This window comes from Sarcophilus harrisii, chromosome 4, assembly GCF_902635505.1.
Source record: "Sarcophilus harrisii chromosome 4, mSarHar1.11, whole genome shotgun sequence".
NCBI lineage: Eukaryota > Metazoa > Chordata > Mammalia > Dasyuromorphia > Dasyuridae > Sarcophilus > Sarcophilus harrisii.
Window position 1 is genome coordinate 243,375,530 of NC_045429.1, and position 144,179 is coordinate 243,519,708.

Here is a 144,179-nt window from a genome sequence, read left to right on the forward strand (position 1 = left end):
AATAACTGTTTGGACATGTATAAAAAAAAAGAAAATAAATGACCAGGAGGATGAATACAGAGAGGCTTGGACAGAATTACATGAACTGATGCTAAGTGAAATGAGCAGAACCAAGAGGTCATTATATACATCAGTAACGATACCGTATGAAGATGTAATCTGATGGAAGTGGATTTCTTTGACAAAGAGATCTAATTCAGTTTCATTTGATCAATGATGGACAGAAGCAGCTATACCCAAAGAAAAAAATATTGGGAAATGAAAGTAAACTGTTTGCATTTTTGTTTTTCTTTCAGGGTTATTTTTACCTTCTGAATACAATTCTCCCTGTGCAACAAGAAAACTGTTTGGATCTGCACATATACATTGTATCTAGGATTATACTATGACATATTCAACATATATAGGACTGCTTCCCATCTAGGGGAGGGGGTGGAGGGTGGGAGGGAAAAATCGGAACATAAGTGAGTGCAAGTGATAATGTTGTAAAAAAAAAAAATACCCTGGCATGGGTTCTGTCAATAAAAAGTTACTATAATAAAAAAAAAAAGAGTGATAGTTTGATTTCCTCATTGCCTACTTTAATTCCTTTAATCTCTTTCTCACCTTTTATTGCCGAGACCAGTGTTTCTAATACAATACTGAATAATAATGGTGATAGTGAGCAACCTTGCTTCACTCCAGATCTTACTGGGAAAGGTTCCAATTTTGCCCCATTGCATATGATGCTTACTGATGGTTTTAAATATATGCTCCTGACTCTTTTAAGAAAATGCCCATTTATTCCTATACTCTCAAGTGTTTTTATTAGGAATGGATGTTGGATTTTATCAAATGCTTTTTTCTGCATCTATTGAGATGATCATAGGGTTTTTGTTAGTTTGGTTATTGATAAAATCAATTATGCTAATAGTTTTCCTAATATTGAACCAGTCCTGCATTCCTGGTATAAATCCTACTTGGTCATAGTGTATTATCCTGGGGATGGCTTTCTGTAATTTTTTTGATAATATTTTGTTTAAGATTTTAGCATCAATATTCATTAGGGAGATTGGTCTATAATTTTCTTTCCCTGTTTTCAGCCTACCTGGTTTAGGTATCAGAGCCATGTTTGTGTCATAAAAGGAGTTTGGTAGGACTCCTTCAATCCCTATTTTTTCAAATAGTTTATATAGCATTGGAGTTAATTGTTCTTTAAATGTTTGGAAGAATTCACATGTAAATTCTTCTGGTCCTGGGGATTTTTTCTTAGGGAGTTGGTTAATAGCTTGTTCTATTTCTTTTTCTAAGATGGGACTGTTTAGGATATTTACTTCTTCCTCTGTTAATCTGGGCAGGCTATATTTTTCAAGGTATTCTTCCATTTCATTTAAGTTGTCTAATTTATTGGCATAAAGTTGGGCAAAGTAATTCCTAATTATTGCTCTAATTTCCTCTTCATTAGTGGCGAGTTCTCCCTTTTCATTTTTGACAAAAATTTGATTTTCCTCTCTCGTTTTGTTAAATCAGATTTACTAAGGATTTGTCTATTTTGTTGGTTTTTTCATAGTACCAACTTTTAGTTTTATTAATTAATTCCATAGTTTTTTTACTTTCAATTTTATTGATCTCTCCTTTTATTTTTAGAATTTCAAGTTTAGTGTTTGACTAGGGGTTTTTAATTTGTTCCATTTCTAGCATTTTTAGTTGCAAGCCCAATTCATTGACTTTCTCTTTCTCTATTTTATGCAAGTAGGCTTCTAGAGATATGAAATTTACCCTTATCATCACTTTGGGTGCATCCTACACATTTTGGTATGATGTCTCATTATTGTCGTTTTCTTGGGTGAAGTTATTAATTATGTCTATGATTTGCTGTTTCACCCAATCATTCTTTAGTATGAGATTATTTAGTTTCCAATTATTTTTTGGTCTACTTTCCCCTGGCTTTTTGTTGAGTGTATTTTTTATTGCATCGTGGTCTAAAAAGGATGCATTTACTATTTCTGCCTTACTGCATTTGAGTTTCAGATTTTTATGTCCTTATATATGGTCTATTTTTGTATCGGTTCCATGAACTGCTGACAAGAAAGTATACTCCTTTGTCTCCATTTCATTTTCTCCAGAGATCTATCATATCTAACTTTTCAAGTATTCTATTTACCTCTTTGACTTCTTTCTTATTTATTTTGTGGTTTGATTTATCTAATTCTGAGAGTGCAAGGTTGAGATCTCCCTCTATTATAGTTTTGCTATCTATTTCTTCTTGCAGCTCTCTTCATTTCTCTTTTAAGAATTTAGATGCTACACCACTTGGTGTATATATGTTTAATATTGAGATTGCTTCGTTATTTATGGTACCCTTTAGCAAGATATAGTGTCCTTCCTTATCTCTTTTAATTAGATCAATTTTTGCTTTTGCTTGTTCTGAGATCAGGATGGCTACTCCTGCTTTTTTGACTTAACCTGAAGTATAGTAGATTTTGCTTAAACCTTTTACTTTTACTCTGCATGTATCTCCCTGCTTCTGGTGTGTTTCCTGTAAACAACATATTGTAGGATTCTGGCTTTTAATCCATTATGCTAAGTGCTTCCTCTTTATGGGGGAGTTTCCCTGTTCACATTTATGGTTAAAATGACTAATTCTGTATTACCTGCTATCTTGTTAACCCCTGTTTATGCTTTTCTCCCTTTGTTCCCCCTTCCCCCTTTCCCAGTATTAAACTTGTGAGTACCACTTGCTTCTCACAATCCTCTCTTTTTAGTATACCTCCCCCCTGCCTTAGAGTTCCTCCCCCTATCTTACTCTTTTCCCTCACAGTTTCCATATTCCCTTCAGCTTAGCTTATTCCTTCCCCTTTCACTTTTCCCTTCTCACTTTTCAATTTGGTGGGAGAAGTTTCACCCATGAATTGAATATGTCTAAATTTTTTCTCTTAAAACCAATTCTTTTTTTTTTTTTTTTTCTATTTAATAGCCTTTTATTTACAGGATATATACATGGGTAACTTTACAGCATTAACAATTGCCAAACCTCTTGTTCCAATTTTTCACCTCTTACCCCCCCCACCCCCTCCCCTAGATGGCAGGATGACCAGTAGATGTTAAATATATTAAAATATAAATTAGATACACAATAAGTATACCTGACCAAAACGTTATTTTGCTGTAGAAAAAGAATCAGACTCTGAAATATTGTACAATTAGCTTGTGAAGGAAATCAAAAATGCAGGTGTGCATAAATATAGGGATTGGGAATTCAATGTAATGGTTTTTAGTCATCTCCCAGAGTTCTTTTTCTGGGCATAGCTAGTTCAGTTCATTACTGCTCCATTAGAAATGATTTGGTTGATCTCGTTGCTGAGGATGGCCTGATCCATCAGAACTGGTCATCATCTAGTATTGTTGTTGAAGTATATAATGATCTCCTGGTCCTGCTCATTTCACTCAGCATCAGTTCATGTAAGTCTCTCCATGCCTTTCTGAAATTATCCTGTTGGTCATTTCTTACAGAACAGTAATATTCCATAATTTTCATATACCACAATATATTCAACCATTCTCCAACTGATGGACATCCTTTCAGTTTCCAGTTTTTAGCCACTACAAAAGGGCTGCCACAAACATTAAGATATCCACTATATTCATCCCCCTCCATTCTTTCTCTCAGATATAATAGATTTCCTTTGCCTCTTCGTGAAATGTAGTACCCCACTTTACCCTTTTTCTGGTACAAAGTCCTTTCCACCTGTAGTTTCTAGAATAAGGTATACATGTATTCTTTATACATCTTTACAGCAGAAATATAGTTCCCAAGATTTATTTTTACCTTTTTAGGTTTCTCTTGAGTTCTATATTTGTAGATCAAACTTCTTATTAAGGTCTGTTTTTTTTTTTTTTTCATCAAAAATAGGTGAAATTCACTTATTTCATTGAATGACCATCTTCTTCCCTGGAAAAAGATGCTCATTCTGTCTGGGTAATTTATTTTTGATTGCATACCGAATTCCTTAGCCTTTCGGAATATCATATTCCAGGCCCTTCGATCTTTTAATGTGGATGCTGTGAGATCCTGGGTGATCCTTATTGTGGCTCCTCTATATTTGAATTGGGTTTTTCTAGTTGCTTGGAGTATTTTTCCTTCGTTTGAGGGTTCTGCCATTTGGCCACTATATTTCTTGGTGTTTTGATTTTAGGATCCCTTTCAGTAGGTGATCGATGAATTCTTTCAATGTCTATTTTACCCTCTGTTTCTATGATTTCTGTGCAGTTCTCTTTGATAATTTCCTAGAAAATAGTGTCCAGGCTCTTTTTTTCATCATATTTTTCTGGAAGTCCAGTAATTCTCAGATTGTCTTTCCTAGACCTATTTTCCATGTCTGTTGTTTTCCCAAGAAGGTATTTCACATTTTTCTCCATTGTTTGATTTTTTTTTTTTTTTTTGGTTTTGCTTGACTGATTCTTGTTGTCTCCTTTAGGCATTCAATTTCATTTGTTCGATTCTTATTTTCAATGAAGTATTTTCTTCACTCACTTTTTAAATATCTTTTTCTAATTGTGCAATTGAGTTGTTTTGTTCTATGCATTTTTTTCCATTTTGCCAATTTTATTTTTTAGAGAGCTATTTTCTGTTTCCATTTCACTAATCCTATTTTTCAAGGATTTGATTTCTTTCTCCACTCTGTCTTTAAATGAGTGGAATGACTTCTCCAGGCTCTCTTGCCAAACTTCCCTCTCCTTTTCCCATTTTTCTTCTAGCTCTCTTGTGAGAGCCTTTTTAATTTCTTCTATGAGATTCATCTGTGCTGAGAAGCAGATGATCTCCTCCTTTGGGGATTCATCTGGAGACAGTCTGTTTTTATTCTCCTCAGGGTTTAGAGCCTGCTCTCTATCCATACAGAAGCTGTCAATGGTTAAGCTCCTTTTCAATTTTTGCTCATTTTCCCAGAGAAGAATCAGAGACAAACTAGCAAAGGAAAAAAAGAAAAAAAAAAATAACCCCAAATGGAATCTCCTTTTTTGGGAGGAGGGGCTGGGTGGTGTTACCGAGCTTTTTCTACAGACTGCAGGGGGCAGCAGTGAGGCACTAGCAGGAATGTGCTGTGCTTGCACTCTGAGATTCTGAGAGTGTGCTGAGATGCTGTGGAGAGGGGTGGCCAAGTCCCGAGAAACTCCAGCTGTTTGGGGTTGTATTCTTCACTCCTAGTGTTTTTAGCTTCTCTGCTGGGCTTCTGACTTGCTGCCAGGGCAAAGTATCCAATCCTCTAGCAAAGCTCTCCCCACATATATGGCTGAGATGACACCCCACCCCTGTCTGGTCTGCTTGGCTCTGAGCTGCCTCCTGTGCTCTTGCTGCCACTGCCTTCAGCCTGAGCCTAATCTAAAACTGTCCCCGTCCTAGAGCAAAAACAGACCTTTCCTGTCCAATCTGAACGATGTCTTCTTTTGATAACTCTGTGGGTTTTTTTTTTTTTTAGTCAAGCATTAATTCAGTGGCTTGTCATGAAGTGAATTCTGAGAGAAAACGTGGAGCTTACACGCCTCCTCTCCACCATCTTGGTTGGAAGTCTGCCTGTTCATATTCTTTGACTATTTATCAATTGGAGAATGGCTTTAATTCTTATAAATTTGAGTAAAATTTCTATATATTTTAAAAACAAAATCATTATGAAAACCCTTAAATGGAAAAATGTTTCCCCAATTTGTTGCTTCCCTTCTAATCTTGTTTGTTTTAGTTATGTTTGTATAAAACCTTTTTAACTTAATATAATCAAAATTATCTATGTGGTGTTCAATCAAGTATTCAGGGTGTTCTTTAGCTAAAAATTCCTTCCTTCTCCACTGATGTGAGATGCAAATTATCCAATTGTCTTCTAGTTTGCTTATAATATCACTCTTTATGGCTACATGAATCCATTTCCATGTTATCTTAGTATAAGGTGTTAGGTGCTGGTCAATGCCTATTTTTGGCCATACTTGGCATCTTCCTCAAACACTCCTCCCCCTTTATCCACTTCCTCCTTTTCACACTTTTCCCTGCTACTTCTATTTTCCCTTCTTTTAGCCTTTCCTTTTTTTCCCCCTTTTTCCTTCCCACTTCCCTCTAAGGTGAGACAACTTTCTCTATAAAACCAATATGTATTATATTCTCTCTTTGAGCCAATTGTGATGAGAGAAAGATTCACACAATGTTCATCCCCCTCCCTTCTTTCCTTCTATTAAAATGGGTCTTCTTTGCCTCTTTTTGAGACAGATTTTCCCTTATTTTACCTCCATTTTCCACTTCTTCCAGTACCAATCCTCTTTCTGCATCGAGTTTCTTTTTCATACACTAATCAAACTTAAAAGAAATTATTTCATAGTGCTTAAAAATAGTAAGAAAATTCATTTGCAAGAACAAAAGTTCAAGAATTTAATGGGAATTAATGAAACAAAATGCAAATATAAATGGTTTACCTGTACCAAATCTAAAACTATAGTATAAAGCAGTTGTCATGAAAATCAACTGGTACTTTACTAAGAAATAAGAGTAATTGATAGTGTAATAGTTCTGATTCACAAGACATAATACTCAATGACTATAGCAATCTAGTGCTATAGTTTCATAAACCCAAAGACCACACTTTGGGGATAAGGAATCACTATTCAACAAAAACTGTTGGGGAAATTGGCAATTAGTATGACAGAAACTAGGGATTGGCCCATATCTAACACCCTATAGCACAATAAGATCAAATTGTATTTATGATTTAGACATAAAGTGATATTACAAGCAAATTAGAAGAACAAAATTTTACCTCTCATATTTGTGGAAAAATAAGGAATTTGTGGCCTAAGAAGAACTTGAGTACATTATTGAATGGAAAATGGATAATTTTATTGAAATTAAGTTGAAGTTTTTGTACAAACAAAACCAATTTAGACAAAATTAGAAGGGGAATAATACTGGGAAAACATTTGTACATTCAACTGTTCTGATAAGGGGCTCATTTCTAAAATATATACAGAATTGACTCAAATTTATAAAATTCAAGCCATTTTCCAGTTGGTAAATGAGCAAAAGATATGAACAGACAATTTTCAGATGAAGAAATTAAAACAATTTCTAGTAGGAAAAGGTGCTTTAAATCATTATTGTTCAGAGAAATGGAAATTAAGACAAATCTGAGGTACCACTACCTTTCAGATTGACAGGAAAAGATAATGACAAATGTTGGAGGGGATGTGGGAAAACTGGGAGAGTAATGGATTGTTAGTGGAGTTGTAAACTGATTCAATCATTCTTGAAAGCAATTCAAAACTATGAAGAAAGGGCTATCAAATTGTGCATACTCTTTGATCCAGCAGTGATTCTACTGCACTTATATTCTAAAAAGATCATAAATAATGGAAAGAGACCCACATGTGCAAAAAATGTTTTTGGCTGCTTTTTCAGTAATGTCACAAAACTGTAAACTGAGTGGATCCTGATCAATTGCGTAATGGCTGAACAAATTATTGTATATGAATATTATGGAATTTTTTATTATAGCTTTTTATTAACAAAGCATATGCATGGGCAATTTTTCAACATTGACCCTTGCAAAACCTTTTATTCCAACTATTCTCCTTCTTCCCTCCACCCCTTCCTTTAGATGGTAGGTAGCCCAATACATGCTAAATATGTTAAAGTATATGTTAAATACAATATATGGGGGGGGGGGGCGGAGCCAAGATGGCAGAGAAGGCACACGTGACTTTCTAAGCTCTTCTCTTACCCTCTTTATCAATATTATATCGAGCCTCAAAAATAGTCTTGACTGCTACAATTCATAAAGATAAGAAGTATAACAACTCACCAGCCAAAGAAAATCTGCAGTCTCACCACAAAAGGTTTGTTCCGGGGCTAGGGGGAGATCAGCATAGACTAGGAGAGAAATTAGGTTCCAAGGAGAGCCTCAAACTGAAAGTGAAAGCACAGATCTCAGCACAAGCTCCCATCCCCAACCTGCAGTACAGGGCTTTTCCTTGGGGCAGTTGCGAACCTGCACGGCAGGAGGGCACAGCCCAGGTTAGCCTCTAATCTGCACAGTGGGGAGCTCTGCTTGGGGCCATAGAGCTTTCGCAGGGTCGATTTGCAATCAGGCAGGACATTGGGGCAGAGATGTTGGAGCAGAGACTGCCAGGCAGAATCCTGGTAGAATCAGAGGTTTGTGTTCAGCTGCTAATACCCACAGCCCCACAAGAGGCTCTGGCCTGGGGCAGTGACACATTCACCCCTTAGTCTCCAGCCTAGGACAATCGCTAACCCACACAGCCCAACTGGGCACTTCTATAGCTCGGCCAGTGCTGAATCCACCTCCTGTTGGGGGAAGGGAAAACTCTCACTCAGAGTACTCCCATACCTCGGAGCCGGAAACCGGTTTACATCTCTCCCTGCTCTGCAGAGGAAGCTGGTAACCCCCTTACCTAGGAGGCATACACTAAAGGCTTTAAAACATGAATAAAAAGATGAAAAGAACTTCGACAGCTTCTATGCAGAAAAAGAGTAGGTCAGCAAACCTGAAGAGATAGCAAATAGCAAACATGCATCAGACTGTCCTCTTTTACATGATGCTCTCATAGAAGAGACCATTAAAAGTCTCAAAAGAGAGTTAGAAGATAAATGGGGAAAGGAAAGAGAAGCCTTAGAAGAAAGCAACAACTTCCTGAAATACGAATTGGAAAAAGTAAAAAAAAAAAAAAAAATCTCAGGAAAGTAAGAATTGTGAATTGGAAAAAATAAAGAATTCACTAGAAAGTAGGATTTGTGAATTGGAAAAGACAAAGAACTCGCAAGAAAGTAGGATTTACGAAATGGAAAAGACAAAGAACTCGCAAGAAAGTAGGATCTGTGAATTGGAAAAAGAAAATAATTCACTAAAAAAAAAAATTAGTGAAATGGAAAATAATTCCACAGACCAAAACAACACATTTAAAAACTCAATTGGACATATACATAAAGAAGTAAAAAAAGCTAATGAAGAAAATAATTCTTTAAAAATTGGAACTGAACAAATAGAAACTAATGATTCATTGAGACAGCAAGAATCAGTCAAGCAAAAACAGAAAAATGACAAACTGGAAAAAACCATGAATTATCTACTTGCAAAAATGACAGACTTAGAAAATACATCTAGGAGAGATAATCTGAGGATTATTGGACTTTCAGAAAACTATGATGAAAAAAAGAGCCTAGGTACTATTTTACAAGAAATCATCAAAGAGAACTGAGAACTGCCCAGATGTAATAGAATCAGAAGGTAAAATAGGCATTGAAAGAATTCATCGAACACCTTCTGAAAGAAACCCTAAAATAAAAACCCCAAGGAATATTGTGGCCCAAATTTCAGAACTATCAGATTAAGGAAAAAATTTTACAAGCAGCCAAAAAAAAAAAAACCATTTAAATATCGAGGTGCCACAATAAGGATCACCCAAGATCTGGCTGCCTCCACAATAAAGGATCGAAGGGCCTGGAATCTCATATTCTGAAAGGCACAAGAACTTGAGATGCAGCCAAGAATAAACTACCCAGCTAAGCTGAGCATTTTCTTCCAGGGAAGAAGATGGACATTTAATGAAACAAATGAATTCCATTTGTTTCTAAGGAAAAAACCAGAACTAAACAAAAAATTTGATTTCCAACCATAGAACTCAAAAGATGAAGAAAAGGTAATAATAACTCTTGAGAATTGTATTTCTGTTGTGGATATACAAAAAGAATACATGTATAATTTGATTTTACTTATATAACATAAAAAAGGGAAGTAGATATGGAAAAGGGATGATGGCAGAATAAGGTGGGAAGAAGGGATAAAAAGAGGGAAACCACATCCCACAAAGAGGCAAAGGAAACTTATCATATCTGAGGGAATTTAGAAAGGGGGAGGAACATTGTGTGAATCTTACTCTCATCAGAGTTGGCTCAAAGAAAAAATAATTGACATTTGTTTTAGAGAAAAGTCTCTCTTGCCTCATTAAAAAAGGGGGAGAGGAAAAGGGAAAAGAAAAAAGAGTAATAAGGGAAGGAAGGGGAAAAGATTCAAAGGGAGGGAGGGATTCTAAAGAGGGTAAGCATTGTGATACAAGTGGGGTACATAAGTACAATATATGTATAAATATTTATATAGTTATTTTGCTGCATAAGAAACATTGGAATTAGAAAGAAATTAAAAATACCCTGGAAGGAAAAAAAAATGCAAGCAGACAATAATAGAAAGAGTGAAAATGTTATGTTGGGGTCTATACTCATTTCCCATAGTTCTTTTGCTGGGTATAGCTGATTCTCTTCATTACTGAATAACTGGAAGTGATTTGGATCATCTCATTCTGCTGGTCATAACATATAATGATATGGAATGTTATTGTTCTATAAGGAATGATCAGCAATATGCTTTCAAAGAGGCCTGGAGAGACTTACATGAATTGATACTAAGTGAAATGATCAGAAAGTGATCATTATATATTATACATAGATCAGTTCTGATGGACATGTCTCTTGTAAACAATGAGGTGATTCAATCCAGTTCCAATTATCTTGTGATGAAGAAATCCATCTTCATTCAGAGATGACAATGTAAACCGAATGTGGACTACAACATATTATTTTCATTCTTTTTTCTTTTTTTTTTGCTTGAATTTTATTTTCTTTTTCATTTGCTCCCTTTTTGATCTGATTTTTCTTATACAGTATGATATTTGTGGAAATATGTGTAGAGAAATTGTACAAACAAAAACATTTTAGACAAAATTAGAAAGAAAAAATAAACTGGGGAAATTTGTACATTCGAGTGTTCTGATAAAGACCTCATTTCAAAAATAGAAAATTGACTCTAAGTTATTCAATATTTGATCGCTTGCAAATTGGTGGAGTAGGGTGAGGAAAAGCGAAGGAAAAATTCAATAAAGGATTTTATAGGGGTGATTTTCAAAAAGTACCCACATATATATTTTAAAAATAAAAAAGCTTAAATTAAAAAAAAATAACTGAACAAAAAGGAAAAAAAATCATGAGGAAAAAAAAAAAAAGAAACAAACAAAAAAAAGTAAATGATCTTCATTTAATCTCCATAGTATAGTTCTCTCTTCAGATGTGGATGGCATTTTCTATCCCACATATATTGGAAATATCTTGGATCAATGTATTGCTGAGAAGAGCTAAGTCTTTAATTGTTGATCATCACTATTCTCATGTAATCTGACCATTGCTGTATAAATTGTTTACCTGGTTCTGCACATTTCACTCAGATTCTGTGCCATTTGTTCCATATATTTAATATTTATAGTAATTCATTTTTGTTGATATAATTTTATTTTAATTTTTTTGAAATTTTTTTTTTTATTTTGTGGAAGCAGATGGTTTTAAGTAACTTGCCTAGGTTTATGCAGTTAGTGATTTCAGAGGCAGAAGTTAAAATTTAGTTACCTTTTAGCAAAATGCAGTTTCTTTGTCTGTCTTTTTAAATTAGGTCTCTTTTGACTTTCACTTTGCCTGAAATCATCATTGCTAAATCACGTTTTTGTTTTTTTTTGTTTGTTTGTTTTTTTGTGTTTGTTTGTTTGTTTGTTTGTTTTTTATCTCAGCTGAAGGATAATAAATTTTCTATTCTCTCCTATATGGATATGCATGTGTTTTCATACATACATACATATATACATTGCATTATATATAAAGATACACATATATACATACAAAAGCATTTTATACACATACATAAACATACATATGTGTATATGTGTGTTATATAAACACACACAAACCTTATGTTTATTTTTCTTATATCTAATTTTCTTGGATTCATTTTGGTAGCCACTTTTTTATTGACAAGTTTGTCTTATTCACATTGATGTTTATGATTATCAGCGGTGTATTTTTCTCCATACTATTTTTTTTTTATTTTTATCATTTTATCTTTCTCTTTCCCCCTTACACTAATTTTCTGGTAAGTTTTCTTTTCCTTCTCACCACTTTCTCTCTTAATCCATGCTCCTTTTTTTTTTTTTTTTTTTTTTTTTTTTTTTTTTTTTTTGGCTTATCCCCTTTTCCTCCTACTTCTTTGTTTGGTGAGATATATTTTGATTTCTTTAATCTCTTTCTGATCAGTTGTCTGACCTTATTTTCATATGTATGCTGAAAGCACCTGCAAATGCTGCTGTCACTGTCATAACTACAGTAATTGTTTACTGCTGATATTGAAGCAGTGGTATTGTCATGACCTGCATTGTGATCTACCAGTTGTTTAGGGGGAATGTTGGAAGAGTTCACCTGAGCTGCCTATCCTCTGCTGTCTTGGCTCTTTCCTTAACACTTTTATATTTCATTTGTTTTGTTTATAATTTTTGTTAGTTCTTTTTTTTTTTGAAATCTCATCATCTGGCTCTCTGTCTTACTAATACTACCAATGTAGCTATAGAACCACAGGATAATATATCCGTTCATTAAGCCTTCACTCAATATTGGAGATGTACAGGATATTAAAGATTCTTTAGTCCAAGCTATCTCAATTAACAGAGGAAGAAGTTCATATCCTTACCTAGGAATTGTCTTCCCCAATATCACATATATACTGATTATCAAATTTATATCAATACAGTAACAGATTCCTAAATACTGTAGATATTTTGTTTGGTAAAACAAATTTTTCTTTTAATTGCTTTTCTAAAATGTCCAATTTTATTTTCTTTCTTTCAATATCATATTCACTTATTTTGTCATTCATAAATCATTCAGTTATTTTTGCTCCTCATTTCTTACATTAAAAAACATTCATGATGATATAAATTAAAATACAATAGTCATTATGTTTACTCTTTTCCCATTGGAATGTACATTTTTGAGAAGAGAAATAAAACTACTTTTAATCTTTATGATTCTAGAATCTAATATAGTACTTTATATATAGTAAACATTGATATTTAATATATTATTTGAGTTTATCCTCTAAGTTTATCTTCTGTGTCTTCTTTATTTAACTTTTATATATGATTTATGAATATATTGGGTCCCTGATAGAATGTAAGTTCCTTAAAGAAAGAAGTTGTTTGTTTGTTTGTTTGCTTTTTTTCCCACTACCTGGCAAATGGTAGACAACTAATAAATAACTTTTTGATTAATTATATTTAAATTTATTTTTCCAGTGTTAGTTGATCACCTTTTGGTAAATTATTTGGAGTAAATATTTTACAAGGGAAACATAAACTTAATAAATTCTGGTCAAGAAGTTATGTGCGCCATCAATTAGAAGGTACTGAGAGCCAGACAAATGTTAAAAAGATACAATCTTCCACAAAAGAATATATAAAACAGAATTGTTATAGTTTTGATAGGAATAGTGGATTTAGTATAAAATATATTGCAGAATATGTTATTTCCCCCAAAAAATGAAAAAAAATTATAAAATGTGCGACAAAATGACAAAAATCACAAAAGACAACACTAATTGGTTAATTTTAACTTTTTGTATGTAATCCTTAAGATCTGTTGTTGTTAACTTGTTTCAGTTTTAGATTTCATGGTTCATAAGTATAATGTTTTTGAAAGACAAAAAACATTTTAAGCTAAAATGTTTTCTTTTCCATAATTTGTTATAAGAAAAAAAATATTTTAAACATCCCCTTTAATCCTATTTGTAATTGTTTTTCAAATAAACAATTTGCACATGAATTTAAAATTTTAACACCACAAATACATCAGCATTGTTCTGCAACACACTATACAATTAAATCTAATAAAATCAATATAACATTAAATTTTGTTATTGGATATTTTATTGGATTAATTGAGAACTGCAGATAGATAGATATCAATAAAATATAGATATAAGCCCTTCAAATTTTGGAAATTTTTAATTTCAATAAACATAAATGGCTTTCTTCAGTAAACCCACTCAACATATTGTCAACATTATATGTATATCTTTATTTATATGTATATAGATAATTAGCATATTATAAGTTGAACACTAAGACAGATATACAAATAGAAAAGCTCCTAAAGAATCAACATAGCAACTAAATTATAAATGTCAATATACTTTAAATATATCTATAAATTACTGAATAAACTTCCATACTTAAAGACATACAAAGATGTTTGTATACCATTACCAATTCAAATATTTACTGATATAATTTACTTAATATAGCATATTTAGTAGTCTTTCAGGAGGGAGTATTGATGTCAAGAAGACAGTTTCAATTACTGTCTCATATACTTAGTTTTTCTGTCACCTTGAATAATTCATTTAACCTCCTGCAAATTATTATGTATTTATAAAATTAGAGAGTTAGTGGCCTCTCAGTTTTATTCTACTTCTGTAACTGCACTTCTATAATTGAAGATAATTTCTATTGTTATCAATAGAGTTTGAAATGATTTTTCAAAAAAAAAAATATCTCAGGATATGTCTACATGATCAACCATTAAAATATTCATTTAAAAAAGTTTTGATTATTTACTTCAGCACCATCTTAATTTATTAGGATTTATTATATACTACAAGTTTTTATTAGTCATCTTAAATGTAGGTTGTCAACTATTATTCAGTGGAACCTTTAAATTTTAATTGAAATTGACCCTACTGATGCAAAGGTTTTAAGGAAAATATAGCATTATATAATGATACAACACAAAAATTTTATCTACTTATAGAGAAATTAGCTAATTTCTGTGAATAGAACATTTTAATGATCAGGAATAGTCAGATTATCTCTATACTTCTAGTCTATCAGGTTTTTTTTTTTTGGTTTTTTTTTTTGGCCAGTAATTGGAAAGTCTGTTTAGTCACTATACATATGGAAGAATAATTGGTTGCTACTGTATTCAGAGTTCTGAGAGCTTTTATAATAATTTGTTCTCATGTTGTTATACCAATCACACAAGTCACTTTTCTGCTTATATATTTATTCACATTAATTCATATAATCTTTGCTTTATTATTTTTGTCCAAAGTCAGCCATAATCTTTAATTCTGTTGGTATTACAAAATTTTATTGAATTTGTGTGACACAATTTTCTCAGTTATTTCCCAATTTATTGACACCAATTTTGTTTTAAGATTTTGTTATGACAAAAAGTTATGTTCTGTATATTTTTGAGCATGCATATTTTTACCTCCTCAAACTTCTTAGGACACATGCCTAAGAATAGCAATATCAAGTCAATTTTGTGAATTGTTGAGTTCTTTTCTAAAATGGGTGCTTATAGATTATAACTAAACCAAGAGAACAAAAATGCCTTTTGCACATGATGAAAAATAATATTTTAAAAAATTCATCTGATAAAGTGTATTTATATTAGAAACATTTTATTCCAGAATAAATAATATTTGTATTGGTAATCATGAATTTTGCATTTGCCTTCCACAATTCTTTAGAGAAATCATGGTAACTGAGATAACAGCTGTCCTTCTAAGATCTCTCTCTCTCTTTTTTTCTTTTAACTTTTTTTCTTCAAATTGTTTTTAGAAGTGGTGTCCTATAAGCCTTAAAAACTGTCTTTCTGAATAATGTATGCATGGCAAAAATTAACATAGATAATTAATCTTTTATTTAATCTAGACAGCCAATGAATACTATCAAGAAAAGTTGAACTTTGCCCAGAAATCAATCATAAGCCACTAAATTTCTATGAGGAAAGGAATGTCATGACTACATCACTTCAAACCTATTGATGAGTAATCAAATTAACAACAAAAAATAGTTTTCATATAAAATTCTGAAGGCATATCTGACAAAAGAATAGAGTTCTGTGAGAAGTGTATTGCATTAAATCAGAAAAATAGGAAAATAATCTCTTACAGGATAGATTTTTCACCATGTATATTTGTGTGAAAAATTTTGGCAATTTCCTGGAGCCTAATAGAATGGACCTCTTCTTAGAACAGTGATTTAAAGTGCATTAAACAGCATGCACAAATTCACAAAGCTAATAAAATAAATAGAATTGAACTAAAATTATCAGAATTCAGAATAAGAACAACTGTAACTATATGGAAATATAATAATTGAAGTAGACATGAGAGGGTAGACAACAGTGATATCATAGAAAAAGAATCAACAGGACTTAATTAGTAACAGGGTATATTAAATAAAGGAGGGGGATTGGGGTATTTAAAAAAAAATATCAAAGGTTTCAGTATGAAACATTGAGTGAATACTATGTCAGAAAAAATAGTAAGCTAAGGAAGAAGAGTAATTATAGACAAACATAATTTTAATTTTGCACATATTGACTGTGAAACAATGGTGGAACATTTATAGGGAAGTGTAGGCAATTATTGATGAAAATTTAAAATAACTTTTAGAGGAATGAAAAGGATAGACACTAAATTGAAAATCACTATAAAGAGTGGGTGTTATCAATTGGAGAATGGCTAAATAAATTGTGGTATATGAATATTATGGAATATTATTGTTCTGTAAGAAATGATCAGCAGGATGATTTCAGAAAGGCCTGGAGAGAGTTACATGAACTGATGCTAAGTGAAATAAGCAGGACCAGAAGATCATTATATACTTCAACAACAATATATATGATGATCAATTCTGATGGATGTGACCCTCTTTAACAATGAGATGAACCAAATCAATTCTAATAGAACAATAATGAAATGAACCAGCTACACCTAGTGAAAGAACTCTGGGAGATGACTATGAACCACTACATAGAATTCCCAATCCCTCTATTTTTGTCCACCTGCATTTTTGATTCCCTTCACAGGCTAATTGTATACTATTTCAAAGTCTGATTCTTATTGTACAACAAAATAACTGTTTGGACATGTATACATATATTGTATTTAACTTATACTTCAACATATTTAACATGTATTGGTCAATCTGCCATCTGGGGGAAGTGGTGGGGGGAAGGAGGGGAAAAGTTGGAACAAAAGGTTTTACAATTGTGAATGCTGAAAAATTATCTATGCATATATCTTGTAAATAAAAAGCTATAATAAAAAGAAGGGAAAAAAGAATGGGTGTTGAGGAGGGATAAATATTTTCCATGAACCAGTTTTTTAGGAAGTTTCTCAGTGAAGGAAAGTAGAGTTAGAATAGGAGTAGGATTGCATAAAAATAATTATGGGGAAAATAACTTTTAAGATTGAGGAGGTAGGAACTTTTTCTTTTTAAATAGATCTAGTAATGTGGAAAATTTTGAAGATGTTAAGGTAAATCAGTCTTGATCCTGGAATGGGGTGGGAGAGGAAAGGATCATGGTTGCATGCATGATTATTTTTCAAGACAAGAAATCATAAACATCATGCTTAAGGGCAGAAAACTCATATGGAAATTCTATTGTGAATTACTTTCTCTTAGAAAGGGGAACGTATTAATATTCTTAGTGGTCTTATTTTCTTTGGAAAAATGTACAATTATTGCCTTCACACAGAAGAATTTTCAGTGTCAAAAGAAGGAACAAGTAAAAACACCACAAAAAAGTAATTTACAAAGAAATCACATTTTAGATCTCTTCATTTGCTTTTGTGAATACAAAAGACAAAAATACATACACTACTAAAATAGATTTCAGTTGCTGAGATGTCACCAGGCCTTAAGTGATGATTCAATATTTCAAAGAGTTATGGGTTTCCTAAATAACTCTTTATATATAGCCAGACATCTGCTGTCTTGGATGAGTTGCTAAAGTTTTGAGATTAAGGACAGTTTCCTCCCAAATAATACTGCTGCAAATTCAGTTTACTTTGAACTACAGAGCATTGATTATGTAGTAAAATGCCTTGAATAGAGAATCAAAATATTAATAAATTGCTTGTGCTCAGGAATCAATTGGATAATAAATTCATATGCATTACTGTATCTTCTTAAAGTGTATGAATTCCTCTTTTAGTAAAGCAGAATTTAGGGAAGAAACCTGTTTGTTATAGGTTGAGTTCAGATACCATCAAGTTGAGAAATGTTGAATTAAAATTTTGAAGTGACTAATTTTTATGGTAAAAACACATACTAATCCAAAGGGTACAATGTTGAACATTTCAGCACATCCTTGTCTCTTGATATACTAAGACCCTTCAAGATTCACACAATAGTTACCTCTGCTAAGAAGTCTTTTTTTGATACTCTCAGTCAGTAGCCACTTCCTGCTTATAATCTATTACAAGTAAAAGTAATTTGTACATATATATACATATGTATTAAATTTCCTTTTTTTATTATAAAGCTCATATTTATCTGGAAACAAGTTGTATAGTCCCTATAAATATAAACTTCCTGAAGTTTCAAATGCTCTTATTTTTTTTTTTCTTTCTGTGCCTGAAAAATAGTAATAGTTTAATGAATGCCTATTGATTTACGAGAATATATATATATATATATATATATATGTACATGCACAAATTACTTTTATTTGTAACTTATTATAAGTAGGAATATTCATTTGCCACCAAGTATCACACAATGATATGTTTTTTTTTTTAAATATATTTAAATAAACAAACATTAGTTACCTAGAATGCAGTGTGTTCAAGATTCTGGGGATACAAAGAAAAACAATCAAAGAGTATCTAACCTTAGATAGCTTATTCTACTGGGCAGATACAAACGTAAATATATATACAGATTACTTGTTGAAAGTGAACAACAAGAAATGAGGGTTCAGGGAAGTATGTGATGAGGAAGTGATATGTGAAACAAGTCTTCAGAAAACTAAGGATTCCAAGAGGCAAAAATGAACAATAAATTGTAAAAACAACCAGGTGAAAATGAAGAGAAAACTGTACAAAGGCAGAGAAATGTGAGATAAAATGTACAATTCAGAAAATACTTTAGTGTAAAGTACATGAAGGAAAATAACATGAAATCAGTCTAAATAAAAAGGTCTTCCTCAATATTCTTCAAAAATGTACACCAGGAATCAGTTTGGAAATCTCAAGTTGTAAAGAATGAATTTTGTTTTAATGTAACATTGCATTTTGGATTGGATATATTTGCAAAACCTAATCCTTCCAAATTGTTAGGAATATCATTGTCATCTCCCATCTTATACTTTTAAGAAAAAAAAAAAATAAAATGCTTGTGATATTCAGTAATATATTGTGAAATGTCTTACTCCTTTCCAAAAGCAGTATTAAGTGATTAGTTCCTTGAGAAGTACAATTTTGTAACTGTAAATGAAAATAACTCTCTTGCGATATTGTTATTAGCTGCTCTTAATGTAAATAAACCTCCTAGCATACATATTTTTGTTTTTCTGTGTAAACATATATTTAAGTTGATGATGATCTTATGCCATGAAAGACATTTGATTCTATACAACACATAACCAAATATCTTGAGATAAAATGAATTCAATTACAATCAATGTCCACTAGCACATGCCTTTTGAAAGACTTTATTATGATATTTTCAAGTATATTTGTTTTCAAATATTTAAGTTTATTTTTCAATAAAAATTCAATTTCCCATAAATCCTTATTCTTCCTTTTTTGAAGAGGAAGTGCTAATTTTTTTCCATAACTCCTATATTGTGGTTGCCTCTGTCCTTTTTGTGAAGGTTTTTGTTTGAATTTTTTTCCAAATGCATTAGCTTTCATTATACTATTTCAAAATGCATACTAAAATTGATATTGGCTTATTGTATTGATGTATGCCTGTAATCCCTGATACTTGGGATATGGAAACTGGTACATTGCTTGAGCTCAGAAGCTCTGAGATATAGTGAGCTTCATATTTGTACACTAAGTACAGCACTCATATACTGAGACCTTTGAAATGGAGATCACCTGAACATATAAGGAAGAATGAGTTGACAGATTAGAAATGCAACAAGTGAATGATAACATGTTAATCAATAACGATATTGAGCCTATAGATTTCAGGTGAATTTGTAACTTGAGAGAGGAAGACCCTATCTCAAGAGAGAAAAGAAAAATAAAAGAAAAAGAAAAAAAAAAGAATAGCAAAAAAGTTTGAGTAGTCCTTTCTATAAATGATTATTCATATTATTATCATCTTTGTTGTTATTACTCTTTTGGATGAAAGTTTTCCAGTGTGGGCTACTGGCTAACATGCACAATCTTAGAAGCATAAAACAATAAAAAGGGATTTGCATGAATACTATTTTTTGTTTCCTTATAAGAATCAATGCCCTAAAAAGACATCAAGTAATTGGATATTATAGGTGCTTCCTTATGAACTGTTAATTGAAGGTGCTGTATGAATTTGTGGAATAGCCGTTTCTAATTAGGCAAAATGGGCCAGAAACTGATTCTACTGGTTTATTCACTTCATGTTTCACACCCTTATTTGATGGAAATATTTCCCATTCCTTCTTTGTGTATTATTATTTATATATTACATGAGACAAAGGGAAAATATTACTGCTCAATCAAATGCAACTGGTTTTACAAAAGAAAAAAAAGTGTGTCCATTAAGGTGAAAGAATATTTCTACCTATATGAGGAAAGGGAAGAAGTACACTTTAGTTAGTATAATTTCACAAAATCACAAAGAACTACACATCTGTCAGGATAAAAGAGAGGGACCTTCTTTGGGTTATTAAAGTTCTTTCTTTTGGTAGCAATTGTTTTATATCAATTAGTGGAATAAGGAAGATGCTATAGAAATCCAGCTGTTGCAGCTCATCTTGCTGTTTATGCAGACACTATACAGAACAAAATAGAGAATATGAACAAAATAGAGGTAGTTATTTCCTTCCCTAAATCCATTTTCTGTATAGAACAATAAAAAAATGGAAAGGAAATCAGTCTCACTCCAAAAAATTAGAACAAATTGGATGGATAAAAGTGTGACATAATTCAGGAAGCTGAACTTCTTAGGGAAGATGGAAGTGAATGAGAAATGAATTAAGCAATAGTAGTTGCTTAAATCCAAAGACTACTTCTTGGAAGGGCAAATGGTGCCTTAGATAGCCTTGGAATTTCTGTGATTTTTTTTTGTTAGTTTTTTTTGACTTTTATTTGCTTTTCAATAATTATCCCTCTCTTTAAAAAAAAAATCCCTTTAAAAGTAAGTGAAACTACATAACATGGTGATTATGACTGCTACAACATTCACCTTTATGGTTTTGTAGTTTCTTATGTTAAGAACAGAAATATTTTAATTTTAGGAAGTTGAAACTTACTTTATCCAATAAGTGGGGGTAATTTTTTAGTGTTTTCTTGACAAAATAATATTACTGAATCAGTAAATTACCCTGAATAGGTCACCACAGGATGGCATATGACAGAGATCAAACTCTCACTAATTCCCTTCAGAATGCATTGGAGACAGATCATGCACTGTTCTGAAGAACCATAAAAATAGCAAAAAATCCTTCTGCTCTCTCTCATTTAGTGATCTCATCAATGCCTTGTGTTTTTGCTGTGATATATGGAAAGCTGTTCCCCAGTTCTATATTTTCCAACTTTCCTGGACTACTTTATCCTATCACCCACTAGTTTTTAGACATCTCAAACTGGATTACTCCAAGTTATTTTATACTCAACTTATCCCAAATAGAATTTATATTTTTCCCCAAAACTGCATCTCCCCCATCAACATTTCATTGTAACTAAGAAGGGCCACACCATCATCAAAATCAGTCCGGTCTGTAACCCTGCTCTCATTCACCATTTTTCATTTAAATCATTCCCACATATTCAAGATGTTGCTTTAGAACTTCACGATATTTAGGACTTTAGGACAATGCAATTTAGTACTTTAGGACTTTATAATATCTCTTACATATCTTCAGTTTACTATATACTTATCATGTTGCATACTTTTTCACCTAATCTTTGGTCTACTGTTAGGATCTTCTGGCTATTTTCCTTACCTTTGGTTTTTGCCTGCTAAATTTTTTTACTTAGTTATCTTATTAATTCTTCTAAAGCAAAGATATGGCAATGTAACCTCAGCTGTCAGCAAACTACAATAAAACAGTATTATATTTAGGATAGAATAGAGAATTATTTATTTTTTCTTTACAGAAATTTGCAACTTGATCACTCGCTCTCGTTGTGTCCAGACTAGTTCTCTGGAGGACCTTGACACCAGTCTGAGTCCTTGGTCTTAGAAAAGAATTGAAGAAGAGAGACTCATGTGGATGGTCAAACATGAAGTCTACTTATTCCAAATTCTCTCAACTTTCGATATCCTAATATCCTTATGTAATTATAGCAACACTACACATGCACTAAATATCTACAGTGCATGTAGGACCACATAAACAACTTACTATTGTTTGTAGATGACTCTTTGCCACTTGGTATCACTGGGCTTTAAGTACAACACAGGTTTTCCCTGCCTCCTGACTTCTCAGGAAGGCCAAGAGCCCTTAGGAGAGATGGGGAGCTGAACCAAACATTGTCAGCAGATTTCCTCTGGGTCTTATACTTCATCCTCAGTTGCCCCACTGAATGTGGCTTTCTACATCCCTTCCTTTATTTTGTTTTATTTAAAGCAGGTATACATCAGTGGCTAAATCCATTAGCATGGGATAAATCACACAAGCAAGTAGTAATATAACAAACAATATGAATAAAGAAGATATCTATGAGTCCCAGAAGGAAGGTGTAGATAATAATTATCAATTTACAATGACATACACACCTCCTTCAGCATCCAAAAGATAGTCCAAAGTCAATCTATTGTCCTTCACTTCATGTGTCAGGGAATCCAATGATTCCTGCAGATTTTGAAGTTCTGCATCAGTCTCATTAACAGTTATTTTTAATATTCATGAGTCATTTGCCATACGCTTAGGGTTAACTGCCATGCTCTTTCAGTGATGGACATAGTCAGAGATGGACTCACCTGATATTTCCTGGGTCTTCTCCTTTATTTCAAGGATCTTCCCCTTTTCTGTCTCTCTCTGATGGACAAGGCACTCATTGGCACTCATCTGATTCCTTCTCCATCTGTAGAGATACAAGCAAACCCTCTTACCCAAAGTATTAAGCTACCTGGTTCCTTCCATTCACCACTCTGTGGATCTCTTCACATTACCTGGTGATTATCTAAAGATACTGGAGCTGCTTGCCCTGGACACTGTCCTTCCAGAAGGTTATGAAACCTATCTGCTGGAGCCAGTGCATCCTCATCAAAACCCAAAAAATTAATAGTATAAAAGGTAAAAGTTAGAAGCTCTTTAGAGTTATCTGTGACTCCCCTTCTCTCTCTCTCTCTCTCTCTCTCTTTTGTTTTTTTGAGGAGCATCTTGATGTCTCTATTCCTCCTCTCTACAATTGTCTGTCCTTGAGGATTGAAGGACATGCCAGTGGTGTGTAAAATACAATACTGGGCACAAAAGTATGCAAAATTGTTAGAACTATATGCAGTTCCATTATCTGTTTTTATTGTTTCTGGCATGACCATAACTGCAAAGGCTTGTGTAAGGAATTTAGTGAGGGACATCTCTTTTGATGCTGTTACTGCAAAATAAATCCTGAGAAGCTGTCCACAACAACATGGATAAAAGACAGAAAGCCAATGATTTATAATGGGTCACATTCATCTGCCCAATTTCAATGCATCTCAAACCATGAGGGTTCTTTTCTGGAGGGAGCATAGGAACATGGAAAGGAAGGCAAGTGGAATATGCTTTTACTATGCTTCTAACTTTCTCTTTTGTTATCCCAAACTGCAGACATAAAGCTTGTACATCCTGATAATATTTTGACTACGTTGGTAAGAAGGCCATCTGTCTTTGCGTTTCCATAAAAAAAAAAAAAAAAAAAAAAAAAAAAAAAAAAAAAAAAAAAACCAGGACCTGGAAGTCTCATATGAGAATAGACATGCAAGAGATAATACTTACCTAGACAGTTTCTTACTTGTTCCTGAAATTCCTTAAAAAGCTGGTATATGTTAGAGCCTACAAATTTTATTTGGACTATAACAATTCTTTGTACTACAACTACCAAAAAAACCAAAAATTACATTTACATCTCCTGTACAATGTTAGAAATAGCATAATTGCATACAACTCATTCTGCTGACTGGATAGTGAATGGAAGCTCTGACTACTGTTATTATAGTTAAGTCAGGAGAATATATAGCATAAATGTTATGTTTGGATGCATCTGTAAAGATGGTTGGTCTTTGAAAAGGTAGTAGAAATATTTTCTTCAAAAATCCATGACCAATTATGTAAGAGCCAGGTTATCTTTAAGGTAGAATTGTCTGTAAAATTTGGAGCTATGACCAAAAGTTGCCACTCTGGGATGGTTTCACAGCATACATTATTTTGTGCATTAGTATAGAAAGTATATATCTTGTAAGGTCTTATCCCAGATAATTTTATTACTCGTTTAATGGCCTTTTAATAAGAGCTAGCCACAAGCACTGGGTAAGGAAAAAGGTTTGGTATAGTTGTGCTGGGAGGTTCACCCACTCAGTCACACTGTCTCAAGAAAGGACTGATGTAGCTGCCTCTTTTGTAGCAAAAACTGATATTTCCAAGGTTTTTTTGAGGGACTCTTTCAGCCACATTGGATAAAAACAATTCAACTTCTCTCAGAGCCTCTTGGGCTTCTTTTATAAGCTGATATGGTGAGTTTAAAGCAGTGTTTCCCCTTAAAATGTCATATAATGGTTGTAATTGATACTGGACACATCCATTGGATATTTCCTATCAATTTCTGAAAGTCATTTAAGGTGTTCAACTTCTCTGTTCTAAAAGAAAGTTTCTGTATTGTAAGTACCTTGGGGTATACTTCATATCTTAAATATTGAAAAGGAGCCTTTGGATTTTTTCTGGGGCTGTATACAATTGGTAGTTCCCTAATATTTTTATGTTTTTTTTAAATAGGCATGCTTCTAACATTTGCTCCTCAGGTGCATATCCCAAGATATCACACATGTAAGGTAGTGACACAATTTTTGGAAATGCTTTTTTTACTGTAGTAAGAGCAGTAGTCCCATACATTTGACACATGGTAGGGCTATTTTTCATTTCCTGTGGCAAAACTGTCCATTCAAATCTTTTATAAGGCTCAGCTAAATTAGCGCTGGGCACTGAAAAGGCAAATCTTTTCATATCCTCCTTATCCAGAGAGATAGAGTAGAAACAATTCTCTAGGCAATTAAGTAGGAGATGGAAGTCCAGGCTGAAGAGTTCCTATTGATGTGGGAAAGATTCCAATCTTTGATTCCCAACCCCCCCTCCCCCAGTTAATGTAAATTACCCTTTGACTCACAAATCCTGGTCCCTTTGAATTCCAATAGAAGATCCCAACCTGTCCCAGACCCACCTGGATCTGAGCCAACTTTGGGGCTACACCCAAAAGCCCCTCCAGCTTAGTCTCCGACTTAAAAGGGCCAAGCTGGGAACCCCTCTTTGCAGAGATTCCAAACATGCCAGCCATGTGAGGACCCTCTGTCCACTGGACCCTCTATCCAGTGCCCTTCTTATCTCTACCTTCACCTATCTCCTACTTTTAAACTCAATAATAAACCTCTTTTATCAATCTAGCTCTCTGGGCCAATAAATGCTTTTATTGGGAATTGGCGACGCTACTAGACCTCATTTACCGCCATATCCTTGCACCGAATCCAAGGGGGTTGCAGGGGAACTCTGTTTGACTCCCTGTACCCCAAACCTGCCACTAGACCTTAACTAAATCCTAATTTCATTTAGGTAACCCAAATCTAGACCTCAACATGTGGTCTAAACCTCAACATTTGGTTCCCTGACGAAACAAACACCGGAAGCTAGATAATTTGGCGACCAAACTGAACTCCAACCTTTTGGGGGCACTCAGAACCAATCTGGGTTTTGAGCTGTTCAGGCAATGTTCTTCTGGGAAGAATCTGCGTTCTTTCTTTCGTTTCTCTCTCTAAAGGTAGTGGGGAGAATATCTGCGTTCCGTCTCACCCTACTTGCATTTCAGGAGATTCTTACCAGGCAATCTGGAACTCTGGCCAAGGTAAAAGACTTTTTTCTTTCCTAATCTTGCACTGGACACCCAAAGCCCTTGGGTTGGGCTTGGGTCATTGGTGGGAGCTCTAAGCTCTGGCACAATTCTTGAGGAATTGCTGCAGATTGACAAAAGGCCTCTTTTGTTGTCTCTCTGTCTCCAAGAGATACGAGAGGCTGTGAGGATTTGGAAAACCAAAAGTTTTTACCTGTCCACAATCTAGACCCTACTTCCATTTTAGGTGAAAAGGCCTCTATTCTTACCAGACAATCCGGAAGTCTGGATAAGGTAAAAGACTTTTTTCTTTCCTAATCTTGCAGTGGATACCTAGAGCCCTCGGGTCGGGCTTGGGTCGTAGGTGGGAGTTCTAAGCTCTGGCACAATTCTTGAGGAATTGCTGCGGTTTGACAAAAGGCCTCTTTTGTCGGCTCTCTGTCTCTAAGAGATATGAGAGAAGCTGCAAGGATTTGGAAAACTAAAAGTTTTTGCCTGTCCACAATCCAGACACTCCCCTGCCTCTAAAATCTTTCCTGGAGCAGATGCTTTGCCTTCCTTTGCATCTCAATGCATTTCTAATCTCTTTTCACCACTAGAAAGCCCTCCTCTCAGGCAGGGACTCTGAGACAAGAGAGGATGTGTCTCAACACTCCCTCCCCCCCTCCCCCGACCAAGGAGACACATGGCCATTCTGGGGACCCCACCCTTCTCAGGGGTCCCAGGCCAGTGCTCTCTTTGATCTGTGCTGGGGAGATAACCGGAGAAATGTAAGAGGAGCCGTGTTTGAGCCCTTCTCCCACTCCACTGTTAAATGCAATGGAGTCTCTAATGGTCAGGCTTTAGCCACGAGGAGTAAGGTCACTGACTTGGGGTGAGTTTAGAGAATGTCTCTGCCCATGGCTGCTACTCCCTGGACAGGGGTAAGCGGTCTCTCCTTCAGGTCTTGCTCTCCCAGCAAGATTTGGGGGCTTAGATGAGCTGCCCCGCCCTCAACTTCCTGCGTGGAATCGCCAGAGGAGCCCTCGCCATTCGGGACGCACCGCGCTGGGTAAAATGGCATCTCTTTCTCCCCCCACCCTCGCTCTGGCCTTTCCTCCCCCTCTTCCATGGAGTGGGAAGTGTAGAACTCGATGCCTGTTTCAGACCTCTCCCATGTGGCTTGGCAACCTGCCGTTTAAATACTCCTATCCTGTTCCCTTCTTGGGGTACTGTACACAGTGGGGAGATTGGAGACTCAATCTTAATCTCCTCAAATCTCCGGCAAGGTTTTAAACTTTTAAAACAGAACTTTGCTAGCAATCTGGACAAGTGAGCCACGCCGCTCCCAGACCTAAAGGCTCCTAAAGCCGCAGCTTCCAGCCCTCTGGAAGCATGTTCAGCCCATACATTTTAAATGGGACTCAGTTTCCCTGATTTGGTCATCTTGTGTTAGAGCAATGCCCCCTCCCGGCACCCTTTTAACTGTAGAAACCTCAGAATTACGCTTTTGCATGAAGGCTGTCTACAAAGACAGGGGATTTTAAACTGCTCTCGGTTTTTTTCTTAGCCTCAGGGCACCACTTAAAACCTTTTTTCAGCTGCTTGTGAAGAGATAATTTAGCTAAGCCAGGCTAGGTCTGTCTCTCTCACTTTCCTACCCAACCCCACAGGTGGGAACTCTTGCTCCTAATTTTCTGTCCTAAGACCTTTTGCTCTTAGCACACTGTTCTATTTTCTGGATTGGCAGTCTATGTCCCTGTCAACAATTAAAAGGTTTTTTCTGGGCTCCAACCCTAGCCAGGTTGTAGCTTCAAGAAAGACCTTTGAATGATGGCTGGGGAATAAAATTCCAGATCTAGGCAAATTAAATTCTTTAGAAGATGGCTTTTTTTTTTTTTTTTTTTTTCTTTTCTCCCCTCATTCCTTGACTGTAGCAAGAAATGAGTTAGTGGGAGAAACTGAAGCCATTTAAGAATTCGGTGAAAACCTTTAGGAAAGAAGTCTGTCTTAACTGTTGGTGCTTTTATCAAGCTCTCTAGACTTATTCTGTTTTCCCTCCCCCATTCCTTGAGACACTATGGCTCAGGGAATCAGGGGCTATAGAATATGCATATTGTCTAGAGTTAAGTGAGGAGCTATTGAAATGGAGATCACACCCACTCCTACTACACCACATCTCTCCTTTGCTACCTTGCCCTCAATGATGGTGGCCCTCTTAGGAGGTTTCCACTGAGGCAAGCCCACCACATCACCCTTCTATAACGGGGTGGGGGGGGTTGGGCGGGACGGTTCAAAGTCTCGAGCTAATTTGAGCTTGCTGACAGACTCTGGGAGTCTTTCAAGGAAATTAGTCACCTGCGGGAAGCCGTGGGGACAAAATCCTGGGTTTTTTTTGGCAAACGGCCTTCTAGGAGGCCCTTTGTGACACCTTCTAGAGACGTTTATGAAGGTTACGTTATAGAATGGGAAAGTCTTCTGGTTTTACAATGAATTGGCTTCCCTCCCCCATCCCTGGAGATTTTAAGCTGTCTCAATGCAGAGACAAACACTGGGTTTGAGAAAAATGCCTTAATCTCAACACCTGAATTCTGAATAGATTAGCTGAATTCCAATCTCTCTCTGGACAAGTCCATCCTTTTAAAGTGCTTTTTTTCTTTCTAATCCTGGGACTGATTAACACTTGTGCCCTCAGACAAAAGCAGCGAGCCAAAACAAACCCAGCACACTTGTCTCTTTTAAAGCTGAAAAAAACTCAATGAAACTTAGGACCCACCCACCACTTCAACTTTTTCCGGGGTCCAAAACTCATGTTTCTTCCACTCTGCTGCCAACAGCTGTTTGTTGGTTTCCCTTTACCTCCAGCCTGAGACTCTCAGCTCTTTTCTTCTCAGGGCAACTTCTGCCTCCTCAAAAACACTCAGAGCAGAAGCACCTTTTAATACAAATCTCTCCCAGACTTAGGCCTGTAGGTGTCTCGGAAACTGTCTGAGGAGACCCCAGTCCCTGTCCTGAGTTCCAGCAGGAGGAATACAGGAGAAACTGCGTCACACCACGGGGGCTGACTTGATCCCCGGCTTCCTGCTCCCTGGTAGGGAATTGGGGTCTGGCCCTGTTTCCCTTTTTATCCCAGGACAATCCCAACACCTCAGGGGCCGGTAAGTTGGGTTGGCAGTGCTGAGATACTTTACACTCCCTCTGACCCCTTCTACCTCCTCCCCCATAAGAGTGGGGAAAGTGGGGGGAAAGCTCAAGGTCTTTGCTTATTAAGGAACCAACTCTTTTTAAAGAAAGGCAGCACAGTTAAAAGATTTCTAAGAGCTTAAATTGCATTCTTATCTTGACTAGAGATATAGGCCTCTTGCCTACCCTGACTTCTTAGTCCACACCCTTTAATACCAACCCCAGGAGAAATTAGCTTTCCTGGAAATTAAGAATGAAAGGGCTACTACTTAACACTTTTTACTATAGACAAATAATCTTTTGCTCCCAGCATTTTCTCCTACTTCTCCTTGTTAGATGGGTTCTTACAGGCAGCCCATAGAAGGGACCTGAAGCATTTCCTGCTGCATCTCCACCCTGGATGACACCCCGGTTTTAGCCTGCTCCCGAGATCTGGGCTTCAATCTTTGGACTCTCAACTGCCCTTCATCCTGGAGAACATGGGACAACTGACTGGGAACAACTGACCGGGACAAACACCCCTTAAATGCCCTGCTGCCATACCCAAATCCCATACATACCTCACGCCTCACCTCCTGGCATGAGCCCCAAATCTCTACGACCCTTGCCATCTCGAAGCAGTTAAGAGGAGATAAGTGCCCCTTTTCCCACATGCCTTTGGAGGTAACTGCTTGAGGGGGGGTTGAAGAGGGGACCCCTGAACTTGGAAAATCCTGGAAGGACTTTGCCCCATGTTTTTTTTTTTTCCTTAAATGAATTTAAGTTCCAACTGCTTGAGGGGGGAATGATGCGCAAAAGATTCCAATCTTTGATTCCCAGCCCCCCCACACACACACTTAATGTAAATTACTCTTTGACTCACAAATCCTGGTCCCTTTGAATTCCAGTAGAAGATCCGGACCTGTCCCAGCCCCACCTGGATCTGAGCCAACTTTGGGGCTACACCCAAAAGCCCCTCAAGTTAAGTCTCCAATTTAAAAGGGCCATGCTGGGAACCCCTCTTTGCAGAGATTCCAAACATGCCAGCTATGTGAGGACCCTCTGTCCACTGGACCCTCTATCCAGTGCCCTTCTTATCTCTACCTTCACCTATCTCCTACTTCTAAACTCAATAATAAACCTCTTTTATCAATCTAGCTCTCTGGGCCAATAAATGCTTTTATTGGGAATTTGCAATGCTACTAGACCTCATTTACTGCCGTATCCTTGCTCCGAATCCAAGAGGGTTGCAGGGGAACTCTGTTTGACTCCCTGTACCCCAAACCTGCCACTAGCCCTTAACTAAACCCTAATTTCATTTAGGTACCCCAAATTTAGACCTCAACATGTGGTCTAAACCTAAACACTATTGCTTCCATCTATTCATTTACTTTTCTCAAATCAGTCAACATCCTCCATTTTCCAGATTTCTTTTTTTACAGCAAATACAGGGGAATTCCCAGGACTTTGAGAAGGTTGAAGATGTCCTTGGTCAAGTTGCTTCTGTACTATATCTAATAAGGCCTGGGTTCTTTCAATGCTTAAGGATCACTCTTTCACTCACACTGGTGTATTAACATTCCATTGGATGAGGATAGGTGTAAAGGCTGACAGATTTTCAACAATGCCCCAGCCTAAAAAGTCGGAAGTGCTCAATAGTAATCCTAACTGCTGTAAAATGCCTCCTCAATTTTGCCTTGCCTCTAGACATAGAAGGACAAAACTGTGCTAGAAGGGCTGATGGTGTCATTGCCCTCCAGCTGCTCCTCCTCCTCCTGCCCATAACTGCAGAAGTTGAGGGATGAGCATCAGGAGACTGAGAATTCCCTAAGGGCACTTGTTTTGGTTGAAAGTTAAGAGAAGTACCATACCCCTCAAATGGCCCAGTGTAGTCCTTATTTCCCTTCCTGCCCAACCATCCATGCCTCTCAAACCTCCTACTGCATTAATAAACAATATAAATAAACAAAATGCTAAAAAAAAAAAAAAAAAAAAAAAAAAAAAAAAAAAAAAAAAAAAAAAAGACTTCCTTAGCTCCTTGCCACAGGCTGTACCCTCTGGGGCTACAGGCAACAACCTTCTACTTGTTTTACTCATCATACTTCCTGGTTTGACACCCCAGGCTAAAAGCTTCCTTTTTCTTATATATGGTATTTCTTAAAGGCAATTTTATCCTATTGTATTCAGTTAGTTGTTCTTCCCCTCCCTTCCACATCTCTGGCTCCAACCTCTCTTCCTTAGAGAGCCATGGAGACATGCACTCCAGAGCATCTGAGAATTCAGTGATCTGCTTCTAAGCTACCAATAAACCTTCCTTCGCTACTAACCCAACTAAGCATGCTTCATACTTCCCTCAGGAAGAAGGATCCTTTGTTAGCACTAGCCCCTTTTCTGCTAAAAAACCAAAGTGACTAGTTTAGCACTTGCCTAATCTTCCTGCTTGCCTGTCTTTATACTTTCTCTATTCCTAGGATCAAGGGGACTCCTCCACTGAACTCACTGATCATTCCAGTTGAGCTGCTGGGTATCTCACTTTCTATGGCCCCTTGTTTAGGCACCAGATGTTGTGTCCAGACTTGCTCTCTGGAGAGTCTCAATATCAGCCTGAGTCCTTGGTCTTAGTGGAGGAGTGAAGAGGTGGGATTCATGTGGATGGTCAAACAGGGAGTCCATTTATCCAAATTCTCTCACCCTAATATAATCATAGCACACTGCACATGCTCTAATTATACTGCCTGTGCAGGACCACATAAATACCTTGCCAGTATATGTAGATGACTCTGGCACTTGGTATCCCTCTGCATGAACTACAACATAAGTTGTCACCACCCACTGACTTCTCAGGAAGGCCTAGGGCCATTAAGGAAAATGGGAGCCAAACCACACATTGTCATTAATTTCCCTCTGGGCTGAAGTGTCTTATACCTCACCCAGAGTTCCCCCACTATCTGTGGCCTTCTACACTCCCTGAAGAGCTTCGTTTTCTAGTTTACTTTCAAACCATAATAACATTGTTTTGGATAATTAGTTTTATTGTCAAATTTGTCCTTTGATATTAGTAAACCTTTTCCCAAGTCCTTATCTGTTTTTCTGATGATTTAAAAAAAATTGTATCCCTTGTATCCCTCTAATAATTTACCAATTTAAATATATATATATATATATATATATATATATATATATATAAAGTTTGTCCTTGATAATTTGATTAATATAACACTAAATATTTAGATTAATTTAGACAGTATCATCATTTTGATCATATTTTGTCATCACAGTCATGAGTTGTGTATGTTGATACTTCAATTTTCATGTTATACACAAATTCTAAGCATTTTAAAAGGGATTTAAAAAAATTTTTTTTTTTCTTGACTTTTGTTCTTAATATCCAGCAATGGTTATCATTCTTTTGCACAATTATTTTGTATCTTGCTATTTTGCTTGCTAAAATCTAATCATCTTAATTTGTAAATTTCTTTAATCTCTAGGATTGTTTATTAAAATTTGCAAATAAGATAATTTGGATCTAACTTTGCCATTACATATACACTTGATTTTATTCTCTATTATTTATGAGAATTTTATAAGAATGATTAGTATCTAAAACATTATATTATTTTTATTTGATTTGTTTCTACCATCTTCTTTCTCTTAAAGAAAATATTTTAATTCATTCTTTGATTAGTAAATATACTTAGTAAATATACATTTATTTCATATTTCATTTCATATTTCCTTTTTCACATGAATATATCTTATATGAACATCTACAAATGATGAATTTAATATTACAGCATAGATACTGAGAAATTTATTTTTCCATTTTCATACATTTGGAATATCACAGTGTTTTTCCAACTCTGAGGTCTGCTTTCCTTATACATATTATTATGTCACTTAAAAGACTGCATAATACATTTGTTTTTACCATATGTTAAATCTGCATGCTATTTTATAATTTAAATATATTTTTAAAAACACAAATTACTATGCACATTTTTGGTTAGTGTTTCACTAAGAGTAAAGTCATAAACTTTGTATTCTTTCTTAATCTGAATATGTTAAAATTACAACTTTTGCTTTCTCTGACTGCCTTTATTTATTTTTCTTTTTTTCTTATTCTGGTTTTCCTTTTTTTTTTTTTATTCTTAGTTTTCTGGTTGTTATTACTGTTGATGTTATTGCTGTTCTTTTTCTTGTTTGTCTCTTCCTCCTCCTCCTCCTCCTCCTCCTCCTCCTCCTTCTTCTTCTTCTTCTTCTTTCTTCTTCATACTTCTCAACCTTCATTCAGATAAGAAGAAGCAGACATTGGTTTGAAATACAGGTTCTTTGCTCCTGAATCTAGCTTTTTCCCCCTACTATAATAACTATACTTTGATTATATGTTGAGGGATTGGACTACACTGATCTTTATTTATTAGCTTTTGAAACTCATAACCTTGACAAATTCATTTATTTTGTGATTGCCTTGAGTTTTTTCTTGGCTACTACCCTATACATATTAGTAATCTATACTTTGCTTTCAATACTTCTAAAATTCAATTATAAGTTAAAATATGAAAATTCTTGATTTTATTTTTCAATAATATGAAATGTTCTCAAATTATTTTGCATATATCATTTTCAGAACTACTTGTTTAGCAATTTTTATTGATTTGAAAATATTCCAAATATCTTAACTATTTATACAGTTTTGTTATATTTATAATTGCTTTTTCTTCTATCTCTGTATTTTCGGACCCAGGTTCTTTTATCTTTTTTATCCCATTGCTTTATTAAAATTCCCCACAAATTAAAAAAAAAAAAAAGAAAAAAGAAAAAACCTCTATCATTTGTCTTCTGAAAATCTAATTTGAATATCCCCATTTCTAAATTATTCTTCAATCTTATTTTTTTCATCTTTTAAACTTTAAAAAAACTAGTATTTAAATTTCTGTACATTCATTACTTTTGTAGTAGTCAAGTAAATGTATTATCCCTAATTGCCCAAAGTTGTATACAATTATTGCCCTCTGACTACTGGTTTTATTTACTTAAAAATCTTTTCAACTCTTCTCTATCTATTCTACACCTAAAAGACTAGAACATAAATTGGCCAGAATACAACTACATTAGAAGCAAGCAAAATCTCTTAGAAAACCATAAACCATGAGCTAAATTCATAATCATTTTGAGATTAAACATTAAAAATAACAATAATTCAAATTAAATTACCATAAAGTCCTTGCTTGCAGTAAATGCATATATAACTTGTTATCATCCTATGAAATCAATGGAGTCAATGACCATATTTTATGTTACAAGCAATGCAATTCAAAGCAAATATAGAATAAAGATAAATATATAATTGATATTAGCTAGGAATAATAAGTTAGCAATACTTCATTATTATATAGTATTTTAGTTATGGAAAACACTGTGCAAATACTATCTTTATAAGGAAAACAACATGCTACATTGGAAAGAGTAAAGTATTTTCAGTCAGAGACACTAATTTTAAATACCATTTATTGCCTTATCACCTGCATGGTCATTCATGAGTAACTTAAACTGTTTCAGCTTCATTTTCTTCATCTTTAAAATTGAGGAAGTTAAATTGGATATCCTCTCATGTTCTTTGCATCTCTAAATCTATGACTATTTGATTTCATGTTATCCTCACAACAGTTCTTTTTGGTAGATGATACCAATTGCAGTATGAGAAAAGTGGTCATGAAAAAGACTACATTGTTTTTTGAATACCACACAGATAAGTGTTTGATGTGGAACTGGAGTTCAGGGTCTACTATTTTCATGTGCAGTTCTGTGTACATGAAACTAAAAGTGGTTTTAATAAGTGACTGCTATATGCAAATAGACAGGAATTCTCAATTCAAGAGACATGAATCTTATCTGAAACAGATTAAAATATAGAATAGATATAATACATAGATAAATAAATATATTACACATAATAAGTTTAGGAATAAAAAAAGAGACAATCTATTAGAAAAAAAAAAACAATTGGAAGTTAGATGTAAGGGACAACAAAGACTTCATAGAAGAAATATGAGTGCTTGTGGGTGCTTAGGTAGGATTTCAACAACCACATATGGGAATAAAGTTCAAATATATTGCAGTAATATATTTTTCATAAGTGTTCCTTCCACAGTTCCATCGGTATGAGGTTGAGACTAGGAAGAACAGCACAAGCCAAGTTAAATAAGTTGAAATATTTAATACTTTATCCTCTAGCACTCCAATCAGAGGGGAAAAGAATGCTGACGTGATATCAATCAAGGTTTGAGTTAGTATATGATGGTTAGTTTAGAAGTGATGAGCTGAAGCAAAAAGGGCAGCTTATTCCTTGGGAATTAAAACCAGGTAGTGTGTAGAGAGAGAAAGCCTATGTGAGTGTGTGTGTGTGTGTGTGTGTGTGTGTGTGACAGAGAAAAAAAGAGGAAAGATGTATGCATATATATATATATGTTTATGTGTATGCATATAAATATACATGCACATGTACACAGATACTTGTAGCTGTATTACATACTATATACATGTATGTGTTTGCATGTAAACATGTATATCGCCAAATACATGTTTATGTGCCTATACACACATATCTGTATATATGTGTTTATGTCTATCTCTATGTGTGTATGTGGGTTTCCGAAACTAGTCTGTGTGTGTGTGTGTGTGTGTGTGTGTGTATGTGTGTGTCTTCCAAAACTGGTCTCATGTACTCTACTCACACTTCTAACATACTGGTGTAGACACTCATCTACTTATTCCTAAACTAATGTAATACTTTGGGTATAGTTCTCTTTTTCACTCCATTCTCTATTCTGTCTAAATCACCTTCCTAAAATGCAAATTTGATTATGATATTTCCTTCTCAATAAACATAAATACCTACTATTATCTGAAGTATCAAATATTAAAAAAAAACTTCTTTGATTAAAGGCATTTTACTATATGATACTTTTGTTATTTGTATTTCAATTTTTTATACCTACTTCTCTCCACATATTTAAAGATCCTGCAATACTTACCTTATGTTTTTAAGTAATTATAAGGGCTATAATTATGATTTGAATGATATATGTTTCCCTGGTAAATAAGAGAGTTGTCCATATCTCATCTTAAAAAGCCACATAAAAATGCTCCAAAATAAAAATATTTACAATCAGAATGATTAGTTTAGTTGTGGCATCATCCACTTACACTCAACAAATTGTCAAATAAAACAAACAAAAAGAGTAAATAACAATTGTTGAAGAGTATTCAGAGAAACAGATATCCACATTATACATGGAGTTATAAATCAATCTACCAGTTCTGGGGAGAAAAATAGATCTAAAAGTCAATGTAATTAATACTATCATTAATACTATTATTACGTTTATTTTGAAGGAGGTTAAAATATAATTGTTCAATTAAAAAATGTTATTCACAAACTAAAATAAAACTTTACCTTTTTTGGTAAAAATTCTAAACTTTATCATCAAAATAATTCTCATTAATTAAATTGAAAAAAATGCTTAATAATCTAAAGCCTTCTGAAATTTTTTTAAAAAGTGAAACTTATCAGTTCAGTAAATATATTTTAAGCATCTTTAATATGTAAAGAATTGCAATTTTTTATATTTACATTTTTTTTGAAATACATTGCTTTATTCCTCATGTGGGGAGAAAAGATCAGAGCAAAAGAAAAAAAAAAAACATAGAAGAGGTAAAAAAGCAGAAAAAAAAAGTGAACATAGCATGTGTTGATTGATATTCAGTCTCCTTTTTTCTTCTTTTTTTTTTTAATGCAGATGGTATTTTCTTTCCAGAGTGTACTGAGATTGATTAGAAGAACCAAATCTTTCATACTAGATTATTATACATTCTTGCTGTTACTATGTACAGTATATTTCTGGTTCTGCTTACTTTGCTCAGCATGAATTCATGTAAATCTTTCTAGGCCTTTCCAAAATTGGCTTGTTCATCATTTTTATAGAGCAATAATATTCTATTATCTTCATATATCACAACTTGTTCAGGCATTTCCCAACTGATGGACATCCAGGCATTTTCTAATTCTTTGCTACCACAAAAAGAGCTGCTGCAAACATTTTTGCATATGTGAGTTCTTTTCCCTCCTTTATGATTTCCTTGAGATACAGGTCTAGTAGTGAACTTTCTATATCAAAGGGTATGCATAGTTTTATACCCCTTTGTGCATAGTTCCAAATTGATATCCAGAATGGTTGGATTGTTTCACAACTCTACCCACAAGATATTAGTGTCTCAGTTTTCCCACATCCACTCTACCATTTATCATCTTTTTCTGTCATCTCAACACCATTCTTAGAGGTATGAGGTAAGTTCAAATTTACATTTCTGTAATTAACAGTGATTTAGAACATATTTTATATAACTATAGATGGCTTTAATTTTGTAATCTGAAAATTGCCTTTTTACATCCACTAACCATTTTTCAATAGAAGAATGACTTGTATTTTCGCAAATTTGACATCATTCTTTTGGTATTTTAGAAATGAGATCTTTATCAGAAATACTGACTATAAAGATTTTTCCCAGTTTTGCACTTTCCTCTTAATCTTATTTTTGTTAGTTTTGTTTGTACAAAACCTTTTTAATTTAATGTAAATAAAGTTGTTCATTGTGCCTTTCATAATGTTCTCTATTTTTTTCTTTTATCATAAATCCTTACATTCTTCAAAGATCTGATAAATTATCCCTTACTCTCCTAATTTGTTTATGGTATCATTATGCCCAAATCATGTACCTATTCTTTCTTATTTTATTATGGGATGAGAGATGCAGGTCTCTGCCAAATTTCTGACATATTTTTTTTCCAGTTTTCCCAGAATTTTTTTTCTCCAACAGTGAGTTCTTATTCCAGAAGTTAGAGTATGGGATTTATCAAATACCACATTAATATATGACTTGATTATTGTGACTGTGTATCTAATTTATTCTACTGATTCACTATGCTATTTCTTAAACAATACCAAATGGTTTTGATAACTGCTGTTTTATAATATAGTTTTATATTTGGTACTGCTAAGACACCATTTTTTTTTTGTATTTTTCATAATTCTTTTGATATTCTTGACTTTTTCTTCTAGATGAATTTCATTATTATTTTTTCTAGTTCTATAAAATAATTTTGGCAGTTTAATTGGTGTGGCACTGAATAAGTAGACTAATTTAGACAAAATTGTTATTTATATTATATTAGCTCGGCCTACCCATGAGCAATTGGTAATTTTTTTTCCCAATTGTTCAGATATCACTTCATTTGTTTGAGGAATGTTGTGTAATTGTTTTCAAATAGTTCTTGGGTTTGTCTTGGCAGGTAGGACTCTAAGTGTTTTATTTTGTCTAAAGTAATTTCAAATGAAACTTCTTTTTCTATCTCTTGTTGATGAACTTTGTCAGTAATATATAGAAATGATGATGATTTGTGTGGGATTTATTTTAATTGTGCAACTTTGCTAAAGTTGTGAATTATATCTAGTAGGTTTTTGAATGGTTTTGTAGGATTTTCTAAATATATCATCATATAATCTGTAAAAAATGAATTTTTCCCCATTGCCTATTCTAATTCCTTTAATTTCTTTTTTTTTCCTTTTCTTATTGCTAAAGTCAATATTTCTAGGATAATGTTGAATAATAGTGGCGACAATGGGCATCCTTTTTTCACCCCTTATCTTATTGGGAATGTGTCTAGCTTCCTTCCATTTCAACTAATGTTTGCTGTTCTTTTTAAATTGATACTACTGATTATTTTAAAGAAAGCACCCTTTATCCCTATGGTTTTGAGTGTTTTAATATGAATGGATGTTATATTATGTCACAATCTTTTTCCGCATCAATTGAGATTATTTTATGATTGCTGTTGGGTTTTGTTGTTGTGGTAATTGTTTTCCTTAAACCAGCCTTACAATCCTAGTATAAATCCAAGTCAGAAATACTATATTATCCTGCTGATAAACTGCTGTAATCTCTTTAAAATTGCAAGTTTAGTCAATTATTGATTTATCCATTTTCAGTCAATAAGGGAATGTTAACTGTTTACTTTGTGTCTGACATTGTACTAAGTGCAGGATATATAATTACTTCATGAAGAATTTTTTTAAGAATTATCTGCCTGAGGAAATGGATGTCAAGTGACTTCCTCATAATTAACAAGTTATTCATTGTATAAGGAGAAAAGGTGAAATGATTTATTAGTTTATGACTCTTATTCAGCCCTTCCCCAATTGATGGGCATTCAACATATCTAAAATAGGATTTATATTGTATAAGGAGAGTTTTGCACTCAACTTTTCTTAACCCTGATAATATCCCAGTAATTGATTTTGTCCAGATTTTGCTACATCCTTCTGTTATGAAAGAATTGTACAGAGGGAGGTGGGTATAAACAACACTATAAAGACTGGACAGTTCACAAATAAAAATAGATTGAAAATATGGGAAGATACATGCCTCCAAGGAAGGTATGATCCATTTTATTATTTTAGAGTTGAGTTCTCTCAATAAGAATGGATAAAAAAAGATAAATGGTGAGCATATCAGAAGGGAGCTGATAAAAATGATAATAAATAATTAAAACAGTGCAGCAAAAGAAGGCATATTATTAATAATAGGAGTTCAAGGAAATGTGTTTAAAAATAAAAAGGCCCATTAATTACTATTATAGTAAGATGTCACATGAATGAAAGTAGTAAAAATTATTATTCAGAATCTTTCACATGAAAATTTATTCCAACTATTTCTAATGTTTTGTTCTGAAACAATATTTTGTTTCAATATGTATTTATTTCATTAATGAAACAGAATTTTTTTCCTCCAGTTTAGACATCATCTTCCAAAATGGTCATGATTAAATATTCCGGACTAAATCTGCTGGTGTACTTTTTCCCCTTATGTAAGATAGTTTTCAGAGAATTGTCAGTAAATCAGTAAAGGTTTTTGCCTAGACAAGAAAAACAAGCCTGTGAAGTCAACTTGCAAGAAATAAATACATATATGCAAAAATATAATACAAGTAAAGATTCTACCCTTTATTTTCCAATTGTGATACAAAAAAATTCAAGAGACATAATTTTGGATAATAAATAATTTTATGAAATATGCTAGCAATAATTAATGAAGGGTCAGTGACATTTTAAAATGTCAAAGACCACTTTTAAAACCTTCTGAATTTTTATGTGCTCATGAAAAAGTGGGTATTCCTTCAAGTGAAAATACTCTGTTTAACAATTAATGAAAGAATGAATATTATAATGAGAAATGGACCTATTCTAAAGAGGGTCTGGGGTACATTATTCTGATCACTCAGTCTTGTTCAAAGAGACTTATCTATATTCATATGGTACCTTATTACAAAAAAGGAGAATTCACTTCCAAGTCTTAAAACATAATGAGCTAGCATCCATCAATTCACCTAATCTAAAATGTCTTTACCTTTTCAGTTTTCCCTCTTTTAGCCTTTAGGCTATCTAAATAACAATGACTGATTTCTAAATGAAGAGGTAGGAAAGGAGAAAAAAAACAACCATAACTCTAATTCAATAATTAGTAGTTAAGAGAGAAAAAAAAAAAGGATCTTTACCAAGGTTCATTGTTACTATGTAATTAAAAGAAAATAACTGGTCTTCTAATGAATCATTGCTCAACTTTCTAAGGAATATATTAGGGGAAAGCTATTTGTATATCAACTTTAAATTTGGAAACATTACTATTAAGTAAAACAGAGACATCTAACATCACTTTTTTCTTGTTCTTATGAAAACATGTAGAGAATAGTGAATATCAGGTATTGCATTCATCTGAAATTCAGAGTATTCCTAAGAGACCTTATATTCCTTTTAAAGCAATATTTAGGATGATTATATCTTTTCACATATTAGTGTTTATCAAACTGTATTTACCACTATTCAAGGACTTTCATTCCATAACAATGCTGACTCTCTTCCGTCAAATTATTCTACCCTGCTCTCAAACACACACATACCTTATAATAGCACTAGCATTTGAGGAAACTCTAGCATGCATCTTCTACCTTGGACTCTAGAATTGCTTTAAGAAGCATAAGTTCACCTCTTTCCCTCCAGCATGCATATTCAACTCTTTTGATACATCTCAAGCTACTTATTCCTGGACATAGGTGCGTTATTGTTCAAAATACAAAATGAAAGAAACCAAACCCAATTAAAAAAACAAACAAACAAACCTTGTAGTTTATCAAGACATGAATTTGGAATCCATCTCTATCACTGTGACCCTGAGCAAGTGATTAAACAACTCTGTGTCTTTCTCCTCAGCTATAAATCGAAGCAGTTGGAATGGAAAGAACTTTCTTTCTCTCTAAGCAGAAATAATATTAGATTTTGAATTCTATATGATCTGTTTCTGCTACTTACTACTTATATGATGTGAAACTCATTTCTCTATCTATAAAATGAGAAGTGATGCACTAGATAATCTCTTATATTGCTTCCTTTTGAATTCCTTGTAAGATCTTTAAAGGGAGACATTATTTGCTGTCTTTTTTTTTTTTTTTTTACTTTCCTATTTTTAGCACAGTTCCTGGCACATAATATGTACTTAATAAATATTGATTGAATAAATCTAAGAAATATGAACCTTACTAATATTTCTATTTTATATCCTGTCATGCAAATCACAGTTTTCACATTTCTCAGTTAAATGGGACAGGACACTAATCACATATAATCAAAAACCTTTATATTCAACTTACTCTTTTTGATCTTTCTCTTAAACTCTAAAAAAAGAAATTTTTTATTATTAAATGAATACATTTTAAAAAATGAAAATACCACAAACTAACAAGTAATAGAATGGATTGTTTTTAATTTCAGTTATTTTCATTTCTTCTCACTACCCTCTGGCAGAGGTGCTAATGAGCAGTGAAATGGCCCAAAGGCATATTACCAAAGGGAGGAGGAAAAAAGAACCTGGTTAAAAAATAATAAAAATTGAATAATTAGCTCTTGCTCAATTGAGGTTTGGCTGTACAAGTAAATGGAGTACCAGTAACAAAGAACATAGCATTTTTTCTCAGAAATCAAATGCACATTTATCCTCTTACATGTAATATTGTCTTCATTATTCCATAATCAAAAGAATTTAAACTATATTAAAACTAATGAGAGTGAAAGTAATTACTAGTAATGCTGGGACACCTCATTAAATTTAGGGGCTTTTTTAACCCTGGGATCTGAGTGGTGTGCCATTAGAAAAATTAAAGCCCTAATGACTTGTGTGCATATAACTGAAACCTCCTTTTACTGATAGATAGAACAGGTCATTCCAGCTCATTTTTCTTTTCTTTTTTTTTTTTTTTTTTTTTTTTTTGTCTTTGCTAACATCTCTTATGTCTGTTTGACTTAATTAACTTAATTAACTGAAACTTTATTTTTAGGCCAAAATAGTTCCTCTGCAATGGACATAGCAGAAAATATTTAATCTGTTATTTTTGCATTCATCCTAATTAAAATGCACTTATTTCTTTTTGTCTGAGGGTGCTTTTTCATCCATCATGCACACAATCAAATAGAACAATATTCTTATGCCACACAGGCACAGGTTTTAATGATTTGCCACAATTTGAAAGAGCTATTCATGTGCACTTTCAGTGTAATCAAATGTGTCATGAGTTTCAGACTGACTACTGACTATTAGAAATGTCAGGACAAAATAATTGTATCAAATTGACTTGAATTTTAACTACGGTTTTAAATGCCGTATGACTTAGATTTGAGGGTATTTTTTGCCAAGTGTATTTTACCATAATTTAAGAACACTAATGACATGTTTAATAATCAAGTGCTTCATATTTGTTAAATGGTTTCAGAAAATCAGTCATGTCTATGACTAAAATGTGAATTGAGATTTAAATCATGGTCTTACATTCTTATTAATTACACCAAAATTGTAGAGCAACTTTAAAAAAAAAATAGCCTGTTTTTTGCCACCTACTCATTTCAGTCTCTTTACCTAAGGATCCCCTGAAAGTTACCTTTGGTTGGAAGCACATTATAAGTAAACATAAAATTAAAAACCCCTTAAAGTCAACTTACAAACTCTTGTACCTTTCATAAGACAGGCTTGTCTTGAATTAAAAACTCAGTTAAAAATAGATTTTAACTTGAGTTAAAAACAAAATGTATTTAATTAACTAATATAGAAAACATGTCATAAGAAATATTTCTCCCATACTAACTTTAGTAGGCTACCAAATCACCTCATATTCAGAAGTGTCCAGAAAATATGTATAGCTAGTATAACTCATGCTCCTTATTTGATATTATAAATAGTCTTTCTGCCTCTGAGGCATTATGATAATAACTTGTTCACATAATTTGTCATACTTACTTATAACATCATCAGAATATAAGATAATTTCTACATTTATGGTGGGATGTCCTTTGATAATTCATCCTGTTTCCACTGTCATTTATTTATTTTTGTTTCCTTATGAAGTTACACATAGCCATACCTAAGAAATATACTCATGGTAGTAAGTTTGCATATAATATCTGGAGTTCTTCAAAGATGGGCTGGCTTTCACACTCTCTGGGAATCTCAAGTTGCTGCTTCTCATCTTAGTATTACCTGTTTCTTTATACTTCTTAACATTCAATAACTTTCCCTATTATTTTCTTACTTGATTATCATACAGCACATGATCTCTTATTTCTAGATTTGACCTACTTCTAGATTTTCTCTACCATAAGGCAGCTTCTGTTCTAGAAATAATTTGCTTGGTAAACTTGAGGAGTTTGATTTTTGTGGTGATGCTAGTTGTTTTAGTTTTTAGTTTTAGTATTTTTTTTTTTTGATGCAGTGGGCTGTTTACCTTCTTTCTGATCACATGACTCTCATGATTATATATGAGTACTGTAATCATATGTCTACAATGTTTTCCTGTTCTTGCTCACTTTGCGTAAATTTCCATGAATATTTTGATGCTATTGTTTGTGTTTTCATTTTCCTGAAAATATTCTTCTCCTTATTTTCTATAACATGATAGTATTCCATCACAATCAGATGTCAAAACTTGTTTAACCATTTCCCAGCTGAAGAAAAATTTTTCAATTTTTGACACTAAAAAGAGCATTTATACATTGTTAATTACAAATGGATATTTTCCCCATTTCTTTGACCTCTTGGAGTAGAGAACTAATTGTGAAATTCATGGATTAAAGGGTATTTATTTTGGGTTTATTACCACATAATTTTCTAAAGTAATTGGTCCCTTTTGCAACTACATTCACAGCATATTAATTTCTTATTTTTCTATATCACTACAGTTTTTATCATTTTCCTTTGTGTCATGTTAGCCAACCTGATAAATATAAAGTGTTATAATTGTTTCACTTTTTATTTCTCCAGTAGAGATTTCTCCAGTAGAAATATACACCATTTTAATATTTATTTTCATGACTCTTAACAAATTCATTTTCTTTTTTTAAAACTTCCTGTTCATATACCTATTTTTTGAGGAATGAGGCTTTTATAAGAAAAACTTCTGCAAAATTTTCTCCAGATATATGATTTTCTTCTAATTTTGGCTGCATTAATTGTTGTTTATACAAATCTTTTTGGTTCTATTTAATCAAAATTGTCTATTTTATTTATAATAATGCTCTGTAATTTTAGTTAATATTTAGTTTAGTTTAATCATAAGGTTTTCCTTGTGATTTGATTTGACAAGTATATTTTCCCATGCATAAGTAATTTTCTTATTTTTTATATTGAAATCACTTATCAATTTTAACCATTTCTTGGTACATAAGTTTTAAGATGTTGATCAGTGTCTATTTCTGCCAAACTGATTGCCAGTTTTCCTAACAATGTTTGCCAAATAGTGATGTTTATCCCCAAAATTTAGGTCTGTGGATTTACACATGACTACAATCATTTGCTACTATGTATTTCATAATTAATATATTCCACTTATTCATTACTCTATTTCGTGGCTAGTATCAAATTGTTTGATAATTATCACTTTGTAATATAGAATAAAACATAAAACTTCTAGGCTATATGTGATGTTCTCGGTTCAGTTTTCTTGGGGTCTTTGGCAGTCTTTTTTTCAATTCAGTAATCACCACAAGAACAGCCAAGGGTTAAAGTCCAAATCTTTTATTATATCTTTCTAAGTCTTGTCTCCTTTCCTGGGGCCCAGTTAGCTTTCTTAGAGGCCTTCTGGAGAATTAGTTTCAGTGGAGAAGTGCAGGAAGCCAGGCCAGTCATCAGGAGCCTGAGTGAAGATGGAATTGAATCTCTCTCTCTGCATCCCCCCCTGGGTTATATGCTCCACACTGAGTATAAACCAATCATTATATCACTAGGAAACCATTATTTGTTGTAAGATTAAATCAATCATACCGAACTTAGAGAACTATTAATCACCATGATAAACTAGATAACCATTGTATTTATCAGTTCCACTGAGGTACCACATTGTAAGAATTCTTGTTTCAAGTTGAGAGTTCTGGCTCATAACAGCTATAAAATACACAATAGTCTTCCATGACATTCATGCATCACTGCTCATTCACCCATTCCCCAAGTAAAGGACATCCTTTAAATTTTCAATATTTTGCCACCATGAAAAGGACTGTATTTGTTTTTGCATATATAAGTCCTTTTCACTTTTCTATGATCTTTTTGGGATATAGACCTAGTAATAATGCTGGGTCAAACCTCAGCTTGGCTGTCTTTTGAATGTAGTTCCAAATTTTTTCACACAATAATTAAATAAGTTCACACCACCACCAACAAAGCATTAAGGTCCCAATTTTCTCAAATCCATTTCAACATTTATCACTTTTCTTTTTTGTCATATTAAGCACATATTAGGTCAAATGTGACTTGGCACCTCAGAGTTGTAATTTGCATTTCTCTAATCAAAAGTGATTTATCACATTTATTTATATTACTGTGGAGAGTTTTGATTTCTTCAACTGAAAACTTCATATCTTATGCAATGGGCTATGGTTTATATTCTTATAAACTTAGGTTTCCATATATTTGAGACATAATGTCTTTATCAGAGACACTTACTATGAGGTTGTTTCCCAACTTTCTGCTTTTCTTCTTATTTTAGTTACATGGGTTTTGTTTGTACAAAAGCTTTTATTTTTTTCAATTCAATAGAATCAAAGTTATATATTTCACATTTTATGATGCTCCAAATTTCTTGTTTGGTCATGATTTTTTCCCTCTTCCCAAAGATCTAAGAGGTAGATTATTCCTTCCAATTTACTTATGGTCTCTCATATTTTAGTTTTCCTTCTTTTGAACTAGCCCTGAATTCCTGGTATACGTACAACTTGGTTTATAATGTATTATCCTAACAATAATTTGTTGCAATTTATTTGTTAATATTTTACTTAAAATGTGTGTGTGTGTGTGTGTGTGTGTGTGTGTGTGTGTGTGTGATTGTGTGTGTGTATGTTTGTGTGTGAATATTCACTAGGGACATTGGTTTATAATTTTGTTTTTGTTTTGGCTCTTACTGGTTTAGGATAAGCACCATATTTGTGTTATACAATGAATTTGTGAGAACTCCTTCCAAATAGTTTATATAGAACTGAAATCAATGTTCTTTAAATAAATTTAGATAAATGTTCTTGCAGTTCTGAAGATTTTTTTTTTCTTAAAGGATCAATAGATGGTTTGTTCAATTTCTTTTTTAATGAAGTTTGAGATCCCCCACTAATTGTTTTGTGTCCATTTCCTATATTTGGTTAAAAATAATCTCTAGGAATATGGCTGCTTTACTACTTGCCAATAAGAATCAGCAATACTTATTGTTTACAGTATCTTTGATTAAGATTCACTTTCCTTTTTTATCTATTTTATTAAGATCTATTTTCATTTTTTATCTGATATCAGAATTATTACTTCTCTTTTTTTTTATTTCAGTTGAAGCATAGTAAATTCCATTCTAGCCTTATACCATTATCTGTATGTCTATGTCAGATATGTTTCTTGTTAAAATATATATCTCTGTATATATTGTATGATTGAATTTTCAAATCCACTCTGCTTTTCCTCCTATTTTATGCAATTTCAATAATGATAACTATTCTATAATAATATAATTAACTGTATTTCTATGTAAAGTATTTGGAAAAATAGATAAAGAAGGAGTCATTTCACATTCCGTTTATGATATAAGTATGGTACTGATACCTAAACCAGCAAAAGTTAAAAAAGAGAAAGAAAATTATAGATCAATCTCTCTAATAAATATTGAGACAAAATGAGCAAAGAGATAACAGCAAGTCATCAGCAGGATAATACACTATGGCCAAGTGGGATTTATACCAGAAATGCAGGGCTGGTTCAATATCAAGAAAACTATTAAGATAAACAACCATATCAATAACAAAACCAATACAAATATATGGAGAAAAATCTCTTGAAAAATTATAGCATCCATTCCTATTAAAAACAGTTTCTTTTTTATTTATTGTGTGGTTTGATTTATCTACTTTTGAGAGAGAAAAGTTGAGATTCCGTACTAGTATAGTTTTGCTATTTCTTGTTGCATCTCTCTTAAATTCTCTTCTAGGAATTTGGATGCTATACCACTTGATGTAAATACATTTAGCATTGATATTTCATTATTATCTGTGGGACCCTTTAGCAAGATATTGTTTCCTTCCATATTTCTTTTAATTAGATCTATTTTTGCTTTTGCTTGATCTGAGATCAGAATCGCTACCTCTGCTTTTATACTTCAGATGAAGCCTAATAAATTTTGTTCCAGTCTTTTACCTTTACTATGTATATATCACTCTGCTTTAAATGTGTTTCTTGTAAAGAACATATTGTAGGAATCTAGCTATTAATCCAATCTGCTATCCAATGCTGTTTTATGGGAGAGTTCATTCCATTCTCATTCAGTTAAAATAACAAATTCTGTAGTTGCTGCCATCTTATTTATACCAAGTTATGCTTTTTTCTTTCCTTTTCCCTTTTCCCTCTTCTCCAGTATTTGACTTTTGATGATCACCTTGCTCAAATAGTCCTTTTCCTATAGAACTCCTCATCCTTTCTTATTCCTTTTCCCTACACTTCTGTTTTCCCTTATGTTAGCCTCACCCTTTCCTTTCCCTTTTCCCCTCCCACTTCTCAATAAAGTGAGACAAATTTCTCTGTGAAACCCAATATGTCTGATATTCTATTTTTGAGCCAAATCTGATGAGAGTAAGAGTCACATAAGGTTGATCCCTCTCCTTTCTTTCCCTCATTTATAATATTTGCCTCTTCATGAGATGTATTTTCTCTCATTTTAACTCCATTTCCCTCTTTTTTCAGCATAATTCCTTTTCTACATCTAGTTTCTTTTTCATATTATCACAATGAATTCAAATTGTACTCTTTCTCTCTAAGTGTGTACATAACAGAGATGTAGTTTTAAAAAAAATATTTCCTTTTTACCTTTTTATGCTTCTCTTGAATTCTGTATTTGGAGATCTAAATTTTTGTTTGACTCTAGTCTTTTCATCAGAAATAAATGACATTCACCTGTATCATTGAATGTCCATATTCTTCCCTGAAATGTAATGCTCAATTTAGCTGAATAGTTAATTCATGGCTGCAATCCAAGTTCCTTTGCCTTTTGGAACATCAGATTACAGGCCCTTCGGTATTTAAGGTGGAAGCTACTAGGTGCTGGATAATTCTGACTGTGACTCCCTGGTATTTGAATTGTTTCTTTCTGGTTGCCTGCAATATTTTATGCTTGATCCAATACTCCTGAAATTTAGCTATGATATTCCCTGGAGTTTTCTTTTTGGGTTCTCTTTCAGGAGGTAATTGGTGAATTCTTTCAATTGCTACTTTACCTTCTGATTCTAGTACATCAAGGCAGTTGTCCTTGATGATTTCCTGAAAGATGATGCCTAGGCTCTTTTTTTTTAATCATAATTTTAAGGAAGTCCAATAATTCTTAGAATGTCTCTCCTAGATCTGTTTTCCAAGTCAGTTGTTTTTTCCAATGAGATATTTCATATTTTGTTCTATTTTTTTTTCATGTTTTTAGTATTGCTTGACTGATTCTTGAAGTCTCATTGAATCATTCACTTCCAGTTGTTCAGTTCTAATTTTGGTGTACTATTTTCTTCTGTTATCTTTTTAAACTCCTTTATATTTGTCAATTGGATTTTTACATGAGTTGTTTTGTTCATTGCATTTTTTTTTCATTTCATGAATTTTGTTTTTCAAGGAATTAGTTTCTTTTTTCATATCTATTTTGTAAGTAGTTATATGCTTTTCCCATTTCATCAAATCTATTTTGTAAGGAGTTTTCTTTAGCTGATTTCTGTTTTTCCTTTTCTATATCCTCTTTCAAAGATCTCATTTCCTTTCTCCATTTTCCTTCTTACTCTCATTTAGGATCCTTTTTGAATCCTCAGAGACCCTTGTGAAATAGGGACTAGTTCATATCACCCTTTGGGGCTTCATCTGTATTTCATTTGTCTATAGGAATACATTGTGAAAATATTTTTACATACAAGGTTTCTGGCAACGGCCTCATTTCTAAAATATATAGAGAATTAATTCAAACGTATAAGAATTCAAACTATTCGCTAATTGATATATGATCAAAGTATATGAACGAACAGTTTACAGGTGGAGAAATTGAAACAATTTCCAGTCATATGAAAGGGTGTTTTAAATCACTATTGATTACAGAAATGCAAATTAAGACAGCTCTGAGATATCACTATACACTTCTCAGATTGGCTAAGATGACAGGAAAAAAATAATGATGAATGTTGGAGGGGAAAACTGGGACACTGATACATTGTTGGTGGAACTGTGAATGGAATCAATCATTCTGGAGAGAAATTTGGAATTATGTTCAAAAAGCTATCAAACTGTGCATACCCTTTGACCCAGCAGTGTTTCTTCTGGGCATGTATACCTAAGAGATCTTCAAGGAGGGAAAGAAACCTACATGTAGAAAAATGTTTGTGGCAGCCCTCTTTGTAGTGGCAAGAAACTGAAAACTGAATGGATGCCCTTCAGTTGGAGAATGGCTGAATAAGTTTTAGTATATGAATGTTATTGAATAATTTTATTCTGTAAGAAATGATCAGCAGTATGATGGCCTGGATGAGACTTACATAAACTGGTACTAAGTGAAGTGAGCAGATCCAGGAGATCATTGTACACAAGAATATCATGATTATACAATAATCAATTATTATGGAAGTGGCTCTTTTCAACAATGAGATGACTCAGTCCTGTTCCAATAATCTTGAGAGGACGAGAGACTTCTACATCTAGATAGAGGGCTGTGGGAACTGAGGTTGTATTACAATATAGCATTCACTCTTTTTGTTGTGGTTTGCTTGAATTTTATTTTCTTTCTCACTTTTTTTGATCTGATTTTTCTTGTGGAGCATGATAATTGTGTAAATATGTATGCCTATTTTGTGTTTAACACATATTTTTACCATATCTAACATATATTGGATTACATGCCATCTAGGGAGAGGTTGGAGGGAAGAGAAAGAGAATTGGGGCACAAGTTTTTTCAAGGGTCAATGTTGAAAACATTACCTCTGCATATGTTTTGAGAATTAAAAAAAAAACCCTCAATAGAAAAAAAAATAACTTTCCTTAAAATAATAAGCAGTATCAATCTAAAACCCACAGCAGGCATTATTTGATGGAGAGAAGCTAGATGCATTCCCAATAATATCAGGAGTGAAACAAGAATGCCCATTATCACCACTATTATTTAACAATATACTGGAAATGTTGACTTTACCAATGAGAAAAAAATACATTAAAGAACTTAGAATAGGCAATGAAGAAATAAAACCTTCACTTTTTGCAGATGATATGATGATATGCTTAGAGAATTTTAGAAAATCATCCCAAAATCTACTTGATACAATACATATGTTTACAAAATTGCAGGGTATTAAATAAACCCACACAAATAATCAGCATTTCTATAGATTATTGACAAAGCCCATCTGCTAGAGATAGAAAAATAAATTTAATTATTATTATTGTAGAGAAAATAAAATAGTTGGGGATTTACCTGCCAAGACAAATCCAAGAACTTTATGAATACAATTACATAACACTTCTCATACACAAAAAAAGTGAGATTTAAATAATGAGAAAATATCATCAATTGTTCATGGGTAGGCTGAGTTAATAAATTAGACAGGACAATTCTTCCTAAATTGGTCTACTTGTTCAGTATACTACCAGTTCATCATTTTTTATAGAACTAGAAAAATAATAACAAAATTCATCTGGAAGAAAAAAAGGTCAAAAATATCAAGGCAATTAATGAAAAAAAATACAAAGGATGTTAGTTTAGCAGTACCAAACCTAAAACTATATTACAAAGCAGCAGTCATCAGACTCATTTGGTATTGACTAAGAATTTAGAGTAAGGGATCACTGAAATAGATTAGATACAAAGACACAATAATCAAGGCCTATAGTAATCTGGTATTTGATAAACTTCCAAGTTCTAGCTTCTGGAATAAGACCTCAGTATTTGACAAAAAAAAATGCTAGGAAATTGGTAAATAATATCAGAAACTTGGACTAAACCTACATCTCACACCGCATAACAAAATAAGGTCAAAATAGATACATGATTTGGGAATAAAATTAGAGAACAAGAAATAATTCACCTATCAGATCTGTAGAGAAGGTCATAATTTATGTTCAAAGAAGAACTACAAAACATTATGAAAGAAAAATTGGACAACTTTGATTACGTTAAATTAAAAAAAAAGTTTTTGCTCCAAGAAAACTGATGGAAACAAGATTAAAGGGAAATCCAAAGGTGGGAAAATCTTTATAGCCAGTGTTTCTATTAAAGATATTTCTTCTCCTTTTTTTTAACTTTTTGTATTGGACCTTTTTTATTTTGAAAAATTATGCATGGATAATTTTCAAAACTCACCCTTACAAAACCTTGTGTGCCAATTTTTTCCCCTCCCTTACCCACCTCCTCCCTTAGATGGCAAGTAATAAAATATAGGTTAAACATGTAAAATTCTTCTTAAAATACATAGTCACACAATAATTGTGCAGCAAACAAAACTCAGATCAAAAAGGAAAAAAAATGACAAAGAAAACAAAATGCAAGCAATCAACAACAACAAAACGTGAAAATATCTTCTGATCCACATTCAGTTCCCACAGTCTTTTCTTTGGGTGCAGATGGCTTTCTTCATAACAAGACCATTGGAACTGGCCTGAACCATTTTATTGTTGAAAAGAGTGACGTCCGTCAGAATTGATTATCATATAATCTTGCTGTTGCTGTGTACAATGATCTCTTGGTTTTGTTCACTTCACTTAGCATCAGTTAAACAATCAGTGAACAAATCCATGAAACAAACAGAACCAGAAATACATTGCATATAATAACAGCAAGGATGTTTGATGATCAAGTATTAAAGAATTGCTTCTTTTCAATTGTTCAGTGATCCAAAGTATTTGTACAGAAACTCCCATCTGTACTCAGAAACAGAACTAAGAATATTGAATATAAATCAACACATGCTATATTCACTTTCTTTTTTTTTTAAATTCTGTTTTTTTCCTCCCATAGTTTTTTTTCTCTTTTAATGAGATGTTTCTCTCTCAGCAAGATTGATAATACAATGTGTATTAAAAAGGAAAGAAGTTGCAAAATTCTGGGCAATACTGATTTGCCTCCTCAGTATTTGATTTTTTTTTGTTGTTGTTGTTATTGTTGTTGTTGTTTCTCTCAGCTTGCAGTAGTTTTTTTTTTTTTTACTTGTGATTATAATTTTGGAGTTTTACAAATGTGTTTGCAATAAGATTTCTTGTGAAATTACCATTGCTTGCTGTATTTACCTCATTTATTCTATTTTCTTTCTTTTTTTTCACTCACACTCTCCAAAAAATATTTTGCTACTGACCACCCCTTTCTCTAATATGCCGTCTCTTCTATCATTTTCCCCATTTCGAAATCCCCTTCCCCTCCTCCTTGCATTCCCCTTCTACTTCATTGTCAAAATGTTTTCTTGCATCTTTTATGACAGATAATTTATGCTATTCCAACTCTCCCTTTATTTATCAGATATTATTCCTTCATATTCAGTTCACACCTGTTCTCTTTTCTATATATACTCCTTCTCCCATAATAATGAAAGAAATTCTACTGAATTATAAGTATTATCTTCTCAGGTAGGCATGTAAACAGATAAAACTTATTAATAATATCCCTTTCCTGATTACCTCTTTATGCTTCTCCTAAGTACTGTATTTGAATATCAAAAGTTTCTATTCAGCTTTGAATTTTTCATCATGAATATATGAAAATATTCTATTTTACTTAATATCCACCTGCACCCTAAAGGATTATACGCAGTTTTGCTGAGTAAGTGAATCTTGGTTGCAATCCTAACTCTACTGTTCTTCAAAGTATCATATTACAGCTCTCCATTCTTTTAATACAGAAGTGCCTACATCTTATGTTACCCTGACTGTGCCACCACAATATTTGGATTTGTTTTTTCTTTCCAGATATTTGCAATATTTTCTCCTTGCCTGGGAGTTTGGGAATTTAGCTATAACATTCCTAGGAATTTTTTGGCATCTATTTCAAAAGGTAATCATTGGATTCCTCCAATTTCCATTTTCCCCTCTTGTTCAAGAATATCAGGACAGTTTTCCTTGATAAGTTATTGAATGATTATATCTATGCTTTTTTAAGTGATCATGGATTTTAGATAATGGATAGGGATATGCTAATAATTAAATTATCTCTCTTGGGTCTATTTTCCAGGTCAGCTGTTTTCTAATGAGATATTTCTTTTACATTTCTCTCTTTTTTTTTTTTTTTGGCTTTACTGTATCTTCATTTCTCATAAATTCATTAGCTTTCATTTGCTCAGTTCTAATTTTTAAGAAATTATTTTCTTCAGTGAGATTTTGGACTCCATTGCCCATTTATTTAATTTTGCTCTTAAAGACTTTCTTCTCCTTCTACGCTTTTTACCTTTCATTTAACACTGATCTCAGTTTTCTTCCTATTTTTTCCTTTCTCTCATTTATTTTATTTTCAAAATCTTTTTGAAGCTTTTCCATGCCCTATGCCTGATTCTTATTTTTCTTGGAAGCTTTGAATTCAGAAGCTTTGATTTTGTTATCATCTTTTAAGTGTGTCTTTTGATTTTTTTTCACTATAATGATTTACTATTGTCAAAATCTTTTTTTTTTTCTATTGTTGGCTCATGTTCCCAGGATATTAATCAGCTTTTAACTCTTTGTTAAAGTAAGGCTCTGTTTCCCTAATAAAAAGTGCACTATTCCAAGTTATTTTTAAAGATCCTTCTAGGTACAACAAAAACATTCTTTTCTATCTTGGAATTGTGAGAAATGTCCCTCCCCATTTCATTAGAATTATAAATTCTAGTGTGTTATAGCAAAGGTCCTTTCTCAATGCTAATAAAGATATTTCCTGTGAGATAAGACCTCCAAAAGTTGCTGCTGTGACCATCACCCATACCCACTCATTTTTTGTTGATTTCCCAAGGCTCTCTCACCATACTGACAGACTTATCCTGCTGACCTTCTAAGATATTTTTGATGTCTCTGTCTGAGAGGTCTAGAAACTATAAAATCTATGAACTAGGCAAACATCTATCTTTCAAACCAAAACCTTAAATTCATCTATTCATCAGTAAAAAAAAAATGCAAAAAATTTAATACTGACAGTATACAAACTTAAAATTTATCAAATTTTTATTTATTGTTTGTGTAGCTTAATACAAAGCAAAGCACTGAAAATGCTTAGATGGGCTTTAATCAGTTCCACAAGGACAAAGGTTTGGTCCTGACCTTACTGTTAATTTTTATTAGACCTACACATGCAAGTTTCCACAATCCAGTGAGTCTGTCCTTTTAACTTCCATTGAGTTTAAAGGAGCGGGTATCAGGCACACTTCCCAAAGTAACACATGACAACTTGTTTAACCTCACCCCCACAGGTTATAGCAGTGACTAACATTGAGCTATAAACGAAAGTTTGACTAAATCATAATAAAAAGGGTTGGTAAATCTCATGCCAGTCACCGTGGTCATACAATTAACCCAAATTAACAGAAGAATGGTGTAAAACGAGTTTAAGCATTCAATTTACCAAATAAAATGAAAGCTCAACTGTTCTGTAATACGCCCTAGTTGATATTAAAATACGCAATTTACGTGTCTTTACCCAGGCTGAAGACACTAAAGCTAAGGTACAAACTGGGATTAGAGACCCCACTATGCTTAGCCATAAACTGAAGTAATTAAATAATAAAATTACTCACCAGAGAACTACTAGCCACTGCTTAAAATTCAAAGGACTTGGTGGTGTCCTAGACCCTCGTAGAGGAGCCTGTTCTATAATTGATAAACCCCAATATACCTCACCCCTTCTTGCTTATCAATCTATATACCACCATTGTCAGCTCACCCCAAGGAGAAGTTTCTTCCATAGAACTAACTACCACTAATATCCAATGACTCTATGGTTGCCCTCCCCCATACCATACATTTGAGCAACCAGTTTTCATTAAAACTTAAAATGAGCCAGAAAGGAAGGAATTGAATTCTCAAAAAGTTGATTTCAAGTCAACCCCATAACCATTATGACTTTCTCCAAAAGATATTAGTAACAACCATTATATAACTTTGCCACAATTAAATTATAGGTTTGAGCCCTGTATACCTTATCATGCCATATCCTATACAGCTGGGCTTTCAAGTTGCTACCTTTCCCATCATAGAAGAACTCATATTATTTTCATGACCACACACTTATAATTGTCTTCTTAATTAGCTCACTAGTACTTTATGTGTTAATTCTCATGCTCACAACAAAACTAACTCACACCAGTACTATAGACACCCAAGAAGTCGAAACTATTTGGACAATTATACCTGCAGTTATTCTAGTCCTAATCACTCTCCCTTCCCTCCGTATTCTTTATATAATAGATGAAATTTTCAACCCATACCTTACAGTCAAAGCCATAGGCCTTCAATGGTACTGAAGTTACGAATACACTGACTATGAAGATTTGTCATTCGACTCGTACATAGTACCAACCTAAGACTTGACTCCTGGACAATTACAACTTCTAGAGGTAGACAATCGAGTAGTTCTTCCTATAGACTTCCAGTTCAAATGTTAATCTCATCAGAGGATGTAATCCACACATGAGCAGTACCTTCTCTAGGGCTAAAAGCAGATGCTATCCCAGGATGATTGAACCAAGCCACTTTAACCTCCACTAGGCCTGGAGTTTATTTTGGTCAATCAATGTTCAGAGATGTGTGGGTCCAACCACAGCTTCTGCACTGATTCAGAAGCCTCAGACCAATTTTTCTTTTGCTGGTTCACATAGTCTGCACCAGAACTGCATCCTGGACTTCTATCCTGGTGCCATAAACCTTTCCTGGTGATCTTCCAAATTGTCTTTTAAAGGAACTGTTTCACTCTGTCTTTGTGTGCATTCTGATGATCTAAAATTTGTTTAAAGTTATTATTTTATATAATTTGGAGGGTTTTTTTTTTTGCTTTTTTTTTTTTTTTGATAACTCAGCTTGTTTTTACCTTTATTGTTCCATCTTTGATCAGCCCCTCACTCCAGTTTCTGAATATGGTCAGACTACCAGTTGCAAAAATAACAACATTCATGAAAAATTGAATCAAAGGATAAAAAGGATAAAATGGCATTAAACACAAACCATTTTTATGGTATAATTAAATAAGGTGACAATCCTAAAAAATGAATAATGTATCAAATACAAAAATTATAACAGCATCACCATTTCCTAATAAAGCTTGAGCAAGTGCATTCCATACTTATTTAAGAATAAAGAAATAAGGAAAGCACAAGAAAAAGTAAATAAATCCTATGCAGGTTTGTAAAGCAAATAAATGTGTAATAGTAGAGACAAATCTTAGATTTGCATAACAATCTCAAGGCATAAATTTTCAAGATATTATAAAGGATGAAGGAGCTCTCTTTCTCTCTCTCTCTGTGTGTGTGTGTGTGTGTGTGTGTGTAGTGTGGGCATGTGTATGTCTATATAAAGTTTCTCTGTATCTCTATATATGTATAATATTTATTTTTAACATATAAAAATGTGATCTCTTTTAAAAAGAAAGAGAGAGGAACAGAGGAAATGTTGGAAAGTGTGCATACATCCATCAATCAGAAAATATTTAGATTAATTTGTCAAATAGGTAAAGCTAGCTACCAAAAGAAAAACTAGAAGAAAATATAAAATTATATTACAAAAATGTACAATCATTAACAGTAGTATCTCACAAAACAGAAATAGATCCCACTGCAAAAAGAGGAAAAAGGAAAAAAAATAAACTAGATAATCAAATAAGTAAAGAAAATATCTCAAGAAAATAGAACACTTAAAACAAGAAAAAAATTAAAATTGAAAAATAGGCATTTTGTGAAATTTTTATGTTCTGAATTTTTTCCTGAGTTATTTTTTGAATGCAAGAAAGTGAGATTGTAAACCTTAACATGACTGTTCTCTAAGCGTTTATAGAAGACTTAGAAATGCTTCAAAAGGGAACAAAGTAGGGGGGAAAGTATATTAGAAAAGAAATGGATGGAAAAAAGGACTAAGATATATTGTGGGAAGTCCTTAAAACAATTCATCATTTCCCATAGGACTGCATTAATCTGAACTTTTTAATTTTAGCAGCAGTGGTCTGAGAAATCTGATTTCTCCAGATGCACTCATTTTGAATTTCCTTGATTCCAATGTGTCTTATATTTGTTTTATTTTTATTTTTTTAATCGGTTTCTGCAAGCCTGGGTAAAATGTTTGGAGCATAGTAAATGTTTAATACATGTTTGTTGACTACTGACTTTATAGATAACCAAAAGAAAAAAAAATGAATACAATAAAAGCTAGAACTTAATAGCAAAAGAACAAAAAAATTATTGTTTACCATTGACCTATATAAATACTATTTCTTTAATAAAATACAATACAAATATTTTCTAAGAATCATCTATGAAATAATAAAATCATCCTTTATTGAAGAATTCTTCATAGGGAATAACATATACATTCAAAATATTCAACAACATTGCACAATTAAGTGTAAATTGTTGAGAATATATCATCTTTATTGTATTTGTTTTCTTTTTAATGAAAATAAATATTTCCTAGAACTAAAGTCTGACTTACAGATTGTCCTATGATCAGGGTGTTTTCTTCCATAACAACAATCCTTTAGGATTCCTTATAAAATGTAAAAACAGTAATTGCCCTGTTCAATGACACTTTGCTAATAAGCAACAAAAGGAAAATACATGCGCAGTAATTATTCTCCATGGTCACTTAAGAAAGTTAATATGGGGTATGTGTCAACAAAGATTCCCCTGTGGATATTGAGATGTTCTACCATCTGCAATGTGTACATAACATTGTATTGATTGCATTAAGCCTCACAACATTGCACATTACTTTAGAACAAATCTTTAATAACTTAAAGGAATCTGCTCTTTCCTTCTACATGAGAAAGGTCAAGTCAATCACCTAGATTTCAAGACACATTTCACTGATGACTTTAAGGACCCTGAAAGGAAGAAAAAAAAAAAAAATCTTCGTGTGTGTGTGTGTGTGTGTGTGTGTGTGTGTGTGGTTGTTTTGGACGCAGAAAATATAAATGAGCCTAAAATATAAAAGAGAGGACATTGTGTTTAATTGTATTTGGAAAAATCTCAAATTATTTTTTTTACTGATTCTAAGCTTCTAATGAAAAAAATAAAACAAACTTTTCAATAATAAAATATTACATATTACTTCATGCCAAAAAAACATTTAGTAAGCACCTTCTATGTGGCAGTGTCTATTGTAAATTCTGGGGACAAAAAGATTTTTTTAAAGAAAAATATAACAATATTGAATATAAAAGTAGAAACAAACAAATACAAGAAAGCCTGCTTTTCAGGAGCTCATAGGCTAGTAACTAAGATCAAATGGGGTAAAAATACAATAAAATGAATGTATATACTTATACACATATATATGTACCTTTCAATAATTTTGCATACACATACACATACATGTGTATTTATACCTCCTTATATGCATATATATGTAAATGTGCATAAATATGCATAAACATAAATATACATGTTATGTATGTATATTCAAAAGGAAAGAACTAGTACAATGTTTCAAGAGGAGAGATATCATGAAAAGTCTCATGTCAGAAATAAGGTTGGTCTTGAGCAAAGTCTTAAACAAAACTAAGAAATTTAGGAGTTGGAATCAAGGAAGGAGATAATTTTGGACATGGGGAAGAAAGTTGCCAGAATCCCTCAGCAGCAGGAAGTGGGATGGGATCAATAATGAAAGTTAAAGAAGCTTTCATCAGTTAATTACAGATTTTATGGAGGGAGTAAGGTGAAAATGGGTTATAAAAAGTAGGAAATATTCATAGTATACAAAAATGTAAATGTGGTGGCAGTGCTACAGAGAAGATGTCATGTAAAAAAAAAGATGCTTAGAAAGTGTAATCAATTGGTCTTAGGAAATAATTTGAGTTGGAAGGGAGAGAGAAAAAGACAGAGAGAGGCAGAGACAGAGACAGAGACAGAGAACAATTAGTGATTGAGGATGATATGTAGATTGAGCTTGACTGATTGGTGCTCTTGAAAGTAACAAGAACACTAAGAAAAGATGGAGTACTTAGAGAAGAGAAATAATGGGTTCCATTTTGAACTTCTCAAGTTCAATATGTCTGTGAAAAATACAATTTGAAATAATCAATTCACATTTGTAGATATAGGACTGGAGATTAGAAGAGGTAACAAAATGGAGGAACAGTAATTTTCTCTTTCCAGAATTACATCACCTTGGACTCAATGAAAACTTATAGAATCCCAAAACTAGATCTGAAAAAAAAGTAAAAACAAACAAACAAACAGACCTGAAACTTGTAACAGTGCTTCCCTACCTATAAGTTAAACAGAGGTCAACTTTAACATAATATTCAAAGTCAAGAAATAGGTTGGAAAAATGAGCAAAGTGAAGGATTTCTCCAGCCATCCTCAGCAATGAGATCAACCAAATCATTTCCAATGGAGCAGTAATGAACTGAACCAGCTACGCCCAGATAAAGAACTCTGGGAGATGACTGAAAACCATTACATTGAATTCCCAATCCCTATATTTATGCCCACCTGCATTTTTGATTTCCTTCACAAGCTAATTGTACAATATTTCAGAGTCTGATTCTTTTTGTACAGCAAAATAACGGTTTGGTCATGTATACTTATTGTGTATCTAATTTATATTTTTATATATTTAACATCTACTGATCATCCTGCCATCTGGGAGAGGGGGTGGGGGGTAAGAGGTGAAAAATTGGAACAAGAGGTTTGGCAATTGTTAATGCTGTAAAGTTACCCATACATATAACCTGTAAATAAAAGGCTATTAAATAAAAAAAAGAAAAGAAAAAAATATTTCTCCAATTACATCCAAAATTATTTTAGCAATAATTTTCATATTTAAAATTTTAATATTAGTCATGTTTAAAAAAAAGCATAGACCAAAAAATCCATGAAAAACTAATTGAAAATTCTATGCTTTGAAATTCATTCATATTCCATAAGTTCTTTATATGAACATGAATAATAATTTTTTTATCATGGGCCATTTGAAAAGATTTGGTCCTTTTATTTATGAGAATAGTCAAGGAATTTACACTTGATTGCTACAAAATATTGCTGTTATTTTAAGACTTTTCTTGATTCTGTTCACTTCATTTAAATCTCTTAAAAAGTTTTTTTTTCATATTTTTTTTACTAAACTCATATCACTCAATATTTTAAAACTTTTTTATTATTTTATTTTTCTGGATATACATGTCTACAAATTTTTAAAATATACATTTCTTCATGAATCAAATTGGTAGAGAAAAATCAGAACAAAATGGAAAGCTATGAGGAAAAAAAGAGCAAAAAGAAGTGAACATAGCATGTGTTGATTTATATTCCCTCTCCATAGTTTTCTTTTTGAATGTAGATGACATTTTCTATCCAAAATTTATTGTGATTGTCTTGTAGAACCAGGAGATCATGGTACACTAAAATAGCAAGATTATAAAATGATCAATTCTGATGGACGTGGCACTTCTCAATAATCACACAATTCAGAACAGTTCCAATGACCTTGTGATGAAGAGAGCCATCTACACCCAGAGAGAGGAATATGGGAACTTAGTGTTCTTGACACAACATAATATTTTCACTCTTTTTGTTGTTGTTTGCTTGCATTTTATTATTGTCTTTCTCATTCTTTCCTTTTTGATTTGATTTTTTTCTTGTGCAGAAAGATAATTGCATATATATATATATATGCATATATTGGACTTGACATATATTTTACCATGTTTAACATATATTGGATTATGTGCTATCTCAGAGAAGGGTGGGAAGAAGGGGGAAATGGAATACAGGGTTTTTTAAGGGTTAATGTTGGAAAAGTATCCATGCATATCTTTTGAAAATTAAAAAAAGCTTTAAGAAAAAAATAGAAGAAAAAAAACTGGGTATAGTTATGTTTTTCTGCTTTCAAGCATCCTTTACTGGTAAGTCATATCTAATTTCTTCATTTAGAAGCAGCTAAACTGCAGATTTCATAAGAAACCTTTACTTTTCTTGTGCTCTTTCCCTAGAGCCTTCCTCATATTTATATTGTATATACAGTATTATGCATATTTTATTCATAAATACCGTCTCCCTTTTAAATGCAAGCTCTTTGATATCATATTTGAGTTTATATTTTTATTTATTTTTAATCTTCAGCATTTCTCACAGTGCCTGATAAATGATAAATGCTTAATAAACTCTTATTGTTTGGTTAATAAATTTTTTGAAATAGCTTCCTCTTATACACATACATTACATCATTTATTATAACTCGAAATACACAGTTCATTAGTGAATTTTGTTAAAAGGCACAGATTTGACATAATTACAACTTTCTCAAAATAACCCATATCTTGTCACTTGGAATAGGCCCAAAATATTACATTATGTATTACATGATCCTTTTATGTATATAAAGAACTTAGTATTTAAATGCTTAATGCTCCTAAGTGCCACCCCCCCAAGAAGGATGTTCTATCTGTTTCAACTTGCATTTTATACATAATAAACTTTTATTAAACCACTTCATCTTGTCACTGAACTTGCAATTTGCTTGGAATTTGATCATGGCAAGGGAATATGGGATAGAAGTAATCAATATTTAGGATTATCTAAAAAGTGATTTATTTTCTTTTTAATATTGCAATTTATCCTTCAATAAAACCTATGCCTGCAAATTAACTCTGATTATACAACATTTTATTGGATATGGGAATCCATTAAATCTATAGTAGGATACTGTTGCTATTGTTGTTGATGTTGTTTCTACTTCTATTCTTATTAATTACTTACTATTATTGTCATTATCATCATAATATTTGTACATAACAAATACATAATTGTACGTAATATTTGATCTAATATGTGTATATAGGATAGTTTTGCCCTTTCTTCCCTACAATGCCTAGGTCAAAGCTTGAAATATGGGGGCACTGCAAAAGATAAAATTAAAAACTTTTTAATATATCATTGTCAAATTTAATGATTTATACAGAGAAATATAATCTGATTAGTAGGGATTAAAAATCAAGAACATTATATCTAGTCAAAACCCAAGAGCTCCATTAGTCAATTAATCAACAAATATTTCTTAAATTATTGTGTAGAAGAATCTATGATCACCACTAAGAAAAAATTATTAAATAAAAACAATCCCCCAAAATACCCTGTCTCCAATGAGCATATTTTAAATGGAGGAAGTGTTATGTAAATATATAGACACATGAGATACAATGCTCAGAGTTGATTGGACATAATCTTAATGGGAATGGCAATAGTAGCTGGCAGGATTGGAAGTTTCTGCAGAAGATAAATTTTGAGCTTAGCTTTGAACAACAACAACAACAAAAAAAAGAAACTAAGAGACAAAGATGAGGAAGGATATCATTTCAATCGTATATGACATAATACAAAACCATAGAAATGGGAAATGGAGGTTATGTTTCAGGAACTGCAAGTGGATCAAGTTTCTTGGTCAGAGAGTTCATTTAGAACATTAAAATGGAATATATAATGGAATAAAGAATAAAATTTATGAAATCCTTTTTATGCCAAAAAATGTGATTTCGTGTTTGGAGGTAATATGGAGATAATAAACCTCATACAGAAGGAGAAGTTACTTTCCCATTACTACACTTTTGAAAAATAATCTTTCATATTGAGAGGTTGCAAAGAGAAGAAAATTGAGGAAAGAACACTAGTCACAAGTTTTTATAATACACTAGGTGAGAGATGATGGTCTAGATTCTTGGTCTAGAATCCTAATTATATGAATAAAGAAATGGGATGCATAAGAGAAGATATAAAAATTAAAATAAGATTTGAAAACAGATTACAAATTTTTAGTGAATAATAGAGTACAGTATGAATACTGATGCTGTGGATCATGCTCAATAGATAGATGGTGGTACTTCTAAAGTCACAGAGAAGTTTTAGAATATGAGGTTTTATATGTAAAGATGACTACAACTGGGTCCTAATTAGTTCATATAAGGAATATTTTGAAACTGTCACAACATATTGGATTTCAAACTTTTTAAATAAGTTCTCTTTTGAATATGATAAGAATAAGGTACCTATGGGATAACCAGTTCAAAATATGTAAAAACCATGTAGAACTTTATGACTAACACAGGAGAGAGACTAGAGGTGGGCTCAAAGAACTGTGAACCATCTACATAGAACTCCATGTGGTAGAGATAGATTCTGATTTAGTCTAGTACTTGTAGTTTTATGTTCATTATTGAAATGAAATGAGAAACTCATAAACCATTCACCAGTTAATTTGAATAGATTAAACTGAACTATTTATCATACTTCTAATCCACTTGGCAAACATCAAAGAGAATGCTTCAATACTCAATGTTGTTTTGTACTCAGATAATAAGAAAGTGATGTCAGCAGCCCCGGTCTTTAGTCTTTTGAGCCATCCAAATCTTGAGGAGCTCTATGTTTTCAGGGAAAATAATAATGCATGAAAGCAAGAGTTAAGATATTGCTTTTATAACGTGATATGTGTCCATTTCATCAGAAAACGATAGAGCAGAGTGAAAAAAAGAAATGTCTCGAAAACAGAGTGTTAGAGAACTCTGTCTGTTAGAGCATGTAATATGAAAAGAAAAAATCAGCAAAGAAGATAGAACAGATATTGGATAAATAGGAAGTCATGATGTAGTAAATGAGAGATGGAAGAAAATATCATGTAAAATATATAATAAGGGAATCAAGGTGACCCTACTTGAGACAGTGACTCATAGACAATTTAAAATAAAAGGTTAGAGCACAATGTATGATTCTTCAGCTGGTAAATAAGGTACAGGTACAATCATAATTTAAGATAACACAGAATCAAAATTAGACAAAATTTAAAGAGAGAGGCAAGAAAAGTGTATCTTGCTAAAAGACATCATGAGCAATGGGGTAATAGCAATATTAAACACATATGCATTAGATGGTATAAAATCCAAATTCTTGAAATATAAAATACATAATGGGAATAGATAGGTAGTAAAATCGTACTATGAGGAAAGTAAAAAAAAAATCCTTCCCAGAGCAAGATAAATTTAATCATAAAATATATTTTAAAAGAAGATAAATATGTGAATAGTATTTAGAAAAAAATATTGGATTAGCTAGCTATCTGGGGAAAATTAAAGGAAAATGGAATATATACTACCCTTACATCTACATATGAAAACTTTGTGAAAGTTGGACATATATTAGGGCATAAAAATCTCCCAAACAAATAAATGAATAAAGAGCAAAAATATTATATATACATTTTTCATATGATCGTGCAATACAATTTTCATTTACAAAGGATATGAAAACACAAATTAAAATGGTAAATTTTAAAATAAAATTTGTAAATTGTAAAATAAATAATCCAAAAGAATGAGGAGATAAAAGAACATATTATTGAAAGAAACAATAACTTCATTAAAGAGAATGGAAACAATGAGATAATTAACAAACTTTCTGGATACAGCCAAAAAGGTATTTTAGGGAAATTGTGACTATTTCTAAATATGTAGATAAATAAAAGAAAAAAGAACAAATCAATGAATATGTCATCAACTAAAAATCTAAAGAAAAAAAAATCTTAAAATCCCTACTTGAATGTCAAAATGTAAATCCTAAAAAACAAAGAGATTAAAATAATTGAAAGCAAATAATCAGACAAATAACATTGTACTGATTAGTAAAGTTACAGACTGATTTTAGGAAACAATAACAAGAACAAAATAAACGATTAGTTTAACTGATTTAACAAAAGAAAACCAATTATCAGATTAAAAAGTGAAAAGTTGAATCAATGAATATAAAATTGATGAATTGGTTAAGAGGCATTTTGAGTTATTACTTATCAATAAATCTCTCAGTCTTAGTGAAATGGATATATATTTACCAAACAATCAACTGCCCAGATTAACAGGAAATAACACCTTACATAAGTATCTTAGAACTAGAAATTATAGGAGTCATGGATGAGTTCCTCAAGAAAACAAACAAACAAACAACTTTTTAATAGATAAATTTAAAGTAAATCATACAAAAGTCAAGAGAAAAAGTAATCACTATAACATATAAACTAGTTTTAAAAATAGTCCAAGAAAGAATTTCTCTAAATTTCTTTTATGGCATAACTATTATTTTGATACCTAAATCTGCCAGAACCAAAATAAAGGAAAGTGTCCATTTCCTTAAAGAATAATGGACATTTTTTTCTTAAATCCTAGCAAAAAATATAATAGCCATATATCACAAAAATCACACTCTTTAACTACATGAAATTTATACGAAAGATAAAGGGCTTAGTGAATATTAAGAAAACAATCAGTGTAATTGACTATATATAAAACAGTGAAAATGATATCATTGTGTCAACAGTTGCTGAAAAGGCTTCTGACTAAAAAAAGCCATAGATTTCTATTGAAAAAACTCGAAAACAAATATCAATAGACCCTTTCTTAAAATGCTAAGTAGTATCCATCTAAAATAAGACCAAACATTACCTGGAATGTGCATAAGCTAGAACCATTCTCAATAATTACAAAGATGATACAAGGATGGCGATTATTAGAACTATAGTTCAGTATTGTTCTAGAAATATTAGATACAACAATAAGAAAATAAAATAATAGAAACTATCAAAATAATAAATGGGAAAAGAAAACTATAACTTTTTCAAGATAACATGATGTATCATTTTTAGAGAATTTTAGAAAATCATCTAAAAATTATTTGAAAGTGAATTTAGAAAAATTACAAGATATAAAATCAACCCACATATATCATCAGTATTTAGCACCAATATACATAAATATAAATGCAAATTTATGCAACACATATAAAAATAAAATCAGAAAAAATAAAGCAATATTCTTTAATACTGATCTCTTTTCTCAAAAATATAGGTAAATGAGATTTAAAAAAAAATAATATTATTTCCATAATTAATAAATGGCCAATGATGCAATCAGCCAATTTTCAGAAATAAACATGAAATGAATCTTTAGTTAATTTTTTTTAAATGCTATAAGTCACAACTGACTAGTTAAATATAAAGTAAAACAACTCTGAGGAACCACCTATACATCTATAAGATTGTCTAACATTATAGCAAAAGTTAATGTCAAATGATGGATGGAATATGGAAAGTTGGGTATGCTAATGACATGTTGGTGGACTGGTTTAAGAATTCTGGAAAAAAAATATTGAAGTGTCCCCAAATGGGTATGAAAATGCATCATCAGCAATATCACCACGGTATCTGTCTGTATCTGAAAGGAATCAAAGAAAAAGGGAAAAGATCTATTTACAAAATATATTTATATTATTATTACATTTAATAGTTAAATGCTATATTAAAATTTTATAATTACGTAAAATATGTATTACATATTGACATGTATATTAAAATTTTTGTATACATAAAATCAAAGCATCTTTTTGTGATGGGAAAGAATTTAAAAGAGTGCATATACATCAGTGATGCACATGGTATTTGACTCTGTTGGAATAGTACTTTGCCATAAGAAATTTTGATAAGGAAGGTATTACAAAATAATGGAAAGACTTACATGAACTGATGAAAAGTGAAGGGAGAAGAACCAGGAGAATATTGTACACATTAATAGCAATATAATAAGAATGATCGCTATGAAAGAATGAAAGCTGTGAAAGATACAGCTACTTAATATAAAAATGACAATTTTACCTAAATTAATCTACTTTTTCAGTGTCATACCAATCAAACCACCAATAAGTTATTTTACAGAGATAGAAATAACAATTATAAAATTCCTCTGAAAGAACAAAAAGTCAAGAATTTCAAGGGAATTAATGAAAAAATACAAAGGAAGGTGGCCAGATGTAAAATTATTATAAAGTAATAGTCATCAAAACCAAATACAAGAGTCAATGTCTGTGGTAATCTAGTGTTTGATAAACTCAAAGACTCAAGCTTATAAGAACTCACATTTTCACAAATATTGCAGGGAAATTTAGAAAATAGTATGGCAATAACTGGCACAGACCAACATCTAACACCTTTTGCAAGACAATCTTGAAATGGATTCTTGATTTAAATGTGAAAGGTGATAGATACTATAAGCAAATTAGGAAAACAAGGAATAGTCTGTTTCTCATATCTGTAGTCAAGGAAGGAATGTATGGCCAAAGATGAATAGAGAAGATTATTAAATGCAAAATGGATAATATTAATAATATTAAATTAATTTTTTTGTATACATAAAACTAAAGTAGCCAAGATTAAAAGGAAAGTAGAAAACTGGCAAAATTTCTTTTTTATATCCAAAGGTTTTGATAAAATCACATTTGTAAAATATATAGAAAATTAACTCGCATTTATAAGAATATAAGACATTCTCCAATTGATGAATGACAATTTTCAGACAATTAACATCATTTGTAATCCTATAAAAATGCTCTAAATTGCTACTGATTTAAAAAATGCTCTGAGGTACCAATACATTCCTCTCAGATTGGCTAAGATGACAGAAAAAGATAATGATAAATGTTGGAGGAGTATGGGAAAACTGGGACACTAATAAATTGTTGGTGGCATTGGGGACTGATCCAACTATTCTGGAGAGCAATTTGAAACTATGCCCAAGGGGCTGTCAAACTGTCCAGTCACTTTGATCCAGCAGTGTCTCTACTGGTTCTGTATCCCAAAGAGATCTTAAAGGAGGGAAAGGGATTCACACGTGCAAAAATATTTTTAGCAGCCCTTTTTGTAGTGCCTAGGTACTGGAAAATGAGTGGATGCCCATGAGTTGAGGAATGGTTGAATAAATAATGGTAGATGAATATTATGGAATATTATAATTCTGTAGAAATGATCAGCAGGATGATTTCATTAAAGCCTAAAGAGACATACATGAATTGATGTTAAATGAAATAAGTAGAACTAAGAGAATATTGTATGCAGCAATAACAGGATTATATGTGATCAATTCTGATGGGCATGTCTCTTTTCTTTTTTTTTGAATATATTAAAATATAAATTAGATACACAATAAGTATACATGACCAAACTGTTATTTTGCTGTACAAAAAGAATCAGACTCTGAAATATTGTACAATTAGCTTGTGAAGGAAATCAAAAATGCAGGTGGGCATAAATATAGGGATTGCGAATTCAATGTAATGGTTTTTAGTCATCTCCCAGAGTTCTTTCTCTGGGCGTAGCTGGTTCAGTTCATTACTCACATTGGAAATGATTGTTGATCTCATTGTGAGGATGGCCAGGGCCATCAGAATTGGTCATCATATAGTATTGTTGTTGAAGTATATAATGATCTCCTGGTCCAGCTCATTTCACTCAGCATCAGTTCATGTAAGTCTCTCCAGGCCTTTCTAAAATCATCCTGTTGGTCATTTCTTACAAAACAATAATATTCCATAATAGTCATATACCACAATTTATTCAACCATTCTCCAACTGATGGGCATCAACTCAGTTTCCAGTTTCTAGCCACTACAATGAGGGCTGCCATAAACATTCATGCACATAGAGGTCCCTTTCCCTTCTTTATGATCTCTTTGGGATATAAGCCCAGTAGTAACACTGCTGGAACAAAGGGTATGCACAGTTTGATAACTTTTTGAGCATAGTTCCAAACTATTCTCCAAAATGGTTGGATTCGTTCACAACTCCACCAACAGGGGGGGCGGAGCCAAAATGGGGGAGAAGGCACACCGACTTTCTAAGCTCTTCTCTTACCCTCTTTATCAATATTATATCGAGCCTCAAAAATAGTCTTGGCTGCTACAATTCGTAAAGATAAGAAGTAGAACAACTCACCAGCCTAAGAAAATCTGCAGTCTCGCCAAAAAAGGTTGGTTCCGGGGCTAGGGGGGAGATCAGCACAGACTGGGAGAGAAATTAGGTTCGGAGGAGAGTCTCAAACTGAAAGTGAAAGCACAGATCTCAACACAAGCTCGCAGCCCCAACCTGCAGTACGGGGCTTTTCCTTGGGGCAGTTGTGATCCTGCACTGCAGGAGGACACAGCCCAGGTTAGCCTCCAATCTGCACAGTGTGGGGCTCGGCTTGGGGCCATAGAGCTTTCCAAGGGTTGATTTGTCGGGCCGAGACTCTGGGGCAGAGTTCCGGGAAGAGTTCGGTAGAATTGGGCTGTCTGAGGTCAGCTGCTAATACTCACAGTCCCACAAAAGGCTCCGGCCTGGGGCAGTGACACTTTCACCCCTTAGTCTCTAGCCCAGGGCAATCTCTAACCCACACAGCCCAAGTGGGCACTTCTATAGCTCGGCCAGTGCTGAATCCACTTCCTCTTGGGGAAAGGGAAAACTCTCACTCAGAGCACTCCTATACCCTCAGAACCAGAAATCGGTTTTACATCTCTCCCTGCTCTGCAGAGGAAGCTTTAACCCCTGCTAGGAGACATACCCAAAGGCTTTTAAAACATGAATAAAAGATGACAAGAACAATCTACAGCTTCTATGCAGAAAAAGAGCAGGTCAAGCAAAACTGAAGAGACCACTAACAGCAAAATGCATCAGACTGTCCTCCTTAAATGATGCTCCATAGAAGAGACCATTAAAAAGTCCTCAAAAAGAGGTTAGAAGATAAATGGGAAAGGAAGAGAAGCTTTACAAGAGAGCAACAACTCCTGAAATACGAATTGGAAAAGTAAAAAATCTCAGGAAAGTAAGAATTATGAATTGGAAAAAATAAAGAATTCACTAGAAAGTAGGATTTGTGAATTGGAAAAGACAAAGAACTCGCAAGAAAGTAGGATCTATAAATTGGAAAAGACAAAGAACAGGCAAGAAAGTAGGATCCGTGAACTGGAAAAAGAAAATAATTCACTAAAAAAAAAAAATTAGTGAAATGGAAAAAAATTCCACAGACCAAAACAATACATTTAAAACTCAATTGGACATATACAGAAAGAAGTAAAAAAGCAAATGAAGAAAAATAATTCTTTAAAAATTAGAACTGAACAAATAGAAAATAATGATTCATTGGAGACAGCAAAAATCAGTCAAAACAAAAAAAAATGAGAAACTGGAAAAACCATGAATTATCTACTTGCAAAATGACAGAATTGGAAAATAGATCTAGGAGAGATAATCTGAGGATTATTGGACTTTCTGAAAACTATGATGAAAAAAGAGCCTGTATTTTACAAGAAATCATCAAAAAGAACTACCCAGATGTAATAGAATCAGAAGGTAAATAGGCATTGAAAGAATTCATCAAACACCTTCTGAAAGAAACCCTAAAATAAAAACCCCAAGGAATTTTGTGGCCAAATTTCAGAACTATCAGATTAAGGAAAAATTTTTATAAGCAGCCAAAAAAAAGCCAATTTAAATACCGAGGTGCCACAATAAGAATCACCCAAGATCTGGCTGCCTCCACTTTAAAGGAACAAAGGGCCTGGAATCTGATATTCCGAAAGGCAAAAGAACTTGGGATGCAGCCAGGAATAAACTACCAGCTAAGCTGAGCATTTTCTTCCAGGGAAGAAGATGGACATTTAATGAAACAAATGAATTCCATTTGTTTCTAAGGAAAAAACCAGAACTAAACACAAAATTTGATCTCCAAACATAGAACTCAAGAGATGCAGAAAAGGTAAAAATAACTCTTGAAAATTGTATTACTGTTGGAGGATATAGAAAAAGAATACATGTATAATTTGATTTTACTGATATAACATAAAAAAGGGAAGTAGATATGAAAAAGGGATGATGGCAAAAGGTAAGATGGGAAGGAGGGATAAAAAGAGGAAACCACATCCCACGAAGAGGCAAAGGAAACTTATTATTCTAAATTTAGAGAGGGGAGGAACATTGTGTGAATCTTACCTCATCAGAGTTGGCTCAAAAGAAAAAAATTGACATTTGTTTTAGAGAAAATTCTCTTTGCCTCATTAAAATGGGGAAGAGGAAAAGGGAAAAAAAAGAGTAAAAGGAAGGAAGGGGAAAAGACCAAAGGGGGAAAGAGGGATTATAAAGAGGGTAAAAAAAAATATAAGTTTAAAAGGAAAATGGTTGGGGGAAGCAAGAAAAAGTAAAGCATAATCTGGGGTTATTAGGATGGCTGAAAATACATATTTAGCAATTCTAACTGTAAATGTGAATGGGATGAACTCTCCCATAAAGAGGAGGCAGATAGGAGACTGGATCAAAAGTCAGAACCCTACAATATGTTGGTTTACAAGCACAAAAGCAGGAGATACATATAGGGTAAAGGTAAAAGGCTGGAGCAAAACATTATGCTTCAGGGTGAATAAAAAAGAGGGGTAGTATCCTTATCCAGATCAAGCAAAAGTAAAAAATTATCTAATTAAAAGAGATAAGGAAGGAAACTAATCCTCTGGGGAGCACAAACAATGAAGCAATATCAATATTAAACATATATGCACCAATGGTATGGCATCCAACTTCCTAAAGGGGAGGTTAAAGTTGCAAGAAAAATAGACAACAAACTGTAATAGTGGGATCTCAACCTTGCACCTCAGAATTAGCAAATCAAACCACAAAATAAATAAGAAAGAAATTAAAGGTAAATAGAGTATTGAAAAATTAGGTATGGTAGATCTTGGAGAAAATTAAATGGGTAGGAATATACTTTCTTCTCAACAGTTCATGGAACCTTTCAAAAATTGACCAATATTAGGACATAAAGACCTCAAATTAAGTGCAAGAAAGCAGAAATAGTAAATGCTTTCTTTCCAGATCATGATGTAAAAGTGCATTCAAAAAAAAAAGGGGGAAATATCCAAAAGTAATTGGAAACTAAAAACCCATCTTAAAAGAATGATTGAGTGAACAGAAATTAAGATAATTAATAATTTCATAAGATAATGAAATGATGAGATCATAAAAATTTTGGGATGCAAAAGGGTAATAAGAGGGAATTTTATTCTTTAGAGGGCTTATTGAATAAAACAGAGAAAAAAAAGATTAATGAATTGGGCTTCAACTAAAAAAAAAAAAAGACCAAATTAAAAACCCCAATCAAATGCAAATTTGAAATTTAAAATTAAAGGAGAAATTAAAATATTGAAAGTAAAAAACATTGAACAATTAATAAAAACTAAGAGTTGGTTCAGAAAAAATAAAATAGATAAGCCGGTAAACTGGTTGAAAAGGAGGGAGGAAAAAATTAGTAGTCTTAAAATGGGAAAAGCCCTGAAGAGGAAATTAGAAAATAATAAGGAGTTATTTTGCTCAACTTTATGCCAATAAATTTGATAACCTAAGGAAATGGGGACTACCCAAAAAATATAGACTTCCCAGACTAACAGAGGAAGAAGTAAATTGTAATATCCCATTTCGAAAAAGGAACAGGCAATTAAACAACTCCCCAAGAAAAAATCCCAGGACCAGATGGTTTACATGTGAATTTTACCAAACATTTAAAGAACAATTAATGCTATATAAAATTTTTGATAAAATAGGGAATAAGGAGTCCTACCAAATTCCTTCTATGAACCGAATGGTACTGATACCAAAACCGGTAGGGGAAAAAGAGAAAGAAAATTATAGACCAATCTCCCTAATGAATATTGATGCTAAAATCTTAAATAAGATATTAGCAAAAGACTAAGAAAATATCTCCAGGATAAACACTGTATCAAGTAGGATTTATACCAGGAATGCACCGGAATCAATATTAGGAAAACTATCAATATAATTGGCCATGTTAATAACCAAATTAACAAAACCATATGATCATCTCAATAGATGAAAAGCATTTGATAAAATCCAACATCCATTCTATTAAAAACACTTGAGGTATGGAATAAATGGATTTTTAAAATAATCAGCAATCTATTTAAAAACCATCATAAGCATCATTGTAATGGAGACAAACTGCAACCATTCCCAATAAGATCTGAGGAAATAAGGTTCCCATATCACCGTTATATTTAATATTGTATTGAAACCCAGCTTTGAATAAGAGCTGAGAAAGAGATTAAAAGGAATAAGATTAGGGAATGAGGAAACCAAATTGTCACTTTTGTTTATGACATTTTTATTAGAGAACCCCAGAGTTCTACTAAAAGTTATTAGAAATAATCCAAACTTTAGAAAGTTGCTGGTTATAAATAAACCCACAAAAGTCATCAGCACTTTATATCACTAACAAAATCCAACAGTCAGAGCTATAAAGAGAAATTCCATTTAAAGTAATTACTGATATAAAAAATTTGAATCTATCTGCCAAAGGAAAAAAATTTTAGAAAGAAAAATTAAGACCACTTTTCAAAAAATTTAGTCTGATCTAACCAATTGGAAAAATATTAAATGCTCTTGGAAAGGGCGAGCAAATATAATAAAGATGACAATATTACCTAAACTAATCTATTTATTTAGCTCTATACCAATAAGACTCCCAAAAAACTATTTTATTGACATAGAAAAAATAACAACAAAATTCATATGGAAAAAAAAAAGGTCAAAATTTCAAGGAATTAATTTAAAAATCAAATGAAGGTGGCTTAGGTGTACCAGATCTAAAATTATATTATAGAGCGATTACCAAAACATTTGGTATTCTAAGGAATAGATAAGTTGATCGTGGAATAGGTTAGTTTCGGGATAAAACAGTCAACAAATATGAACCTAGTCTTTGACAAACCCAAAGACCCCAGCTTTGGGATAAGAACTTATGTTTGATAAAATTGCGGGGAAATTGGAAACAATAGGCAGAAACAGGCACTGATCCAACTTAACACCGACACCAAGATAAGGTCAAAATGGGTTCGTGACCAGGCATAAAGAATGAAAATTAATAAATTAGAGGAAACAGGATGTTTACCTCTCAGACCTGTGGAAAGGGAAGGCTTTATGACCAAAGAAGAACTAGAATCATTAGTGATCACAAAATAGAAAATTTCAATTATTAAAAACTGAAAAGTTTTTGTACAAACAAAACCAAGCAGACAAGATTAGAAGGGAACAAAAACTGGGGAAAATTTTTTACAATCAAAGGTTCTGATAAAGGTCATTTCCAAAATATATGAGAATTATCTGTAAATTTAAAAAATCGCCATTTCAATTGAAAAGGTCAAAGGATATGAACAGACAATTTCAGATGAAGAAATTGAAACTATTTCTAGTCATATGAAAAGATGCTCCAAGTCATTTTTAATGAGAAATGCAAATTAAGACAACCCTAAAATACCACTACACACCTGTCAGATTGGCAAGATGACAAGAAAAAATAATGATATTGTTGGAGGGGATTGGGAAAACTGGGGACATTGATGCATTGTTGGTGGGGAACGAATCCAACCATTCGAGAGTAGTTTGAACTACCACAAAGTTATCAAACTGTCATACCCTTTGATCCAAGTGTTACTACTGGGATTATACCCAAAGAGATTATAAAAGAAGGAAAGGGACCGTAAGTTCACGAATGTTTGGCAGCCCTTTGTGTATCAAACGAAAGTGAATGGATGTTCATCAGTTGGAGAATGGTTAAAAAGTGTTATATGAATATTTGGAAATTGGTTTTCCAAAGAAATGATCAACAGGATGATTTGAAAGGCCTGGGAGACTTACACGAACTGATGCTGGGAAATGAGCAGGATCAAAGGAATCATTTTATACGTCAACAACAATTTATATAGACCAGTTCTGTTTACCTGGATCTTGCAACGAGATCAACCAAATATTTCCATTAGCAGTAATGAACTGAACCAGCTATGCTCAAGAAAGAACTCTGGAGATGTAAAACCATTATATTGAATTCCCAATCCCTATATTTATGCCCACCTGCATTTTTTATTTCCTTCACAAGCTAATTGTACAATATTTCAGAGTCTGATTCTTTTTCTACAGCAAAATAACAGTTTGGTCATGTATACTTATTGTGTATCTAATTTATATTTTAATATACTTAACATCTACTGGTCATCCTGTCATCTGGGGGAGTGGGTGGGGGTAAGAGGTGAAAAATTGGAACAAGCTGTTTGGCAATTGTTAATGATGTAAAGTTACCCATGCATATATCCTGTAAATAAAAGGTTATTAAATAAAAATTAAAAAAAAAAATAACTCCACCAACAATGCATCAATGTCCCAGTTTTCCCACATTCCCTTCAACAATCATCATTATTTTTTCCTGTCATGTTAGCCAATCTGACAGGTGTGTAGTGGTATTTTAGAGTTGTCTTAATTTGCATTTCTCTGATTAATAATGACTTGGAGCTTCTTTTCATATGACTAGAAATAGTTTCAATTTCTTCATCTTATAATTGTCTGTTCATATCCTTTGAACATTTTTCAATTGGAGAATGGCTTGATTTTTTTATAAATTACATTTAATTCTCTATATATTTTGGAAATGAGACCTTTATCAGAACCTTTGACTATAAAAATATTTTCCCAGTTTATTGCTTCCCTTCTAATCTTGTCTGCATTAGTTTTGTTTGTACAAAAACTTTTCAGTTTGGTATAGTCGAAATTTTCTATTTTGTGATCAGTAATGATCTCCAGTTCTTCTTTGGTCATAAATTCCTTCCCCTTCCACAGGTCTGAGAGGTAAACTATCCTGTGTTCCTCTAATTTATTAATAATTTCATTCTTTATGCCTAGGTCACGAACCCATTTTGACCTTGTCTTGGTGTACGGTGTTAAGTGTGGATCAGTGCCTAGTTTCTGCCATATTAGTTTCCAATTTTTCCAGCATTTTTTGTCAAATAGTAAGTTATTATCCCAAAAGCTGGGGTCTTTGGGTTTGTCGGACATGTCTCTTTTCAACAATAAGATGATGCAAGCCAATTCCAATAGATATATATTGGAAAGACCCATCTGCATTCAGAAAGAGGACTGTGGAGGCTGAATGTGAATAATAACATATACTTTCACTTTTATTATTGTTGTTTGTTTTCATTTTTTCTCATTTTTCCTTTTTTGATCTGAATTTTTCATATGCAGCATTATAAATTTGTAAATATATATAGAAAACTGCACAGTTTTAACATATATTGGATTACTTGTTGTCTAGGGGAGGAGATAAAAGGAAGAGAGAGAGAAAAATCTGGAATAGAAGGTTTTGTAAGGGTGAATGTCAAAAAGTATCTTTGCACGTATTTTGAAAATATAATCTATTATTTTTTTAAAGAAAGATATAATTGCTTCAGCAATACATTAACCCAGGGCATTTTGAAAGAATTCATGATTTTTTAAAAAATGTTATTAACCTATAGAAAAAGACTATGACCTCTGACTAGAGATCATAACATACCCTTTTTACTTTCTTTAACTTTCTTGCTTCTTACGATTTTTTTTCCGACTTTGATAATATGGAACTATGTTTTGCATATCTTTACATTATGTTTGATATAGTAATAATTCTCTCAATAAGCTGGAAAGGGAGCAGAGGGAGAATAATAAAATAATAAAATATAGTAATCAATTTTTATAGTATATGCTAAAAATAAATATTATTTTAATGTATGTGCTTTATAAACTGTTGGGTCATTTTTCAACTTCTATCTTGAGACTGGTTAATAATTCTCATAATTCATGTTTATGTCTTTGACTTAATAATAAATATAGTAAAGTATCATGTGGTAGTAGTTAGGTAGTGGCCTCAGAATTAGAAAGACTTAATTTCAATTGTTTTGTGTTAAATAAATTGCTAAACCACATATTGTGTCTAGATATCTTTGTTAACACTGATTTGGAACAAAAAATAATCCACAATGGCTGTAGAGGTACTTAAAATCCTACAACAGAGATCCAATAAATTAAAATTGGTTTCTTATTTATACAAAAATAACAAACTAGAAGCCAGATATTTGTATCCCTATACATATATATATATATATATATATATATATATATATATATATATGTGTGTGTGTGTGTGTGTGTGTGTGTGTTTGTGTGTGTGTGTGTGTGTATAAAATAAATACATTAATTTTGTAATATGTGTACTATGATACACAATGTTTTGATCGTTTTGCAAATATCAGTTACAATAATCATGTTGTATATACATGTATATATGTGTATTTGTATTCTTGATGAAAAAATTATTTTGCTTAGGATAAATTCTTATTTTAATCTGATCTAAGTTACCACTTATTGATACTCATCTTTCCCATTAATATTTCTGGTGAACAGAAAGGAACTTCTATACCTAACTCTGTGTATACCCTTACCACCTTTGACTAATTCAGATGACATTTGGGTTTAAGGGTATCTCTACCACTCATTGTCCTACTTTGTATTAATTTCCACTAATGAGCTCCAATTATGTAAGACAATTTCCCTAATCTTTTCCCTTCTTATGCTTTCCATTATACTTTGATGGTCATTAGGACATAACAAAATCACTTAATGTCTTCTGTCTAATTAGATTAAATATATAACTTTGCATGATGGCCCATCAATCATGTCCTCATATTACAATTGTCGTCATACCTTAAATTCTTCTATTATAATTTTTATTTTCTCCCTTTATATGTCTCTTTAAGTTTTATATTTGAAGCTCTGATTTTTTTTTACATCAGCAATGCTTAGAAGTACTTTATGCCATTAAATGTGCGCATGCACACACACACACACCACACACACACACACACACACACACATACATACCACAGTCCAGATCATTATTCTCTCTCGCTCTTTTTTTTTTTTAAGGTAAAGTCACCTGGTTACAAGTCAAAATACTGAAATATTGTATTCCAAGTTACCTAGTTTAAATTGATGGGATGATAAATTTTGTGTGATCCTGAATATGTCTCATGAATATTATTTTTGTTATTCATTTCTATTTAAAGGATTTTTTCTACTATCTGGAAGCTCTGAATTTTGGTTAAAAATTACTGAAAGTTGTCATTTTTAGATTTATTTTAGCAATTGATAAGAGGGTTCTTTAAGAGTCTATTTGCCTTTTGGTTATATGAGAGCAAAAGGACAAATTTGACATATATTATTTAAAATTTTTTCTTAAGCTATATGGTTCAACTAGATTTTGATTCTTAGATTTAAAATAGTCCAGTGATTCTTTATTTTATTTTCCTTCCTCAATAAATTTTAATTCATATCCCAATTTAGATCATTTTGACTTTGTTTTACTCTTTCTTGTATCATGGATCTTTCTCTTTGATTAATTCTGGATTTCAGGAAAATGTTACTCTAATAAAAATTGGTATCTCATTTTCAACAAGCATAATTCTATTTCTGATTTATTGTTATTTATATCTCATTAGTTTCATTCTTTTCTTCAGTACTCTTTTTCTTATAAAAATATTTAAATGTATTTATTTAAAACTTAAATAAAAAATAAGCAAAAAGTAGAAAAAGAAAGAAAGAAAAAAAATACCATATACATAGCAGAACTTCAGGGAGGATTCAAAATATGTAGCAATAAATATCTATTTCAAGAAAGCATATATAAGAATAGAAGATATTGCTTTCATAACAATTGATATATTTTTTGCTTCCTTGTAGAATTTCTTTTGTTTTCTGCTATGCATGTTTTACTTTATTCTTTTCCCTCCCTAAACTTCCCCCAAGCAGGCTACAATTAAACATAATGTATATATGTACACATATCTATACATAAATACATCTATGAAACACACATATATACAAATATACACACATGCACAACCTAAGCACATACACACAAATACATATACATATAAATATAGAGAGCAAGAGAAAGATCTCTTTCTTTTTCTATACACACACACACACACACACACACACATCCACATAAATTTAAAACTATTAATTTGGGGTATACATTTTTCTCTTGGTTGAATTTCTAAGTTTTACTTTGCAAGAGTTCAATGAATACTGCCCCTATTTTTTTCTTTTAATATGATCATTGTTATAATGTTTGTGTATATCTTTTATCTGCTAATTCTTATATTTAATTCTATTCTTTAAAGTTCCCTGATATTATTTAACCTTCCTCTGGCCTTCTTCGCATGGACTCCTGCCTTACCTTCTTTGCATTGTATCTCAAGTTATTTATTCCATTCATATTAATCTACACACTTTATCCCACTTAAATTAATCTACACACCTTTCTATTCTATATGCCATCTCATCATATTCCCTCCCTCTCCTTATTTCTTTATAGATTTTTGGATGGTTCTATGTTCTTCTTGGTATGTCTGCCCATGTGTATGTATATGGACGTGTGTTGTTCCCTCTTTAATGTATTTCTGATGTGTGTAAATTTTCAGAATTACCAGCCCTTCTTCTTCACTTAAATCTTCCACAATGGTTCTTGCACTTGCAACTCATTTAATTAGCCTAATTACTGTTTCTAACTTTTTTTTCTAGACCGATTTGTTCTTCAGAGGCACATCATACTCAGCTCTACACCAATCTTTCTTTTGTACTAAAGAATAACTCATGTCAGTCCTAGACATATAGTTTACATTTTCATGTATAAAACATAAACATAAACACTGAGGGCCTTAACATTAGTTTTGTTGTCTCTTATATGTTAAATTTTCAATTGCGTTGAGGTTTGTTTAACACAAAATGCTGAAAATCAGACAGTTCACTGAATTCCCATTTTATTAATTTAATTTTACATTTAAATTTTACAGATATACTATTTTTGGTTGCAAACATAGTTCCTTTGATTATTGATATATAGTATTCTAGCACCTGTTATCTTTCATTCTAGTCACCAATCAACCCAGTGCAATTCTAATATGAATTGTTTGTATTTTTGTTATTATTTATTTGTTTATGTGTGCTGTTGTTAATAGTAAATTTTTCTTTTTGATCTGATGGTTTCAATACTTAGCAATGATAGCCTTACATATATTCCTCATGAGATTTCTTAGGCATATTTATTGGTGAATTTATTTTTCTCTTTCTATTTCCCTTTCTTGTTTTATCATTCTGGGCAACTATATTTAATTATTTCATGTATGATTGTGTCAATGTTCTTCCCTTTTTCTTTCTTTCTTTCTTTTTTTTTTGTCAAAACTTTTAAGTAGTATAAGTATTCTTATTTTTTCTCTTCTTGGTTTGTTTTCTATATCTGTTGTCTTTCTTCTAAGATGTTTTACGTTCTCTCCTAATTTTTCATTCTTTTTATTTTGTTTTATTATGTCTGTATCTCTTATAACATCACAAATTCCCTTACTCAATTCTAATTTTCAAAAAGGCATTTTTTAAGAATCTGAATCTCCATCTCTTTCCATAATATTGTTTTTCTTCAATTGTTCTCGTTTTTTTGACTATCCTCTTTTTTTTGATTTTTTGAGTTCTATAAATACTTCCTTTGAGGACAGGTAACCATTTGATGTTATTCTTTGAGAGACTTTATTTAGTCATGTCTTCACTATCCCTGTGGCAACTTTTTATGGTTGAATTCTTTCTTTTTTGTCTGCTCTTTTATTTTTTTAAATAAGAGCTTATTAATGTAATCACTTCACTGTATTTCTGGGTTGGAGATATAATGCCTCTGGCTTCATTTCTTTTTTTCCTTGTCACCTGGAAGCCTAAACAAAGAACTCCAATTTCCTCTAAGTGCCTGGAGCCAGCAGCTACCTCCCTCCACTGTTTCTTTACTCCTCAAGTGTATGCTGGTTCCTTCTTGCATCAGTCCAAATTTTGGCAACAGAGACTAGAGCTTAGAAGCAGAGGTTTCCTCAATCTTTCTGGTCACATATCCCTGACCCCAGACACTGTGCAAGAGGTGATAGTTCCTATGATTAGAACTGAGTCTAACTCTGGATGCATCTATTCCTCAGTTGCCTCAATAGCTATTTCAAAGGAGCTGACCTGTAGATGTTTATAATTTACATTCCTCTATCTTGGGATCTTTATTTAGATTTTTGCCAATTGTCCAAAGAGGACCCCTGTTATATTCAAAGTTTATTTGCTTTTCACTGATCTGTTTGCCATGAAGAGCAATGCAATTTTATTTGTGAGGAAAATTTGGAGTGCTTGGAATATTATTGGCTACTCCCCTATATTACCAGACTTCTCCCTCTATAAAAACATTTTAAGTCTTTTTACATGAACTTATTTCCAATATGTTTTTTTTTTATTTTTTGGTCTCTCTTTGTAGATATTTATTATTCATTCCCTCATTCTGCCTTTTAGCTTTGAAAGTATCATCACAGGGGGTGGACCCAAGATGGAGGAGAGTAGACACATCTTTATCTAAGCTCCTCCTAGTGTTCCTCAGATAAACACCAAATAAAACTTCTCAAATGGTTTTGGAGAGACAGAAGACACAGATATTTGCAGTTTAAGAAATTTTCAGAAGAATCCACTTTGGAAGAATTTCAGAAAAGACCTGTTTTAATCAGGAAGGGGGAGAGGCTGTTGAGTGCTGACACAGTTTAAGGAACTGGGGAGAGGAACCAGTAATTTGTGGTAACTCACACAGAAGAATTTACTCTGGGGATCAGCAGATTAGTTGTAAAATGCCCAAAGAAAATTCAAATAGCAAATATTGAGCCTCTTAACACCAGAAAAACTTGGGACCTGGCCACACTCTTCAGTCAGTAGCACTGGCCCCAGGGCAAACTAAAGTGACTGTTGCCCCTTTGCCTTAAGAGCAGACCTCACACTTTAAAACAAATGAGCAATATTTTCTTTCCTTTTTGACCTGATTTTTCTTCTGTAGAAAGAGAATTGTATAACTATGTTTACATATATTGGATTTAACATATATTTTAACATGTATAACTTATATTGAATTGCTTGCCATCTAGGGGAGGGGGTCAGGGGAAGAAATGAAAAATCTGAAACACAAGGTTATGCAAGGGTCAATGTTGAAAAATTATCCATGCATATGTTTTGAAAATAAAAAGCTTGGGAAAAAAAGAAATCAACTAAAAAGCAAAAAGAACTTTGACTATAGAGAGCTTTTATGGAAAAAGAGAAGAATAGACCTCACACACTTAGGCAAATTATCTCCAGATGAAGTCCCAAAGGGTGAAATGAGTTAGTCCCCATTTCACAAAACTCTGTTGGAATAATTGAAAAGGGGTTTTAAAAAAGAGAAGAAAATAAGGAAAGAGAATGATTTTTTTCAAGAGGATTTGGAAAAACAAAAACAAATTAACTGAAGAAAATTTCTTAAAAATAGATTTGATGAAATGGAAAGACCATATAACTCCTTACAAAATAGATATTAAAAAGAAACCATTTCACTGAAAAACAGGATCTATGAAATGGGAAAAAAAATACAATGAACAAAACACCAATTGGCCAAATTCCTTTCTGATAGAAAAGACCAGAGCTGAAAAGAAAATTTGATCTTCAAATACAGAACTTCATTTTACCTCCAATTTCCACTTTTTTTCTGGTATAATCACCTTTCAAGAGAAGCATAAAAAAGTAACAAGGAAAAGAAAAATATATTTTTTTAAAGTTAAAAAGCAGGGGCAGTTAGGTATCATAATGGTTACAGCATCAGCCCTGAAGTCAGGAGTACTTGAGTTCAAATTTAGTCTCAGACACTTAACATTTCCTAGCTGTGTGACCCTGAGGAAGTCACTTAATTCCAATTGCCTCAGCAATAATAATAGTAATAATAATAATAATAATAATAATAAATAAAATAAGTTAAAAATCTTATATTCATATATGAGAAGTTATTGTTATCTGACCATTGGCAGCAAGTAACTGAAAAGTGAATGGATGACTATCCATTGCAGAATGACTAAATAAGTTATGATATATGAATGTTATACAATATTACTTTTCTGTAAGAAATGATCAGCAGAATGACATCAGAGAGGCCTGAAGAGATCTACATGATCTGATGCTAAAAGAAATGATCTGGACAAAGGGATTACTGTATACAGCAACAACAAGATTATAGGAAGATCAATTCTGATGGGCATGGCTCTTTTCAATAGCCAGAATTGATCTTCCTATAATCTTTTCAATAGTGTCCAGACACTTCCAATGATCTTGTGATGAAGCAAGCCATCTACACCCAGAGAGAGGACTGTAGGAATTGAGTGTAGATCACAACATAACATTTTTACTCTTTTTGTTCTTTGCATGTATTTTTTCTCATTTTTTTTCCCTTTTTGATGTGATTTTTCTTGTGCAGCATGATAATTGTATGATTAAAAATATATTGGATTTAACATATATTTTTATCATGTTTAAAATGAATTGAATTATTTGTCATCTAGGATAGGGGGTGGGCATAAGGGAGGGAAATTTTAAAATAAAATATTTTACAAAGGTCAATGTTGAAAAATTATCCATGTTTATGTTTTGAATATAAAAAGTTGTAATAAACATTATTTTAAATTATTTCACTAACAACTTACTAATAAAAAGGAAGTAGCTTCATAATATCTTTTTGTAGTAAAAGTAGCTTCCTTTTTATTTATTCTACTAGGTGTTTTCAATGTTTATGTTGTTTATGTTTTGCAAATGATGGACAAATTTATTTTTGGGGGGGAAAACTGGGATTGAATATTCTCTTATTTCAGAAATTCAGGGACATCTCAGTCTGGTTATCTGCTTTGAAAATGGTTTGTTTGATGTTTGTTTGTTTGTTTCACACATTTTCTATCTCCCATGTAGGTTTAGCATGGAACTAGAACTTGCAGTTGAGACTCTACTTTATTTCTGGGTTTTCAATCACAGTGTTCCTTTTTAATTTATGAACTTTATCCTATCTGGTAAAACCTTAAAGTGCCTGATTCTATCTTTAACCCTTAATTGCTACTCTTAGTACAAGCAATATTCTCCTTATTTTCTGGATCTATGATCTAGAATTACTTAGCAAATGATATAATTACCTGTAAGCACTGTTGTTGAATATCCAATAAAGATTGCATCATTTTTTTTTTTTTTTTTGTGAGGCTTGGACATCCTCTTGCTTTTATGTGCAATGTTTCCCTGTATTGAAATCTTTCCAAAGTTTATTCCTTGACAATTTTCATCTCTTTTTTGAATATACCTTTCTGTTTCTTTGTCCATACTAATCATGTTAAAAATGGCATATTGAATTTTAATGGATTTCTTCAGTAATATTTTGTCTATTACTTTTAATATAAGTTGCTTGCAATAGTTGGATAAAATCGATGGTTCATTATACTTTCTGATACTCTGCTGTCTTAGCTTGCCTAAGACAAGTTCTGAGATCTCATTAAACTAGAAATCAGCTAAAATAACTCCTTTTTGTAGATCATGAAGCAGCATATTAGACAAGACTTTGTAACATCTGATGCCTTAACACCATCTGCCATTTTATGGGTAAGCCTGGTTCCAACATCAAAAAAATGAAGCATCTGTTGCAAAATACCAGAGATTTTGTTCATCAGTGTGTGATAATACAGATGGCAAATGTATTAGGTACTAGTTAAACTGAAAAACAGTCAAATGAAGGGAAATATTAGATCATGCTATAGTTACATGATTTAGAACTAAAAGAGAATGTTTAACGTTATCTTAGCCTAATATTTTTACTTTTATACAATTGAACACAAGCTACTTAAGTTTACATTCTAAGGTTTAGACACTGAAGTAATTTAGCAAATGTACATTTATAGAAATCTTTCTGTGTATATCTGTGTATATTCATACACTTTCATATTCTATTCATGTACATATAATCATATAGACAATACATATACAATGTGTGACTACATCTGTATGTATTGTATATACACATATATACAAATATGTGTACATCTCTGTATCTGTGCACACAGAGAAACGCATGTGCATGCACACATAAACTCAACCTAGAAAGAAGTTAATATGTTCCAGGATTATCTGAAGCTTTTTGTTTTTAATAGCAGCAGCAGTAGCAGTAATAGTAATACTTATAGTAGTGGTTTTAATCTCTTTTTCAAAAGTTCTTTCTAATATAGAATCATAGAATCTTCCTGCTTCAGAAAAATTACAATTTAGTAGGGCTACTATTAGAATATTCTAATGCAGATTCAATCATTATTTTGTCATTCTTCTGCAAAATACTGACCAATGATTTTCTATCCCCTTTAAATTAAAAGCAAACTTATTTAGACAGGGCTTCAAAGTCATAACATTAAAATAATACATTGCCTATAAAGCTTACTCTCAGTTCTCATCAACTAAGATGGGAATCATTGGGACTCATTTTTAAAGACTCATACTAGTAAAGATCAAAGTCTTATCTACAAAGTAATATTATTAATCCAATAAAACAAAAATCATGTATTCTTAAATTCTTTGACCTACTCTTTCAGTTATTCTTTTTTTCCAACTTGGACTTCCCACTTCTCCTTGATTATTTAGACTATTTAGAAATCATGTGCTTTTGTAGTTTTTAATATGTATGTTGCATTTAATATATATATTGTAATATGTTACATTTAATATGTATGTTGCATTAACTCTCTCACACATTGCACATACATTTTTCTAAAATTTTGATCTTGTTTTTGCATAGCAATGTGATAACATATTTGAAACAATGTGATAAGATATTTGAAAACAAACAAAGGCTAAAGTTAGTATGCACTTTCAAAAAGTTTACAGTATAATGGAGAACATAAAAAGCAATGAACTATGCCCAAATATATATGTATGATACATAAGTAATAATTAACAAACTAAAATCTCTAGAATTAAAAAAAAAAGATTTGGAAAATCTTTTTTGAAGAAAGGGTGATTTTTGCTGAAATTAAAATAATCTCCAGGTCAGCTAAATCACTAAGAGGAGAGAATGCTGGGTCTGGACTGAGGAAGACTTTAGTTCATATCTGACCTTAAAGTATCTATTGGCTGGTCCCATTACTTCCTGTCAAAGCAATGTAAGCAGTGTTGGATTTTATATTGTTGGTTTCAAAGGTCAATGCAGATTATGACTGTAGCCATAAAATCAAAAAATACTTGCCCCTTGAGAGGAAGAATATAACTAATCTGGACAGCAATTAAAAATGGAGATATCATCTTGCTGATTAAAGTCTCTGTAGTCACAGTTATAGTTGTTATAGTAGCGATGTATGACTATGAGAATTGGATTATGAAGAAACCTGAGTTTCTCAGAATCTACAGTTTTAAAGTATTCTGTTGGAGATCTATTTTTGAATAAGAAGATCAAATCAGTCAATTTGTAAAAAAAATTTATCCAGGTTATTTACTGGAAGATCAAATACTGAAGCTAAAATTTGTTTTGACAATATAATGAAAAGTTGGAACTCATTTTTAAAGACTCTTATATTGGCCAAGATCAAAGAGAAAAGGAAAAGGAGAAAGCAGAATATGGGATTCATAAAGACTCTTATGAAAGGGTGGTGGCAGGATGATGGGAGAGTAGATAGGCATTTCTCTGACCTCTAACACAACTACAGAAGGCAAATAGTGATTCCCCTGAGCCCAAGCCACACCCACTAAGCACTGGAAGAAAGCCAGAAGCATTGGCACAATGTCAATGTGAAGTCACTCTTTTTTGTAAGGGAAGACAGGGACTATATACCCTTTGCCATAAGAGCAGACCTGAATCTTTAAAAATGAGAAAAAAAAGCAGAAAGAAGGGTTATCATAGATAACTTTTATGAAATCAGGAAGAACAGACCTCAAATCCTGATGAAACTAAAGGCAAAATACCTTTAGATGAAGTCCCAAAAGGTGATATTGGTTGGTCTCCATTTCACAAGACTCTTTTGGAAGAATTCAAAAAGCATTTTAAAAGAGTTAGAAGAAAAATGGGGAAAGGAAATGAGAGCTCTGGAAAAGAAACCACAGAAAATATCTGAAAAAAAAATACTCCTAAAAATAGTTTTTTTTTTTTTTTTTTTTTTTTTCTGAAGGGGAAACCGAACACAACTCCTTGAAAAAACAAAATGTGTGAAATATTTTTAAAATCCAATATCAAAGCAACTAAAGTTCAATTGGTCAAATGCAAAAGGAGATTTAACAAAAGCTAACTGAAAAAAATAAGTTAATAACAATTAAAATTGAACAAATGGAAGCCATTGAGTCAATGAAACATAATGAATCAGTCAAACAACAGCAAAAAAATAGAAGAAAATGCAAAATCTGTCATCAGAAAAATAACTGACTTGGAAAATATATCCAGGAGAGAATTATTGGACTCCATGAAAACTATAATGAAAAAAAGCTTGTAGAGAGTCACAGATAGTAAGGGAACACTAGGTGAGATATAAGATTTTCCAGCCCAGCCAGGGAACCAGGTAATTGTGTCTGATTTGCCTCTTCATGCCCCCCTATGGATGTCTTGGTCTTTCTGAGAAGTCAGGGAGCATGACAATCTGTGCTGTACTTGAAGCAGAGTTATGCTAACATGACAAATGGACATCTACACATAAATGGCAAGTTGTTTATGTTGTCCCGCATGTGCAGTATAGAGTAAGCACATGCATAGTGTGCTATAGTTATGTAGGGTATTAGGAAAAGAATATTGAGAGAATTTGGAATAAATGGACTCCATGTTTGACCATCCATTTGAATTCCACCTCTTCATGCCTCTCCTAATATCAAGGACTTCTGCTGGTACTGAGATCCTACAGTGAGATAGTTTGGATATTACAAAGACTATTCAACATCTTTAAAGAAATCACCAAGGAAAACTGTGCTGATAATCTAGAAGCAGAGAGTAAAATAGCCATTGAAAAATCTACTGATCAACTCCAAAAAAGAGATCCCAAAATAGAAACTACAATGAATATTGTTACTAAATTCCAGAATTATCAGATCAAGGAGAAAATATTGCAAGTAGCCAGAAACAATTCAAATATCAAGGAGCCACAATCAGGATTACCCAGGTTTCAGCAGCTAATGTTGAAAGGATTGAAGAGCTAGGAACTGTTTTTGTTGTTGTTGTTGTTGTTTGTTTGTTTGTTTAAGATTACAATGTTTACATCCCTACATGGGAAGGTAATATGCTTAACTCTTAAGCACTATATCTATGTTAGGTATAATGTTTGGTCTAGCTCCCTGGAGGACCTCAGGATCAGCCAAAGTCAGGATAAATCAAAGTGCTTGGTCTTTAGGGGGAGAATTGAAGGAGGCAGGCAAGGTGCCACATGACTTACCAAAGATGTATCCTAGATTGTTAAGTCAGGAGTCTCCAGCCTCTCTCCTCCTCATCCTGCTGCTAAGTGACTCTGACTTCACTTCCTCCACCCTCCAATCCTTCCTACCATTACCTCACTATCACCCATTCAGCAAGCCACAATCATGAGGAGAGCCATCATTTAAATATATGCTAATAGAGCCATTGTCTTACAGCAAATAGGTAATTAGCCTTAAGCACTCTGTTGTCTGATTCAAGCATATCTTTTTCAGAGTTTCAGTCCTCTACATCTACAGCTTTCTTTTGTTTTAGAACACAGGTGCTTATGCCCTCTCTGACTTCTCAGGAAAGGGCATGAAAACATTAAAAAGGAGGTGGTCATGCCCTCCTTGACTTGACAGGAAGAGAGATGAAAAACACCAAAGGGAATTGGGGAGTCAAGGCAGATATTGTTGTAGGTTTCTGGGATGAAGGATCTTACTAGAAACAGGTACACACAAACCCATCAGAATGGGAGGTATTACACAAGCACATAGCAATAAAGCATAGATTATTAGTGATGACACTCTCCACAGCTGGTGCAGGCTCAATGTGTGTACATGCAAGCAATGATATAACAAACAATATGAATGAACATGATATTGTAAAAGATTTCCATAAATCTTAGAAGGAGGATATATAAATAACTATCACACATATGCCTCCTTCAGTAGCCAAGAGACAGTCCAAAACTAATCTATTGTCCCTTACTTCACATGTCAGGGAATCCAATGATTCCTGCAGATTTTGAAATCCTGCAACAGTCTTATCATGTCTTAGGGAATCCAATGATTCCTGAGGGTTTTAAAGTCCTACAACAATCTTATCATGTGTCAGGGATACTAATGATATCTGAGGATTCTGAAGTCTTCCATCAGTCTCATTAACAATTTTTGATATCCATGAGTCAATTGCCATAAATGCCATGCTCTTTCTGTGGTGGGAACAACCAGTGATAGAACCACTTGGCGTTTCTTGTGTCTTCTCCTTCATTTCAGTCTCTTTCTGATGGACAAGGTGAATATGGCTCACTGGCACCCATCTGATTCCTTCTCCATATGTAGAGATATAAGCAAACCCTCTCCTCCAAGCAGTTAAGCTATCTGGTCCCTTCCATTCACCACTTTCTGGATCTCTCCACATCACCTGGTGATTATCTGAAGATAGTGGAGTTGTTCACACTGGAAACTGCCTTTATGGTGCGTTGCAAAATCTGTCTGCCGGAGTCAGTGAATCTTTATCAAAAATTAAGAAGTTAATTATATAAAGAGCTAAATTTAGAAGTTCTCTGGGGTTACCTGTGTCTCCCCCTTTCTTTTGGTTTTGGAGGAGCATCTTATTGTCTCTGTTTCTCATCTCTACTATTGCCCATCCTTGAGGATTAAAGGGTATGCCAGTGGTGTGTAAAACCTTACACTATGCACAAAAGTGTGCAAAATGTTTAGAGGTATATGCAGGTCCATTATCTGTTTTTATTGCTTGTAGCATACCCTAAATTGCAAATGCTTGTATAAGGAATTTAGTGACGACTCAGGCTGTCTATTTTGTTGCTGGTATTGCAAAAGTAAATCCTGAAAAGGTGTCTACCACAGCGTGGATAAAAGAAAGACAACCAAAAGATACATAATGGATCACATCCATTTACCAAATTTCATTGGGTCTCAAGCCACAAAGGTTTTTCCCCAGAGGGAGTGTAGGAATTCTCCCACTATTATAGTTTTGCTTTCTATTTCTTCTTGCAACTCTCTTAACTTCTCCTTTAGGAGGTTAGATGCTATACCACATGGTGCATATGTGTTTAATATTGATATAGCTTCATTGTCTATGTCCAATGATTCCTGAGGGTTTTAAAGTCCAACAATTTTCAATGTCCATGAGTCAAACACCATGACTGCCATGCTCTTTCAGTGGTGGGCACAATCAGCAATGGAAGCACTCAATGTTTCTTGGGTCTTCTCCTTCGTTTCAAGAGTCTGCTTCATCTCTCTGCAATGGACAAGGTGAATATGGCTCATTAGCATCCATCTGATTCCTTCTCCACCTATGGAGATACATGCAACCTTCTTCCCCAAGCAGTTAGCCTATCTGGTCCTTTCGATTGACTACTTTCTGGGTCTCTCCACATCACCTGGCAATTATCTAAAGATAGCGGAGCTGCTTGCACTGGACACTGCCCTTCCAGTGGGTTGTAAAACCTGTCTGCCAGAGCCAGTGCATCTTTGTCAAAAATCAAGAAGTTAATAGTATAAAGGGCTGGATTTAGAAGTTCTCTAGGGTTACCTGTGTCTTCCCCTTTCTTTTGTTTTTGGAGGATCATCTTAATATCTCTGTTTCTCCTCTCTACTATTGCCTGTCCTTGAGGATTAAAAGGTATGCCACTGGTGTGTAAAATCTTATACTGTGCACAAAAGTGTGCAAAGTGTTTTGAAGTATAAGCAGGACCATTGTCTGTTTTTATTGATTGTGGCACACCCATAATGGCAAATGCTTGTGTGAAGAATTCAATGACCACTTGGGCTGTCTCTTTTGCTTCTGGTATTGCAAAAGTGATAGGCACCTGAAAAGGTGTCTACCACAAGGTGGATAAAAGACAGACGACCAAAAGATATATAATGAGTCACATCCATTTGCCAGATTTCACTGGGTCTCAAACCATGAGGGTTCTTCCCTGGAGGCAGTGTAGGAGCGTGGAAAGGAAAGCAAGCTGTACAGGCTTTTACTATGCTCCTAGCTTCCTCTCTTGTTATTCTAAATTGTAAACATAAAGCTCAAGCACACTGATGATATTTACAATGAGATTCTTGGCCTGCCTGGAATAAAGGAGTATTGGCCAACATAGTTTAGAAGGTGATCTGCCTTTGAATTTCCATTGAAAATAGGACCTGGATGTCCACATTAGAGTGGATTTGCAAGATATAAATCTTAACTGGATGCTTTCTCACTTGCTCTTGAAGTTCCTTAAAGCGCTGATATATATTGGAACTACAAATTTTATTTGGACCGTTGCAATTCTTTGTATCACACCCACTGAATAGGCTAAATCAGATATTATATTTATATCTCCTGGATAATAAATAAGAACTAGAATGATTGAATACAATTCATTCTACTGAGTGGATTGGAAAGGAGTTCTGACTATAGTTGTCATGAGAATACACAGCACAAATGTTATATTTTGATCCATCTGTAAAGATAGTTGGCCCTTTAAGAGGAACTTTAGAAACCTTTTCTTCAAGGGGTTCTGACTTGTGATTCAGTCTGCTTTCTGCCTTTGCTTAACGGGATAGATCATCTCATTTATATTTATGGTTAAAATTACTAATTATGTATTTCCTACCATATTATTATTCCCAAATTATACTTTTCTTTTTCTTTCCCACTCCCAAATCTCTCAGTTTTAAACTTATGGACCCCACTTCTGTCACTCTGCTCACACTCTTTAGGATTCCTTTCTCCCCTTTTTGTATCTTTTACCCTTTTTTGTACTCTTCCATTATTACTCTTTTCTTTTTCCCTTTCCCCTCTCCCTTTTTTATGAGGTGAGAGAACATTCTCTGTCAAAGAAATATGTCAATTATTTTCCTTTTGAGGCAACTGTGATGAGAGTAAGATTCACACAATATTCCTCCTCCTCCTCTCTTAATTCCCTCAGATATGATAGGTTTCCTTTGCCTTTTCATGGTATGTAGTTTCCCTTTCTTATCCCCAACTTTCACCTTTTTCTGACACTATCCACTTTCCATTTCTACTTCCCTTTTTTATGTTATATCAATAAAATCAAATTATACAAATAGTCTTTATGTATATCCACAACAGAAATACAGTTCTCAAGAGTTCCTTTTACCTTTTTCTGCTTCTCTTGAGTCCTATGGTTGGAGATCAATTTTTTTTTTCTTTAGATCTGCATTTTTCCTTAGAAACAATTGGAATTCATCTGTTTCATTAATGGCCATCTTCTTCCATGGAAGTAAATGCTCAACTTGGCTGGGTAATTTATTCTTGGTTGCATTCCTAGTTCTTTTGCCTTTCAGAATATCAGATTTCAGGCCCTTTGAACCTTTAATGTAGGTGCAAAAAAGATCTTGGGTCATCCTTATTTTGCCATCTCAGTATTTGAATTGCTTTTTCTGGCTGCTTGTAACATTTTTCCTTAGTCTGATAGTTCTGAAATTTGACCACAATATTTCTTGGAGTTTTTATTTTAGGGTCTTTTTCAGAAGGTGTTTGATGAATTCTTTCAATGCCTTTTTTACCTTCTGATTCTATTATATCTGGACAATTCTCTTTGATGATTTCCTGGAAAATAATATCTAGACTCTTTATTTTTCATCATATTTTTGGGAAGTCCAATAATCCTCAGATTATCTCTCCTAGTTTCCAGGTCTGTTGTTTTTCCAAGTAGATATTTAATGCTTTTTTTCCTAATTTTTTCTTTTTTTTTTTCTTTTTTTTTTTTTGGTTTTGCTTGAGTGATTCTTGATGTCTCAATGAATCATTGATTTATTTCAGTTCTGTGTTTTAATGAGTTATTTTCTTCATTATTTTTTTTACTTCATTTTGTATATGTCCAATTGAGTTTTAAATGAGTGTTTTGCTCTATGCAATTTTTTTTTCCATTTCACTATTTTTTTTAGTGAATTGTTTTATTTTTCCAATTCACAAATCCCACTTTCTTGAGAATTCTTTATCTTTTCCAATTCACTTTCCTGGGATTTTTTTATCTTTTCCAATTCACAAATTCTATTTCCCTGTGCTTCCTGGGAATTCTTTACATTTTCTAATTTTCACATTTTCACAAAGTTGTTTCTTGCATAGCTTCTCTTTCATTTCCCATTTTTCTTCTAACTCTCTTTTAAGATTTTTAATGGTCTCTTCTAGAAGAGCGTTATGTGATGGGGGCCAGGTAACATTCCTCTTTGGTATATTGTTTGGAGACTCTTTGCTATTAGTCTCCTTGATGTTGCAAACCTGCTCTCTTACTGTATAGAAGCTATCAATCATTCTTTTGTTTTTTTGTAACTCATTTTTTAAAGTCTGTAGGGTATGCCTTCAGGGCAAAGAGGTTACCAGCTTCCTCTGCAAAGCAGGGATAGGTATAAATGGGCTGCAAAGAGCAGTGAGGTATGGGAGTGCTCTGGGGAAAAGTTTCCTCTCACTAGAAGTGATTCATACTTGGTTAGCATGGGCTGAGCTCCAGAAGTGCCCCGTGAAGAATGCCACTGCGTGGATTAGTGAGTGCCCTGAGGCTAGATGCTGAGCAGAGAAAGTGTCACTAACCCAGGCCAAAGCCAACTGGGAGCTGTGAGTATTAGCAACTGCCCAGTATAGCCCTGCAGGGACTGGAAGTGTCTCTGCCTAGGGAAGCATAGTTGCCCTATGGAAGTCCTATTGCCCCAGGCTGAGTATTCCCCACTGTGCAGATTAGAGGCTACCCTGGACTGTGCCTACCTACCATGCAGATTTGTAACTGCCCCAAGCAAGTCCTTTACTGCAGAATGTGGGTACAGAGCTGTGTTACAGTCTGGGCTAAGTCACTTGCTTCAGGTTTTGGGTGGGTATAGCCAGTTCCTGTTAGGTTCTGGCATTTTTTAGAGTACCTTCTGCCTTTGGCTTTAATTTCTCTGCTGATCTGCTTTTTTGCAACCAAGGCAGAGCAATCAACCTATGCCAGAGTCACCTCTGTAATTTTCTTACCTCAGAAAGTCTACTCAGTTTGCTATCCTCTCCTATTTCCATTTGCACTGATCTGAGCCGGCCTCTCAGGACAAATCTGTCCTGCTGATCTTCCAGATTATCTTCAGCTGGTAAATTGTTGTACTTCTAATATGATCCGTAATAATCACAGCAGTGCTACTTCTTCTATAACTACTCATATTAGCAGCCGGTATCACAATACTCTTAACAGACCACAACCTCAAAATGACATTTTTTGACCCTGCTGGTGGAGGAGACCCAATTCTATATCAACACTTATTCTGATTCTTTGGTTACCAAATTTTTTGGTCATGAATTTTACCAGTCTAGCACTATTTTTGAGGCTGAATTAAATAATTGGTTGTGAGGTTATGAGAGGAGCTTAGAAAGTTGTGTGTGCCTTCTTCACCATCTTGGCTCCACTCCCTAATATCCAAAATTTATGATGAATAAGAGAATCTTGATTTAATGATAAAATAAATAATTAAAGAAAATTGCATTGTTAAACAAGGGCAGAAAGTAGAAATAGGAAAAAAATCACTAGTAATCACCTGAAAGGTATTCTATGAGAAAAGCTGACAGGAACATCATTGCTAATTTTGAGACCCACCAATGAAAGATAAATATTTTATAAGCAGCAGCAGCAGCAACAACAGCAACAATTAAATTATTCTGGAGCTAAAATTAGAGTCATCCACATGTGCAAAAATGTTTGTGTCTGCATTCTTTGTAGTGGCAAGAAACTGGAAACTGAGTGGATACCCATCAATTAGAAAATGGCTGAATAAATTGTGGTATATGAATGTTACGGAATACTATTTTTTCTGTAAGAAATGACCGGTGGGATGATTTCAGAGAGGCCTCAAGAGATCTCCATGAGCTGATGCTAAGGGAAATAAGCACAACCAGGAGATCATTATACACGGCAACCACAAGACTATCCAATGATCAATTCTGACAGATGTGGCTCTCTTCAACATTGAGATGATTCAAATAAGTTCTACTTGTGCAGTGATGGAGACAGTCTTCTACACCCAGAGAGAGCACAATGGGAACAGATTGTGGAACACAACATAGCATTCTTTCTCTCTCTGTGTTGTAATTTTCTTGCATTTTGTTTTTTCTCAGTTTTTTTTTCTTCCTTCTTGATCTGATTTTTCTTGTGCAGCAAGACAACTGTATAAATATCAGTAGTGATTTAGAGCATCTTTTCATATAACTACAAACAGTTTCAGTTTCTTCATCTGAAAATTGCCCGTTCTTATCTTTTGACCATTTATCAACTGGAGAATGCCTTGCCTTCTTATAAATTTGATTCAATTCTCTATATATTTTAGAAATGAGGCCTTTATCAGAACTGTTAAATGTAAAAATGATTTCCCAATTTATTGCTTCCCTTATGATCTTGTCTGCATTAGTTTTGTTTTTACAAAATTTTTCAACTTAATATAATCAAAAGTATCTATCTGATGTTCAATTATGAGTTCCAGGTTGTTTTTTGGATACAAGTCCCTTCCTTCTCACATAGTTTTTAGAGGTAAACTATCCTATGTTTCTCTAATTTGCTTATAATATTACTCTTTATGTTTAAATCATGAACCTATTTAGATTTTACAGTAGTATGTTGTGTTAGGTATGTGTCAAGCCCTAATTTCTTCCATACTAAAATTATTATTGGAAAATTGGAAACTCAATTTCCCCAACAGTTTTTTTCAAATAATGAGTTCTTATCCCCAAAGTGGGGTCTTCAGGTTTGTCAAACACTAAATTGCTAAAGTTATTGCTTATTTTATCCTGTGATCCTAACCTATTCCACTGATCAGCTGCTTCATTTCTTAGTCATTATCAAGTGATTTTGATGATTACCACTTCATAATATAGTTTTAGTTCTGCCATACATAGGCCACTTTGATTAGCATTTTTTTCATTAATTTCCATGAAATTCTTGACCTTTTGTTCTTCCATATAAACTTTGTTACTGTTTTTTTAGGTCTGTAAAATAATTTCTTGGGTGTTTGGTATGGCACTAAAAAAGTAGATTAATTTAGGTAGGATTGCCATTTTTAATTATATTCACTTGGCCTATCCATGAGCAGTTGCTATTATTTGAACTGATTAGATCTGACCTTATTTGTTTGGAAAGTGTTTTGTAGTTGTGTTCTTACAGATCCTGATTTTCCCTTGGCAGATAGATTCCCAAACATTTTATACCATTGGCACTTATTTTGAATGGAATTTCTTTTTGTATCTCTTGCTGCTGAAATTTTTTGGCAATATATAAAAATGCTGTTGATTTATGTGGATTCATTTTGTATCCTGCAAACTTGCTAAAGTTGTGCATAGTTTCTGGTAATTCTTTAATTGATTCTCTAAGTATATCATCATGTTATCTGTAAAAATGATAATTTGCTTTTCTCATGACTTACTCTAATTCCTTTAATTTATTTTTCTTTGCTTATTGCCAAAGGTTACCTTTTTAATATTATATTAAGTAGTAATAATGACAGTGGCCATCATTTCCAAAATATATAGAGAATTAACTCTAATTTATAAAAAATCAAGCCATTCTCCAATTGAAAAATGGTCAAAGGATATGAACAGACAATTCTCAGATGAAGAAATTGAAACTATTTCTAGTCATATGAAAAGATGCTCCAAGTCATTATTAATCAGAGAAATGCAAATTAAGACAACTCTAAGATACCACTACACACCTGTCAGATTGGCTAAGATGACAGGAAAAAATAATGATGATTGTTGGAGGGGATGCGGGAAAACTGGGACATTGATGCATTGTTGGTGGAGTTGTGAACGAATCCAACCATTTTGGAGATTAGTTTGGAACTATGCTCAAAAAGTTATCAAACTGTGCATACCCTTTGATCCAGCAGTGTTACTACTGGGATTATATCCCAAAGAGATTATAAAGAAGGGAAAGGGACCTGTATGTGCACGAATGTTTGTGGCAGCCCTTTTTGTAGTGGCTAGAAACTGGAAACTGAATGGATGTCCATCAGTTGGAGAATGGCTGAATAAATTGTGGTATATGAATATTATGGAATATTACTGTTCTGTAAGAAATGACCAACAGGATGATTTCAGAAAGGCCTGGAGAGACTTACACGAACTGATGCTGAGTGAAATGAGCAGGACCAGGAGATCATTATATACTTCAACAACAATACTATATGATGACCAGTTCTGATGGATCAGGCCCTTCTCAGCAACGAGATCAACCAAATCATTTCTAATGGAGCAGTAATGAACTGAACTAGCTATGCCCAGAAAAAGAACTCTGGTAGATGACTAAAAACCATTACATTGAATTCCCAATCCCTATATTTATGCACACCTGCATTTTTGATTTCCTTCACAAGCTAATTGTACAATATTTCAGAGTCTGATTCTTTTTCTACAGCAAAATAACGTTTTGGACATGTATACTTATTGTGTATCTAATTTATATTTTAATATATTTAACATCTACTGGTCATCCTGCCATCTAGGGGAGGGGGTGGGGGGGTAAGAGGTGAAAAATTGGAACAAGAGGTTTGGCAATTGTTAATACTGTAAAGTTACCCATGTATATATCCTGTAAATAAAAGGCTATTAAAAAAAATAATGACAGTGGCCAGCCTTGATTAACTCCTGATCTTATTGGGAATGGGAAGGAGACAATTTTGTCCTCATTACATATGATGCTTGCTGATGATTTAAAATAGATCCTACTGATCATTTTAAGGAAAAGTCAATTTACTCCTCTACTCTTTAGTGTTTTTAATAGGATTGGGGTGTTGGATTTTATCCAATGCTTTTTCTGTACCAGATTAAACTTTTTAAAGGGAGAAAAATAGTAATTAAATATCAGTGTGTATAAAGCATAAGCCCTGGGTTGAGACCCCAAGTAAAAATCCTTCCTTAGACACTTCCTAGCTATGTGATCTTGAATAAGTTACTTAACCTCAAATACCTTTAAATAGTGTAAAGGTCCAGAACTCTGGAGAAGTATACTTGAAACAAGGTGTTAACTCAATGGAATTGATGAGATAATGGTTCTCTAGTTCACATATATCTAGCATGATATAATGGTATAATCACTTTAATTTGATATAATGATATAATCACTCTAGTTTGATATAATGATATAATCACTCTAGATTGGCTTATACTCAATATACCATAATGATGTAATTGTAATAGGGTATTTAAGGGCTTAGAATACTAGAGACAAAGTTAGATTCACACTGAGACTGGTTCAGGGTGGAAGACTGTCAGACTGCTGGAGGAAACTGGGTCAGACTATGAGAAACACAGACTATGAAGGAGACAATAAAGATTTTGAACTCTCTTCTTGTCCATCCTCTTGGTGACTATTCTGCTGAGATCATGGCCTTTCTGGAGGACCTCCAGAAAGCTAGGCCAGGCATTACAAAAAAGTAATTGGGGAATAAGATAAAAAACAAATAAATAAATCTAAAAAAATCCATTGGCTCACACAGGAACTTATAAATATAATCACAAGAGTGCATTTAAAAGTATTGTTTAATAGAAAATTTACTATAATGAGATCAAGAAGATCTGAAATTGATTATTTTTGTTTCTAAAAGTATTACACTGGGCAAATACTATCAATTTTGGATTCTCAGATTCTTTATCTGAAAACCAGAGATAATAATGCATATGTGTGATAATCACCATAAGATTGTGATGATAAATATAACAAGAATAAACTTGATCAAGTCTCAAATGTGCTCATTTATACAGCTTGCAAATTGTGAATAATGATTCTTACATAAAGTGATTAGAATCTTTGCTATATGGACTAAATAATATATATGTGATAAAATTCTTTGTAAATATAATTCAACAAATAAAAGTAGCTATGAATAGAATTTAATTTAAAATATTTAAAAAAATATTTAAAAAATAAAAAAAAGATCTTTTTAGGATCTCATCATTTCTCCTATACCCAGCTATTTTACTATGTGACATGTGCTCAAAATATTTTGAAGAAAGAGAGGGAGGGAAGAAATAAAAGAGATAATTGGATAAAACATGAATGGAAAATTACTGTAGTTTTGATTGAGACTACATATATAATTATGAAGTGTGACATTGATGAAGCAATTTTCTTAGAATTGAGAAAGTTGTTTGACTTAAATGTGATAAATGAGTGAACAAACAGCTCACCCATCTCTTGTTCTATATTCTCCATTCAATATTCTCATTTAAATTAATTAATTTTAAAGTAGATTTTCTTAATAAATAGGATTTATTGATATCTGACTCTATGCATTATTATAGCTGACTTGATAGTTTAATTTCTCCTAGGAAATGCTTTTTTTAGTGTTTTTTCCTGGGATAAATCTTTTCTTTAATGATTTCAGGCATCTGCCTCATCATATAAGCCTATGATCTTTTTTTTTCCAAGATGTCCAAAATATCATTATGTATTTTCTTATTCTTTTACAATAACTTAAAGACTTTAGATTATAGAATTTATAGTTGTAATGGAATCCTTTATTTTACTGATAATTGATGAGGGATATAGAGTAGACCTGTTATAACACTGGAACATGAAATTGCATATGAGGAACTTCTTTATTCCAAAGAAGTATAGTATTAGTTAATTAGTTGGGTGTACTTATATTAAATGACTTGCCCAGCATCTTATAGGCAGCATGTGCTTACCAGATGGTATAAGTTTACTAGAACACAGACTTTCATTACAGAGCAACTCTATTTTCTGCATCATAATGTATGACCAACAACAATAATTCACATTTATATAGTATTTTATATTTTCAAAGCAATTAACTTCCAACCACAATGGAAAGAAAATAGCATAAAATATTTAATACGATGAGGAAACAGGAAATAATAGTACCATGTATCACAGACATTATTTTAAATAATAGAGAACATTTTTTTTTAAATTAAAGAATGCAAAATTCACCCTCAATTGTCACAGCCATTTGTCATCCAATAAGTAATAGAGCTGATATTGAGGGTGAGATCATTTGATTGCTAATCATTTTTTGCTTTCTGAAATAGCATGGTGCTTACTGTTTAAAAAAAATCTTCTGGTAGTAAAGATCATTTTAAGCTATGATAGAAAAACAAAATGTTAACTCTAGAAGAAAGATAAGGAAACATAGGCCCAAAGCTAAGTTTCAGAGGTTCAATCATCTGTCTGAAGTTGTACTTCTAGTCAATGTTAAAGCTATGACCAAAGGATCTTTAGGAAATATTTTTTTGGGGTTGTGACATTGGTTTTGCCTTGTTTCATTTCTCATAAAAGATGACATCTGTTCACTCTAGTGCATTTTCACTAGATATTTCCAGTACTTAGAATTCTCTCTTGTCCCTATCTAGCATCTTCCTTGGCTTTATTCAAATACAGTAAAATACCACATTTTACAGGAATAATATCTTGACTTTCTTAATGCTAGTGTCTAACTTCTACTGATAATATTCAATTAATGGTCTATATCTCTTATGTACAGATTTATTTCTGTATTGCAATCCTTAATCAGTTATGATCTGTATAAGAGTAGGAACTGACTTTTGCATTTATTTCTATTCCCAATGTTTAACCTGGTGCTTGCCAATAAAGTATATTGATATTTTCTTGTGATTATGATATATCAATGTGTTCTTTAGAGACAGCTTTCTTTTTACTGCTTATGAGTTTGAATGGAATTATATGAGATTGTTCAATAACCATTCCTATGAAAATGTGACGATGTTCTTAGAATTTGCAGCATTGTTGATTTCTTGCCAATTGTGACTATTATCAATTCTCCCATCCCATCCCACTCCCAGGAAAAACATAATTCTGTTTAGATGAATATCACAAAAAACTTATTTCATTTAGACCCCATGATTGTTAGATTCATTTAATAAATATTTTTGTTTGATTAGTTGATTAATTGGGTTAGCCTGTCAGAAATTATTGTTATATTCAAATTCAATAGATTCTTAGAGACTTAGACTATTTTCTTCTACACCTCCATTATTTATACTATGAAATTTTAGATGAGAGTTTGTGCTGAAGCAAAATGATTGATTTTAAACACTACTCAAAGTTGTTTTCTGACTTCAATTCAGATTATGGCTAAAATTGCATACAAAGAAATAAGTGGAAAAAGTCTATTTTTTGATAGTGGTATCTTGAATTGGAAACAAATATTAAGAATGATCATTTTTGTTTCTTTTTTAAAGGCACTTTAAAATTTTCCTAATTAAAAGTATGTCAATTAAACATGGCATGAAATTCTAAGATGTTACCATTCTTTTGAAAGATAATAATCAGATTTTGACTAGAAACATCTCAGTTAAAAAATCATCTGGGAATGAATATTATCAATAACTCACATGTATATACTAATCTCATTCTTTATGCCTAGGTCATGAACCCATTTTGACCTTATCTTGGTATATGGTGTTAAGTGTGGGTCAATGACTAGTTTCTACTAATTTCCAATTTTCCCAGCAGATTTTGTCAAACAGCGAGTTCTTATCCTAAAAGCTGGGGTCTATGGGTTTGTCAAACACTGGATTATTAAAGTTATTGACTATTTTGTCTTTTGAACTTAACCTATTCCACTGATCAACTAGTGTATTTCTTAGCCAGTAACAAATGGTTTTGGTAACATCTGCTTTATAATATAATTTAATTCTGGTACAGCTAGGCCACCTTCATTTGATTTTTTCCCCTTAGTTCCCTTGAGATTCTTGACCTTTGGTTACACAAGAACTTTGTTGTTATTTCTTCTAGGTCATAAAGATAGTTCTTTGGGAGTCTGCTTGATATGTCACTAAATAAATAGATTAGTTTAGGTAGTATTGTCATCTTTATAACATTTCCTCAACTAATCCAAGAGCATTTAATATTTTTTCCAATTTATTAGATCTGACTTTATTTGTGTGGAAAGTGTTTTGTGGTTTTCCTCATATAGTTCCTGATTTTCCCTAGGCCAATAGATTCCTAAATATTTTATAGTATTGATAATTTCTTCAAATGGAATTTCTCTTTGTAACTCTAAGTGTTGAATTTTGTTAGTGATATATAAGAGTGTTGATGACTTATGTAGGTTTATTTTGTGTCCTGCAACTTTGTTAAAGGTGTGGATTATTTCTAATAACTTTGTAGTAGAATCTCTGGAGTTCTCTAAGTATACTATCATATCATCAGCAAAGAGTGATAATTTGGTTTCCTCATTGCCTACTCTAATTCCTTTAATCTCTTTCTCAACTTTTATTGTCAAAGCTAGCATTTCTAATACAATATTGAATAGTAATAGTGATAGTGAGCAACCTAGTTTCCCTCCTGATCTTATTGGGAATGGTTCCAGTTTATCCTCATTACATATGATGCTTATTAATGGGTTTAAATAGATGCTACTAATTATTTTAAGGAAAAGTCCATTTATTCCCATACTCTCAATGTATTTAATAGGAATGGATTTGGGGTTTTATCAAATGCTTTTTATGCATCTATTGAGATGATCATATGGTTTTTGTTAATTTTGTTATTGAGATGATCTATTAGTATTCCTAATACTGAACCAGCCCAGCATACTTGGTCCTACTTGGTCATGGTGTATTATCCTGGGGATGATTTTCTGTTGTCTTTTTTGCTAATATTTTATTTAGGATTTTAGCATCAATATTCATTAGGGAGATTGTTCTCTAATTTTCTTTCTCTGTTTTCAACTACCCGATTTAGGTATCAGTACCATGTCTGTGTCATAAAAGGATTTTGGTAGTATTCCTTCCATCCTTATTGGAAATATTCCTGTTAAGAATACAAGGTCATATCTTTTAAAGGAAAAACAAAACTTTCTAATGAAGAGGAAAAAGTAGGATTAAGGCCTAGTTGTATTCCATAGCCAAGATCAGAGTAGGCAATGCTGATAGAGTATTTAGGTCATTTTCCTTTTGTTATTGTCTCTAATTCTTCCTGACTCTATGTAGTTTGTCTTGTCAAAGTTACTGGAATGAATGTTTTGCCATTTCCCTCAGTAGCTCTTTTCATAGATAAGGAGTTTGAGATAAAAGAAGGTAAAGGAGGTACCTAGAGTCATTCAGCTGGTATGTATCTAAGGCCAGATTTGAACTCATGAAAATGATTCTTCCTGATTCCATGCCCAGAACTTTATGTCCTGTACCGTGTAACTGCTCCTAGTTTGATGTACTTTTTCTGATAACAGAAGGTGCTCTATATTATTTGTCAGGTTATGTAATTCAAGTAGTTAAATTGACCTCAGAATATCAAGGAAACTGAAATAACACATAGATTACATTATGTATTATTTTCAAATATTATAAATTAGAGCTTGAAAGGGTCTCAGTGCCATTTGATTTAAAAACATCATTTTAAATGAGGGAATTTTTAAAATTATTAACTAATTACTAATTTAGCATTGAGGTTTGTTTGTTTGTTTTCCTTTCTATTTCCTCATTCACAGACAAGTCCTTTCTTTCTTATTCTTTCAGTCTCTAAAGAACAGGGCTGATAAGACTGGCCTAATCCTCCAGGAACATTCTTTTTAAAAATGTACAAGTCCCCACTCAACTATAAGAGTTTATTTTTGATTAAAATATAAATCTAATCTAATCTAGGTAAATTCTACCCCTAAAAGCAATAGAATGACAACCTTGAAATTCAACCGGACCCTACTCCATAGGCACCAGTCTAGGTGGAGATGGATTATTTTGCAATATCTTAACAAGAGCACCCACTTTTTCTAAGGTATTAAAGCATTTTATGATTGTTTGACTTTAGTTACTGAGAGAGATCAATGATCATCAATTACTATTTGCTAGCATAATTAATACATTGATGATTAATTACCAGAATTCTGTCTCTCAAGGTTTTTATTCATCTCATCAGATTAAAACATGAAGCAGATGGACAGTAATGTTCATGCTGTGTTTATCAACAGTCATTCATGTTCAGCTCCTATAGGCTACATGATTATTTCTGAGCTTTAGAATTCCAGGTCAACAGATGTCTCTTATTAGCTCTAATCCCACCTTGTCAGCCTCCACTTCTTAAATTAGATATCCTGTAGCTATCTCACACTAAAATTACACAGAGCAGACCTCATCCCTCTTCCATATAACATTTTTTATCCATTTTTCTTATATTATTAAGGGCGTTCCCATCCTTCTTTGTCAATTTTTTGCATATGAAAGTAAACATTCACTACTCATATTTACTCCTGCATTTCAAAACACCTTCTCTACTCATCCCTCATTCTCCACTCAATCCTAACATGTACTTTTATCACTGATTACCTTAACTATTGTAATAGTCTTCTAAATTGATTTCCTTTCCTTTATCTACAATTCATCCAACCTTGTATATTCAAAATGATCACTCTACATAATAGGTCTGATCATATCTTTCCTTCCCCTGATTAAATCTTGTGGTTATCTATTAACTACAGCAGAATCAAATAAAATCTCTTTTATGATATTTTTACTTCCCTTTGCAACTTGAATCATTCTCATCTTCATGGTCTTACAAGCACATACTTTTTTTTTTTTTTTTTTTTTTTTTTTTTTTTTTATACACTGACCTAGATGCAATTCTTCTCAGTCAACATTTCACTAGATTGCCATAGTTACTGTCTATTTTGCTTTGTGAACCTAACCTATTCCACTGATCAACTAATCTATTTCTCAGCCAATACCAAATGGCTTTGGTGACTGCTGCTTTATAATATAGTTTTAGATGAGGTACAGCTAGGCCACCTTCATTTGATTATTTTTTCATTAATTCCCTTGAGATTCTCAACCTTTTGTTCTTCCTTATGAATTTTGTTATTATTTTTTCTAGATCATTAAAATATTTTCTTGGGAGTCTGATTGGTATAGCACTAAATAAATAGATTAGTTTGGGGAGTATTGTCATCTTTATTATTTTTACTTGGCCTATCCAAGAGCACTTAATATTTTTCCAATTATTTAAATCTGACTTTCTTTGTGTGGAAGTTTTTTTTGTAATTTTGCTCATATAATTTCTGACTTTCCTTTGGTAGATAGATTCCCAAATATTTTATGCCATTGACAGTTATTTTGAATGGAATTTATCTTTGTATCTTTTGCTGTTGGATTTTGTTGGTGATGTATAAAAATACTGAAGATTTATGGGGATTTATTTTGTATCCTGCAACTTTGCTAAAGTTATAAATTATTTCTAATACCTTTTTGGTAGAATTGCTGGGATTCTCTAAGTAAAGCATCATATCATCTGCAAAGAGTGATAGTTTGGTTTCCTTTTTTACCCACTCTAATTCCTTTAATATCTTTCTAGTCTCTTATTGCTGAGGCTAGCATTTCTAATACAATATTGAATAATAATGGTGATAGTGGGCAACCTTGTTTCACTCTTGATCTTACTGGGAAAGGTTCCAGTTTTTCCCCATTGCATATGATACTTAGTGATGGTTTTAAATATACGCTCCTGACTATTTTAAGGAAAAGTCCATTTATTCCTATCCTCTCAAGTATGTTTTTTTTTTAAATAAGAATGGATGTTGGATTTTATCAAATGCTTTTTGTACATCTATTGAGATGATCATATGGTTTTTGTTAATGTGGTTATTAATATGGCCAATTATACTGATAGTTTTCCTAATATTTAACCAGCCTTTTTAATTTCTTCTATGAGAGTTTCCTTTGTTGAGGACCAGATCATATCCCCCTTTGGCGATTCATCTTGAGCAGTCTGTTTTTAATCTCCTCAGGATTTTCAAGTCTACTCTCTCCATATAGAAGGTATCAATGGTTAAGATCCATTTAAACTTTTTGTTCACTTTGTCAAAGAAAAGTTAAAGAAAACAAACTAACAAGAAAAGCAAATGGTATGCTTTGGGGGGGGGGGCGGGGGAACTGGATGGTACTACTAAGCTTCCTCTACATACTGCAGGGGGCAGCAGCGAGGCACTAGCAGGACAGCAATGTCTATGCTGAGCCTGCACTCTGAGACTCTGAGAGCATGCTGAGACACTCTAGGTGGGTGTGGCCAGGTCCTGAGAGATCCTAGCTTTTAGGCGTTATAATCTTTACCTGCTGTGTTTTTAGCTTCTCTGCTTGTCTACTGGCTTGCTTCCAGGGCAAAGTATCCAATATTGTAGTAACATTCTCCCTGAAGAGACAGCTGAGATAATCCCCCACTCCCCTCCAGTCTGCTCAGCTTTGAGTTGCCTGCCATGCTCTGGCTGCCGCTGCATGCCCTCAGCCTGCATGGGATCTAAAACTGTCCCCACCCTCGAGTAAAAACAGACCTTTCCTTGCGAATTTCAAGGATGTCTTCTGTTGATAATTATTTGTGTTTTTGTTTTTGTTTTTGTTTTTTTCAGTCAAGCACTAATTCAGAGGCTTGTCATGAATTGAATTCTGAGAGAAATCAGGGAGTTTAAGTAAATGTGTGCATCCTCTCTGCCATCCTGGCTGGAAGTGGCCCCTACATTTTTAACCTACTTATGAGATTTGTTTTCTCCAGGTTCCAAGCTATGAAGTTCCAGTTATTTGTTCACCTTGAATATCATTGCCTAACTGACTCTGACACCCAACATCCCCTGAATGCTGTTGCCAACATCTTTACATGGCCCACTACCCCTTCTGGTCTGAACTCCACTGACTAGGGACTTCTCTATGCCCCCTATCAACATAAAGCAGTGCCAGAAGATGAGATCTCTGTCCCTTTGTCCCAAATGAATTTGGATGATGACTGCTTGAGAAAGGAAATTCATGTAATATGATCTTGGGGTTCCTTGATTTGGGGGGGCCTTCTATTCTAACTATGTTAGTAAATTCTAAATCTTCTGGTTTTGGAGTCTGCCTCAGGGACTTCCCAGATCTCAGTCTAATAACAATAATCTGTATGATTCTGAATAGAACTCTTCTCAATTCATTGCTGACTGGTAATCTTGTCAGTGATAATCAAATTCAGGAGACCACTCCTCAATTCATTGCTTATTGATAACCTGGTCAGTGATAATCTTGTCAATAATCAAATTCCAGAAACCACTCCTCTGGGCCATAGAATTAACATGTCAATAATAGAAAGCTGGATAAAAGGGTATCCTTTGTCATAGGACTTTGATGATTTCTTTTGGAACTTAGCCCACTTGTAATGGCATTACAATAACAATAAAACTTTGCTTCTTGACTTGGAATGGGTTCAAGACCTTTTGAGACATCTCATGACAATGGTCTGTGACCCCAACTTTTGTGGTCCCCTTCCCGACCTCAACAATATTCCAGAGAGCAATAGAGCTAGGATTGCAACCAAGAATCACCTATCTAGCAAAAGGGAATAGAGTCCTTCAGAGGAAAAGATGGTCATTCAATGAAACAGGATTTTCAAGCATTTGTAATAAAAAGACTAGAGCTGAATGGAAAATCTGATTGTCAAATACAGAACTCTGGAGAAGCATAAGGAGTCAATCAGGAAAATGATACCATAAGGGACTTAATAAAGTTTATCTGTTTAAATTGGGGAGAAGATACTTGTAACTCATTAGAATGTTCTTATTTTTATGCCAATTAGAAAATAGAAGTATAATAGATATACAGAGAGACAGACAGAGACAGACACAGAGACAAAGATAGAGACAGCGACAGAGAGACATACAGAGACAGAGGGCATGGGTCTGAGTTGAATATGAAGGGAATAATATATTTTTTCTAAAACATGGTGAAAATAAGGAGTGAGAAAGGAATATACTAGGAGAAAGGGAAAGGGAAAAGTGGAATGGTACAATTATCTACCATAAAAATGAGGCAAGAAAAATGAGGAGGAGAGGAAAGGAAGGAGAGGGTGACTGAGTGAACCTTACTCTCATCAGAAATGGCTCAAATAGGAAATAAAATATATACTCAATAGTATTTCAGAAATCTATCTTACTCCAGGAAAATAGAAGTATAATAGGTTATGAGGAGGAGGTAGAGTGATAAAAGAGGGGGTATACTGAGGGAGGGAGTGGTCAATAGCAAAACACCTTTGAGGAGACACACACAGGGTGAAAGGAGAGAAAATAAATGGGGGATGTATAATTAGCAATAGTAATTGTAAAAATAAATGAAGTAAGTTTTTTTTCTGATAGATTATTATTGTTCTCTGAGAAATGATGAGTAGGATGCTCTCAAGGAAAAGAAAAAGAAAAAGAAAAATCTGGAAAGTTTTCCATTAACAAAGTGAGATATATTGTATACAAAGTAATAGCAATATTATGGGATGATCATCTGTAAATGATTAGTATAATCATCAGTAAGAACTCTGAAAGACTTATGATGAAAAATCCTATCCATACCCAGAGAAGGAACTTATTGTGTCAGAATACAAATTGAAGTATTCTCTATTTCTTTTCTAACTCTTTATTTTATACTTATTTTTTCTTGATGGGGGAAGATCTATATTTTCTTTCACAACTTGACTTTTATGGAATTGTTTTGTATAACTTCATATGTGGTTTCTTTCTTTCTTTTTTTTTAAAGCCTTTTATTTACAGGTTATATGTATGGGTAACTTTATAGCATTAACAATTGTCAAACCTCTTGTTCCAATTTTTCACCTCTTACCCCCCACCCCCTCCCCTAGATGGCAGGATGACCAGTAGATGTTAAATACATTAAAATATAAATTAGATACACAATAAGTATACATGACCAAACCGTTATTTTGCTGTACAAAAAGAATCAGACTCTGAAATATTGTACAATTAGCTTGTGAAGGAAATCAAAAATGCAGGTGGGCATAAATATAGGGATTGGGAATTCAATGTAATGGTTTTTAGTCATCTCCCAGAGTTCTTTCTCTGGGCGTAGCTGGTTCAGTTCATTACTGCTCCATTGGAAATGATTTGGTTGATCTCGTTGCTGAGGATGGCCAGGTCCATCAGAACTGGTCATCATATAGTATTGTTGTTGACATATATAATGATCTCCTGGTCCTGCTCATTTCACTCAGCATCAGTTCGTGTAAGTCTCGCCAGGCCTTTCTGAAATCATCCTGTTGGTCATTTCTTACAGAACAGTAATATTCCATAATATTCATATACCACAATTTATTCAGCCATTCTCCAACTGATAGGCATCCAGTTTCTAGCCACTACAAAGAGGGCTGCCACAATCATTCGTGCACATACAGGTCCCTTTCCCTTCTTTATGATCTCTTTGGCATATAAGCCCAGTAGTAACACTGCTGGATCAAAGGGTATGCACAGTTTGATAACATTTTGAGCATAGTTCCGAATTGCTCTCCAGAATGGTTGGATTCGTTCACAACTCCACCAATAATGTATCAGTGTCCCAGTTTTCCCGCATCCCCTCCAACACTCATCATTATTTTTTCCTGTCATCTTAGCCAATCTGACAGGTGTGTAGTGGTATCTTAGAGTTGTCTTAATTTGCATTTCTCTTTTTAATAATGACTTGGAGCATCTTTTCATATGACTAGAAATAGTTTCAATTTCTTCATCTGAGAATTGTCTGTTCATATCCTTTGACCATTTTTCAATTGGAGAATGGCTTGATTTTTGATAAATTAGAGTTAATTCTCTATATATTTTGGAAATGAGGCCTTTATCAGAACCTTTGACTGTAAAAATATTTTCCCAGTCATATGTGGTTTCTTAATTGTGGGTGGGGATTAGGGAAAGAACCTAGAACTCAAAAATCTTAAAATTAATGTAAAAAATATTTTGAATGTAGCTGGGAAAAATGTTGAAAAAATAAATAAATAAATGTGTGTGTGTGTGTGTGTGTGTGTGTGTGTGTGTGTGTTTAATAAAAAGAAAAAAGGTCCTGAGAGAATCTAAAAACACTTGAACCCAGAGCTGAAGTTTAGCCCATGTTAAATTTAAATGCCTAAAGGCAATATGGAGCATGGGGATAGCTGGGTTTTAGAGTAAATTCAGCCCAAGCCACAGCAACTATCAACTCTTCAACATTATGTGGAATCCACACTCTGAGTCTGGTAAGGAATACCAGGCCCAACTGTACTTCCAAGAAGTATCCCTGAATAAGTAGCAACCAGAATACCTGGTGAGTGCAGAAGCATCGGGGCAGAGAAGCTGCTAACAGTTTATACTTACAGGCTATGTGGCTAGGCTCCAGGGTAGAGGGAAGAACTGAAGTGAAAACAGAAATACCATTAGTGTAATAGTACTTACCCTAATTAGTGGTAGTTACCCCAATAAGTTCTCCTTAAAAATGATCAGGCAAAACAGAAAGAACACAACCATAGAGAATTAATTTAGGAGTAGCAAATATGGGGGTTCATTTTCAGAAGAGGATATTGAAGTAAAAAAAAAAAAAAAAAAAAGAAAAACCTCTCCTACCCTATCTACCCCAAAAAGTACCGCTGGATGGCTACCCACCCAGAATGAATTTATAAAAAAAAATAAAATAAAAAAAGACTACAAATCAAATGAGAGAGATTGAGGAAAATCTCAAAACAAGTAAATAAATAAGAACTATCAAAATAAAACAAGGTTATCAAAAGAAAGTTATCCAACTAGAAAACCAGATCTAGAATCTTAAAGACAATTATTTTTAAAAAATTGGGCAAGGGGAAGTAAATGAAGCTATGAGACCAAAAAATAACAAGATAAAATATAAAGAATGAGCAAACATAGAAGTGGTTATGAAACATAAGAAAAACAACAGTTCCAGAGAAAAGAGCAAAAAAGGAAAACAGAATAATTGGGCTATCTTAAATCAATGACCAAAAAAAAAAAAGAACCTTAACACAATAATATAAGAAATAACCAAGGAAAATTCCCTGAACTGATAAAACAATAACGAAAAGTAGAAATGGAAAAAAATAACCTTTAAATCACCAGTTGAAAGAGATGCTATAAGGAAAACACAGAAGAATATTGTTCCTAAATTTCAAAGCTCCCAGATCAAAGAGAAAAATTTACCAACAACTCAAATACATTGGAGTTGCAAATATACTTTTACAGATTTTTTTCGGGAGATAATAAGACCACCTGTTCTGAAATATTATTCATCAGCAATCAAAAAACCTTGACCCATGACCAAAATATTATATTCATCAAAATTATGTAAAATGTTGAAAAAGGAGAAAATGGACATTCTGTAAACTCATAGCTTTCCAGAATATTGTCTCAAATAAATCTGTAAGCTTTGGGAATTGAATTTACCTCTTGACAATTTTTCTAATCTAAAATTGAAGAGTTTTATTAGAATTTTAAAATCTTTTTCAGTTAAAAAATATTATCCTTCTTTTAAGGAAAATCAGATATATGAAAAAAAACTCAACATGTAAATGGAATATCCTTCCATGAAAAACTGGAAAGTCTCTTTGGGGCTCATAATAAGGGCTAAGATATTGGTACAGAAAAATCTAAATAAGAAGCAGTGCCAACATAGCAGAAAAGAGACAGCAACTTATCATTTTCCTCTAAACAATTTGAAAATAATTCCTCAAATCCTATTTTGGAACAGCAATACCAGTAGGAGATTAGGTTGAAAAAAAAATTTAAGACTAAGACACTTTATGAGACAGGCAGGAGAGGTCTTTGATGCTTCATGACTTATACATTTTATCAAAACTAGAAGCAGGCCATATAGGGACCTGATACCTTCTGAAAATGCAGCATTGGTAACTTTCAGAGTTCAGTGACTATAAAAAGGGCAAGAGGTGACTCGTCAAAAAAAATTGATTAGTGGGAATCCTTTTCTGAAACCGACTGTACTTGGGAAAGAATAACAATGCTAATGCTTACACAGTTCCAGTCTCAATTCTATGGTGGAGAGCATTATTTGTCATTGGACACCAGGGAACAAGGAACTTGGTCACAGTTCTAAACAGAAGAAGGGATCTTTACTGGGTAAAAGGATAGCACAGATCAGAAGAGCAATAGTTTCCCCCAGGTCATAATATCTTGGAAACACGAGAACCTTAATTACTCTTACATCAACTTCTGAAAATAGCTGTATGAAAAATTATAAAACTTGTCTACCATGGCATCCACATGAAAGCTGTGACAAAATTTAATTTAAAGATGAAAATCAAGAAATTGGCTAGAAAAATAATCAAATAGTTAAAAAAAAAAGACAAAAAGATTAACCACTCATTAAAAGCTGCTAAAGTAAGTGGAAGGGAAATTTAAGAGACGTGATGGATGTCTCAGGAGTTGTTGTTAATTATTAGTCATGCTATGGCTAGTATAAATCCAATGTCTCCAATTTGGTTGTATAGGACGGCTTGGAGGGCAGCGGTGTTTGCATCGGTTGATCCAAATCATCATCTGATGAGCATAAATGATATGATTACTACACCTTCTCATCCAATGAATAGCTGGAATAGGTTATTTGCAGAGACAAGGATAATTATGGTGAATAAGAAGATAATTAGGTATTGGGAAAAGCAGGTTTGTGTGTATATATCATATTGAGAATTCTAGAATGGATCATGTGACATATAATGCAATGGGGATAAAGATGATGGAAAAATAGTCTAGTTTAAAGCTTATTGTCAGGTTGAATGTATTTATTGAGAACCACTGTCAGTTTGTAATTGTGGCTTCTTGTCCTGAATGGATGAATAGGGTTAATGGAAGAAGGCTAGTAAAGAAGACTAGTTTGACTGTGTTTTTACATAATAGTGGGAAATTGCTGGTTTTGTGTGGGAGAAGTATATTGTAGATTAGGGGCAAAGTAAGTATAATAATGGCCAGAAGTAGAGAAGAATTTAATAAATAGTTAATTACTTTTATTTGGAATTGCACCAAAATTTTTGGTTCCTAAGACCAATGGATGACTATTATCCTTTAAAAGTGAGAAAGCCATGGGGTTTAACCATGGGGTCAAGAATTAGCAGTTCTTGTAACTTTCTCGGGCACATAAGGAGACTTAAACTCCTAATTTTAGATTCACAATATAATGTTTTTGTTAAACTATGTTTGCAATATGTAATGCCAAGAATGAATTTAGGGCAAATGGAAATAATAAGTAGGGGAAGGAGGTGAAGGGCTATTAACATGTGTTGAAAGTTGGCTTGATAGGGTGTATGTGATGTGTAAACTTACCTCGTTGGGAGGTAATTAGTATGTGTAGTGAGTAGAGGGCTATGATGACTGTGTTGATACCTAATAGGATGAGTGAAAAGTTAGATCAGAAGAATGAAGTTATAATTACTATTCGCTCTCCTAAATGGTTAATAGAGGGAGGTTGGGCTAGGTTAGCAAGACTTGCTAATAGTCATCAGGCGCATATTAGTGGAAGAATTATTTGGAGGCCTCGAGTTAGGATGAGGGTTCAGCTGTGAATGCATTCGTAGTTGGTATTGACTAGACAAAAAAGTATTGAGGAGGTGAGTCCATGGGCAACTATTAGTACGGTGGCATCTATGAAGCCTATAGAGGATTGTATGAGGGCTGCAATGATTACTAATCCTATATGGCTGACAGAGGAGTATGCAATAAATGATTTGAGGTCTGTTTGTCATAGGCAAAGAGAGCTTGTTATAATTATACCTCAAAGAGAGAGGATTATAAATGGGTAACATAAGGTTGTTGTGGTTGGTTCGGTGAAAGCTGTAATTCGTATAATGCCATAGCCTCCTAGTTACAGTAGCATGGTGGCTAAGACTATGGAGCCCTCAATAGGGGCCTCCACATGTACTTTTGGCAGTCAAAGGTGGAGGTCATATAGTGGTATTTTTACTATGAATGCTGTTATGCAGGCATATCAGAGTAGGGAGGTTGATATGGAGGCATCTAGGATGGGTGATATTAGTGATATGGTTTGCATGTGAAAGGAGCCCAGGTTGTTATGTAGGTACAATAGTGCTACTAGAAGAGGGAGAGCTCCTACTAGAGTATGGAAGAGGAAGTATAACCCTGCACTGAGTCATTTGTTTTGGCTGCTTCATCGTGTGATGATGATGAGGGTGGGGATTAAAGTAGTCTCGAATAAGATATAGAATAGGATGAGCTCAGACTAGGTGAAAGCTATGATTAAGGATAGTTGGAGAATAATAAGTGTGGTTAGGTAGATTTTTTTTGTGTCACGTGTTCATGGGCTAAATGGTTTTGGCTAGCAATGATTATTAGTGGGAGGAGTCAGCATGATAGAATAAGTAGTGGACCTGATAAGGAGTCTAGAGAAAAGGAGTTGTTATAATTATAGCCTAGGTCAGAGTTGTGATAAAACAGAGTTAGGCTTCAGATGCTAATAATAAAACTGTGTGTGATAGTATTGATTCATACCCAGGATTTTTTGGAGTATCATATTAAGGGAATGAGCATGAAGGTTGATGTAAGGATTTTTAGCATTGTAACAGGTTAAGGTTTTGGATGTAATCATTACCATGGGTTGCTGAGATTTTGACTAGTAGTGTGAGGCCTACTCCTGCCTCACAAGCTGAGAAGACTAGTAGGATTAAAGGGGTTATGGGCATTGAGAATATGTGGAAGTGGGTGATTAGGAGGGTTATCAGGATGAACAAGGACAACATCATCCCCTCCAGGCACAGGAGAGTGGATATTAGGTGTGATTAGTAGAGTAGGACTCCAGTAAGAGCTAGCAGGAAGGCTATGGTTAGGTTTAAGTTAATAGGGAGTATAAGGTATTCATGGGGTAAAACCATGATTTATTGAGTCGAAATCAATTATCTTAGATTAAAAACCTATTCGGTTCATTCAAGGCCTTTTTGAAACCATTCCTATGTGAGACCTCCTGTGAGTAGGATGATGATAGAGTATGCTAGGGTAAGTATAGTGTTGGCAGTTGATAGTTGGATGGCTCAGGGCAAGGGCAGGAGGAGGGCGATTTCTAGGTCAAGTAGGAGGAATGTGATGGCAACTAGGAAGAATTTTATTGAGAAGGGAAGATGGGCAGAACTTAAGGGATCAAAGCTGCATTCGTAAGGGCTAGATTTTTCTACAAAATAAGAAGGTAGTTATGTGAAAACAGCTGCAACAAAAAGTCTTAAACAAAAATGCTAATGCAAACAATTTTAATTTTAATTTAATTTAATGTAAAATAAATTTATTAAATTTAAATAATAATTAAAATAATTTAATTTAATAAAAATCTATACTCAGAGAGAGGATTGTGGGAACTGATCGTGGCTAAATGTAGAATTTTCACTCTTTTTGATGTTGTTTGTTTGCATTTTATATTCTTTCTCATTTTTTTTCCTTTTTGGTCTGATTTTTCTTGTGCAGCAAGATAATTGTATTTATATGTATGCCTATATTGGATTTAACATATTTTTATTGCCATATTTAACATATATTGGATTACTTGCCAAGAGGAGAGGGTGGGAGTAAAAGGGGAAAAATTGGAACACAAGGTTTTGCAAGGGTCAATGTTGAAGTCTTTGCATATGTTTTGAAAATGAGAAGCTTTAATAAAAAAAAAAACAAAAAATAAAAAACGAATCCCTGTCCAGGGTTAGAGTAGCAAAGTTTAGAGAGCATAGAGAAGATGAAAATAATGTGAGATGAAACTGAGAAGGTGGAGCAAGCCTATGTTGAGAAATTTATTGAATATTGATCAAGGGAGTCTGAACTTCTCTTGGACACTTTTTTTTAGGAGAGAAAAGATATCCCTTGGTGCATGATAAAAAACAGGAAAGAGAACTTAAAAAACTTCAGAGATTATTTACTCCAGGAAAGATTAACCTGAGGAATACAGATTTCTAAGGGTTACTTAGATAGATTTCAAGGGGTGATTGAAATTGAAAGGGGGAAAAAAAAGACATTTTCATTCTTCCTAACCCTAAGTGAAATTCAAAATTTCATTCAATTATAAATGCAGCCTCAAACCATAGTAATATTGTCAGTATCTGGAATTTTATGACATATTTTTATATCACGATACAGTTGAAAATTGATTAAATGTCCAAAATCACTTTCATGTGATCATATCAAAGATCAAATTAGAATTAAATTTTTTTTTTACTAAAGGTAAACAATAGAGGATGTTATATTAATAGTTTTTTAAATATAAAAATTAACTTTAACTTAAAGAATAAAGAATGGTAAAAGAATGCTAAAAGTAAAATGGGAAAACCATTTATTATACAATAAAATTATGAGAAGAAAATTAATAGCTTGGTAAAAGATACCCAGAAAATACTGAAAAAAATATATTAAAAAAATTCTCCTCATGTTAAAGGAAAAAAAAAGAAACCCTTAAAAAACAAAATTGTACAAAAAAGGAAATGAGGCACAAAAGATCATTGAGGAAAATAATTCCTTAAAACTTCAAATTAGGAAAATTATAGTTAATGACTCGATGAGAAATCAAATAAAATAGAATTAAAGTAAAATGTTCCATTAGCAAAAAAAAAAAACAGACTTACTTGGGAAATAATTTGAAGAAAGAAAATGTTAGAATTATCAGAATTCCTGAAAGCCATTAAAAAAAAAAAACAGACATCATCTTGTTAGAAATTATCAAGGAAAACTATGCAGAGGATAAAATAGAAATTGAAAAAATTCACCAATTATCATCTAAAAGATATCCCAAAATGAAAATTCATAAGAACACTACAGGCAAATTCCAGATCTTTGGAATTCAAATCAAGAATATGTTGTATCAGCTTCAAAGAAGCCATTCAAATATCATAGGGACCCAGAAAAGATCAGCATTTTTCAAGATAAAAGAATGAAGCCCTTGAAATATGATATTCAGGATCACAAAAGAGCTATAATTACAATAAAAAATAACCTAACCACCAAAACTGACTTTAACCATTCCTAGTTTTGTTTTTTTTTTTTTTTAGTATTTAATGCAATAGAGAACTTTCAAGCTTTCTTAATGAAATGACAAAAGCTGAATAGAAATTTTGATTTGAAAACACAAGATTAAAAAGGAACATAAAATGTTATCGATGAAAAAAAATAAAGTTTCATTTAATCTTAAATCTATTTACATTATTTTATGCAAAGTTGATACCTATTACTCCTAAGAATTTTTATCATTATTAAGGCAGTTGGATGAATTCACCATAAACAATGTCCATAGGTATGAAGTGATTTTGTTGAGGTGATCTCAAAAGAAAATGAAGAAGTGGGTTATTTAGGTAATGCAATAGTTTGAGCACTGGCCCTGAAGTAAGGAGCACCTGTGTTCAAATCTTACCTCAGACACATATTAGCTATGTGACCCTGGGCAAGTCACTTTAATTACTTCCAAAAAGTTAATTAAAAAAAAACAGAAAAGAAAATGAAGAAGTAAAAAATAAAATTGATTTAGTGGTAGAAGAAAGGAGAAGAGAGGTGGAATAGAAAAAAAAAAAATTCTCACATAAAAGAGGCATAAATGAAAGGGAACAGTGGGAGACAATGCTTAAACTTTACATTCATAATGCTTGATTCAGAGGAAGAATATACATTCAATTTGGTATACAGATATCTTACCTAATAAATAGTAGGAGGAAGCATTTAATATACATTTTAATATATACTAAATATGGTAAATGTGTTTTGTTTTCACTCTCTCCAAACAAGGGAAAACATATTTCTTTTATACAGATTTAAAATTACACTGAGGTTTTGTTTTCTGTTGTTACCATTTAGAAATGCTTTGGTTCCATTTAACCAAATAACATAATTTAGTATTTATAAATAGTTAATTAACTTGGAAATTTAACGATGAACAGTGGAAAGATTTTCCCTATAAACTGCAAGGACACACTTTTTCACGTCCCACCTCAGTCTCTATGAAGAATGATCTGAAATTTAGTTCCTATCTAATATTGGTTCTACCAAGCATATTCAAATGTAATATTGCTAATATACGACTCACCATTTCAGCTCATTCTAGGTTCAATTTCAATGTTCAGTCCCTTACTCTTTTGTCATTGATGTTCTAACCTGCATGCAACACAAAACCAAAATACAATACATGCAGCCTGGGACAACCCAAAATTTGTTCTGTTGACCATTTAGAATTCACTAAATCACTTTTTCCACTACTTCACCTCACATGGCAAAGAACAAATGTAAAAGCAAATGACTGAAGTCCATTTCACGGGTTATTGTTAGACTTCAAGGAGAGATCAAAGATATATTCTCTTACCAAACACTTTCAATATAGCAAAAGAAAGCAAATAAATAGAAATGACAGATTGATTAAAGCTTTTCAGAGGTATCTTCATTTCAGGATCCACAAAAGTAACCAATCAAAGATATTGCAACTAACATTTATATAATACCTACTATGGGGCAGCTAGGTAGCTCAGTGGATAGAGGACTGGTCTCTGGAGTCAGGAAGACCCAAGTTCAAATCCAGCCCCAGACACTTAGTAACTGTGTGACCATGAGCAAATCACTCACCCTAATTGCCCCTCCAAAAAAATCAAACATCTGCTATTTGACAGACAGTGTGCTAAATGCTTTGCAAATATACCGTAATTAACTGCAAGATGTCTATACTAGATCCACAGTTGTTCCAAAAAGCTTTCATTAGCTTTTGCTGTAATTCTACTAAAAACAAGTTCCCTATCCATTCTTAGTGAGGAGAAACTACAAAGCATGAGGCAGTCCCTGTTATACAAATTTGCTTTGGAAAATAAAGTAAGATAAAAGGAAAGGGTAATCAAAACAAGAGAGCAGCCAGTCATGAATTTTGTATCCTATACAATTATGAAATAATAGGGACAGAGGCAGAATCTTGAATAGCATAAGAATAAGTAATCATATAAAAAAAATCACCATAGAAACTGATCAGATAGGGAAAAGAAAGTAATGCCCAGATTAACAGTTGAAAAACATTGATCAATGAAAGTTCACCATATGGACTTTTTATCTTATTAAAGGAATTATGTGTCCTCCTCTTATCTACTGATCAAAGGATTATAGACTGTTAGAATCATAAGATTTAGAAATAGAAGAGACCTCACAAACCATATAGTGCAACTGCTGTATTTCAGGGAATCAAGAAATTGAAGTCTGAGATTTATACACTCCAATTGACAGTGTCATAAAGGTTGGAATAAAAAAGGCAACCACTTTTGTTGCCTTTTATTTCCCACCTGAAAACAGAAGAAACCCAAGCATACTGTAAATTGTGAGATGAAGTGTACAAAAAAAATTGCATTTTGTTTAAAAGAAAAGATTGTATGTTAAAATGCCCATGAAGAATATGTAAACGCATGCGCACAAAAGAAAGCAAATAAAGAGAAATGACAGAAGCTGTTGAAGCTTCTAGTAGGTAACTTCATTTCAAGTTCCACAAGAATAGCCAATCAAAGAGACTGCAATTTAACATATGAGCAGAGATAAAGTGCACACACTCATAAAAGATAAATATTTTTTCTAGGTTTACATAACCAAAAGAATTTGATATATATATATATAGACACAATGTGAAAGCAGTAAAATAATTGTGATTAAAAGGGAATGAATCCCTTAGTTTTGAAAATGTTTAAAAGAAAACAAAAATAATAATCAAATAGAATAAAGGGTAAGAGGATAGATTAAGTGATTAGTTGGTATCTTTTTCCATCCTTAAGAACTAAATTTTATGTAGATTGCAAATACACTGAAACAATATACATATTTCACTTCAAGAAAAAAATGTACATGATTTTTTAAAAGAATTTGGAAGTAGTGTAAGATTTAATTTAACTTTTTTCTTTATTCTTACCATTTTTTCTGCCTTTCAAAATTATTGAGGATTCACCACTGAAAGATTATTTTATATCTGTAGATTTAATGATGAAATTGTTTTTCTTACATTAAATTATTTGTATTCTAAAAGATATACATAAAATGCAGTTTGAATACACACACACATATATGTATATATAGACATATTCTTTTCCACCCTAAAATATTTAATTAGGTTTTTTTCCTCTAAGATAATAGTTAAACATGCTGCTTTATATTGAAAATTTTTTGATACACAAATACATATGTATCTATGTATAAGTTGTTAAATTCTTAGTAATTAATTTAGCTCATAGCAGTAAGTCATTTTTAAAATAAATGCTAGCCAAATATATCTGACAAATTTTAAATGTTTTCGGTACTTGACTAATGTTTATTTTAATTTGTCTTCTTTACTGATCTATTATTTTTATTTCTATCATTACTTGGTCAGTTCTACTTTTAAAGGATTTGTTTTGTCCATTGGAATTTTTTAATGAAGTTAGTTTTTTTTTTTTTTCATTATTAAATACACACACACACACATATACACACTTAAAATTTCCATTTCACCAATGTTTTTCTGCTTCTTTTTCCAAGCTGTTGCCTTTTTTTCCCAAAATTTTCCTGCATAACTATTCTTTCTTTCTCAATTTTTCTTCTACCCCTTTTACTTGATTTTTAAAATCCTTTTTGAGCTCTTCTAAGATAACCTTTTGAGCTTAAGACCAATACATATTTCCCTTTGAGGTTTCACATAACCATTTTGCCACTTCTGTTCTCTCCTAATTTTGTCCTCTTATTTCCCCTTTTGCCATAGTAGCTTTCTATACTCAGGGCTTTGTTTGTGTCCTCATTTTTTAAAATTGAGTTCTGCTCCTAGGATATAAGGAAGATTATTTCATTCCATTTTTTGCAGAGGGACAGGAATTCTCATTGGTTTGCTTAGCATTGTTAAAATGGCCTGGCTTGCTGTGCAAGCATTCAGTGACTCCTAATTTGCCTTTTACGCCTAGAGCTGGAAATCTCACATTTGGCCTTCTAAGTCATTGGCAAGCTGATCAAGGACCAAAAGACTTGCTGATTTTTGCCAAGGCTATGAGCCCTGGCAAGATTCCTTATACTGATCCCAAGGCTGGGTTTTTTTGTGTCCACCCAAGTGAGAGATATTTACTGAAATCCTTCTATGTTATCTTATGCTGGAAAATTATTTCATTCTGAATTTTTGTGAATTCTGCCACTCCAGAATCATTTAAACACTTAATCCAATGCTATTTCTGATGGAAACTGGGGAGGTCAGGCAACTTCCTGAATTCTCTCCATCTTATTGGAATTGAAATCTTCTAATTATATATCCTACACTCTTTCTACTGTTTTGTGCTGTACTCTTGCCTCTGTGGCTGTTTGTGGGCAAATTAAAGGTATTTTCAAGGGAAGGCACGTTTCTAGGTGCTCAGACCATTGTGAAGTCTTTCTTTTTACAGGTATTTTTTTATTCTTCAAAAAAAATCAAGTGTTTATCTCAACTGAGATCAAAATTGTAAATCACAAAATCAAAAACTAACTATATAGGCTTTATTGTCATGAGAAATAAAGGGTTAAATAATTATTTTCTATTTTTGTACTATTCTAAACAGTTAAAAACTAATTTCAAATATAATTTTAAAAGAATGTTTTATATCTATGTTGTTGTGAATTTACAAATTAATTTTATAATATTTGCTTTCTTTTAAGTCATTTAGAGCAGCATTATAACACCAAAGTGAGAATACCTGTCTATTCAAAAATAATATGTATTTATAAATATACCATTCTTCAGGAGAATAGGGGGAAAAACTGTATTAGCACTTAATTAGAATTTTCATTGTTTGGTTAAAAAGAACAATATATCTATGAAAATCCAAATCATCATAAGTATGTTTGAACTAAATGCCCATCAGCAACAATATACAATTCTAACACTGAAACACCTTTAGCTGATATTTTCTTTTTCTTTTTAGAACCAATAATAAAACAACACAAAGATATCACAAAGGACATAAGTAAGCTCAACAGTGAAAACTGAGGAATCCAGACATCAAGGTATATAAATTTAGAACCTAATATTTAAAATACAGTTCAGAGTATTAGCGATTTCTATAATAGGTGGGCAATAATACAGACGTGTTCTGCATTCCCTCTGATCTGGCACATTTTACCTAAATCTGTAGTTAGAAACTGAAATATAAAACACAAGTCATCTTCTAGATCATTTTAATAACTCCTGTTTACCAGGCTAGAACTTCAGCTCTATTATCTCTTATCCCCTATCCACCCCATCTAGTCTTCCACATGTTCCATTTCTGGGTAAATGACTACTGACAATGTTAAATAGGATAGTGAGTGCAATCACACCTTTTCTTCAAAGACAATGTTAGATGAACACCTCAAAAAAATAATAGGAGAAAGAAAATTGCTTATTCTCATTTACAGAGAGAGGGTTAGTATAAACTTCATTTCAAGTCAAATTATTTCACTTCAATTGAATTTAATTAAATGCATACTTAAGTCGCTTTTTTGTAGGATACCCTTTGGATTGAAGATACAAAGAATAAAAGGATACCCATTATGCATTAGCATTTCTGTCCAGTGCAAACCTTCATTCACTCCATAATAACAAAATATTTGATGGAGAGGAAAAAAATGCAAACGTTAAGATATATATGCTGTAACTATTCAAGATAAGTTGATAGAAGTAATAAATATAAATATTCTGTGTACCAACAAATGAGACACACATATTTTCATGTTAAGGTCTTTTGGGTATCTTGGAAAATAGCTGTGCAGCATCAAAATATTAGATAAATAGATAGACAGATATAGATATAGACATTCTACAGATGCATTTTGTAAGTCCCAGAATTCAGAATATGCTAAAATTTTTTTTTTATTTCAATGAAATAGTAAAGGCATACTACTTACTGTTCGTTGCTAGTCCCAAATACAATTGGGGCAACATCATGATAGCTATTATTTCTTACAAGATTATTTTTTAATTTGAAGAGAAAACTGTAGAAGAAAAGACACAATAAAATAGTAGGCATATCAACAGATGAATAAATACACATGTATATCTCCATCTATAAATAAATAAGTACATATGCCTATGTATATATGAAAGAGAGAGAGAAAAAAAAAGAGACTGAGTGAGTGAGTGCGTTAATGCCTCTTTTTTTCCATGGCTCTTTGTTCTTATACCATGAGACACTAAGAATTAGTCTTTAAACTGTGTTGCCAGATGATTTACTGTTTAGTAAGCAGTTAAATTTTCTTTGGGAGATTTTTCTCTACAATACCTTTTTCTTTTTTGGAAAAAAAGATTACAGATTGCGCTGGAATTTAAAAACTGGAGATTTTTACTATGAATAAGGGATGGTTGAATTTTAATTTTTTTATATAATTGCAGGTGTATCTCTCTGTGATATATTTCAGGATAATTTTTGAATAATTTTATCTTCTGAAGGACACATAAGAAGAAAAATCAGCAAATGTGTGGGTGTACGTAATTACCTCAATTCTCAATATATTTTTATAAAAACAAATATTTCTGAAAATTAAAAAAAAGGAAATAAAAATGAAGCCTAACTTTTTCCTCCTAAGTATAGTTCTATAAATACAAGCAGTGAAAAATACAATTCTGAATATGTGTTGAATATAAATAATAGCAACAAAAAATAGGCATCAAAGCTTTTTCTAGACTCATCTTTCCCATCATCCTGATCATCTACTAGTATACAAGCACATTCTGTTATTCTAGAAAATTTAGCTCTCTCCTTGCCGATATTGTCTCTGATTTTATTTCCTTTGTAGTCTGTCTTTTCTACCTTGAGGACAATTGTTTCCTTTTGTCAGTCTTAGTTTTTGTCTCTTAACAATGATGAAATTCATCACAGGGATGTTAGAGTTTCCTTGTGGAATGTGATATTTTTTCTTGAAGCTTTTTATTCAAAACATAAGTAAGGATAATTCTTTCAATATTAATCCTTGCAAAACTTTGTGCTCCATTTTCACCCCCTAACCCCGACCTCCTCTCCTAGATGACAAGTAATACAATATATGTTAAACATGGTAAAATGTATGTAAATTCAATATAGACCTACATATTTATTCAATTATCTTGTTGCACAAGAAAAATCAGATCAAAAAGAAAAAAATGAGAAAGAAAATAAAATAAAATTCAACCAAACAGCAACAAAAGAAGTGAACTATTTTGAAAATATTGCTATCCACACTCAGTTCCCACAGTCCATATTGTGAATATAGATGGCTCACATCATCAAAAGATCATTGGAACTGACCTGAATTGTCTTATTGTTAAGAAGAGCCATATTGATCAAAATTGATTATTGTATAATCTTCCTGTTGCCATATACAATGATCTCCTACTTCTGCTTATTTCAAAATGATTACATGATTAGCATCACTTCATGTAAGTCTCTCCAGGGCTTCCAAAAATCATATTGATCATTTTTTATAGAACAATAATATTCTGTAACATTTACATACCATAATTTATTCCGCCATTTTCCAAATGATGGACATCCACTAAGTTTCCAGTTTCTCATCACTACAAAAAGTCCTGCCACAAACATTTTTGCACATGTGGGCTCCTTTCCTTCCTTTAAAATCTCTTTGGGATATAGGCCCAATAGAAACACTGCTGGGTCAAAGGGTATGCAAAGTTTGATAACTTTTTGAACATAGTTCCAAATTGCTCTCCAGAATGGCTGGAACCTTTCACAACTCCACCAAAAATGTATTAGTGTCGCAGTTTTCAGTTTTTCCACATCCCCTCCAACATTTGTCTTTATCTTTTTCCTCCATCTTAGGCAATCTGAGATGTGTGTAGGGGTATTTCAGAGTTGTCTTAATGTGAATTCTGCTGATTGATTTCCAGTGCTGAGTAATGGCCCCTAGGTCCCATGTTTTTCCAGGGCTCAGTAGTTTACAATTTGTTTTTTTACAAAAGGCAAATTTGCCAAACCACCTGCTGGCAACTAAGACAGAGTGGCTTAAGAGACTCACAGAAGATTCCCAGGTGTGTGGAAGCTGCAATACTGTGACTCCCTGCTCTAATTCCTTGACAGTCTCTCTATGGTGTAGTTGGGGCTTGGCAGACTGTCCCCTTACCCATTTTAAACAGACCTGTTACGAAGTTCTTCCAAGATATCTTCTTCTGGTAATGTGTTGTACTCCAAATATTTGTGGATTTTTTTACTCTATAACTACTTTAGAGGCTTAATTTGTTGTTGGTTTGAGAGAAGTTCAGAGGAGGTCACAGAGGGTTTTATCTGCTCTTCACCATCTTGGCTCTGCCCTCACAAATTGTATTTTTAAATGAGTTGTTTTGTTCAATGTTATATTCTATTTGTCTCATTATTGTCATTCTCTTCGATGAAATTATTGATTGTGTATAATTTGTGATTTCACCAGTTCATTCATTAGGATTAACTTATTCAACTTCCAATTAATTGTTGGCAAAGTGGAGATTGGACAAGCTTCTTTTACAAATGGCATTGATATGCCAAGTCATTGCTGATTGCCTTCTGGTGCTGAATGGGTGTTTCCAGGTCTCATGATATTCTTGCATTTAGGGGCTTTCTATTTGCCTGTTTTATTCGTGTTGGATGTCACAACTTCTCTGCTGATCTACTGTCTTGCAACCAGGACAGAGTAGCTAACACCACTGTAGATTTTTCCTGGTGGATTCTTCAACATGTGGGGCCCATACTGCCCTGGAACTGTGTGCTGTCTGTGCTCAAAGCCTCTGCTTGCCTGCCTGTGCTTGACCCACCTGTGCTCAGCCTTCATCCCTCCCTACTTGTTGAAACAGACCTTTTCTGGAGATATTTGAAATGATCTTCTAGGGGGCACCTAGGTGGCACAGGGAAACAGAAGCAGCTCTGAAGTCAGGAGGACCTGAGCTCAAATCTGGTCTCAGACACTTAACACTTGCTATCTGTGTGACCCTGGGCAAGTCACTTAACCCCAATTGCCTCAGGGGGAAAAATTATCTTCTGCTAGAAATTTATTACATGTTAAAATTTGTGGGTTCTGTTACTCCAAAACCAATTCAGAGACTGCTTGCTATTAACTTGAGGGACATGTAGAGAACTTAGAAAAAAAGACATGTCTCCTCTCTGCCATCTTGGTTCTGCTCCATTCCAACCCTCCTCTGATATTTTCTTAAAAGACAGAAAGCATATCTTTTTGTTTTGTTTTGTTCTAAAATATATTTTCTTCTAAAAAGTCAATTAATAACTTCTCAAAGTTTAACATTTCTTTATATAGAATAACTCTCTCTATATATGTGTGTATGTGTGTGTATATATAAAATGTTTTATTTTCCAGTGAGAAACTTCTTCCTTAGTGTTCAAACAAAAAACTTATCAAGCATGATCTATATATTATCATTATTACGGTAAATTTAAATAAGTAACTTATCAGTTACTCTCCTGCTCTTCCTACACTGTGCACCATTGCAGATATGCCACCCCTCTCAAATTGTAAACAAAGTTAATGAATAATGAAAATGTTATTTAAAATTAAAATTCATGTAAGAACTGGCCCATAAAAAGGAGTGTTCAAACAGTTTGTCCTGTTCACATTATGCAGAATTTCAGTATCATCCACCTTACCCATTAGCTTAAAAAAATGTGGGTGGTAGGGGGAGATAAAAGAACATAGCTTGAAAATATTCCCTGGAAAACTTACTTTTAAAGTGATGAGGGGTATTGAGGAATGGGTGTCTATACTTTAGTGTGGCAAAATACTGAAATATAGATTACTGACCTGAAATAAAAACCTGTAATAAAACGGCAATATCTATGGTACTCTCCCCTCCTCCACTGGGAGAAATGACCTGTGGACCTATAACCAAATGTTGGTGTTATACAAAGGTTAAAGTAGTAAGATTTCCCTAAATGTGGACCATTAATAACTTCAGCTTTTGTAGAGAAGAAGTGGGTGAAGTTTTTAAAAGTTCTACATTTTCATCAGGCCCAAATGAAAAAATGAATTGGTACCTGAAAGTAAATTAAAAAAAAAATTAGATGACAAAAGTAAAGACTACTTGTCCTTATATTTGTTTCTAGTCAGCTGCCCCAAAAATGAACTTTGAGCAAAATTCAAATTTTCCCTTCTAAATGCTAAAAGGAAAGAAACAAAAGGAATGGAAAGCCAAAGAGCATATCAATTTGTACAGGGAAGGACTGGGGATTTAAAAAATTCATTAGGAGAGATTTTTTTTTTTTTGCTTGATAAAGCAAATGGTCTTTTACCAGATGACAAACTTACATTGTTTTGGGGGTGTAAGCTAGGTCCAAGCTTTAGTGAATACATCAAGACAGACTAATACAAACACTTTGAAAGTACCTGAATGTTGACTTACAGAAGATTTAGGGAATCTCTGGGAAACCACAAGATTTACTGATTGCAACTTTTTTTTTTGATAGAGGATAAGAATTCAAAGCTCATAAATCTGTTCTTCCACCTTGTTCCCTCATTTATCAGCTGTTTGAACATGAAATAGAAGAAAGCAAAAAAGAATCAAGTAGAAATAAATGATGTAGACTCAGAGATTTTTAAAGAAATGATGAGATTCATTTATACAGGAAAAGCACCAAACCTTGGCAAAATGGCTGACAACTTGTTAGCAGTTGCAGACAAATATGCTCTGAATAGAATGAATGTGATGTGTAAAGTAGCTTTGTATAGTAATCTCTCAGTAGAAAATGTTGCTGACATCCTTATCCTTATAGATTTGCACTGTGCAGAACAGTTGAAAGCACAAGCAATAGAGTTCATTAACAGATGCAGTGTGCTTTGACAATTAGTGTGTAAAAATGTAAAAAAAAACTGGAACAGTAATCAAACAAAAGACATAATGGAAACAACAGGCTGGAAGTCTATAGTTCAGTTTCACTCTCATCTATGCCAGAAGCTTCAAAGAACTAACATCTACATAGTGCCCATAGTTTGTTTTGTCACACAAATGACTAAAACAGTCTTGAAATCTTCCATGAATTTTAGAAAAATTCAATTGACTTTTATACCTTCAGGTCCAGATGGATTCTAATATATACATTATAAATAAACAGGGGTTGTTTTTATTATCCTTGTCCACAGAACAGAAGTTGAAAAGGCATTGTTTGCTTTTCAGAGGAATAATTTATGGTTTAATCTTCAGCTTTAAATTAGACTGATAACTTTCTAATTTACTGCAAGGCCTTAAATTATCTTCAGTGACTTCTCTAGTTCATATAGGATGATTATTTTTAATTAGCCTTTGTCTTTTTGACGAGGGTATAGAGGATTGCACTAACTTCATAATGCAATAAAAATTAATACCTGAAGATATGAAGTTTCAAAGGATCTTCCATTATTTTGAAAAATAAAATGAATTTTATAGTTTAGGTCCTGTGCTTTTTCAAAGCTCAAAAAACACTTTAACTGTAGATGATTCCCGTCCAAGTATTGTGAATACATAACAGCGTGATTACCTTTAAGGTAAGTTATGGTATAACCCGACTTCGATTCTAATATATTTTTCATTGTAGGAGAAATTATGCAATTGAAATTAAGATGTCAACAAGAATAATATTTGTTCTTATTAATTCTTATTTATCTGGACCCTACATTTATATGAAGATTCTGGATATGGAGAAAGTATGCACATAATAACCAAATGTAAATTAAATTAATGGGCCAAATTAAAATGCATTTTAATGTGTAACTTTTTGTATACTCAATTGTAGATATATATTTTTCTTTTGACTGAATTGATGAGATAAAATTAATGTGTCTAATTTTTTTGGAAAACTATATTTGGAGCCAATTTTGTTACTATGGACAAGGAAAATAATAATTAAGATAACTAAATTGATTATGAATTTCCCACACATTAAGTGACTGATGTACTTTCCCTTTAAAGAAAGCACATAAATTAGTGTTATACCAATCAAACTCCCAAAAAAACTATTTTAATGACCTAGAAAAATAAGAACAAAGTTCATATGGGAAAACAAAAGATCAAGAATTTCAAGAGAACTAATGAAAAATGATCAAATGAAGATGGCCTAGTTATACCAGATCTAAAATTATATTATAAAGCAGTGGTTACCAAAACCATTTGGTATTGGCTAAGAAATAAACTAGTTGATCAGTTGAATAGGTTAGGTTCAAAGGACAAAATAGTCAATAACTTTAATAATTTGGGTTTAATAACCCAAAGACCTTAGCTTTTGGGATAAGAATTCACTGTTTGACGAAAACTGCTGGGAAAATTGGAAATTAGTATGGCAAAAACTAGGCATTGACCCACACTTAACATCATACACCAACATAAGGTCAAAATGGGTTCATGACCTAGGCATAAAGAATGAGATTATAAATAAATTAGAAGAACATAGGATAGTTTAACTCTCAGACCTGTGGAGGAGGAAGGAATTTATGACCAAAGAAGAGCTAGAGATCATTATTGATCAGAAAATAGAAAAATTTTGATTATATAAAATTGAAAAGGTTTTGTATAAACAAAACTAGTGCAGATAAGATTAGAAGGGAAGTTTTTAAACTGGGAAACCATTTTTACAGTCAAAGGTACTGATAAAGGCCTCATTTCCAAAATATATAGAGAATTGACTCTAATTTATAAAAAAAAAATCAAGCCTTTCTCCAATTGATAAATGGTCAAAGAATATGAACAGACAATTTTCAGATGATGAAATTGAAATAATTTCTACTCATATGAAAGGGTGTTCCAAATCACTATTAATCAGAGAAATGAAAATTAAGATAACACTGCCATACCACTACATACCTGTCAGATTGGCTAAGATGATGGGAAAAATATTGATGAATGTTGGAGGGGATGCTGGAAAACTGGGACACTGATGCATTGTTGGTGTAATTGTGAACGAATCCAACCATTCTGGAAAGCAATCTGTAATTATGCCCCAAAAGTTATCAAACTGTACATCCAGCAGTGTTACTCCTGGATTTACATCCCAAAGAGATACTAAAGAAGGTAAAGGGACCTCTATGTGCCAAAATGTTTGCGGCAGTCCTGTTTGTAGTGGCCCAAAACTGGAAACTGAGTGGATGCCCCTCAATTGGAGAATGGCTGAATAAATTGTGATATGAATATTATGGAATAGTATTGTTTGGTAAGAAATGACCAACAGGATGATTTCAGAAAGGCCTGGAAAGACTTACATGAACTGATGCTGAGTGAAATCAGCAAGACCAGGAGATCATTATATACTTCAACAACAATACTATATGATGATCAATTCTGATGGACCTGGTCATCTTTAGCAATGAGATGACTCAACTCAGTTCCAATGGAGCAGTAATGAACTGAACCAGCTTCACCCAGCGAAAGAACTCTGGGAGATGACTAAGAACCATTACATTGAATTCCCAATCCCTATATTTTTGCCTGTCTGCATTTTTGATTTCCTTCATAGCCTAATTGTACACTATTTCAGAGTCTGATTCTTTTTGTACAGCAAAATGACTGTTTGGACATGTATACTTATTTTGTATTTAATTTATACTTTAATATATTTAACATGCATTGGTTATCCTGCCATCTAGGGGAGGGGATGGGGGAAAGGAGGGGGAAAATTGGAACAAAAGGGTTGACAATTGTCAATGCTATAAAATTACCATGCATATAATTTGTAAATAAAAAGCTATTAAAAATTTAAAAAAAAAAGGAAATCATAGACACAATTGGTAATTTAATCCAGGAGAATGACAATAATGAGACAACTTACGAAAATTTATGGGATACAATCAATGCAGTTTTTAGGGGAAATTATATATATCTAGATGCATACTTGAACAAAATAGAGACAGAGAAGTTGAATGAATTCAGCATGAAATTAAAAAAAAAGTTAGGGAAAAAACAAATTTAGAATACTTAATGCCAAATTTGAAATTCTGAAGGTAAAAGTGGAGATTAAAAATAAGAAAACTATTGAACAAATAAACAAAAATAAAAGTTGGTTTTATGAGAAAAGATAAAATAAATAAATCTTTAGTTAAGTTTATTGGAAAAAGGAATAAGAAAATAAAATTGCTAGTATCAAAAATGAAAATAGTGAATTTTCCATCAATGAAGAGTAAATTAGAACAATAATTAGATATTTTACTCAACTGTATGCTAATAAATGTGATAATCTAAATGAAATGGATGAATACTTAACAAAATTGACATTGACAGAGGAGGAAATAAATTACTTAAATAGTCCCAATTATGGAAAAAGAAATTGAATAAACTATTAATCCCCTTCCTAATGAATTCTAGAATGGTGTTGACTCATTTATGTTAATGTGTTGTTTTTTTTTTTTTTTTGCATAACTCATTTTTTTCCCAATTTTTCCTCTACTTCTCTTAATTGATTTTCATATTTCTTTTTTGAGCTCTTTCATGGCTGGAGACCAATTCCTATTTTTCTGGATGCTTTGGATGGAGGAACTCTGATTTTGTTAACTTCTGCTGAGTTTCTTTTGATCATCCTTTTCACCACAGTAACTTTCTATGGTTAGCTTTTTTTTTTCTGTTGTTCATTTTTCCAGCATATTCATTGACTTTTTAACACTTTGTTAAAGAAGATATCTGCGTTTAGAGTGGAATGCATATTGTCCCAAGCTTCAGGATTTTATGCAGATATGTTCATAAATATTTCTAAATGTGCAGTTTCTCTCAAGTGGTATAATCTAAAGAAAGGTATTTATTATTCTTCTAGCCTGAATTCTTCTCTGTGAGTGACCACAAGTATTGTTTTCTGCCCTGTAATTCTGAGGTCCCTCCTCCACTGTCACCACATACTGTGGTGTGCTGCTCACTTCTGGCAACATGACCCAGTACTTTGACCTGATTCTGAGTATGAGCAAAGCAACAGAGTTCTCCCTTTATGCTAGCACAGAGACCCTTGTAATCCCTCTGATCAGTTGTTCCAGAAGCAGCACTGACTGCCGATTGAGTAGCTTCCCAAGATCCAGGCCTATGCCAACACATTCTGTATTGGAGTCTACTCTACTGTCACTTTAGTGTATCATATTTCCTGCAAATTTCTAAATTGTATTTTGTATCTGTGGGGTAAAACGTCTGGAAATACCCATTGCTTTCACTCATTAAGCAACCCATAACTTTTCTGTTGCCTACTCTTTGCTGGCATAAAACTTCAGCTTTACATTTATTCAGAAATTTTCTGCCCATCTTCTATGTTTTCTTGGGCTGGAAAACTGTTACAAGCCTTTTTATTTTTATTTTTTTTTTTGCATCTTGCCACTCTAAAATTTGTTTAGAATAGTTGTTTATAGGTATTTTGAGGGTTTAGGAAAGAGCTCAGTTGAGTTATAACCTTTATTGTGCCATTTTGGATCAACAAATTTCTGGCTTTCAGAAGTCATAATTTAATTTGTGTCAAACTTTTTTTTTTTTTTCCCATAATTTTGTTTAAGCAAGTCAAATAGAATTAGATTGTATTCATGGGTTAATTCCTCCTAAGAATCCAGACATGCTAACTAAAGCACAGTTAGAACTGAACTATGAATAGGCATAGGCAACAGGAATTATAAAGATAATCACAAGTCAAGGCATGAGAGTAATAGCATAGTTGTCTTATAAGATCTGGTAATTGTTCCTCAGAGCAGAAATGAGTGTTTTGTCAGAAATGTTATGGTGGCCTAATCAAGGTTGTTGCCTGAGCTAGTCTGTTCTTCAGTAATCTTATTTGTGGCCTTTCAAATTTTGTCCATAATCTAGTTTAAGAATGGCAACAGTATTAACTTGTATGGGCTCCTTTAATTCTCTCAGAGCAAACATGCATGCCTATAGAGCTCTAGTTGGATGTGAGCTCACAAAAGGAATGGGTGAGGGAGAATTATAAAGACATAAAGCAAGGAAGTATCCCTGACTCAGCATGTCCAGCCTATCATCAGCCAAGATCAGGGTTTCAAAAAAGCAAGGAAACTTCTCCTGAGTCAGGATGTCTCCCTGGCCTGTTATCGGCCAAGACCATTAAGTTAGGAAGGACCCCATGACTCAGGATATCTGTGTAAATTTAATCTGGTCTTGTAATTGCGACTCAGTAGGAGAATTCAAAATTTACTTAGAGAACTTTGAAATGGATTGTTAATGAATCAGTTCAAAAAGGCTCAAATAATTTTCTCGTATTGACCAATCCAGGCTTTTAGACCTCTTTGGACTTTGAAGGCCTAAAATGGCTACCACAGGCCTTATCAAGTTTATTTACTGGGTGGCACTGTTCCTCATGACTTGCTCAGTTTAAGCAATATTCAGTTTGTCTCCTGCTTGACTGATTCTGGTTTCTAGGTTAGTCTGATCTCTTCTGTATAGTATGAAATCTTAAGCAAATCAAGTGTTTAATAAAGTTATTAACCCTTTTTTTTAACATTCATTTGAACATTTCTTTGTCCCTCCTTCAATGCATGTCATGAACATGATCACTTGGAAATAAATTGTCTTCCTTCTTTTGATGTTGATATAAGCAGACATGGTTAATAGCTAGTCCTATATTGGAAGATGGCATTGAATAATGCTGGAACTGAATGAGAGAATTTGGATTCAAATTTTGATTCTGACATACATGTCATTAGAAAAACTTATTTCCTTCTATCTGAAATAAAGAGGTCAGTTTAAATGAATTCCCTATTATCTCTAGATCTATGATCTTTTCCTACTTGTTAAGACAGAGCAGACTTTACATGTCATTGTCATAAACATATTGGGTTGAATTTAAAGTGACAGAACCTTGATGCAGAAAACTAGCGAAAAGCCTTTGAAGCATATTAAAGGCACTGCACATTACTTTTAATGTATAGAGTATCAGAATCTAGTTAAATGTTATGCAAAAGCAGATAATACAACAATCTTTGATACCTTGTGCACAAATATCATTAGTTTAACAAAATAATATTATCTGTCCCTATTAACCATCAATAAGTATTCTTTAAATATCTATTTTGTGACTATTTAGTTGGAATCCATAAAATAAATATTTAAATAATATGTACCTATGTATGTATGCATGTATTTATATATGTATACAATGCATATATTTATATAAGAAAATATGTTCATAGTCACCAGGTGATAATGATGGAGAGGGAAAGCTTCCATCTTCTTTTATCAGAAATTACAGTATCATGGTATTTTACTCAAAAATATAAAAAGTCAACATAACATTTCCCAGATTATATGAGCAATGTGTTTTTATAACTTGGAAAGTATCATATAAAGGCATACGCATATAGATACAAATCAGCGATTCAATTCAATGACAATTTAATTCACTCTTTAATTCCTATGATTTTTGTGCACATGTTTACATAAATCCTCCATATACCATTTATCCAATATGCTACAAATTTATTCTAGGATTTCCTTCCTTCCTTCCTTCTGTTCTCTCCCTTTTTCATATTATTCAGTGAATATATAGATTGACAAACATAAATATATATATACAATATACATAGGCATGAATATGCACATGCATGTATTATAGAAACATATATGAAACTTTTAAAAAGTTACATTCCCATCTCAAAAAGGCCCCATTTTTATACCTTCCCTTATGCCATTTGGCACTTTCAATAATCCAGTTATATAGTTTATATAGTTACAATTTAATGCCTACTTCACCTTAAAATAAATCTGCTAATAACACAGCACTTACTGATCAACTCAGCCTTTGCCACTTATTATGTATGATTATAGTGCATGTATACATGGAATGTATTTCCATAACAATTGTGTCTTTCTAAATCCTACCCATCAATCAAAATTCAATATATCTTCTACCATAAAGGCATTGCAATATTGTTCCAATTTTTTGCTATGTCCTCCTATTTTGAATTTTACAGATTGCTTTTGAATCATTCCTTTTGATATTTATGATAATAGGAAAATAGGATCACAGATACAAAAACTCATCATTTATTATCTTGCATTATTTATCTATATCACTGGAATAATTTTTGTCCTCCCATTAATTTGTAATCTCTTCCAAAGGAGAAACTATATTTATACTCATTTATTTATCTTTCTCATCTGTTTGTATGCACATTTTGAATGTAAGGCAATTTTTTTTTAAGTATCAAGCAGCCTCCTTTAGATGGGGATTTATAGCTTCAGTACTTTAAATAAATTAGTCATTTAAATGCAAAAAAATCATAGTTGATGTTAACTTATATTCAAAATATTTGGTCAATTTATTCAACTGAGAGTAGATAAGATTATAAAACTGTATTTTCATATAGGGCAAATGATCAGCCTAACTACTTTTTCACTTGAATATCAAAATTCTATAATGGATACACACTGTCACTTAATAGTGCAGATGGTCCAAAATTCCTTATAATTGTGGTTATACAGCATTCTTTTGGTTAGCCAGTACAATGTGAAACACAAAAGATGTATAAGTTTGGCAGTTTTATTGTCAGTAATTCAGAGAATAATAAAGAAATATTAAGGCTATAGAATCCAATAGGTCTAGAAAATTATGAGATGTGTAATGCATATTCTAAAGATAAATGTGGAGGAAAAGGCTAATAAATTAAAACAAGATATGACAAAGGAACCATTACTATTTTACAACAGGTTTCTGAAACTATAATTTAATATAAGAAATTGACCATCTTGTCATTAGAATACGAAAATTGATATAACAGTACAAATATGTACTTCTTAGTAAACAAGCCATTGTTATAATGATGAATTTTATTTCATGATATGCACAAAACAAAACCCATGCAATACTTAAGACACAATCTGTTTGGGACTTGAATGGAGATACATTGGGAAATTAAAATCCCTACTCTGTATCTCTAATATTTCCATGCTCTTCTTTCCACAGAGTGAAATATTCTGCCATTATAAAATTATCTTTTGATTGATATTAACATTTCATTCTTTTTTAGAATGCAAACAATTCTAGGAAGTTTATTACATTTAGGTATTCTATGTCACCAATGATTTGATCTGAATGAGTTTATCATGTTGTTCTGTTCTAGAAGAGAAAATAGCAAGTAGAATCAAAAGTTTTTATGAGGTTGTAAGCATGCATTTAGTAATATTGGAGCATAAAGGAATCCTAAGAAAGATTATCCTCAGGGTCTCTAAAAAAGAGATGTCTCTAGATTCATAAGAGACAATGTCAGGAAATAAAATTCTGGAAGAAATAGGGGATTTTGAAGGGTCTGAACATCCACAGTGAGGAAAGGCTCAGTTAGCCAGTATAGGAGAATATATAATAAAATGCAAGTCCATTAAATCATTTGCCTTAAATACAGATTTGATTATAAAACTTTAACAATATATTAAACATACTAATATAATCACAAAGAAATTATATTTTTTCTTTTTTTAGAAAAATCTTTTGAGCATCATAGAGAATACAACTTTTTACACTGCTAAACAAAACTGCTTTTCTGTTTTATTTATGTTTTATTAAACCTTTTTATTTCAAAACATATGCATAAATAATTTTCAACATTCAGCCTTGCAAAACCTTGTGTTCCAAAAATGTTTCCCTCCCCTTTCCTCACTCCCTCCCCTATATTGCAAGTAATCTATGTTAACCATGTGTACTTTTTCTGTACATATTTCTACAATTATCATGTTGTTCAAGAAAATCATATCAAAAAGAAAAAATGAGAAAGAAAACAAAAATAAAACAATGAAAAACAAAAATGGTGAAAATACAGTCCCCAGAGTCCCTTTCTGTATGCAGATAGTTCTCTCTATCACAAGCCTATTGGAATTTGCCTGAATTACCTCATTGTTGAAAAGAGCCACATGTATCAGAATTGATCATTGTATAATCTTGCTGTTGTTTTGTACAATGATCTCTTGGTTCTATTCATTTCACTTAGCATAAATAAGTTCATGCAAGTTTTTCCAGGTCTCTCTGAAATCATGCTACTGATCATTGCTTATAGAAAAATAATATTCCATAACATTCATATGCCATAACTTATTCAGCCATTCTCCAACTGATGAGCATCCACTCAGTTTTCAGTTACTTGCAACTACACAAAGCACTGCCACAAACATTTTTGCACATGTGGTTCCCCTCCCCTCATCTATGATATCTTTGTGATACAGGCCCAGTAGAGATATGGTTGAATCAAAGTTTGATAACCCTTTTGTCTTAGTTCCAAACTGCTATTCAGTATGGTTGAATCAGTTCACAACTCCACCCCAATAATTTATCAGTGTTCCAGTTTTCCCATATCTCCTCTAACATTTGTCATTTTCTTTGCCTGTCATTTTAGTCAATGTGAAAGATATGAATTGGTACCTCAGAGTTATTTTAATTTGCATTTCTCTGATCAATAGTGAGCATCCTTTAATATAATTAGAAATGGTTTAAATGTCTTCATCTGAAAAGTGTCTGTTCATATCATTTGACCATTTATCAATTGAGGAATGGCTTGAATTCTTATAAATTTGAGTCAATTTTCTATATAGTTTAGAAATGAAACCTTTATCAGATGCCTTGAATGCAAAAAAAAAAAATTTCCCAGTTTATTGGTTTCTTGATGGTTTTATCTGTATTTCTTTTCTTTGTACAAAAATCGTTTTCATTAATATCATCAAAGTTATATTCCATTATATACTGCAGTTATTCTTTGGCCACAAATTACTTCCTTCTCCACAAATCTAAGAGGTAGACTCTCCTTTGCTCTTCTAATTTGAATATAATATCACATTTTATGTCTAAATGATGGATCCTTTTCGATGTTATCTTGGTATAGGTTGTTAGGTCTCTGTTTTATTTATGACAAAATACTTTTACATAAACAGTTGTGATTGTGCTTGTGCTTTCTTTGCTAGCAACTTCAGGTCTGTGATGCAGTTGGTAATGTTTCCTTTTCCTGTTGAGCAGTGATGCTCTTCACCACATGATTGTCCATTCATGTCATAATATATTCTTTCTCCTTGTACTACATCATGTTCTGCTTTGCAATCTGATGATCCAAGCAGTTTTTACTTCTTTTTATATCTTATGCAGTCTCTCATGAAAGAAGACTTCCAATATCAAGACAGTGTTGTTTCTCTGGACATCAAAAAAGATGGTGACCAAGGATGAAACAAGGATGTCAATTATCATCAATATTATTCAACGTTGTACTAGAAATATTGGCTTTAGCAATAAGGAAAAGAAAAGAAATTAAAGGCACTAGAATAGGCAATGAGGAAATAATATATCACTTTTTGCAAAAGATATGATGATATACTTAGAGAATCCTAGAAAGTCCTCCAAAAATATTAAACAATGAACAGCTTTAGCAAAGTTTCAGGATATAAAATAAACCTGAAAAATAATTGGGCTTTTTATATATTATTGACAAACCCAGCAGCAAGATATAAAAAAAAAACCTAAATAATCATTTGGGTGTCTATCTGCCAAGACAAACCTAGGAATTATATAAACATAATTACAAAATACTTCACCCACACACATAAAGTCAGATTAAAAAAACAAACCCTCGAAAATATCAATTGCTCCTGGGTAGACTGAGCTAACATTATTAAAAGGGCAATTCTGCCTAAATTGTTCTATTTGTTCAATGCTATACCAATAAAACTGTCAAAACTTATTTTATAAAACTAGAAAAAATGGTAGCAAAATTCATGTGGAAGAAAAGAAAATCAAGAATATCAAGGGAATTAATTTTTAAAATTACAAAAGATAGTACTTTATCAGTACCAGACTTAAAACTATGTTATAAACCAGCAGTCATAAAAAAATCATTGGGCACTGACTAAGAAAAAAGATTGCATTATGAGTGGAAAACATAAATACACCCATCACAATAAATAAGGCCTATACTAACCTAGTGTTTTATAAACCCCTAAACTCCAAATAAAAATTCACTATTTGAAAAGAAATACTGAGAAAACTAAAAAAATATGTCAAAAACTCAGCAAAGACATACATTTCACAACTCATTCCAAAATAAGGTCAACATGGGTACATGATTTGAGCATAAAGAGTGATACTATAAGCAAATTAGGAGATTATCAGTTAATTTACCTATCAGGTGTTTGGAGAAGGGAGAAATTTATGACTAAAGAACTAGAGAACATTATGAGAGTCAAAATATACAACTTTGATTGCATTAAATAAAAAAAAAAGTTTTTGAAGAAATAAGGCCAACATGAACAAGATTAAAAACAAAGTACAAACCTGGTTAAAAAAAAAAAAAACAACTTTACACCCAGTTTTCCTGATAAAGTTCTCATTTATAAATAAAGAATTTTGTAAATTTGTATGAATACAAGTTATTCCATATTGATAAATGATCAAAGGATATGAACAGATAATGTTCATATGATGAAATTAAAGCCATCTCTATTCATATAAAATGCTCTCAATCACTATTAATTAGAGAAATGCAAATTAAAGCAACTCTGAGGTACCAGCTTACACCTCTCAGATTGACTAAGATGACAGGAAAAGATAATGATAAATGTTGGAGGGTATGTGCAAAAAGTGGAATGCCAGTGCATTGTTGGTGGAGTTATGAAATGATCCAGCCATTCTGAACAGCAATATGGAACTATGGCCAAAGAGTTAAAAAAATTTTGTATAACCTTTGACCCAGTAATGTGACTATTGGGGTTGTATTCCAAGGAAATCATAAAGGGGGGAAAGAACCTGCATGTGGAAAAAAAATGTAGCAGATCTTTCTGTTGTAGTAAAGAATTTGAAAATGAGGAGATGCACTCAATTGTGGAATGGCTGAACAAGTTATGGTGTGAGTGTGAGTGTGTGTGTGTGTGTGTGTGTGTGTGTGTAAATGCATGTATGTATATATATATGTGTATATATATATATATATATATATATATATGAATATTATTGTTCTATAAAAATGATGAAAAAGCTGATTTTAGAAAGGCTTGAAACAATTTTCATGAACTGATTTTTAGTGAAACAAACAAAACTAGGAATATGTTGTAGGCAATAACAAAAAGAATGTGCAATGATCAACTATGAATAACTTGATTCTTCTCAGCAGTTTAATGATCCAAGTCAATCCCAATAGATTCTGTATAAAAAGCTACAGGCATCTAGAAAAAGAAATATGTATGTCAACACATGCTATGTTTACTTCTTTTTTCTGTGTTTTTTTTTCTATCCCATGGTATTTACCTTTAGTTCTGATTTTTCGTTCCCATCATTATTTATACTATAATGTTTTTTAAAAATAAATAAATAAATTATTTTTTTTAAAGTAGTGACCATTTAGCAACCAGGCCTAGCAGATTCTTTTCTAGTCATTTTCAGCTAGGATATTTTTATAGAGGCATGTTTCAATCCTGCCTCATCCATCTTCTTCTTTCTGAATTTATTAGTAAAAATTCTAAGAAGCAACCTATTTTGAGCTATATAAATAAAAAGACCTGGTACAGACATGACAAAAAAAACTTATCAGTATTAATAACATAGATTTTTTGAGAGAAAATAAGAAAAAGTAAATATAGACTAATACAAATTTCCAAAATATATACTATTTGGTACTTTACAATATAATGTAATTATCAATATGAATATAATTACTTAATATATAATATACAGGACAAGTAAATAAAGAATGAATATGTTATATTAGTCATGGGTCCTATTTTTAGTATCCTGTAACTTCAATTTTAAAATCCATAAACTAAAGAATTCCTCAGGAATCAACTGATGATGAATTTCTTTTAGAGATCAGGAAGAGGAAGCAAAGAAGCAAGATAGAAGCTATGTGAAAAAATCCTGATTTCCAGAAATACTATTAAAGTCAAGATGCCAACAAAGATAGTGCCCTTCAGCTGCCTCTCTGTCCCTGTGACCTTTGTAGGAAGAATATGTGAGAAACTACACTAATAAAATACATGAATATAATCAGTTCCCTTAGAAGCTTTTTTACATTTTGTTAATACATTAATTTTATTATTTTTCTATTAGATAAATTTTGAAGTTTTTATTTTCAAAATATATTCAAGGATAATTTTTCAACAATGATCACTGAAATACCTTATGTATCAATTTCTCTCTCCCCATCCCCTCCCCTACATGGTAAGTAATATATGTTAAATATAATAAAATATTAAATCCAATATGGACATACATATTTTTACAATTATTTTACTTCTCAAGAAAAATCAGATCAAAAAGAAAAAATAAGAAAGAAAATAAAATTCAAGTAAACAACAAAAAGAGTAAAAATGCTATATTATGATCTACCTTCAGTTCCCACAGTCCTCCCACAGTAGATGGCTCTCATCATCATAAAATCATTGGAATTGACTTGAATCATCTCACTGCTGAAAAGAGCCAAAAATGTCAGAACTGATCATTATAAAAACTTGTTGCTGTGCACAATGATATCCTAGTTATGCTCATTTCAATAAGCATCAGTTCATGTAAGACTCTTCAAGCATCTCTGAAATCATCCTGCTGATCTTTTCTTTTAGAACAATAATATCCCATAACATCCATATACCATAAGTTATTCAGCCATTCTCCAACTCATGGGCATCCATTCAGTTTCCACTTTCTTGCCAATACAAAAAGGGATAATAAAAACATTTTTGCATATGTGGGTCCCTTTCCCTCTTTTAAGATCTCTTTTGAATATAAGTCCAGGAGAAATACTGCTGTATCAAAGGATATGCAATATTTGATAATCTTTTGAGTGTAGGTCTAATTCTATCTTCAGAATAGTTGGACCCATTCACAAGTCCACCAACAATGTATTAGTGTCCTTCTATTCCCACATCACCTCCAACATTTGTCATTATATTTTCCTGTCATCTTAGCTAATCTGAGAGGTATATAATATTAAGATAACTTTACCTCAAAGTTGTCTTAATTTGCATTTCCCTGAAAAATATTGATTTAGAGTATATTTTCATAATATTAGAAATGGTTTCAATTTGTTCAACTGAAAATTGTCTGTTCATAATCTTTAACCACTTACCAATAAGATAATGGCTTGAATTCTTATAATTTTGAGTGAATTCTCTATATATTTTAGAAATGTGACCTTTATCAGAACCCTTGAATGTAAAACATTTTTCCCAGTTTATTGCTTCTATTCTAATCTTGTCTGCAGTAGTTTTGTTAGTACAATTTTTTTAACTTAATACAATCAAAATCATATATTTTATCTTCAATAATGAACTCCAGTTCTTCTTTGGCCACAGTTTTCTTCCTAGTCCACAGATCTGAAAGGAAAAGTATCCTATATTCTTCTAATTTGTTTATAATATCACTCTTTATGTCTTATTCATGAATTCATATGACCTTTTCTTAGTTTGTGGTGTTAGGTATAGGTCAATACCTAGTTTCTGCCATTAATTTCCAATTTTCCCAGCAGTTTTTTGTCAAAATGTGAGTTAATATTCTAAAAGCTTGGGTCTTTGGATTTGTCAAAAAGTAGATTACTATAATCATTGGCTATTTTGTGCTATAAGCCTAAACTATTCTACCAATCAGCTACTCTATTTCTTATCCAGTACCAAATGTTTTGGACAAGTGCTGCTTTATAATATTGTTTTACCTCTGGCACAGCCAGGGCAACTTCATTGTCATTTTTTTCATTGATTTCCTGGAAATTCTTGTACATTTGTTCTTCAAGAAAAACTTTATTTTTTTTAAAGATCTGTAAAATAATTGCTTGGGTGTATAATTGATATGGCACTAAATAAGTAGATTAAATTAGGTAATATTGTAATTTTCTTATATTCACTCAGCCTATCCCTGAGTATTTCATATTTTTCCAACTTATTAGATCTGACTTTATTTGTGTGGAAAATGTTGTGTTGTTTTGTTCATATAGTTCCTGACTTTTCCTTGTCAAATAGCCTCCCAAATATTTCATATTATTGCCAGTTATTTTAAATGGACTTTCTCTTTGTATGTCTTGCTGCCTGACTTTATTGGTAATATATACAAATGCTGATGATTTATGTGGATTTATTTTGAATCCTGCAACTCTGCTAAAGTTGTGAATTGTGTGTAATGGTTTTTTGAGTTGATTCTCTAGGATACTCTAAGTATACCATTATATCACCTACAAAAAGTGATGATTTGGTTTTCTCATTATTTACTCTAATTCCTTTAATGTCCTTTTCTTTACTTATTGTGAAAGCTAATATTTCTAATAAAATATTGAATAATAAAAAATAATATTGATAGTGGTCAAGCTTATTTCACACTGATCTAATTAGGAATGGTTTTATTTTATATTCTTTACATATGATGCTTTCTGATAGTTTTAAACAGATGCTACTGACCATCTTAAGGAAAACTCCATTTATTCCTATACTACTTTGGGTTTTTAATAGAAATGAGTGATGCATTTTATCAAATGTTTTTCCTGTATCTGTTGAGATAATCATATGATTTTTATTACTTTGATTATTGACATAATTAGTTATGCTGTTAATTTTCCTCATATCGTAGGTGGAGCCAATGTGGTGGAGAGAACACACACATGTATGTAAGCTCTACTTTACCTCCAGACTACCTTTTTTTTTTTTTTTTAATGAAACGGCCTTGGAATTAATGCTTGACTGCCAAAACCCACAAATATTGGGAGTACAACACATTACCAACAGAAGTTATTCTTGAAATTCACCAGAAAAGATCTGTTTTTGCTTGTAGGTGGGGACAACTAAGTCAAGTGCAGCATCAGTTAAGTTGGCAGTGAGAGCACGGAAGGCAGCTCACGCTGAGCAGACTCCCGGAGTTGGGGGGAGGGTGAAGGGGTGGTCTCAGTCAGTGGGAAATTTGCAGGGAGAACTTTATACCACAGTGTCAGCCACATTGCTCTGGCAGCAAGCCAGCAGATTAGCAGAGAAGCTATAAATACAGGGTGTAAAGACTATTACCCAAAAATGCTAGTCTCTTTGGACCTGGTCATACCCACCCAGCACCAGGAGGGACACAGTACAAT

The 144,179-nt window shown here is 32.9% G+C and overlaps 1 pseudogene; it reads left to right on the plus strand.

Moving 5' to 3' along the window:
- Positions 1-127,309: 127,309 nt before the first annotated feature.
- Positions 127,310-128,200, plus strand: LOC105750575 (annotated as a pseudogene).
- Positions 128,201-144,179: the final 15,979 nt, after the last annotated feature.